This window comes from Gobius niger, assembly GCF_951799975.1.
Source record: "Gobius niger genome assembly, chromosome: 10".
Lineage (NCBI taxonomy): Eukaryota > Metazoa > Chordata > Actinopteri > Gobiiformes > Gobiidae > Gobius > Gobius niger.
Window position 1 is genome coordinate 3,938,312 of NC_136861.1, and position 141,057 is coordinate 4,079,368.

Consider the following 141,057-nt stretch of genomic DNA (forward strand, 5'->3'; position numbering starts at 1 on the left):
GAGGACGGCCTCATGATTAACTGAGCCTGTTGGTCTCTCATAAGGAGCTTCTGAACCGCTCTCTGTTTGACCCGTCACCTATAGGACCTGTTTGTCCTGGGAGACCCTACAGGGGCACGAAGCCCCGACAACAGAGCTCCAGGATCATTCGGGAGCTCAAACCCTCCACCACGTTAAGGTGGCGGACGACGATTGGCAAGAGCTCTTACGCCAAACCGGATGTGCGTCAGCGTCCGCCATGACAAGATGCTTCCGAATTGGGCTGTCAGCTAGGAAGTAGTTAGGAAAAGGAGCCTCGATGCTAACTATCATAGCCACTTTAGCATAGGGACTTCTGGTGCTAACTATCAGCCACTTTAGCATAGGGACCTCTGGTGCTAACTATCATAGCCACTTTAGCATAGGGAACTCTGGTGCTAACTATCATAGCCACTTTAGCATAGGGACCTCTGGTGCTAACTATCATAGCCACTTTAGCATAGGGAACTCTGGTGCTAACTATCGTAGCCACTTTAGCATAGGGACCTCTGGAGCTAACTAACCGGTGATTAGGAGCTGTCTGCTAGGCTGGCAAAGTAAAAAGGTGTTTTGTACGCGTGAAAGAGCCCAATACTCCTGTGTTAAGTGAAGAATCCTTTTTATTTCCGTATTTCGACAGCTTAACATCACGGTCAAAAACTGCATGCCTTCACTCTGCAGCACTGAGGCCACTCCCTTCAGCCTTTAAATAGGCTCACCTGGACACAAACAGGAAGTCCAGTGCCACTGGTGGAACAAATACATAAAAAAGGCCTCAAAAATGGCTCCTACCTACACTTCCCTTTCCCCTGTTTAAGGACGGACGGATTGTTCAAAATGCAGCTGAAGCTCTAGTTCACTAACTGCACAGATTGTTTCAGCTTGTTCTGTCCTTCAATGACTCTACAAACTGGACGGTTGAGCATTACCCTACTCACAGGGAACTTTTATTTAACTGTTGCCATTCAACATACGGCAGACACATTTCTCCAGGTGCGTGTCACACTCTTCTCTGTCCAGGTAGGAACCAAACATAAATAAGCAATTCCTATTGCTACATCCCTTTTCTTTTAAAAAGAAAGTATTCTTTAGAAAATACATAATATAAACATTTCACTTGTGCTTGCTATTATACAAAAATCAAAATAGTATGCCTTTTCCAAGTGCTACTTATTTAAGCATATTTAGTGCAAACAAATACAAACTTAGGTTTCTTTCACAGTACATAACTTTTTTTCTTTTTCTTTTCAGTGTTACTATTGCATCCTTAGTTACAGAACCCTGTAAACATTAACTTTAGCTTATTTTCAGAACATAACCCTATTTATCTTATACCTTCAGTCCACATTTCACCTTTTTTTTTTTTTTTTTTTTTTTCTGAACTCTGAAGCTAAGTACACACAAAGTCATTCAAGTGCTTTGGACGCTGTACCACACGTCCCGACCTTGTAGTGGTTTGTGGGCTCTCAGTGTTTTTGGACACTGGGTCGAGCCTAGTCGCAGTTTGGGATTGTTCTGACATGTCCGGTTGCGTTTCCACAGCTTTTCTCAGATGGCGACGATTCCTTCTGAGAACACTGCCTGTGTCCATCTCTACTGCATAGGATCTGTTACCAAGTGAAGTGCTCACTGTAGCCTTTTTCCATAAAGTGTTTGTCTCGAAAGGCTGCACTCGCACATCACCTGGCTTCAAAGAGTCCATGTCCTTGGCAGTTTGGTTGTAGTATTTTGATTGTCTCTGTCGGTTCTTTACGAGTCCTGACCTATTGTCGGTCACTTTTGGCTCGAGTAGGCTGTCTCTGATCGGTAGAAGGGTCCTTGTTCTCCTGCTTAAGAGTCTTTGTGCAGGGCTCGTGTCCAAACCTTGGGTTGGGGTGTTGCGATGATCCAAAATGGCTAGATACGGGTCCTGTCCAGCTAGTTTTGCCTTCTTCATCAGTCATTTGGCAGTTTTAACAGCTGATTCCGCTTTGCCATTACTTTGCGGATAGCCAGGAGAGTACGTTTTGTGCGTGAATTCCCATTTGTGACTGAAATTTGCAAACTCTGCAGAACTGAATTGGGGTCCATTGTCTGAAAAAACAACATCTGGAATACCCTGTCGTGCAAAGTGAGCTTTCAGTTTTCGGATGACTGTGCTTGACTTTGTATCAGGCAAGTAATCTACCTCCCAGAAATTGGAGTAGTAGTCCACAGTCACTAGATATTCTTTGTTGTCAAACGTAAACAAGTCTGTTCCAACTTTAGCCCATGGTCTGGTAGTGATCTCATGTGGGTGTAGTGTCTCTTTTTGTTGTTTTGTGTCCACAGATCGACATGTGTCACATTTAGCAACATGCTTTTTGATACGGTCGTTCATACCATGCCAATAAACGCAGTCTCTTGCCCTCCTGAGGCATCCCTCTGTCCCCAGGTGAGAAGAGTGAATCCGCTGAGTGATGTCCTTTTGGAGTGAGTCTGGAATCACGACTCTCTCACCCCTGAAAACCAGTCCATTTTGGGTGCTCAGTTCATCCTGTAAAGAGTAAAAGTTTGTTATTTCAACAGGTACATCTTTTTTAATCTTTTGGCCACCCTTGTTTGATCGTTTTAATTAGAGTCAGTAGTTTTGGGTCTGACCCTGTCGCTGTGTGTATACTGTCCATTCTTTCCGCTGAGATTGGCATATAATCGACCATGTTGACACATTCAACCTCCAACTCTGTCTGACTTTTGTTGGCATCTTGCAGGTAAGCTCTACTCAAAGTGTCCGCGAGTAGCATGTTACGTCCAGGAATATATGTGATGATCAGATCATACTTTTGTAGTCTCAATAGCATGCGCTGCAGTCTTTTAGGAGCATTGATCAGTGGTTTTTTGATGATAGTCTCTAGAGGCTTGTGGTCTGACTGCACTCTGACTAGACGGCCATAGGTGTATTGGTGAAACTTTTCCATGCCGAAGACGATAGCCAGACATTCTTTTTCAATTTGTGCATAGCCTCGTTCTGTCATTGTCAGGGCACGACTTGCCACTGGTTTGCCTCCTTGTGTTAGAGCTGCTCCTAGTCCTGTATCACTTGCATCGCACTGTAATGTCAGTTCTTGTTCCGGGCTGTAGTATTTCAATACTGGAACTTGTGTTATCTTATCTTTGATTCTTTTGAAAGCATTTTCCTGCACATCTGTCCATTCCCATAGACTCTCTTTGTGTGTTAGTTGTCTTAGTATCTCACAGTCGTCTGACAGGTGCTCGTAGAACTTGGACAGATAGTTCACTAGTCCGACCAGTCTTTGAACACCTTTCACATTTGTTGGTGCAGGCATTTCACTGACGGCGCGCACTTTCTCTGGGTCAACTTTGAGTCCTTCCGCCGTGAGCAAATGACCAATGTACGAGACTTCCTGTTTCCTGAGCCTGAGTTTGTCCACAATGAGCTTAATGTTTCTTTCTCTGCATCTTTCAAGAAAAAGTCTCAAGTTCTTGTCATGGTCCTTGACTGCATCCTGTTTTGTGTCACCTTCGCCTGTGATCAGGATGTCATCTGCAATGATGTAGTTGCCTGGCAAGTTCTCTAGTGCCTGTGTTAGCTTACGTTGAAAAACTTCAGGCGCTGGACTGATGCCCATTGGCATTCTCAGCCACCGGAATCGACCAAAGGGAGTTGCAAATGTCGTTAGATAGGTCGACTCTTCATCTAGCTTCACGTGCCAGAAGCCATGCTTCACATCACACACAGTGAAAACTTTCGCTTTTGCCAGGTCTGGTAAAATGTCATCTATTGTCGGAAGTGGAAAGTGGCTTCTCTTTAGAGCTTTGTTGAGTGGTCTTGGGTCAATACAAATTCGGGGTCTGCCATTAGGCTTCTGTACTGACACCATGCCACTGATCCATTCGGTGCTGCTTTCCACGGGTGCAATTATCTGTCTGTCCACAAGACTTGCGATTTCCTCTTTAAGTGGTTTCATCATTGCTACTGGGACTCGGCGTTTTGGGAGTTTGACGGGCTGCACAGTTGTGTCAATTTCCAGTTTATATTCACCTTGCAAACAGCCGTCGCCTGTGAACACGTCCTGAAACTCAGTCTTTATTTCTTCCAGATGCCAAGTGTCTCCTGTCACTGGCTCTTTTGTCACAATACTGTCCAGTGCGTAAATGTTGTCGTACTGGACCTGAATGAGTTTCATTGCTTCACTTGCACTGCGGCCAAGTAGTGCCGTTTTACAGTCTTCTCCTACAACTTGAAACTCAACTTTGTACTTTTTCTGATTTCTTGGATTTGTCATCTTCACTTTGCATTTGCCTAACGGACACAACTTTGACTTATTGTACATTACCAACACCTTGTCAGTGTGCTCCAATTTCACATCTGGATTCAGCAGGTTAATTGGAATGACATTGCAAGTTGCACCGCAGTCAATCTGGAAGTTCACAATATTGTCGTTAATCTTCATCCCAGCGAACAATTGCTCAGTTTTGCCGTTTTGTTTTTCTATGATCTGGTTCACTTCTGCTGCCTTTGCTGTTACTGCTGTGACTGTCATTATCTCTTCACATGAATCCGAATCAGTTTCTGCTACTGTGTGAACTGTTTTCTTGTATTCTTTCATACCAGTTTTGCTTCTGCATGTCACTGCAAAATGATTGTCTTTGCCGCATTTCTTGCATTTTTTCCCAAAAGCTGGGCACTTTTGCTTGAGCCTTTCATGTGTTTTCCCACAGTACTTGCAAGATATCTCATTGCTCCTGTATTTTCTAGTTGTATGTTTCACAGCATGTACGTCTTCTGCGCCATGTCCTTCTATTGCTTTGCTGTACTCACGTGAAATCTCCATTGACCTGCAAATATGTAAACATTTGTCCAGATCTAGATTCTCTTCTCTGAGTAGTCTCTCTCTCCAACTTGAGCTGTGTGAGCCGCAAACAATCCTGTCTCTTATAAGCGAATCTTTCAATTGCCCAAAGTTGCAGGTACTTGCCAGCGTTCTCAAGTCGGTCACATATTTGTCAATTGATTCTCCTGGAGATTGGTTTCGTGCAAAAAATCTGTACCTTTCCACTGTTTCATTCACTTTGGGGTTGCAATGACCATCCAGCTTAGCGATCAAACTGGAAACAGTCACTCTTGCATCTGAGCCTATTAGCGTTCCACAAAGCTCTCTGCCCCGTTCTCCGATGAGGTAGTAGAAAAGTTTGACCCGCGCCACTTCTTCTGCGTCCGGCATCGCTAACTCGATATACAGCGTAAACTCTTCCTTCCAGGTCTTCCATGATTTGGCAAGATGCGCAGAGTCCATACACCACTGTTGAGGGGGTTTTAATCCTTCCATCCTCGTACCTTTTGTGTTTGAATTCTCCGTCTGCTCAGTGGTCATGCCGTGTAGCGCGCTGCTATGCTAACGGCGCGTAGCTTTCTGTAGCTTCATTCAAAAAATCTCCGTTTTGCGGTACTAGCGCTGTCCATACCGCTCAAAACGATCCGCTGCCACAATGTTTCAGCTTGTTCTGTCCTTCAGTGAGTATACAAACTGGACGGTTGAGCATTACCCTACTCACAGGGAACTTTTATTTAACTGTTGCCATTCAACATACGGCAGACACATTTCTCCAGGTGCGTGTCACACTCTTCTCTGTCCGGGTAGGAACCAAACATAAATAAGCAATTCCTATTGCTACACAGATCTAACAGTCGACCCATGAAAGGTTGAGGAGTCAGTTGCTGGTGTTAGAGCTTAGAGGCTGTGATTTGATGGTTTCACAGGCAGCCTTGCTGTTGTCACCCTCAGCCTCGTGGGGGCAGTGTACAGCGCGAAACCGTGTGCTGTTTATCACGAAGAAGAAGCGGCTAACCCGAGCGGCTAACGTTAGCTTTCTTCTAAAGCAGCACAAAACTCCGCGGGTGAGTATTTAAAGTGACGGTTTTACGCAGCCGTGAACACGATCTAACTAACAAACCGAAACCAGACTCATGCGCTCATCTGTGCGAGTTATTTACGTAATTACGGAAAGAAATGCCCCGTGTTTGTAGCCTGTAGCATGTTAGCCACATTAGCTGGGATTCAATGGAAGCAAAGCAAGAAAACGAGCGGACGGAATAACTGATGTAAAAATGTGAACAAACTCCGTGTTATTTGTTTATTATGTGGAAAACACTTTGCTCTATCACCCTCAAAGATCCAACTGGAAATTATAACTTATAACACCATAAAACAATGCAAGGACGGCCTTTAAAAGAGTCAAATATTTACTGGAGCTCGGACTAAATGGCGCTCCCACATGTTTGTTTTGTCCTGATTAAATTCTTTTTCAGACTGATTTTCGTTCTGATTAAAGGCTTTATTTGGTTCATTGTAAAGTTAGAGACTGCGTTTATGTCCGGTTCAGTTCTGGTTCCTTTTATGGAGACTAAAACAGAAATTTTGTAGAACTGGAGCAGGATAAAGTAATCCCACAGGAAACAACAGTGTCGCAAATGACGGAACATAACCTCAAAAAGTAATTATGAAACATTGGCTGAAATGTCTTGAATCGAGGAAATGTTTCTTGTTTTAAGCAGTTTTCACTCATTTAGACTTTTTTCCGGATCTGACCAAGTTTGTTTTGCTCTTTTGAGGATGTTTATGACTAGTTCTAATGTAAATCTCACTTGAAATAAGAAAGTAAAACTGCCAATGAGATAAGACCCATGTTCTTTCCCCACTGGCAAAGAAAATGACTTGAAATAAGGACAAAATGTATTGAAACGAGTCAGAAACATCTGTAAACAAGTGAAATAATCTGTGTCCATCTACATCTTTCCACGTCAAAGCATCTCAAATTCAGATAATTATGCTCAAATTGAGACTTTTATACTACCGTAAATGCTCTAATAGAGGCCGGGGCCTTTATTTACTCAAGGGCATCTGGGACCAGGCCTTTATTGGAACCAGGCCACAGTTAGAGACAGGCCTTTATTTGTATTTGAGCAAAACGGACGACCAGGAAAACGATGAAAAACGAGATTTGTGTCCATTTGCACCTAAAATATTAGGTTCATTTATTAATGAACATTTCAAACACTCTCCCAGCGGCTGGAACATTGACGCCTTTTATTTTGTCGGGACAACAGGAAGTGTTTCGTTGCTGTTAGCGGAGCTTTGACATCAGTGTCACTGCAGGTTTCTGTTTCGTTTTTACCGCGGACCGGATTATTTGTTGTTATCTTGTGTAAAAGGCGAGTTTAGACGGAGCGTTTGTGTTTGTGATCGATCATGAGACTGACCCGAGAGAAGACGAGACGCTCGCGCTGATGGGAGGAGTTATTTTGAGGCGTGGGACTGACCTGCACACGGAGCAGCTGGACGTGCTTTGAAGACGCGATGGAGACTTTATTAAAACCCTGGAGGGTCACACAGCATTTGCCCTGTTTCCAAATATGGTCACAGGAGGTTTGAAAAGTGTCTAAATCTGTGTCAAAGTTACGCTCGGATCAGCTCCTCCGCAGCGTCCCCCTCGGCCCGGGTTCCCGTTTGTTACTTCCTGCACGCGAGTTTTCATTCACACCAGTATGAGACAAATTCCTAACATGGGGAATATTTCTACTGTTATAGTTTCTAATAAAAGCGACCGGCTTTAATTTGCCTCCGCCAGCCTCGAACCCGGCCTCTGTCAGAGACCCGGCCGCTAATGGAATACAGGCCAGTATTAAAGAATTTACGGTAATCTAGTGAATTACTTTTTGCAGCGTAACCTCCAAAACGTGTTCTTGTCCACCCCGCAAAATCAACACACAAACGTCCACATTTTACATAAAGAAAGAAGAGTGTATCACCGTGGACAAGAGCAAAGTCACAAATGAAAACTACCTGAATTCATCCTAAAATCAACGACTGAAACTGTCTGAGTTCGAGGAAGAATGTTGCCTTTGTGAATATGAACGACAACTCCTAAATGTATAATAAATAAACCAACCAACCCATGAGCAGGGTCTCCATGGAGCTGCCGGTGTTTCCAGGGACGTTTATCATACTGTCTTGTTCATGTTTTTACAGAGAAGAAAATGTCTGCGGATCCAAAGATTGTGGAGCTTCTCTCAGAGCTGCACCAGCTCATAAAGCAAACACAGGTGAGTGAAGCCCATTCTTCTTTATGATCCTCTTTGTTCTTGTGTCAAGACTCGTCAAATGTTCGCCTAACACCTGGTTACTGAAATGCCATTGTGTTTGTATTATAATGATGTTGTACCATGGTCTGGGTGAATACTCGGTTCAGATTGGCTGGTGCATTATTTTGGTATAACCGCACACGTAGTCCGGTAGTTAAATCACTGGGATGTCACTCCGCTGTGGCATCGCCATAGCAACGCATAAACACAGATAAACTCTTCATTAGTGACGGACAGGAACGTATGAGATGGATATTGTTGTTTAACCTCTTAACTCCCGCCTGAACCGAGAGGATCTTTTCCTTGCGTCATCAGATTTTTTTTCCATCTTTTTTTTTTGTTGGATACTAATTTTTGTAACTTTTTGTCATTTTTTTGTCAAATTTTAATCACATTTTTTTATACATTTTTTGTCATTTTTTGTCACATTTTTGTCATTTTTTGTCACATTTTTGTATTTTTTTTCTTCACATTTTTTTCACATTTTCGTCAATTTTTTATCAAATTTTTATCATTTTCTGGTCAAATATTTCTCACATTTTTGTCATTTTTTTGTCACTTTTGGGGGGGTTTTTTCGTCACATTTTTGTCATTTTTTGTATTTTTTTGGTCAAATTTTGTCATTTTTTGGTCACATTTTTGTCACATTTTGGTCATTTTTTCGTAAATTTTTTAGCAATTTTTTATTTATTTTTTTGTCAAATTTTTATTAAATTTTTGTCATTTTTTGTCACATTTTTGTCTTTTTTTTTGTCAATTTTTTGTGAATTTTTTGCCACTTTTTCATCCATTTTCCATCACTTTTTTGTCAATGTTTTCTCACTTTTTTGTCACATTTCCATCATTGTTTTCGTCTCAGTTTTGTTGCTATTTTCACAGCTTTTTTCCAGAAGCTTTTGGATTGGGGTAAAGCCAAACTGGAGAAAATGTGCTCCGTTCAGGTGGGAGTTAAGGGGTTAATTTCAACGTTTTTGGCCAAAACAAAACGTTTGATAAATGGGAAGTAGAGGAGAGTGAGCAGCTAGGTTAGCTACTGTTAATCAAATATGAGCTTTACATTTCTATTGAAAACAGTTAAGGCACCATTCATTATTTTCAGACGTAAAATGATCCTGCACTTCAGCATATTTGTCTGGATTCTAAAGTCAAACATAAAAGTTTCAGTTCGTGGGGCCCAGGTGTAAGAGACTCCACTGCAGCGTCAGGCCCGGGGGCCAAATCCGGCCCTCCAGCACAGAACCTTTGGCCCTCAAGATGATTTTGAGAAATATTATTATACAAATCAGAAGTACTTTAATCGTTTAGGGTTTAATCTTAACCTCTTACCACCCGCCTGAACCAAATGCATTCTGTCCTCTTTGGCTGTTATATAGGCCTGTGAAACACCTCATTTGAAAGCTAAGACCCACAAAACTGATCTTTGTCCTCGCATTGTTGCTGTGTTGTGTCACCTTTTGTATGTTTTCTTTCTTTCTTTTTTTTTCATTTTTGTGACATCTTTGTTGAATTTTTGTCACATTTTTGTTGAATTTTTGTCACATTTTTGTTGAATTTTTGTTGAATTTTTGTTGAATTTTTGTGACATTTTTGTTGAATTTTTGTCACATTTTTGTTGAATTTTTGTGACATTTTTGTTGAATTTTTGTCACATTTTTGTTGAATTTTTGTTGAATTTTTGTGACATTTTTGTTGAATTTTTGTCACATTTTTGTTGAATTTTTGTGACATTTTTGTTGAATTTTTGTGACATTTTTGTTGAATTTTTGTCACATTTTTGTCACATTTTTGTTGAATTTTTGTGACATTTTTGTTGAATTTTTGTCACATTTTTGTTGAATTTTTGTGACATTTTTGTTGAATTTTTGTCACATTTTTGTTGAATTTTTGTCACATTTTTGTCACATTTTTGTCACGTTTGTCGCGTTTACATCCTTTCTTTTCCATCTTTCCTTTCTTTTCTTCTCATTTTTCGTGGCTGTTTTGGTGCTTTTTTCCCAAGAAGCTTTTTGATTGGGGTAAAGCCAAACTGGAGAAAATGGGATCCGTTCAGGTGGGAGTTAAGAGGTTAAATGAGGCGTTACACCTATAGGCTGTGAGCTCCAGTTGAGAAGCTTTTAGATTTAGGTAAAGCTGAACTGGAGAAGATGTGCTTGTTTAAGGCAGGGGGTTAAGCACTGTAAAAATGTGAGAAACTCTGTCAATGACTTCAAACTTTCCAAACAGGAAACACCAAATGAGGTCATAAATGATGCACAGCTCTGGCAACTGTAGAAAAATGGTGCTTTACTTTTGGATAAAATTGTCAGGTTCGGCCCTTGGTCCTTTTACAATAAAGAAAATCGGCTCCACCAAGAAAACCTGCCGACCCCTGAGCTACAGTTTGCTAGCCTCAGGTTCAACAGCGTAAAAGTATGATGTTGAATTGCCACGTTCTTGTCGTATAAAGAAATAACTGCCTTTGTTTTCAGGAGGAAAGATCTCGCAGTGAACACAACCTGCTGAACATCCAGAAGACGCACGAGCGGATGCAGACGGAGAACAAGAGTAAGGCCCATGTTCACGCTTTATACTTTCATACGGTCACAATGAGAAAAGTCTAAAGTCCAGGTGATGTAATGTCCTCCGTAATTAACCCCTTAACTCCCACCTGAACCGAGCACATTTTCTCCAGTTTGGCTTTACCCCAGTCCAAAAGCTTCTGGAAAAAAGGTGAGAAAATAGCAACAAAATGTGACAAAAAAAAATGACAAAAACGTGACCAAAAAAATTACAAAAAATTGATAAAAATGGATGAAAAAATGACAAAAATGTGACAAAATGTGATAAAAAATTTACCAAAAAAACAATAAAAAAAAAGATTTAAAAAAATGTATGAAAAAAATGACAAAAATGTGATAAAAATTGGACAAAAAAAGAGATAAAAATATGACGAAAAAATGACAGAAAATTGATGAAAAAATGACAAAAATGTGACCAGAGAATGTGCTAAAAAAAATGACCAAAATGTGCCAAAAAAATTGATGAAAATGTGACAAAAAATGACAAAAAACATTGATGAAAAATGGATGAAAAAAAATGACAAAAATGTGACCAAAAATGACAAAAATGTGACCAAAAATGACAAAAAAAATTAATAACAAATTGACAAAAAATTTAAAAAAATGTGACCAAAAATGACAAAAAAATAATAAAAAATGGACAAAAAATGGACAAAAATGTGACCAAAAAAATGACAAAAATGTGATAAAAATTTAACCAAAAAAATTTGAAGAAAAATGTGACAAAAAAGTTTAAAAAATGAGTTGAATACCCCACAAAAAAATGATGAAAAAAAAATCTGATGACGTGAGGAAAAAGATCCTCTCGGTTCAGGCGTGAGCTAAGAGGTTAAACTGAACTTTTCCACATGTTCAAGTCCTGTTCTTTGTTTTTGGCTGAGTTTGAGAAGAAACGTGTCGATGTCAGTCCGATGAAGACTTTAGTGACGTTTTGCCCTTTTGTCTTTGCTCCAGCGTCGCCGTATTATCGAACGAAGCTCCGAGGGCTTTACACCACGGCCAAGGCGGACGCAGAGGCGGAGTGCAGGTCAGTTCCAGGGAGGAGAAGCTTCCTCACGGTCAGCTGAAGATCATCTTTCCAAACGGTCCTTTCTGTTTTCAGTATCCTACGACATGCTCTGGACAAGATTGCAGAAATCAAGTCGTTAATGGAGGAGCGACGGATCGGTAAGAAAACCCCGAAGCTCGATCACAGGAGAGGAACTGAAAACTCCTTTAAGTTTGGGAGAACCTCAGACCAGTGTTGGGATTCTGGGGCTTAATGACTTACTAGGAAAATACAGTATGTTGAAAGCAATTGTCTGTGTTGAAATTACATCGAGTTTTTATCTGATTTTGTTTTTTACTGAATTTTATTACGTTTTTATTGGATTTTTATTTAAGTTTTATTGATTTTTTTTAATCTGATTTTTATTGAGTTTTTTTTATCTGATTTTTATTGAGTTTTTGAATCAGATTTTTATTGAGTTTTTTTTAATTGAGTTTTTTATCCTGATTTTTATTGAGTTTATTTAACCTGATTTGTATTGAGTTTTTTATGTGATTTTTATTGAGTTTTTTAATGTGATTTTTATTGAGTTTTTTATCTGATTTTTATTGAGTTTTTTATCTGATTTTAATTGAGTTTTTTATCTGATTTTTATTGAGTTTTTTTTAATGTGATTTTTATTGAGTTTTTTTTATGTGATTTTTATTGAGCTTTTTTATGTGATTTTTATCGAGTTTTTTATCTGATTTTTATTGAGTTTTTTTTAATGTGATTTTTATTGAGTTTTTTTTTATGTGATTTTTATTGAGTTTTTTTAATGTGATTTTTATTGAGTTTTTTATGTGATTTTTATTGAGTTTTTTAATCAGATTTTTATTGAGTTTTTTAATCAGATTTTTATTGAGCTTTTTTATGTGATTTTTATTGAGTTTTTTAATCTGATTTGTATTGAGTTTTTTTTATGTGATTTTTATTGAGTTTTTTAATGTGAATTTTATTGAGTTTTTTAATGTGATTTTTATTGAGTTTTTTATGTGATTTTTATTGAGTTTTTTATCTGTTTTTTATTGAGTTTTTTAATCAGATTTTTATTGAGTTTTTTAATCAGATTTTTATTGAGCTTTTTTATGTGATTTTTATTGAGTTTTTTAATCTGATTTGTATTGAGTTTTTTTTATGTGATTTTTATTGAGTTTTTTAATGTGAATTTTATTGAGTTTTTTATCTGATTTTTATTGAGTTTTTTATCTGATTTTTTTTTTTTGTCTCATTTTTATTTTTTAAATCTGATATTTATTGTTTTTATTAGATTTTTATTAAGTTTTTACTTGATTTTCATTGAGTTTTTGTCAGGTGTTGAGTTGCCTGTTTTTCGACAGTGGCCCTGAGTTCTGAGCTACTTTTCAAACAGGTTTAGTTGAAGCCTTTCTGATTCGAGGACGTCATGTGATAATGTCGGAGCAGCGGCCGATTCGAGTCAGCGGCCGATTCGAGTCAGCGGCCGATACGAGTCAGCGGCCGATACGAGTCAGCGGCCGATACGAGTCAGCGGCCGATACGAGTCAGCGGCCGATACGAGTCAGCGGCCGATACGAGTCAGCGGCCGATACGAGTCAGCGGCCGATACGAGTCAGCGGCCGATACGAGTCAGCGGCCGATACGAGTCAGCGGCCGATACGAGTCAGCGGCCGATTCGAGTCAGCGGCCGATACGAGTCAGCGGCCGATACGAGTCAGCGGCCGATACGAGTCAGCGGCCGATACGAGTCAGCGGCCGATACGAGTCAGCGGCCGATACGAGTCAGCGGCCGATACGAGTCAGCGGCCGATACGAGTCAGCGGCCGATTCGAGTCAGCGGCCGATACGAGTCAGCGGCAGAGACACAGAAATGTCCTTCTGTTTTCCCTGATCTTTGTTTGTTGGTTCTCGGTTTGACGTTGTTCTGTCTCTGCAGCGGCGAAGATGGCGGGCGTTTACAGCGACAGTGATCCTCCCAGGAAAACCATGCGCCGCGGCGTCCTGATGACGCTGCTGCAGCAGTCGGCCATGACACTCCCGCTGTGGATCGGAAAACCCGGAGAGAGGTCAGTCCAGTCCTGGTTTTCCTTCTTTCATCAGACATTAGATCTTTCAGGATTTACTTAAAGGTGTGGTTAATATGGTCCAGTCTCCACACGAGTTCTACAATTAGAAGGAAGAAATTCACAATGTCACAGTAATTACTTTATCAACTTATCCTTCAATAAGTGACAGATAAACTATACGTCTTTGTGACAGCAGGGGGCGCTTTATTAGAGCTCGTGTGAAAGACAACTATCAGTAGATTCCAAAACAAAAAACGGTAAGAAAAATTATGCAAAATAAAATATACAAAATACAAATCGTATCGCAACGAAGAGACAACAAAAACACAGCAAAAAAGCAACAAGTGGTGACAAAACAGTTATGAAAATATGACACAAAGGGGACAAAAAGCAACGAAAAACTTGAAAAAAGCGTCAAAAGAAAGAGATGAATATGCAACAAAAACATGAGACAAAAACATGCCGGAAAAGCAACAATAACACAAGAAAAAAGCAAGAAAAACACGACTAAAAAGTGATGAAAAAAGCGACAAACGCAGCAAAACAGCTAGCCAGGCTATCACCGATAAAATACCCAGTCTGGGGGCCACCAATTCCTTTTCTCGTTGGAGAGGTGTGGTAAGAGTTTAGATCAGTGTTGTAGGTCTTAGCTACTGCCTCAATATGTCCAGCTTTTAAACTCTGGCCAAGAGCGCTGTCTGTAAAAAAAAACTGGATTTCTTAACCGCTCTTGTGCCTAAAGCCTCCTCTCCTCCTCCTCCTCCTGGTTGTCTCTGCAGCCCTCCTCCTCTGTGCGGAGCGACTCCCGCCAGCTCGGACTACGTGGCGAAGCAGGGAGACAAAGTGGCCGCTCGAGTCAAAGCCGTGGACGGAGACGAGCAGTGGATCCTGGCGGAGGTCGTCAGTTACAGCCACAGCACCAACAAGTGAGAACTAACGCCTTAAAGGAACAGGCCACCGTTTTTACACACGAGTTCATGTGTACCTGTCTGGTCTTCACGCGTGTCCTCAGTCACGTAAACACAGATGACGTTAGCATTTAGCCTCTCCTCTATAGCTCCAAACCAGGTGCAGATAGAAGCTACCAAGCTCTTCCACGTTTTCCCTATTTAAATATGGTTACATGAAGTGTTACATTATAAAGTATAATTACACAAAATTAGCCTCTTAACTCCCGCCTGAACCGAGAAGACCTTTTTCCTCACATCAGATTTTTTTCCATCATTTTTTTGTTGGGTATTCAATTCAGTTTTGTAACTTTTTATTTTTTTCATTTTTTTTTATTTTTTTTTGTCACATTTTTGTCATTTTTTGTCACATTTTTTCATTTTTTTGTCACATTTTTGTCATTTTTTTTCACATTTTTGTCATTTTTTTTTCACATTTTTGTCATTTTTTGTATCACATTTTAGTCTTTTTTTTGTCTCATTTTTGTCATTTTTTCATAATTTCTTAAATCAAATTTGTGTCATTTTTTTGGCATTTTTTTGTCACATTTTTGTCATTTTTTGTCACATTTTTGTCATTTTTTGTCACATTTTTGTCATTTTATTGCCACATTTTTTTGGTCAATTTTGTAAATTTTTTGTCATTTTCTTGTGACATTTTTGTGACATTTTTGCCACTTTTTCATCAATTTTTTCGTCTCTTTTTTGTCACATTTCCATCATTGTTTTCGTCTCAGTTCTGTCACTATTTTCACAGCCTTTTTTCCAGAAGCTTTTGGATTGGGGTAAAGCCAAACTGGAGAAAATGTGCTCGGTTCAGGTGGGAGTTAAGGGGTTAAACAATGTGGATTTTCTAAGTGGATAAAAAGGAACTATATTGTGAGGCGTAATAATACCAGGAGTAGCTCGACATCCGCGCAGTCAAGTTTCTTGAATAATAAAAAACGGTAAAATCCAGAGTAAACTTGAGTCTAATTCTTTTCTGTGAATCTAAAACCACCAGGGCAGACTTCATGATGAGGACTTTAAACTTTTACCTTGTTTCTTCTTCATGTTTTACTCTGCTCAGTCCCGTGTTTCTAAAGATCTCTTCTCCTGCAGATACGAAGTGGACGACATCGATGAAGAAGGCAAAGAGTGAGTTCCTCCAGATTAACGCTCAGATACAGTCCCGGACCAAAGCGGTGGCTCCTTTCTCCCACAAACTTAGCTCCGTTACACATGTTTTGGTACAAATCTGTCCAGACTTGGCACGGAGAACAACTTAAGAACCCAAACTGTGAAAGAACATCGACAGCCTCAGGGTCACAGTCGATCTCCAGAGATCCTAATGTTCCTATTATTTTTTTCCCACTTTTCTCTTTTTTTTTCATCCCAATTTTCTGTCACCCCCAAAGTCTTCTTTCAATTTGTCCTCCCTTTATTTTCTACATTTTCTCAATGTTTTTCCGTTTCCCTCCCGTTTTGTTCTTTTCACATAATCACCCAAAGCGCTTTACATTTCTGGACGTGGACGGAAGAGAGAAATAAAGGAAAGGTCATGAAAGGATAGTTTGGAGGCGGATGAGCTTTGGTCTTTGTGCCAGCGCTTTGGTCCGTGTCTCCGTGTTTCTGAACCGTGTCGTCACTTTTACGTCATTTTTTTTGTCAATTTTTTGTCCTTTTTTGTCTTTTTTCGTCACTTTTTTGTAAATTTTTTGTCATAGTCTTGTCATTTTTTGTCACAATTTTGTCTTTTTTTTGGTCTTTTTTTTGTCATTTTTTGTCATTTTTTGTCATTTCTTTTGGTATTTTTTGTCTTTTTTGTCATTTTTGTCACATTTTTGTTATTTTTTCGTCACTTTTTTGTCATCTTTGGTAATTTCTTTTGGTATTTTTTTGGCATTTTTGTCACATTTTTGTCTTTTTTGTCATTTTTGGTCAATTTTTTTCTTTTTTTGTCACTTTTTTGTCTTTTTTTTGGTCCTTTTTGTCACATTTGTATGGAAGCCCGTTTCCGCCATGTTCAAAAATAAAAGCCCAACAGGAAGTCGAAATTACGAGATTTAAAGTCATAATTTCGTGTTTAAAACACAAAAGTTTTAAACTCATACTACGAGTTTAAATCTCGAAATCACGACTTTTAAAAGTCGTAATTTCGAGTTTAAATCTCAAAATTACGAGTTTTTGAAGATCCGTAATCATAGACGTCAGACCTATTTTCCTTTGAAAATCCGGATGTTGTTGCCGTTCTCTTTACTGTCTGATGCGTCTGAACTGTGGAGCTCGATCTGGCAGAGCCGTATCTTGGAATCGTATCATGCCTGAAAAACAACTGCTAGTTTGGGGCAAACTCGTGCCTCTTTGCCTCTGCCATGTCCTTTGGACCCCCCTATGGTCTCCCCGCTTGATAAAAGGGCGATGCCGGTGGACAATGGCTAGTTTGCCCGGTTAGCATGTGCAATTAACCACCAATTCGTCAATCCCGACCCAGTGTGTGACAATCTTCAAGGCTGCATTATGTGGTTACGGCTTTATTGACGTGTTTAGTGTAAAATACTTAATTCCACAAGATCCATTATTGGAGCTGGATGCTAGAGCTGCTAAGAAGCTAGTTAGCCGCAGGTGCTAAGCAATCAGCTACGGCCAACTGTACATGAAGTGTGAGTAATAAACTGCAAAATCAAGCAGCCCGGCTCAGTGTGTGATCGTTGTTAAAGGGATGCTTTATGTAGACGGTGGGTTTATTGACTTTATTCATGCATATTTCCCATTTACTCCTGATCATGATCATCCGAAGTTCATCGAAGTTCATAATGCTACGATCGTAGCATTAGCTTTGGGAATGCCCTGCATCATCAAGGCCTAAACGCATTCCTATCGTGGATACAGACATTTTTAATACGTTTTCTTGTTACTGCTTTTAATCCTGGGTGTTGAGGTAAAATAAACACTTCTGTGTCTTTGTAAAAGTCCCAGAGTTGCTGTAGCTCCGGTTCACAACACGATGAAGCTAATCCTCCATGACTGTTTGTTTACATCTGCACCAGTGGTTCCGCTGTCCCGCCGAACCGACGTCTATGATCACGGATCTGAAAAACTCGAAATTCCGAGTTTAAATCTCGAAATTACGAGTTTAAATCTCGAAATTTCGACTTCCTGTTGGGCTTTTATTTTTTTTAAATGGCGGAAACGAGCTTCCATACATTTGTCATATCTTCCCAATTTCTTTTTTTCCACTGTGTTCTCTGGCCTTTTTTACTTTCTATTTCAATTTCTGCCCGATTTCCAATTTTTTCTTCCTCTCTTTTTTTCTTCCCCCCCCCAATTTATCAATTTTTTTCTTTTTCTTTTATTTATTAATTTTTACAATTTTTCCTCACCCTCTAAATTTCAGTTTCCACATTTTTATTTTTTTTTCTCCCCATTTTTTTCTTTTTTTCCCTCCGTTTTTCCCTCCGTGTTTCTGAACCGTATCTGTGTTTCTGACCCGTGTTTCTGACCCGTGTCTCCGTGTTTCTGACCCGTGTTTCTGACCCCGTGTGTGTGTTTCAGGCGCCACACGCTGAGCCGGCGCCGCATCATCCCGCTGCCGCAGTGGAAGGCCAACCCCGAGACGGACCCCGAGGCTCTGTTCAGTAAAGAGCAGCTGGTCCTGGCGCTTTATCCTCAGACCACGTGTTTCTACAGAGCGCTGATCCACGCGCCTCCACACCGGGTGAGGACGCAGACACGAGGCGCACGGATCCCACGCCACCACACACCCTGAGTCCTGCGGGATGTTTGTGGTTCATGAGGCGGTCGATGTAAAATAACCCGTTTTTAGCTTAAGGAGAAAACCAGCTCTAAAATGCTTTCACCTGCAGCGTCTCGCCTTAACCTCTTAACTCCCGCCTGAACCGAGAGCATTTTCTGCAGTTCAGCTTTACCCAAATCCTGTAGGCCAGTGTCACGCCTCATTTGAAAGCTAAGACCTACAAAACTCATCTAAATGGATCTTTTTCCTCACGGCATCAGATTTTTTTCTCCATTTTTTTGTAAATTTTTTGTAATTTTTTGTCAAATAGTACATTTCTTGTCACTTTTTGTCACATGTTCATCATTTTTCCATCATTTTTTTGGTCAATTTTTGTGATTTTTTTTGTCCATTTTTAGTCATATTTTAGTCGGTTTTTTTGTCTTTTTTTTTTTTTAAATTTTTGTGACATTTTTGCCTCTTTCATCATTTTTTGTCTTTTTTTCGTACATTTTTTCTCACATTTTTGTCATTTTTTTGAAAATGTTGTCCTTTATTGTCAATTTTTTGTGACATTTTTGCCTCTTTTTCATCATTTTTTCGTCAATTTTTTGTACATTTTTCATATTTTTTGTCACTTTGTCATTTTTGTCCTTCTTTGTCAATGTTTTTCTCACTTTTTTGTCACATCGTCATCATTGTTTTCGTCTCAGTTTCGTCGCTATTTTCTCACCTTTTTTCCAGAAGCTTTTGGATTGGGGTAAAGCCAAACTGGAGAAAACGTGCTCGGTTCAGGTGGGAGTTAAGGGGTTAAAGGGATATTTCAGGATGTTTGACATAGGGCCTCATTTCCTAGTTATCCAGAGTGTTGCTGATTTCTGGAGATATTTTTTTTTGTATTTCATGCAGTTCTTGTGTTTGAAGAGTTTCGTGGCGCTAGGCTAATGCAAGGCTAGTGCATGTCTATGGTATCAGCTAGCCTGCATTAAAAACAGTGTGACCCGCTCCACAGAGCACCTGAGGAAAATCACTTCTAACACCAGACTCACCATATAAATGTCTGTGTGTTTGGAATATAACTGACCTGCATCACATGAATGATCGCATTTTGAGGGACTATTTTCTAGCAGATCACTCCGCCGCCGCGTAGCTTATACAACCACGAAGCTGATGCTGCTCAAATATAAGTTATTATAAATGATTCTATGGACACAGACATGTATATGGTTAGTCTGGTGTTAGTGATTTGCCTCAGGTGCTCTGTGGAGCGGGTCACACTGTTTTTAATGCAGGCTAGCTGATACCATAGACATGCACTAGCCTTGCGCCACGAAACTCCGGATAACTCGGAAATGAGGCCCTATGTCAAAAATCCCGCCCTTTAACTCCTTAACTCCCACCTGAACCGAGCACGTTTTCTCCAGTTTGGCTTTACCCCAATCCAAAAGCTCCTGGAAAAAAGCTGTGAAAATAGCAACAAAACTGAGACGAAAACAAGATGTGACAAAAAAGTGACGAAAAATTGATGAAAAAATGACAAAATGTTACAAAAAAATACAAAAATTTGACAAAAAATTGACAAAAAATGGCCAAAAAAAGGACAAAAAATTGACAAAAAACAACAAAAAAGTGAGAAAACATTGACAAAAATGTGACGTAAAAATGACAAAAATGTGACAAAAATTACCCCAAAAAAGCAAAAAAAATAAACAAAAAATTGACAAAAATGTGACAAAAAATGACCAAAAAAAGCCCAAAAAAGGACAAAAAGTGGACAAAAAAATGACAGAAAAGTTACAAAAGTGAGTTGAATACCCCCCCAAAAAAAGATGGGAAAAAGATCCATTTAGATGCGTTTTGTAGGTCTTTCAAATGAGGCGTGACACTGGCCTACAGGATTTGGGTAAAGCTGAACTGGAGAAAATGCTCTCGGTTCAGGCGGGAGTTAAGAGGTTAAAGATGGCGGCGCGGCGACCGATGCACTGTTTTCTTCTGCTCTTTCGCCCGTTTTAAATCATTTGTAAAATATGAAATCCTTAAAACCAGAGTAAGAAGCCGTGTTCGAAGCGTTCCTCGTAAATAAGGAAGTTTAGAAAAGGTTTTGTGACGTATCCAGCGTTTCTGATTTGTCCTCGGTCTGTTCCAGCCTCAGGACGATTACTCGGTTTTGTTCGAGGACACGTCGTACGCAGACGGATACTCGCCGCCGCTGAACGTGGCTCAGCGCTACGTCGTCGCCTGCAAAGAGAACAAGAAGAAGTGAGCGGCTCCCCCTGCTGGCCGCGCCCTGTCATTATGTAAATCTGCTGTTGATAAAGATGTGAACAAAGTGCATCGGCTTTGAGGATTTATTTCACTTTGCGGCTCCTCCCTGACATTAACCAGAGACAATCACAGAAAGCTGCAGTGACACCGTGATAGTGCGCCCTCTGCTGGTACGAGCAGGTCCACGACGGTATTATTTGCTTTTTTCAGTCATAGCACCAGTCTATATCACACTACAATGATGAGCAAACCTTCTGTTGGTCTGTAAATGCAGTAAATTAGAATAACTGCCTTGTATAAAATGTCTCTCTCAAAATGGCTGTAGTGAATGTCTTGAAATAGGTCTCTGTCTCTTTAAGAACCTCTGAGCCTTTAGACACGCCCCCTCCACACGCTGTCTGTGGCATCAGTGGGGAGGGGGTTCTGCTGAGGAGCAGTGGTTGGTTACTCGGCTGGTGACGAAAGCTCGGAGGCGTCTCCAGGAGGTGGGGGCGTTCCTAGGAGGACTCAGGCAAACCTATCCCTAAAATGGCCGCCATCAGAGTTTTTACAGATTACTCAAAAATACGTGAATGTGCCAAGGCAACACTTCAGGCATGTTTTTAATGAGGGAATGACATAATAACATGATGTAAAGCTTGAAAAAGTCGATTTTGCATATGACCAGTCCGCCCCTGGTTCTCATGGGACTGTTTTATTAGTGTCACTCTGCTCTTAGATTCCGCTTAACTCCGCCCCTTTCTGTGCATCTCCAGAGAGACGGTTGTCAATGACAGAGCTCGATAAAAGTAAAACGCTTTTGGAAACTCCATGGCTTATTAAGAAGTTTTACTTTTGAGAGCAGACAAGGGATATTTAAAACACAAATGTTTCTTTATGTTCTTGCAGCTATATTATGAATCTAATATAAATGTAGATGAGCTGGACTCTGAGCAGTTTTCTTCATATGAAAGATCAGGAGACCCTTTTAAATTGATTTCCATTAAAACCAAACTGATATAAAAAAAAATCAAGATTTTTTTTTTTTTGCCAAATCACTCATCCCTAAATGTCATATATTATTATTTCTTTTTCAGTAAAATTATTTAAATGCAATGTTGCTCTTGCTTGAGCTAAGATTTAGCTCCACTGTTAGCCTCTGCTGACTGCACTCTTAACTAAAGTAATAGGTACGTTTCGGTTATTTACTTTGATCATGCGTAGGACTGTCCTGGATTCTATTCACAACAGAGGTCAAAGTTCGGAGGGCTGTTTATCGTTACCATGACAACAGCTCCGATGGAAATAGATAGGAATCTAACTTCCTGCCACCAGCTAAACACGGATTGTTTACAAACAATTAAAGGGTCTATAGTCAGGGACCCAAAGTCTAAAAAGCTCTTCAGATTGGGTTTAGCCTGACATGGTCTGCTCTACTTTTTATTTGGGTTTTTTCTTTTAACTTTGTCCCTAAGGACCAATAATTGGAGGGTCTGCTCTGCTGAAAATATTGTGGCCATTTTAGTGCATGCACCCTGTATTTTTTTTATCAGAAAAACATGAAAAACTATTTTTTTCCCCCTCAAATTCTCACTGGGTTGGGAAGGCTGTCAATAAATGCATTCCAGATACACAGAACACACGTGCTGAAAACATCCACTGAAAAAACAGCTCTTAAAACACATTTCTACAAGATTTTGCATCAATTGGTGTTTTCTTCCAGGAACATCACAGACACAAATCTCTGATACTGGGAAACTCTCTAGACCAGGGTTAGGCAGGTTTTCTTGGTGGAGCTGATTTTCTTTATTGTAAAAGGACCAAAAGTAAAGCACCATTTTCTACAGTTGCCAGAGCTGTGCATCATTTATGACCTCATTTGGTGTTTCCTGTTTGGAAAGTTTGAAGTAATTGACAGAGTTTCTCACATTTTGACAGTACTTAACCCCCTGCCTTAAACAAGCACATCTTCTCCAGTTCAGCTTTACCTAAATCTAAAAGCTTCTCAACTGGAGCTCACAGCCTATAGGTGTAACGCCTCATTTAACCTCTTAACTTCCACCTGAACGGATCCCATTTTCTCCAGTTTGGCTTTACCCCAATCAAAAAGCTTCTTGGGGAAAAAGCACCAAAATAGACACAAAAAATGAGAAGAAAACAAGGATGTAAACGCAACAAACGTGACAAAAATTCAACAAAAATGTGACAAAAATTTAACAAAAATGTGACAAAAATTCAACAAAAATGTGACAAAAATTTAACAAAAATGTGACAAAAATTCAACAAAAAAGTGACAAAAATGTGACAAAAATGTGACAAAAATGTGACAAAATTTGACAAAAATTCAACAAAAAAGTGACAAAAAAGTGACAAAAATTTGACAAAAAATCGACAAAAAATCGACAAAAAATCGACAAAAAATTGACAAAAAATGTGACAAAAATTCAACAAAAGATCAACAAAAATGCAACAAAAATTATACAAAAATGCGACAAAAATTTGACAAAAATTCAACATAAATGCGACAAAAATTCAACAAAAATTCAACAAAAATGCGACAAAAATTCAACAAAAATGTGACAAAAATTATACAAAAACTAAAAAAAAAGACAAAAATTGACAGACAAAAAAGTGCCAAAAAGAAAAGGAAAAAAAAACATAGAAAAGGTGACACAACACAGCAACAACACGAGGAAAAAGATCATTTTTGTGGGTCTTAGCTTTCAAATGAGGTGTTACACAGGCCTATATAACAGCCAAAGAGGACAGAATGCATTTGGTTTAGGCGGGTGGTAAGAGGTTAAACAACCTTTTCCCCGTTCCTCGAATTAGGGACCAAAACATTGAAATATTTTGGTCCAAAACCAAAAGTATAAAAGCCGGTTATTATTGCACGCCCACCTCCCGAGCGGTAGGCGGCGGAAGACTCGCTATAAAACAACAGGAAGTGACGTCACACCATGGCAGCTGCAGCCCGCGGAAAAGGAACCGATATGGCAGAGGCGGTGAGTGTTTGAACAGCGCATATTTCTCATCAAAAGTCCCTGAAAACAGCGCTTTACTCTGTCTTTTTCACCTCTGCTCTGATCCCGCTTAAAGACACGACCCGGGGCCCGCTCCTGCTGTTTTAGAACACGAGGTTAAAGGAGGTTAAACGAGGTTAAAGGAGGTTCACTCCGGCGGCTAGCTGTGCTTCCAGATCTGTGGCCATGAACACAAACCGCAGATGGATGTGGGAGTTTTTCAGAGACAGCAGACTTTGTTCTGGCACAAACGAGTAACTAACGAGCGACAAACGAGAAACAAACTTTAAAACCTAACCGGAAGTATCGTCTGACTGAGGGGGATTTGTTTCTGTTTGATATTTATTCTATAGCGGAAATATGAGCGAGCGCGTGACTCATATACAACCGTTTTACAGATAATTGTGTGAAAACGAGACTCAAAAACGCTAAAACTAGGCTGAAATGGAACTAAATCAGGAGAAATGGAGCTCAAGCTGGACCTTTGCGCATTTAACCTCTTAGCTCCCGCCTTAACCGAGAGGATCTTTTTCCTCACGTGATCAGATTTTTTTTCCATCAGTTTTTTTGTTGGGTGTTTTGTAACTTTTTTGTCATTTTTTTCGCCAATTTTTTGTAATTTTTTTTTTCAAATTTTTATCACATTTTTGTCTTTTTTTTCATCACATTTTTGTCAATTTTTTGTCATATTTTTAATCACATTTTTATATTTTGGTCACATTTTTGTCACATTTTATCACATTTTTATAGTTTTTTTTGTCACATTTTTGTTATTTTTTTGTCATTTTTTAATCACATTTTTTGTCATTTTTCATCTTATTTTTGTCACATTTTTGTCAATTTTTTGTCAAATTTTTATCACATTTTTATAGTTTTTTTGTCACATTTTTGTTATTTTTTTGTCATTTTCTGTCATTTTTCATCTTATTTTTGTCACATTTTTATAGTTTTTTTTTGTCACATTTTTGTCATTTTTTTGTCACTGTTTTCTCAGCTTTTTCCCAGAAGCTTTTGGATTGGGGTAAAGCCAAACTGGAGAAAATGTGCTCGGTTCAGGTGGGAGTTAAGGGGTTAAGAGCGCCATGTTTGTGGTTTTAGCCAGAGTTTGTACATGTCAGTTCGTTGGAGACTTCAGTGATTGTGTGATGTTTTGTGATCTGGATGTTGCAGCAGGTCATATTTCCCTCCATGTCAGATTGTTTATGTCGTTTACAGACGCTTTAATAACCTGAAAAGCTCACTGGCGGATTCTGGGTTTGTGAATGTTGCCTCTGTCGCCCTCTGGTGGTGAAGGAGAAGCGTTGCTGCACTTACTGGAAACTGCTTTTGTTTTGTTTTTAGTCGACAGTGAAGTCCGCGCCCAAACGCAGGCGGATTCTCGACCCGTCTGCCGTCGTCCCAGTGCCCATATACTCCAACCAGGTACTACTACTACTACTACTACTACTACTACTACTACTACTACTACTACTACTACTACTACTACTACTACTACTACTTCTACTTCTACTTCTACTTCTACTTCTACTTCTACTTCTACTTGTACTTGTACTTGTACTTGGGCGATATTTGTCAATTTTTTATCTCATTTTTTGTCATTTTTTATCACATGTTTTGTCATTTTTGTCATTTTTTGCCACATTTTTTGTCACATTTTTTGTCATTTTTTTGTCACATTTTTTGTCATTTTTTTTTATCACATTTTTGTCTTTTTTTTTATTTTCTTGTCAAATTTTTATCGCATTTTGTCATTTTTTTTTCGTCCATTTTTTTGTCCCTTTTTTGTCAATGTTTTCTCACTTTTTTGTCACATTTCCATCATTGTTTTCGTCTCAGTTTTGTTGCTATTTTCACAGCTTTTTTCCAGAAGCTTTTGGATTGGGGTAAAGCCAAACTGGAGAAAATGTGCTCGGTTCAGGTGGGAGTTAAGTGGTTAACAAAAATGTACATCTCAATGTTTTTGGGACTTTCTCAACGATAATGATATTGTGTATTTTTGCAAAATCATTAGAAATATGCAAACACTTCTCAAATAGTCTCCTGAGCCGAGCAAGAAAGGGTGGGTTCCCATTTTCCCCCTTTTTCCCCACAATTTTTAAAACCTTTCACCCCGACTTTTTTCTTCAATTTCCTGTTTTTCCCCATCTTTTTAAAAAAACATTTTTACAAAAAAGGTTTTCCCACTTCCAGGTTTTTTTTTTTTTTAAACTAAACAAGATCGACTCTAACCTGGTCCTGCGTTATTTCTTCTGTGTCTTGTTTTCAGGTGAACAGAAGTTTGAAGCTCAAAGCGCCAACGTTCAGCGAGAAAAATCCCACAGGTAAATAATGTTATGTTCTGATGGTGCTGTTCAGTTACCCGGGAGGAGCTCGGAGTAGAGTCGCTGCTCCTTCACGTCGAAAGGAGCAGCTGAGGTGGCTCGGGCATCTGTTCCGGATGCCTCCTGGTCGCCTCCCGCGGGAGGTGTTCCAGGCATGTCTTAGTGGGACAAGGCCTTTTTAGCGGAGAATATTTTCCATCGTTCTCAATCTGCCAAAAGCTTGTAATGATTAGGGGAGCGGGGCCCCCTTGTGGTGCTATGCCATAATTAGGTATGTGGATAACATTTTCAAACTCAATAGAAAGGCGCGTGTATGTTCAGTATGAAGAAAGTTACTGCGGTTTCTAGTTCAAAATCAGCATCTGTCTTTAGTCCCGCCCACTCCCTTGAAACGAATGGAGGTCAGTGTGACCTAAAAAGAGATGCTGGATTTTTGTCACTTTTTTGCTGGATTTATGTCTTTTTTTGCTGGATTTTTGTCTTTTTTTGCTGGATTTTTGTCACTTTTTTGCTGGATTTTTGTCACTTTTTTGCTGGATTTTTGTCTTTTTTTGCTGGATTTTTCTGTCTTTTTTTGCTGGATTTTTGTCACTTTTTTACTGGATTTTTGTCACTTTTTTGCTGGATTTTTGTCACTTTTTTGCTGGATTTTTGTCACTTTTTTGCTGGATTTTTGTCACTTTTTTGCTGGATTTTTGTCACTTTTTTGCTGGATTTTTGTCTTTTTTTTGCTGGATTTTTCTGTCTTTTTTTGCTGGATTTTTGTCACTTTTTTGCTGGATTTTTGTCACTTTTTTGCTGGATTTTTGTCACTTTTTTTTGCTGGATTTTTGTCACTTTTTTTGCTGGATTTGTCACTTTTTTTGCTGGATTTTTGTCACTTTTTTGCTGGATTTTTGTCACTTTTTTGCTGGATTTTTTTCACTTTTTTTGCTGGATTTTTGTCACTTTTTTTGCTGGATTTTTGTCACTTTTTTGCTGGATTTTTGTCTTTTTTTGCTGGATTTTTGTCACTTTTTTTGCTGGATTTTTGTCACTTTTTTTGCTGGATTTTTGTCTTTTTTTGCTGGATTTTTGTCACTTTTTTGCTGGATTTTTGTCTTTTTTTGCTGGATTTTTGTCACTTTTTTTGCTGGATTTTTGTCACTTTTTTTGCTGGATTTTTGTCTTTTTTTGCTGGATTTTTGTCACTTTTTTTGCTGGATTTTTGTTTGTTTTTTGCTGGATTTTTGTCACTTTTTTGCTGGATTTTTGTCACTTTTTTGCTGGATTTTTGTCTTTTTTTGCTGGATTTGTCACTTTTTTTGCTGGATTTTTGTCACTTTTTTGCTGGATTTGTGTATTTTTTTGCTGGATTTTTCTGTCTTTTTTTGCTGGATTTTTGTCACTTTTTTACTGGATTTTTGTCACTTTTTTACTGGATTTTTGTCACTTTTTTGCTGGATTTTTGTCACTTTTTTGCTGGATTTTTGTCACTTTTTTGCTGGATTTTTGTCACTTTTTTGCTGGATTTTTGTCACTTTTTTGCTGGATCTTTGTCTTTTTTTTGCTGGATTTTTGTTTGTATTTTGCTGGATTTTTGTCTGTTTTTTGCTGGATTTTTGTCTCTTTTTGCTGGATTTTTGTCTTTTTTTGCTGGATTTTTGTCATTTTTTTGCTGGATTTTTGTCTTTTTTTGCTGGATTTTTGTCACTTTTTTTGCTGGATTTTTGTCACTTTTTTGCTGGATTTTTGTCACTTTTTTTGCTGGATTTTTGTCACTTTTTTTGCTGGATTATTGTCACTTTTTTGCTGGATTTTTGTCTACTTTTTTGCTGGATTTTTGTCACTTTTTTTGCTGGATTTTTGTCTTTTTTTGCTGGATTTTTGTCACTTTTTTGCTGGATTTTTGTCACTTTTTTTGCTGGATTTTAGTCACTTTTTGCTGGATTTTTTTCACTTTTTCTGCTGGATTTTTGTCACTTTTTTTTGCTGGATTATTTCCCCCTTTTGCTGGATTTTTGTCACTTTTTTGCTGGATTTTTGTCACTTTTTTGCTGGATTTTTGTCTTTTTTTGCTGGATTTTTGTCACTTTTTTGCTGGATTTTTGTCACTTTTTTTGCTGGATTTTAGTCACTTTTTGCTGGAATTTTTGTCACTTTTTTGCTGGATTTTTTTCACTTTTTTTGCTGGATTTTTGTCACTTTTTCTGCTGGATTTTTGTCACTTTTTTTGCTGGATTATTTCCCCCTTTTGCTGGATTTTTGTCACTTTTTTGCTGGATTTTTGTCACTTTTTTGCTGGATTTTTGTCTTTTTTTGCTGGATTTTTGTCACTTTTTTTGCTGGATTTTTGTCTTTTTTTGCTGGATTTTTTTCACTTTTTTTGCTGGATTTTTGTCACTTTTTTTGCTGGATTTTTGTCACTTTTTTTGCTGGATTTTTGTCTTTTTTAGCGCTATTTTGTGTTTACATCTTCGTTTTCTTTTTGTCTCTTTCATCACTGCTTTGATGAAGCTTTTCGATTTGGAGAACTTGGAGAACAGGAGAAAACGTGTTCAGGTGGGAGTTACGAGGTGAAATCCTCTCATTTCTAAACGTGTGGTTTCAGAGGAAGCTGCAGACGACGGCTTCTGGTCGACGTTTTCGAAGAAAGCGGCGCCGGTGGAGCTGAGCGAGTCTGACTCTGACGACGACGTGAAGACCGCGGCGCCGGCGGAGGAGGAGGAGGAGGAGAAGAAGAGCAGCAGCTGCAGCTCGTGAGCGGCGCCGAGTCGTCCGTGTTCTGTGTCTGAACCTCTCACTGACTCTGCTGTGTTTTCAGGGAGCCGCTGCGCTCGCCGTCTCCGCCGCCGCCTCAGAGTCCGCTCCAGAAACCGTCCCGCAAAGCCAAGCTCAAACTCAAGTACGGACCACGCTTTCATTACATTTTTAATCTCTTAACTCTGAACCGAGAGCATTTTCTCCAGTTCAGCTTTACCCAAATCTAAATCTAAATGGATCTTTTTCCTCACGTCATCCGTTTTTTTTCCCCCCATCCTTTTTGGGGGGGGGGGGGGGGGGGTTTCAACAAATTTTTTAAACTTTTTTGTAATTTTTTTGTCTCATAGTAAATTCTTTGTCACATGTTCATTTTTTTGGTCAATTTTTTTGTCAACAAAAAAAAAGACAGAAATTCAACAAAAATTCGACAAAAATGTGACAAAAATTCGACAAAAATGTGACAAAAATTCAACAAAAAAATGACAGAAATTCAACAAAAATGTGACAAAAATTCAACAGAAATTCAACAAAAATGTGACAGAAATTCAACAAAAATGTGACAAAAATTCAACAGAAATTCAACAAAAATTCAACAGAAATTCAACAAAAATGTGACAAAAATTCAACAGAAATTCAACAAAAATGTGACAGAAATTCAACAAAAATGTGACAAAAATTCGACAAAAATGTGACAAAAATTCGACAAAAATGTGACAAAAATTCGACAAAAATGTGACAAATTCAACAAAAAAGTGACAAAAATGTGACAAAAATTCAACAAAAATGTGACAAAAATTCGACAAAAATGTGACACATTCAACAAAAAAGTGACAAAAATTCAACAAAAATGTGACAAAAATTCAACAAAAATGTGACAAAAATTCGACAAAAAATCAACAAAAAATCAACAAAAAAAAGACAACAATTCAACAAACATTCAACCAAAAAGTGACAAAAATTCAACAAAAATGTGACAAAAATTCAACAAAAATGTGACAAAAATTCGACAAAAAATCAACAAAAAATCAACAAAAAAAAGACAACAATTCAACAAACATTCAACCAAAAAGTGACAAAAATTCAACCAAAAAGTGACAAAAATTCAACAAAAAGTGACAAAAATTCAACAAAAATGAAAAAAAAAAAAAAAAAGAATATACAAAAAAAACATACAAAAGCAACAGCACGAGGAAAAAGCTCAGTTTTGTGGGTCTTAGCTTTCAAATGAGGTGTTAGACAGGCCTATATAACAGCAAAAAAGGACAGAATGCATTTGGTTTAGGCGGGTGGTAAGAGGTTAAGATTAAACTCTAAAACGATTAAAGTACTTCTGATTTGTATAATAATATTTCTCAAAATCAGGGCCAAAGGTTCTGTGCTGGGGGGCCGGATTTGGCGTAACTTCATATCGGTTTCAGACTCAAACCTCCGCCTCGTCCAGGCCCTCGTCTCCACCTTTGATTTTCTGAAACGCTCGTGTCGTCCTCAGTGAGATCGAGCGGCAGCTGCAGGCCGTGAACTCGCTGCTGTCTCCGGCCGACGACTCGCGACAGCGGAGGCGAAGGGGCTGGCGGTCGCCGCGGTTACAGAGCGTCGACGACGTCATCATCGTGAGCGCCGCGGAGGACGACGACCTCATCGTGATGAGCCCGGAGCCCTCGTCTCCGCTCGGGTTCAGGGCGGAGCGGCAGATCCCCCTGAAGGTCCGCTGCCGAGCCGACCTCCACAAGATCCACGTGCAGCCGGTCAGTCGCTTATTCTTCTAACCCCTTAACTCCCGCCTGAACCGAGCATGTTTTCTCCAGTTTGGCTTTGCCCCAGTCCAAAAGCTTCTGGAAAAAGCAACAAAACAGACGAAAACAATGATGGAAATGTGACAAAAAAGTGATGAAAAATTTATGAAAAATGTCACAAGAAATTGACAAACAATTGACAAAAATGTGACCCAAATGTGACGAAAAATTGCACACAAAAAAAGACAAATTTGATTTAAAAAAATTGACAAAAAAAATGAAAAAAAATGTGACAAAAATATGACAAAAATTTGACATTAAATTACAAAAAATGTAAAAAAATGTAACAAAAAATGACCAAAAAATGAAAAAAATGTGACACCAAATGACAAACATTGTTGTCACATGGCAAAAAAATGACATTTGATTTTAAAAAAAATGACGAAAAAAAATGACAAAAGTGACAAGAATTACAAAATGATAAAAATTTGACATAAAATTACCAAAAAATTTACAAAAAATGAAAAAATTGCTAAAAAATTTACGAAAAAAAAATGTGACAAATAAATGACAAATGTGATAAAAATGTGACACAAATGTGACAAAATGTAACAAAAAATTGCAAAAGAATGACAAATTTGATTAAAAAAATTTACGAAAAATTTAAAATGTGACAAAAATGATAAGTGACAAAAAAATGACATTTGATTAAAAAATTACGAAAAAATTTAAAAAAAAAAAGGGCCAAAAAATTACGATAATGTGATAAAAAATTGACGAAAAAAAGACAAATGTGACACAAACATTTGACCAAAAATGTGACAAAAAAAGACAAAAATTGGACAAGAAAAGTGACAAAAGTGATAAAGAATTGACAAATGTGACAAAAAATGACGAAAAAGTAACAAAAATGATTTGAATTCCCAACAAAAAACGATGGAAAAAAAATCTGACGTGAGGAAAAAGATCCTCTCGGTTCAGGCGTGAGTTAAGAGGTCAGTCTGGGGTCAGATCTTTTGATACCTGTACTTCTGATTCCAACATCGATCCTCCGTGTCGTTGTCGCTCTACAAACCTGGGGTTTTGTGATCGTTTCCCGACACTGACGGCGCGTTTGTTTCCCGTTTCAGTCCACGCCCCTCAGCGTCGTCGTGGAGCAGCTGTCCGTCACCCTGGGAGTCCCGCCCCCTCGGCTGCTGCTGCTGCGGGAGGAGGCGGAGCTTAGTCTGGACGCCACGGTGCAGGCGCTCGGGCTGGGCATCGCCGACATCATCGGTCAGTGTGTTCACATGTTCTAGATATTCAAACGTAAAGGACATTTACTCCAGTCACGCGGTTTGTTCCCGATCACTGAGCTCAGACTAGCACGACTCTAATCTCCACGGCGTCTCTGATTCTGTTTGCAGAGTGTGTCGTGATGGCGGACAAGGTGGCGGAGGAGGCGCCGGCGGAGGAAGACGACGATGACCGCAGTGACATCATCAAAGTGCGACTGCAGGGAAAAGACCGCGCCTCGGCTCAGGAGTTCTCTCTGCACCGGGTTTGTACCTGAGCTAAAAGTTTAAAGATTTATGTCCTGAGAGAGAGACGATGACATGAACGACGTCGCCAGGTCCCCCGCCCTGCCAGTAATCAGAGTCCCTGCAGGAGTACCTACGCCCTGCCAGTAATCAGATTCCCCTGCAGGAGTATCTACACCCTGCCAGTAATCAGATCCCCTGCAGGAGTATCTACACCCTGCCAGTAATCAGATCCCCTGCAGGAGTATCTACACCCTGCCAGTAATCAGATCCCCTGCAGGAGTATCTACACCCTGCCAGTAATCAGATCCCCTGCAGGAGTATCTACACCCTGCCAGTAATCAGATCCCCTGCAGGAGTACCTACGCCCTGCCAGTAATCAGATCCCCTGCAGGAGTATCTACACCCTGCCAGTAATCAGATCCCCTGCAGGAGTACCTACGCCCTGCCAGTAATCAGATCCCCTGCAGGAGTATCTACACCCTGCCAGTAATCAGATTCCCCTGCAGGAGTATCTACACCCTGCCAGTAATCAGATCCCCTGCAGGAGTATCTACACCCTGCCAGTAATCAGATTCCCCTGCAGGAGTATCTACACCCTGCCAGTAATCAGATCCCCTGCAGGAGTATCTACACCCTGCCAGTAATCAGATCCCCCGCAGGAGTATCTACGCCCTGCCAGTAATCAGATTCCCCTGCAGGAGTATCTACACCCTGCCAGTAATCAGATCCCCTGCAGGAGTATCTACACCCTGCCAGTAATCAGATTCCCCTGCAGGAGTATCTACACCCTGCCAGTAATCAGATTCCCCTGCAGGAGTATCTACACCCTGCCAGTAATCAGATCCCCTGCAGGAGTATCTACACCCTGCCAGTAATCAGATCCCCTGCAGGAGTATCTACACCCTGCCAGTAATCAGATTCCCCTGCAGGAGTATCTACACCCTGCCAGTAATCAGATCCCCTGCAGGAGTATCTACACCCTGCCAGTAATCAGATCCCCCGCAGGAGTATCTACGCCCTGCCAGTAATCAGATTCCCCTGCAGGAGTATCTACACCCTGCCAGTAATCAGATCCCCTGCAGGAGTATCTACACCCTGCCAGTAATCAGATTCCCCTGCAGGAGTATCTACACCCTGCCAGTAATCAGATTCCCCTGCAGGAGTATCTACACCCTGCCAGTAATCAGATCCCCTGCAGGAGTATCTACACCCTGCCAGTAATCAGAAACCCTGCAGGAGTAATAAGCTGCCAAAGGATGAGATACAGACCACAGATGTTAAGACGTGAAAGCTCCTAACCATGCACGGAGGGTTCACCCCAAATCCAGCACCCTGAGACTGTACGCTAGCCGTAAGGAAGGAGGCCGAGGACTAGTGAGTGTGAGAGCCACTATCCAGGATGAAACATCAGAGATCCATAAGTACATCAAGGACAAGGCTCCGACAGATGATGTGCGTTTTGAAGCTTTTGATCCGCCTCCAGGGCGTCCAGCGCGCAGTTGGGAAATGTTGAACTTTTTGGTGAAATCCGCGAGTGTCGACCGGTCAGGAGCTTTCTCCAACAGTGACGTACGTTGTAGCTGAGCCACCGGGGCAGATGTTACGCCGGCCCACAGATGTAAACAAGTCACGGAGGTTTAGCTTCATGGTGAACCGGAGCTACAGCAGCTCTGGGACTTTTACAGAGACACATCAGTGTTTCTTTACCTAAACACCCAGGATTAAAAGTGGCGACAGGAAAACTTATTTCAGTGCTTGAATCTGTGCTGGGAATGTGTTTGGGCCTCGAGGACGCCTGTTGTGACAAGCGTCTAACTACAGCAGGGGTGTCCAAACTTTTTTCCTGTGGGGCCGCATACTGAAGCGTACACAGGGTGAAGGGCCATAGATCAGTGGTTAGTGCCGCAAAACCTTTGACTAGCAGAGGTTTAAATTGCGCCCCCCACACCTTTATTTCTGCTCAAAGCCTTCATGCCAGCTCTGTCTCACAGTAAAAGGTTAGTTGTTTGGTTAGAATTGTGTAGAATTATTACATTTCAAATAAAAAGGACTATCTCTGATGATATGTCCCGATTCAGCAAGAAGGCAGAGGTACCCCTGAACTACAGGCTTTAGGCGCATTTTTAATGCCCGAAAGCGTTTGGTCTGTTCGCAGCTTTATCCTCCAGCCTTCTTTTCCATGGTGGGTGTTTCATCTCATGCTCTTACGATAGCCAAGCGTCTCTAGGATCACTGCTGCTGTGGAGTAGATCAGCTCATTGGTTTCAGTGATGGTTCATGTAGAAGTCGCTCTCAGAGTTGCATTCACATCTTCTAGGAGACTTTCTGATGGTGCTTCACTGTAGTTGGCTTCAGGGTTTCCTGGTATGATCTTGTTTTTCAGGTCAGTCGCTGCCTCGTTCAGTGTGACTGTGCTTATTGGGGCCTCGTACCCGTTCTCCGGGGGGGCAGTTGGTGTTAACTCCTTGGATGTTGGAACACTGAGCTACTAGTTGTTTTGCCGTTGGTGACTGGGTTTTGAAGTAACCATTTCTCCCACATGTAGCCCCTCTGACTCGGGTTACTGGAGGAGTTTTTATTCCAACAAAGGCCTGTTCTCGCATCTCGCCCATTTCCGTCTCATTCCAGTACCCGTATTTAATCAAGGTGCTCTGGTTCCCCAGCACCTGACGCAGAACTATACATTTTTCCTCAGATTTTGTACGTAATCTACAGCAGATGTTTCTAATTGATATCTCCCTCTGATATCTGTATTTTACATTGAAAGCTCTGTGTTTTTCTGTTTGTAATGAATATTTTGCCCGGCGCAGGAGGCTCCTCTGGGCTCGGTGTTCTCGCAGTACCTGTCCGGTCTGGCACCGGGCGCTCAGACGAAGGTGCGGTTTCACTTCGACGGCTCCAAACTGTCGCCGCAGCAGACGCCGGCGCAGCTCGACATGGAGGACGGCGACATCATCGAGGTCTGGGCCTGAGCTTTTATTCCTCTGACACGACCAATAAACGTTTTTACTGCTCTGTCCCGTGTCGCCGCAGCGTGATTTCACACCAGGGTTCCAAAATGAAGGCCTTAAGTGCCATTAACCTCTTAACTCCCACCTGAACGGAACTCATTTCATTGTTTGGCTTTACCCCAATCAAAAAGCTTCTTGGAAAAAAAGCACAAAAACAGCTACAGAAAATGAGAAGAAAACAAGGATGTAAACGCAAGAAAAATGTGACAAAAATTCAACAAAAATGTGACAAAATCAACAAAAATGTGACAAAATCAACAAAAATGTGACAAAAATTCATCAAAAAATTCAACAAAAATTCATCAAAAAATTCAACAAAAATGTGACGAATTCAACAACAAAAAATGTGACAAAAATGACAAATTAAACAAAAAAAAGACAAAAATTCAAGAAATATGTGACAAATTTTCAACAAAAAAAGACAAAAATTCAACAAAAAATCATCAAAAATGTGACAAATTAAACAAAAAAATGACAAAAATTCAACAAAAAAATTACAAATTCAACAAAAAAATGACAAATTCAACAAAAGTGACAAAAATTCAACAAATGTGACATTCATCAAAAATGTGACAATGACAAAAAAAGTGACACATTCAATTAAAATGTGACACAAATTCAACAAAAATGTGACAAATTCAACAAAAATTCAACAAAAAAATGACAAAAATTCAACAAATGTGACAAAAATGTGACAAAAAATCAACAAAAAAATGACAGAAATTCAACAAAAATTCAACCAAAAAGTGACAAAAATTCAACAAAAAGTGACAAAAATTCAACAAAAATGAAAAAAAAAAAAAAGAAGAAGAATATACAAAAAAAACATACAAAAGCAACAACACGAGGAAAAAGCTCAGTTTTGTGGGTCTTAGCTTTCAAATGAGGTGTTACACAGGCCTATATAAAAGCCAAAGAGGACAGAATGCATTTGGTTTAGGCGGGTGGTAAGAGGTTAAAAAGCGTTTAAGTCGAGTCCGGCGTTAAATCTACGTTTCTTTGAACACTGTGTCTCTGATCAACTTTATTTACCTGAAACTATAACATCTCTGGTCCAAAACATGTTCAAGTCCAGGTTTTGCTGAAAATCTCTGTACATTTCCATTCAGTTTTGCGTACATTTCCTGTTTCCCGTTTTTTATTCATCAAATTCTTATTATTTAAACACGGATAAGTTCCGCGCACAGCCTAACTTAATTAATTTCATCATAGTTTTGTTGCTTTTTGTTTCATAGAGCTCAACAGTCCCACTTCCCGTCATTTGGTGCGAGCTGGAAGTAAAAATCCCTCATCTTATGCAACTGCAAACTCGCGGACAAAAAACGCACACAATGTTATATTTAAGATGTATCTAAAACTTTGTAAACTGAACGGTTTTCTAATCATTTAGCCATATTTACAAGTATCTGGTGATTTATTCCTGTAAAATATCTGATGGTCGGTAGTTGTGCGGCGCTCCAGTTTTATTCCAGTTGAAAATCAGGGCTTACGGCAGCGTTGGGCGAGCCTGGCCTTAACCATCGTAAACTCCGGTCCGTTATCATTTCCCTACATTTACGCTGGGTCTGATCTCAGTGGCCGAGTTACATCGATTTTCTTTATTGTAAAAGGACCAAGGGCCGAACCTACAATTTTATCCAAAAGTAAAGCACCATGTTCTACAGTTGCCAGAGCTGTGCATCATTTATGACCTCATTTGGTGTTTCCTGTTTGTGAGAAACTCTGTCAATGACTTCAAACTTTCCATTTTGACAGTACTTAACCCCCTGCCTTAAACAAGCACATCTTCTCCAGTTCAGCTTTACCTAAATCTAAAAGCTTCTCAACTGGAGCTTACAGCCTATAGGTGTAACGCCTCATTTAACCTCTTAACTCCCACCTGAACGGATCCCATTTTCTACAGTTTGGCTTTACCCGAATCAAAAAGCTTCTTGGGGAAAAAAGCACCAAAACAGCCACAAAAAATGAGAAGAAAACAAGGATGTGAACGCGGCAAACGTGACAAAAATTCAACAAAAAGTGACAAAAAACTCAAACCAAAAATGTCACACAAATGAAAGAAAAAAAAGAAAGAAAAAAAACATACAAAAGGTGACTCAACACAGCAACAACGCAAGGAAAAAGATCAGTTTTGTGAGTCTTAGCTTTCAAATGAGGTTTTACACAGGCCTATATAACAGCCACAGAGGACAGAATGCATTTGGTTCAGGCGGGTGGTAAGAGGTTAAGATTAAACTCTAAAACGATTTAAAGTACTTATGATTTGTATAATAATATTTCTCAAAATCATCTTGAGGGCCAAAGGTTCTGTGCTGGAGGGCCGGATTTGGCCCCCGGGCCTGACGTTGCCGACCCCTGGTATATAGGGTCCAACAAAGCGCGCAAAGCAAAAAAGGAATCTTAAGGCGATTCACCACAGACCCGGGTCAGAGCAGCTTTGAAAACCGGGAAACGCCCGAAGAGGGCGGGTCTAAACACGGCCACACACCTGCGGAGTCTCCGCTGTGCGGAGCAGCACAGAATCATATAATCAAATTTCTTTAATAAAAGTAAATGTACCTGTAGGTCAGGGGTAGGCAAGTGTTCTTAACGGAGGGCCAATTTTTTTCATTGTGTAAAGACCAAGGGCCGAAACCGCCAATTTTAGGGCAAAGTAAAGCACTACACTGGAAAAATGGCCATCTTAAATGAGATAAATGACTTAAAATTGGTTGAATAAAAGGTTCTTTATGTTGAATTTGAGTCTGTTTGGACTAGTCTAAGATAAAGATAAAGATACAAATGCTGATGCCGATGGAACAAACATAAAACCCACTTTGAAATCAGACAAATGAACTTTTACTTTTAAAAAGATTTGACTTTCACTTTAAATTATTATACAATATAATCTGAATTAAGAGAATAATGACTTGTTCCATTGGTGATGAGATGTTTTTTCTGATCTAAGACCAGACCAAATCTACTTTAGATTGAATCTCTTAATTCAAGTAGGTTTCTGTCATTTCTTCCTTAGCACTTTCTGATTTGTGTCATAATGTTTCTCAAAATCATCTTGAGGGCCAGAGGTTCGATGCTGGAGGGCCGGATTTGGCCCCCGGGCCGGACGTTGCCGACCCCTGCTACAGGCCACCGTTTTCTTGGGTAATTCGACCGCGCATGAATTTGTATTGACACTCAGAATAGTGAAGAGTCGTGTTCACGTCACGCTAGTGCAGGGAGTTTTATCATTAGCTACACTTCTCCACTAGGGGGCGCCGCTGCTGATATAATTTAGTGTCTTGACTCGGACTCTTCTGATCATCTCCGAGTTTACATGTTGAATTAGCGCTTTGAGCGGCGTTCCAAGGCATTTTCCAAGTGTTTCTAAGTTTGTAAATGTTGTGTCACACTTTAAAAACCTTTTGGACTGTTGAGCTTTATTTAACTGTTTTTAGACTGACAGAAAAGGCTTGGATATAAAGGCCAATATATGTTTTTTATCAACTGTTTTTAAGTTCCTTTGAGCAGCTAAAGTATTTTTTTCATTAAAAGTGGGTTATTTTATGGACAATTTACTAATTTTATTTGTCAGACAAGTTGAAATGATGTAATGCTCTTATAAATAATGTCTCAGGAAAATAAAAATGTTTAATTTCCAAAGTTTAATGTGTTTCATTTTTTATTGTGGCACTTTGAGGTGTCCTTGAAATGTGAAGTGCGATATAAATAAAATGTATAATTGTTTAACATTATTAACTAACCAGTGGCTTTTTGGTTTTGTTTTTGTTGCATTTTTTTAATTGATTGACTGCGGAATTCTTCCGCAGTCAATTATTGGTTTTCATGTTCTTTATTATTATTCCTCTTCCATCTTTTTCCAGATTTTCTAGAGCTTTCAGCACCTTCATGCTTTGTGCAATTTATGCAATTTATGCATCAAAACGTTCCGCATGTTGAGGAGAAGGGTGCTATTACTTTTGGGACTTCTGCAACTTACGTTTTTTCCGCAATCGGCCAAAATGTCGGAGATTTTTCCCATTGACTTATAATGGGGCTGCCGCAAATCCATGCTTTTCTGCACTTTTTTCTGCATTTTATGCAATTTCTGCACTTTGTGCATGTTCAGCTTCTGCAACTTGTGGGTTTTGAGAAAAAATTGGCCTTCTGCAGATTTCCAGTTTTTTTATACGGGAGTTTGAAATGTTTGCATTGGTGTGTATGGGGGAATCCAGCCAATGGGGAGACTCCAGGACTTTCAGCCATTTGTGCAGCTTCTGCCAATCAAGCACTGAGGCCATTTCAACAGTTTGACCAGTTTATGGAATATAAAATTTTATGCAATATTAACAATTTATGCAAAGTAACCACTTTATGGGATTTAACCAGTTTATGCAACTTACATAATTTATGCAAATTAACCCATTCATGCATTTTACCACTTTAAGCAGTTTATACAGTTTATGCAACATGACATTTTATGCATTTTACCCGTTTATGCAAATTAGATTATGCAAATTAAGCAACTTATGCAATTTGAACAGTTTATGCAATTTCTGCATTCGCTTCCCGCAATTCCGCAGTCAATCGCAATGGCGCAGCCATTGCATTTCTAGTTACTTTTGTTATATTTTATGTAACAAAAATGGCAAAAATGTCACAAGAAATTGACGAAAAAATTACAAAAAAATTACCAAAATGTGGAAAAAATGATTTAAAAAAAATTGACAAAAAAAAGACAAAAAAATAAAAAATTGACAAAGGACAAAAAAATTGAAATGACAAATTGACAAAAAATGACAGTTACAAAAATGAGTTGAATACCTGACAAAAAAATGATGGAAAAATGACGTGAGGAAAAAGATCCTCTCTGTTCAGGCGGGAGTTAAGAGGTTAAAGCTAGAAAATCTAAAATCTTTCCACCTCGATCTGCACCTCTTCCCCTCTGTCAATAACGAAATCCTAATCTAGTCGTTTTAATCCCTTTATTTTCGTCATGTGACTCGCGCATGACCCGGGTCACGTGTGCGGAAGTGGTCTCAGCTGTTGTGCGTCATGCAGCGGAGGGAAGCTTGTTGTTTTGAAGACGTTAGCGGCTGAAACCATCGCTCGCACCGGGTCGTTCGCCTGTCCCCCGTCCCCGCTTTAGACCCGCAGGCCTCGGCATGGCTCTGGACTGAAGCCCCGGGCTCGCCGTAGCTCCCAGACCCCAGGAGAGGAGGCGGAAGGCGGACACACTGCGGCCCTGAGTCACCGCCGCAAGGTAAACAACGGCTAGCGTTAGCTTAGCCACGGTTTATTTTAATTAACTGACCCGGTAATTGTTTTATTATCCATTTGTTTCCAATTTGGACCCGGTTTAGATTTGTCAGTACTAGTTTGTTTTGCTTATTTATATTTTGTTTTGACTGTCTTTAATATTGCGATGACGATATTTGCAATATTTATTAACCCGTTTTCAATGTACTTTATATTGACTTTCATGTAAATCAAGTCTATGAACTTATTTCCTGCATTAAATTATATAAAAAAACACAAAATCGGCCATAATAGCGTCAAAATTGATCTAAATAATTTGTATTTACTTAAACGTTATGTTATTTGTTTTTGGCTGTTGGCAAAAATATATTAAAATGAAGCACTCGATCAGCTGTGGCGATATCGATACTGCCTCACCAAGCAGTTTCCGATAACTAACGTTAACGATATATTGTGCAGCATTACCTGAAATGTGTTTTCCGGATTGTTTTTTCTCTTATATGAAACAATTTTACGTCGGTTACAACCGTCAAACCGAGAAAATAGAATGATGGGAAAAATGGTAAATGGTCTCTACTAGAGCTGCTCGATTATTGAAAAAAATAATCAAGATTTTTTTGGTCATAATAGAGCTCCACAGTCCCGCCTCCTCTCCGGTCCGGAAGTAAAACTCCCCTTGCTTTGAGACCGTATTGATTGGGAAAAAAGTCTTTAACTCTTTAACTCCGTCAGCTCGGGCTGAATCCAGCTCTGTGGTTCTAAAGCGACCGCAAAGTCAGACGCAGGTGAAAAAAGCACGTATGAGATCCATCTAGTTTACGAAAAAATGCAGTTTAAAGGCATTAGAGAGGATTTTTCCCAGGAATTAAAGCAGGACTAAGTAACTCTTCCCTCTAGAGGCCATATGCGCAACTGCAGGTGTAATAGCAAGTTACGATTTTTTAACTTATTAATTGTCTTGGAGAGTAGACAGGAAAGACGAAGGGAGAGAGGGTCACTGTGCATCCAATTATACAATAGAAATATATTTTTTCACTCAAACCTGGCTGTAAATACTGTTTAAAGTGAGGTTATCCCGCAGTTAGCTTTGCCCGTTAGCATGTTAGCTTCTTCTTCGTGATTACATTAGTGTGTATTGCTTTCTCCGGAACGGTGGCAGTCAAGTTGCAAACATGGTTTTCTGGCCAGAGACACCAGGGGGAGATGAAAGACCCTCCAATCATCCCATAAACACTTGTATGATCCCCACAGGGACTACGGGAAGGATTTATTATGGTAAACAAGTTACTTAGTACTGCTTTAAGTTCCCAGATATTACTAAAATGACTTAATTGATCAATGGCACTCCTGTAATTATGGTTCCCCCCAAAATAATAATGAATATCCATAAACTGTGGCCGTAGTGGGGCCTGGAAAACACTAGCCAATCGACTTTGTCACCTTTCCAAAGTCGATTGGCTACTGGTTTTTCAATCAAACATTTAGCGAATATGCCCCAAGTACGTTATTTACGTGGGCTCCAAGCATAACCCTCACGCAGTTTGGCAGCAGTCCGCCATTACGCCGAGGACGACGGATACACTACCACCTAGTTCTGCACTCCTGGTATTTAGAATTATTTCAGAAATGGCAGAAAAGAACCCTGAAAAACCTAACCGAAAAAGAAAGCCACTGTTTGAGGTGGTTGAAAGGAAGAGAGAAACTGCGAGAGAGCGGAGCCGAGTAAGTGTCTGTCTGGGAGATTGTTTTGAGCGCTGGCGGAGGCGTGTCTTACGTAGGGAGCTAATGCGAAGGAGGGGGCTCTGACGCATGCGCACTATTCAAACATACACAAATCTTAAACCACAGAATCCTCTCTAATGCCTTTAACTGCGAGCCTTCGTCCTAGAACTACATTACCCAGGATGCTCGGGAGTCCCATGATCTACTACGAGGCTTTTGATTGGTGGAGCTTCACGTTCCCACACGTGTTTATTTATTGTAATGTAGACGACATATTATAAACAATGTATTCAAACATAATGCAGGCAGAGAGTGGACGTTTTATCCACATCTAACACTGAGAGTAAGAAAAACGTCAAAAAATGTTCCCAACGATCCAATTAAACGAACCACCATCATTTTTATTCACATTAGCAGATTCAGATTGTTTAATAGTGAAATAATATAGAACTTTTGTTTGCAAAGTAAAAGAAACTGGCCGTGTTTGCTGAAAACCTGGTTGCCTTGACCAGCGGGCGCGATGTCGCAATGGTTCTTGGGATACGGAGTTTCTATAGTCAGGAAGTGAATGATGTCACAGCCTTGTACCTTTGCCTTTCCTTCAACATCAAGTCTTCTTTTTGGATTGAAGTGAAACATTTTATGGTCATGAATTGCTACATAGCTTATTAGCTTTTGCGCTGACGATAAACTCTTAATATTTGAATTTTTGGAAAATCGACGGTCGTGTAGACGGGGATTTTTTGCTTCCGGACCAACAAGACCACAAGGGGCGGGACTGTGGAGCTCTATTGAAATCCCGATTATTCAAACGATTATTTGTTGCCTTTAAAAAAAAGGTCTATTTTATTTATTAATAAAAAACTATGCTGAATATTTTATGTTTTTTGAACAGTCATAAAAGTACAAATGATTTCAAGTTTGCCTCGATTAAGGAGAGGCACATTTTGTCACATTTTTGAGAAACAGAATTTTTGTCACATTTTGTTGAATTTTTGTCATTTTTTTGTTGAATTTTTGTCACATTTTTGTTGAATTTTTGTCACATTTTTGTTGAATTTTTGTCACATTTTAGTTGAATTTTTGTCACATTTTTGTTGATTTTTTGTCATTTTTTTCTTGAATTTCTGTCACATTTTTGTTGAATTTTTGTCATTTTTTTCTTGAATTTCTGTCACATTTTTGTTGAATTTTTGTCATTTTTTTCTTGAATTTCTGTCACTTTTTTGTTGAATTTTTGTCATTTTTTTGTTGAATTTTTGTCATTTTTTTGTTGAATTTTTGTCACATTTTTGTTGAATTTTTGTCACATTTTTGTTGAATTTTTGTCACTTTTTTGTTGATTTTTTTTAATTTATTTTTGTCATTTTTTTGGTGAATTTTTGTCATTTTTTTTGGGTGAATTTTTGTTGAATTTGACATTTTTTCCCCCCAGATTATGCTAATTCAATCATCATTTAGTGTAATAATCAAAATTGTAATCAAATTTTGATTAATTGCACAGCCCTCTCTACTTCTATAGTGCTTTTCCACCTTCATTCATTCGGCTCAAAGCGCTTTTACGTCAGAGAAACGGTCAACCATTCAATCTCTCATTCATACACCAGTGTACGCAGACTCTGGGGGTGAGGTGAGTGAAGTGTCTTGCCCAAGGACACAACAGTTTGCAGCTGCGGGATTTGATCACAAGACCAAAGCACAGCGCGTTTGTACTCTTAAAGGAACAGGCCACAGTTTTTCCACACTGAGATCTGTTCTGACCTTAGACGAGGAACACTTCCTGCTGTGTGGGGGGTTTTCGCTTCCTCATGGTTCAGACTCTTCTTATCTACAGAAAAACAGACTCCGCACTTTGGACTCTTCCTGCTTTAAACTGATCACTGGACTCTGGAAAGTCAAATATTTTATGAACTCCTTTATTTTAGTTTGTGACGCCTCAGATCTGCTTCAAACTGGGCACAACTGCTGTTAAAATTTTTGGAGTTTTAACTTTTGTCAATTGGAAACAGTTTCTGCGTGACATTAAAAGCACCAAAAGTCATTTGAAGGCGGGTTATTATGCAAAATGGACTTTTTCAAGCTTTACATCATGTTATGTCATTCCCTCTCATTCCCTCTAATATTTGTCACATTTTTTTTGAGTTTTTGTCACATTTTTGTTGAATTTTTGTCACATTTTTGTTGAATTTTTGTCACATTTTTGTTGATTTTTTGTCACTTTTTTGTTGAATTTTTGTCACTTTTTTGTTGAATTTTTGTCGAATTTTTGTCACATTTTTGTTGAATTTTTGTCACATTTTTGTCACATTTTTGTCACATTTTTGTTGAATTTTTGTCGAATTTTTGTCGAATTTTTGTTGAATTTTTGTCACATTTTTGTCACATTTTTGTTGAATTTTTGTCACATTTTTGTTGAATTTTTGTCACATTTTTGTTGAATTTTTGTCACATTTTTGTTGAATTTTTGTTGAATTTTTGTCACATTTTTGTCACATTTTTGTCACATTTTTGTTGAATTTTTGTTGAATTTTTGTCACATTTTTGTTGAATTTTTGTCACATTTTTGTTGAATTTTTGTCACATTTTTGTTGAATTTCTGTCATTTTTTTGTAGATTTTTTGTCACATTTTTGTTGAATTTTTGTCACATTTTTGTCACATTTTTGTTGAATTTTTGGCACATTTTTGTTGAATTTTTGTCACATTTTTGTTGAATTTCTGTCATTTTTTTGTAGATTTTTTGTCACATTTTTAATTTTTGTCACATTTTTGTTGAATTTTTATCACATTTTTGTTGAATTTCTGTCATTTTTTTGTTGATTTTTGTCACATTTTTGTTGATGTTTTGTCACATTTTTGTTGAATTTTTGTCACATTTTTGTTGAATTTCTGTCATTTTTTTGTTGATTTTTTTGTCACATTTTTCTTGAATTTTTGTCACATTTTTGTCACATTTTTCTTGAATTTTAATCTCCCTGTAGTCATGTCTAACTCCTCTCTCCTCTCCCTGTATTCATGTCTAACTCCTCTCTCCTCTCCTTGTAGTCATGTCTAACTCCTCTCTCCTCTCCCTGTATTCATGTCTAACTCCTCTCTCCTCTCCCTGTAGTCATGTCTAACTCCTCTCTCCTCTCCCTGTATTCATGTCTAACTCCTCTCTCCTCTCCCTGTATTCATGTCTAACTCCTCTCTCCTCTCCCTGTAGTCATGTCTAACTCCTCTCTCCTCTCCCTGTATTCATGTCTAACTCCTCTCTCCTCTCCTTGTAGTCATGTCTAACTCCTCTCTCCTCTCCCTGTATTCATGTCTAACTCCTCTCTCCTCTCCTTGTAGTCATGTCTAACTCCTCTCTCCTCTCCCTGTATTCATGTCTAACTCCTCTCTCCTCTCCCTGTAGTCATGTCTAACTCCTCTCTCCTCTCCCTGTATTCATGTCTAACTCCTCTCTCCTCTCCCTGTATTCATGTCTAACTCCTCTCTCCTCTCCCTGTATTCATGTCTAACTCCTCTCTCCTCTCCCTGTATTCATGTCTAACTCCTCTCTCCTCTCCCTGTAGTCATGTCTAACTCCTCTCTCCTCTCCCTGTATTCATGTCTAACTCCTCTCTCCTCTCCCTGTATTCATGTCTAACTCCTCTCTCCTCTCCCTGTATTCATGTCTAACTCCTCTCTCCTCTCCCTGTAGTCATGTCTAACTCCTCTCTCCTCTCCCTGTAGTCATGTCTAACTCCTCTCTCCTCTCCCTGTATTCATGTCTAACTCCTCTCTCCTCTCCCTGTAGTCATGTCTAACTCCTCTCTCCTCTCCCTGTATTCATGTCTAACTCCTCTCTCCTCTCCCTGTATTCATGTCTAACTCCTCTCTCCTCTCCCTGTAGTCATGTCTAACTCCTCTCTCCTCTCCCTGTAGTCATGTCTAACTCCTCTCTCCTCTCCCTGTAGTCATGTCTAACTCCTCTCTCCTCTCCTTGTAGTCATGTCTAACTCTCTCCTCTCCTTGTAGTCGCCGTCATGTCCACCGTGGAGCGAACGTCCGACACGGCTCCGTTTTTCTCCGACGACAGCGAGTCCGAGGCGCAGGACGACGGGAGGGCGGAGCCGCGCGATGGGGAGGAGTCACCGAGCGGCGTGTCGCCTCGCCGCGCTCTGCTCACCGTCTTCATCCTCTGCTACATCAACCTCCTCAACTACATGGACCGCTTCACTGTGGCCGGTAAACTTTGAACGTATGTGTGTGAGGGATGTGAGTGTGTGAAGGTCGAAGGTCGTGCGAAGCTCCTGAGCGACAGATTCCACAATAATAATAAGCAGATAGTTTATGAGCTGGAGCGCAGTGAGGGCGTCATGTGACTTTCAGACGGCGGTTCTGCTCAGGCCATGACTGTGAACACCTGACGGACACTCTCCAACTTTTTCATCTCGTCATGTTTTAGACATTTTTAGTTCGTCACCGTGAAGTTCTCAGGAAAAAAAGGTGCGTGTACGAATTGTATTTGCCTTCGTGGACGAAAACAACACTGTAATGGAAAATACCTGGACAACTAGGAGTCTACACTAACAGATGCTTAACCCCTTAACTCCCACCTGAACCGAGCACGTTTTCTCCAGGTTGGCTTTACCCCAATCCAAAAGCTTCTGGACAAAAGCTGTGAAAATAGCAACAAAACTGAGACGAAAACAATGATGGAAATGTGAGAAAAAAGTGAGAAAACATTGAAAAATTGATGAAAAAGTGTCAAAAATGTCACATAAATGTCACAAGAAATGGACAAAAAATGGACGAAAAAACGACAAAAATGTGACAAAAATTTGATAAAAAATTGACCAAAAAATGACAACAATTTGAATAAAAATGGACGAAAAAATGACAAAAAAAATATATAAAATGTGACAAAAAATGACAACAATTTGAATAAAAATTGACGAAAAAATGACAAAAAAAATATATAAAAATGTGACAAAAAAATAACAAAAATTTGACAAACAAATAAAAAAATAAAAATGACACAAATTTGACAAAAAATGGAAAAAAAAAGTTACAAAAATGAGTTGAATACCAACAAAAAAATGATGGAAAAAAATCTGATAACGTGAGGAAAAAGATCCTCTCGGTTCAGGCGGGAGTTAAGAGGTTAAACAAAATAAAGTTTACAAAACACTTCCTAACTAAACAAAACTTAATCTAGAAGGTGCAGGAGAAACTCTACTGCTGTTTATGTGTGCGTTTTTCCAACCAGCTGATCTGAAAAACATGTACAAATGTTATTACTACGGAGCTTTACTGGCAGAACTTCTTCTACAGCGCCAGCTACTGAAACGAAACGCACCAAGCGCCCTCTGCTGGTGTACCCAAGTATTGCATGTCACATAAAACACAGTGACCCCCGGCTCACATTAAATCCGGTTACGGTCCGGTACGGCATCCGCGAACTTAGAAAGTCATTCAAACCAATGTTGCAGACTCACACTGCTCCGCGAAGTCCGGGTCCGGTTACCGAGGCCGTCCGGCGGCCGTCCGGAGCCCCAGCGGATCAAGCTGACAGAAAAACACGAGCCAAGCAGGAAGTCAGGTCTCTCCGGTGTATTTCAAAATAAGATCGCTCTGCTCGATACTTATCTGGTCTGGTTTACCACCTGTACACGTGCGTAACGTGGTAAATGTAAACGTTTCTCCATTACCAGTGACACGGGGGCAGGAGTGTGTTAAAGCCTCCACTTCACTGGGGAGAGTCGTTGTTCTGGCAAATGCGGCTTTTGTTTACAAGAACTACGTATACACGGGGCTGATCATCACGTAAACTCGCTCCAAGCGGGAAACCCTCGCACTTCTGTTCTCGTGAGCGCCGTTTCTGTGTCTGGAGCAGCGTCTGGCGCCGGAGCCGGCGGAGCCACAGCGTCAGCCGGACTCACTGTGAGTGGTAGTTTGGGGCAAACCTGGACCGGATCAGGACCGAACCCGGACCGGACCCGGACCGTAGTTAATGTGAGCCGGGGGTAAAACCTTAACCCCTTAACTCCCACCCGAACCGAGCACATTTTCTCCAGTTTGGCTTTACCCCAATCCAAAAGCTTCTGGAAAAAAAGCTGTGAAAATAGCAACAAAACAATGATGGAAATGTGACAAAAAAGTGAGAAAACATCAACAAAAAATGGATGAAAAATTGATTGAAAAAGTGGCAAAAATGTCACAAGAAATTGACAAAAGATGACAAAATTTGATAAAAAATGGACGAAAAAATGACAAAAATGTGACAAAAAAAATTACAAAAATGAGTTGAATACCCAACAAAAAAATGATGGAAAAGAAATCTGATGACGTGAGGAAAAAGATCCTCTCGGTTCAGGCGGGAGTTAAGAGGTTAAACGTTGCAAAAATTAAACAACTAAGTAAGTAAGTAGAAAATTTATTGTCCCCGTGGGGAAATTCATTTGCAGTGAGTACACAAATACAACAGTGACCACAGCAGACAAATCCAAACATCGACAACATACAAAGAACAAACCACGGCCAGTCAACCTCAGTTTAAATTGTTAAAATCGTTATCTATATTCCTTAAAAACCTTCTCTGACAGACCAGCTGTGCAGAATTAAAAAAATAAATAAATAAATCGTTGGTTACTTCGTATTGTTGGTTTGTTTAATTTTGTTTAATTGTAAAATGGCTTGTGGCACAAATGGCTGCCTGGTCCTGTTTTTAGTCAGGGCGGAGGCTCCTGTACCTTCGACCTGAGGGGAGCAGCTCAAACTCTCTAAACAGAGGATGTTTTTAGTCCGATAATATTATGTCTGCTTTATCTGGAGCTCGAGTAAAATAAATGTCCTGCAGACCCTTCAGAGGAACACTGAGGATTTTGTTTGCAACTGTACATATTTTCCTGAGGGAGTTCTTTTGTGCCTCAGTCATGGCCCCGAACCAACAGATGATACAGAAAGTCAGAACACTCTCCACAAAAGCAACTGGAAAACACTTTCAACATGTTTCTATCCACCAGGACACCAGTTTCTTCATAAAATATATTCTCTGTTGACCCTTTTTTGTGATGTGATCTGTATTTTTATCCCACTTTAATTTGTCATCTAAGATCACACCCAGATACTTGTGCTCAGAGACAGAATCAATGACTTCTCCTTTGATGATGGTCGGGCTGCGTGTGGACTCCCGCCTGAAGTCGATGGTCAGCTCCCTCGTCTTTGTTGTGTTCAATAGGAGATGGGAGTCGTCACACCAGGAGATGAACTCGTTTAGGACAGGGCCGTGTTCAGTCTCGTTCTCCCGAAGCAGGCTGATAAGGGCTATATCATCAGCGAACTTTACCAAGTGCCTGCCAGGGTGGGAGCTGGTGTAATGTAAAGCAATGGCGATAATACGCACCCTTGAGGAGAGCCGATGTTAGTGACTATCCTGTCTGAGAACACAGACCCCATCCGGACCTGCTGCACTCGTTGGCTGAGGAAGTCCAGAACCCATAAAATGAGTCCTCCTTCAAGAGAAAAGTCCATGTCTAGTCTCTGAGCCAAGATATTTGGCAGAATAGTGTTGAATGCTGATGAAAAATTAAAAAAAATGATTTTAGCGTAATTTTTTGATGTGTCCAAGTGGGAGAGAACTAAGTGCAATAATGTTGCTATGGCATCATCAACACCCTTATTGTGTTGATAGGCAAACGGAAACGGATCTAGTTTGTGTTGCGTTTGCTCGATTATGTGTTTTTTTATGATCCTTTCAAAACATTTCATCACCAGTGAGGTTAAAGCTATAGGGCGAAAGTGGTTCAAGTCACAAGGTTTTGTAATTTTCGGCACGGGCTTTATAAACTATAGACTATAAACAGTATCTAAACTTCTAACAGTATCTAAAAGAGTTTTTAATGGGGGGGCAACTATTTTAAAATAAAAAGTAAAACACCTAGTGCCGCATAAAGACGATCATTCTCTAACTCGTTTGTTTGTGTTTTCTCAGGAGTTCTGAGTGAAATCGAGCACTACTTTGAGATCAACGATTCCAAGTCGGGCCTCCTCCAGACGGGTAAGAAACCAAAGAGCTCAGTCCTGACCCAGACCTGGTTCTGACCCGGTTCCTCTCAGTCTTCATCTGCAGCTACATGTTCCTGGCGCCGGTCTTCGGTTACCTCGGCGACCGCTACAACAGGAGGTACATCATGAGCGTCGGAATCTTGTTCTGGTCCCTGGTGACGCTGCTCAGCTCCTTCACGCCCAAACAGGTGAGGCGACGGCGGGTTTTTTTCATTTCATTTGTTTAATATGGACATAGCAGTTTCTTGGCCGAACCAGATGCACTGTTTACAGTAGTTTTCTAGACCCGTCCATAGGGGGCTGTTTAACCTGTTAACCCCCACCTGAACAGGGCACATTTTCTCCAGAATGGCTTTACCCAAATCTAAAAGCCTCTTGAAAAAAGTGTAGCCAAAAATGTGATGAAAAAGTGATGAAAAAATGACAAAAATCTGATGGAAAAAATTACAAAAAAGTGATGAAAAAATGACAGAAATCTGATGAAAAAAAGACAAAAAAGTGATGAAAACAAAGACAAATATGTGATGAAAAAAATTCAAAAATGTAATGAAAAAATGACAAAAATCTGATGAAAAAAGGACAAAAATCTGTTGAAAAAATGACAAAAAAGTGATGAAGAAATTACAAAAAAGTGATGAAAAAATGACAAAAATCTGATGAAAAAATTACAAAAAATGGATGGAAAAATGACAAAAATCTGATAAAGAAATTATGGAAAGGTGATGGAAAAAATGACAAAAATCTGATAAAGAAATTATGGAAAGGTGATGGAAAAAATGACAAAAAAAAGTGATGAAAAAATAATGAAAAAGTAATGAAAAAATTGACACAAAAATGACAAAAATCTGATGAAAAAATTACCAAAAATTGATGAAAAAATGACAAAAAAGTGATGAAAAAATGACAAAACTCTGATAAAGAAATTACGGAAAAGTGATGGAAAAAATGACAAAAAAGTGATGAAAAAATAATAAAAAAGTGATGAAAAAATAATAAAAAAGTGTTGAAAAAATGACAAAAAAGTGATGAAAAAATAATAAAAAAGTGTTGAAAAAATGACAAAAAAGTGATGGAAAAATGACAAAAAAGTGATGAAAAAATGACAAAACTCTGATAAAGAAATTACGGAAAAGTGATGGAAAAAAGTGATGAAAAAATTGACACAAAAATGATGAAAAAAATAATAAAAAAGTGTTGAAAAAATGACAAAAAAGTGATGAAAAAATTGACACAAAAATGTGATGAAAAAATGACAAAAATCTGATGAAAAAATTACCAAAAATTGATGGAAAAATGACAAAAATCTGATGAAAAAATGACAAAACTCTGATAAAGAAATTACGGAAAAGTGATGGAAAAAAGTGATGAAAAAATGGACACAAAAATGACAAAAATCGGATGAAAAAATGACAAAAATCTGAGGAGAAAATTACAAAAATCTGAGGAAAAAATCACAGAAATGTGGCAAAATGCAGCCACAACGCAAGGAAAAAAGATCCTTAAACATTTATATCATCTTTCAAACGTGGCGCCTCACTGGCCAATAGGCTGTAAGCTCGAGTTGAGAAGCTTTTAGGTTTGGGTGAAGCCAAAATAGAGAAAATACGCTTGGTTCAGGTGGGGGGTAAGAGGTTCATAAAACACATTATTAAACAAGATGAGGGATTTTTTACACCTGGAACAACAGTGGCCCGATTTGAGCCCCTGTTTGAGCTCTCTGGTAACGACTGTGAAGAACGTTTTCACTGACTGTCCCGCTCTGTCCTGCAGCACTTCTGGGCGCTGCTGCTGACCCGGGGGCTGGTGGGAGTGGGCGAGGCCAGTTACTCCACCATCGCCCCCACCATCATCGCAGACCTGTACGTCCAGGGCAAACGGACCAACATGCTCTCCATCTTCTACTTCGCCATCCCTGTCGGGAGGTGAGCCGTGTCTGGAGGAAACCGCAGATTTAGGGCCTGTGTTTGTCTCCGTCTGTCTGTCCCGTGTCCTCTTCATTCTCCAGACCAGGATGGGAGCTCGTTCTCTGTTTTTGGTTTAGCTTCTGACCTGTGCTCTGTTCGCAGTGGTCTGGGCTACATCGTGGGCTCTCAGGTGAATTCGGCGGTGGGGGACTGGCACTGGGCACTGAGGGTGAGCTCCTTCACCTTTAGTAAATCTAAATCTAGTTGAACTGCAGTAATGTGGACACCCCTCTCTCCTTCTGCCCCTCAGGTGACTCCGGGTCTGGGCTTGGTGGCGGTCGTGCTCCTCCTGGCCGTGGTTCAGGAGCCGAAACGAGGAGCCGTGGAAGCGCGATCTGAGCACCAGCTCCATCAGACGAGCTGGACCCGGGACCTGCAGGCGCTGCGTAAGAAGTGAGTCTCGCTCTTCTCCAGCTCCTCCTCCTCCTCCTCACGCTCCCTCTGTCACTAAAGTGTGTTCTCCTCCTCCTCCACACACTCGCTCACTAAAGTGTGGTCTCCTCCTCCTCACACTCCCTCTGTCACTAAAGTGTGGTCTCCTCCTCCTCCTCACACTCCCTCTGTCACTAAAGTGTGTTCTCCTCCTCCTCCACACACTCGCTCACTAAAGTGTGGTCTCCTCCTCCTCCTCACACTCGCTCACTAAAGTGTGTCCTCCTCCTCCTCATACTCGCTCACTAAAGTGTGTCCTCCTCCTCCTCCTCCTCATACTCGCTCACTAAAGTGTGTCCTCCTCCTCCTCCTCACACTCCCTCTGTCACTAAAGTGTGTCCTCCTCCTCCTCCTCACGCTCGCTCACTAAAGTGTGTCCTCCTCCTCCTCCTCACACTCCCTCTGTCACTAAAGTGTGTCCTCCTCCTCCTCCTCACACTCCCTCTGTCACTAAAGTGTGTTCTCCTCCTCCTCCTCACACTCCCTCTGTCACTAAAGTGTGTCCTCCTCCTCCTCCTCACACTCCCTCTGTCACTAAAGTGTGTTCTCCTCCTCCTCCTCACACTCCCTCTGTCACTAAAGTGTGTTCTCCTCCTCCTCCTCACACTCCCTCTGTCACTAAAGTGTGTCCTCCTCCTCCTCCTCACACTCCCTCTGTCACTAAAGTGTGGTCTCCTCCTCCTCCTCACACTCCCTCTGTCACTAAAGTGTGTCCTCCTCCTCCTCCTCACACTCCCTCTGTCACTAAAGTGTGTTCTCCTCCTCCTCCTCACACTCCCTCTGTCACTAAAGTGTGGTCTCCTCCTCCTCCTCACACTCCCTCTGTCACTAAAGTGTGTCCTCCTCCTCCTCCTCCTCACACTCCCTCTGTCACTAAAGTGTGGTCTCCTCCTCCTCCTCCTCACACTCCCTCTGTCACTAAAGTGTGTCCTCCTCCTCCTCCTCCTCACACTCCCTCTGTCACTAAAGTGTGTCCTCCTCCTCCTCCTCCTCACACTCCCTCTGTCACTAAAGTGTGTCCTCCTCCTCCTCCTCACACTCCCTCTGTCACTAAAGTGTGTTCTCCTCCTCCTCCTCACACTCCCTCTGTCACTAAAGTGTGTCCTTCTCCTCCTCCTCACACTCCCTCTGTCACTAAAGTGTGTTCTCCTCCTCCTCCTCACACTCCCTCTGTCACTAAAGTGTGTTCTCCTCCTCCTCCTCACACTCCCTCTGTCACTAAAGTGTGTCCTCCTCCTCCTCCTCACACTCCCTCTGTCACTAAAGTGTGGTCTCCTCCTCCTCCTCACACTCCCTCTGTCACTAAAGTGTGTCCTCCTCCTCCTCCTCACACTCCCTCTGTCACTAAAGTGTGGTCTCCTCCTCCTCCTCACACTCCCTCTGTCACTAAAGTGTGGTCTCCTCCTCCTCCTCACACTCCCTCTGTCACTAAAGTGTGTCCTCCTCCTCCTCCTCCTCACACTCCCTCTGTCACTAAAGTGTGGTCTCCTCCTCCTCCTCCTCACACTCCCTCTGTCACTAAAGTGTGTCCTCCTCCTCCTCCTCCTCACACTCCCTCTGTCACTAAAGTGTGTCCTCCTCCTCCTCCTCCTCACACTCCCTCTGTCACTAAAGTGTGTTCTCCTCCTCCTCCTCACACTCCCTCTGTCACTAAAGTGTGGTCTCCTCCTCCTCCTCACACTCGCTCTGTCACTAAAGTGTGTCCTCCTCCTCCTCCTCACACTCCCTCTGTCACTAAAGTGTGTTCTCCTCCTCCTCCTCACACTCCCTCTGTCACTAAAGTGTGGTCTCCTCCTCCTCCTCACACTCGCTCTGTCACTAAAGTGTGTCCTCCTCCTCCTCCTCACACTCCCTCTGTCACTAAAGTGTGTCCTCCTCCTCCTCCTCACGCTCGCTCACTAAAGTGTGTCCTCCTCCTCCTCCTCACACTCCCTCTGTCACTAAAGTGTGTCCTCCTCCTCCTCCTCACACTCCCTCTGTCACTAAAGTGTGTTCTCCTCCTCCTCCTCACACTCCCTCTGTCACTAAAGTGTGTCCTCCTCCTCCTCCTCACACTCCCTCTGTCACTAAAGTGTGTTCTCCTCCTCCTCCTCACACTCCCTCTGTCACTAAAGTGTGTTCTCCTCCTCCTCCTCACACTCCCTCTGTCACTAAAGTGTGTCCTCCTCCTCCTCCTCACACTCCCTCTGTCACTAAAGTGTGTTCTCCTCCTCCTCCTCACACTCCCTCTGTCACTAAAGTGTGTTCTCCTCCTCCTCCTCACACTCCCTCTGTCACTAAAGTGTGTTCTCCTCCTCCTCCTCACACTCCCTCTGTCACTAAAGTGTGTTCTTCTCCTCCTCCTCACACTCCCTCTGTCACTAAAGTGTGTCCTCCTCCTCCTCACACTCCCTCTGTCACTAAAGTGTGTTCTCCTCCTCCTCCTCACACTCCCTCTGTCACTAAAGTGTGTTCTCCTCCTCCTCCTCCTCACACTCCCTCTGTCACTAAAGTGTGTTCTCCTCCTCCTCCTCACACTCCCTCTGTCACTAAAGTGTGTTCTCCTCCTCCTCCTCACACTCCCTCTGTCACTAAAGTGTGTTCTCCTCCTCCTCCTCCTCACACTCCCTCTGTCACTAAAGTATGTTCTTCTCCTCTTCCTCACACTCCCTCTCTCACTAAAGTGTGTTCTCCTCCTCCTCCTCCTCACACTCGCTCTGTCACTAAAGTGTGTTCTCCTCCTCCTCCTCCTCACACTCGCTCTGTCACTAAAGTGTGTCCTCCTCCTCCTCCTCACGCTCCCTCTGTCACTAAAGTGTGTCCTCCTCCTCCTCCTCCTCACGCTCCCTCTGTCACTAAAGTGTGTTCTCCTCCTCCTCCTCACACTCCCTCTGTCACTAAAGTGTGTCCTCCTCACACTCCCTCTGTCACTAAAGTGTGTCCTCCTCCTCCTCCGCAGTCGCAGCTTCGTCCTGTCCACGTTTGGCTTCACGGCGGTGGCCTTCGTCACCGGGTCTCTGGCTCTGTGGGCGCCCACCTTCCTCCTGAGAGCCGCCATTTTCTCCGGAGAGAAGGTGCCGTGCGAGCAGCAGCAGTGCTCCTCCTCAGAAAGGTCCGATTTCACCCTGTTCTGTCCTGCAGAGTAAAAATAGATTATTAACCTCTTACCACCCGCCAAAACCAAATGCATTCTCTCCATCACTTTTAATTTCCCTTATGTGTTTTTCTCAGTTTTTTATTACTTTTTTGATGCATTTTTGTCATTTTTTTGCTGGAATTTTGTCTTTTTTTTTTTATGGATTTCTGTATTTTTTTGCTGGATTTTTGTATTTTTTTGCTGGATTTTTGTCACTTTTTTTGCTGGATTTTTGTCATTTTTTTTAATGCATTTTTGTCATTTTTTTGCTGGATTTTTGTCATTTTTTCGTTGGATTTTTGTCATTTTTTTTGCTGGAATTTTGTCACTTTTTTGATGCTTTTTTGTCACTTTTTTGATGCATTTTTGTCATTTTTTTGATGCATTTTTGTCATTTTTTTTCCTGGATTTTTGTCATTTTTTTTCCTGGATTTTTGTCATTTTTTCGTTGGATTTTTGTCTTTTTTTGCTGGATTTTTGTCACTTTTTTTGCTGGATTTTTGTCATTTTTTTGCTGGATTTTTGTCATTTTTTTTCCTGGATTTTTGTCATTTTTTCGTTGGATTTTTGTCTTTTTTTGCTGGATTTTGTCACTTTTTTTGCTGGATTTTGTCACTTTTTTTGCTGGATTTTTGTCATTTTTTTGCTGGAATTTTGTCACTTTTTTGATGCATTTTTGTCACTTTTTTGATGCATTTTTGTCATTTTTTTGATGCATTTTTGTCATTTTTTTCCCTGGATTTTTGTCATTTTTTTCCTGGATTTTTGTCATTTTTTCATTGGATTTTTGTCTTTTTTTGCTGGATTTTTGTCACTTTTTTTGCTGGATTTTTGTCATTTTTTTGATGATTTTTTGTCTTTTTTTGCTGGATTTTTGTCACTTTTTTTGCTGGATTTTTGTTTTTTTTTGATGATTTTTTGTCATTTTTTCGTTGGATTTTTGTCTTTTTTTGCTGGATTTTGTCACTTTTTTTGCTGGATTTTTGTCACTTTTTTTGATGATTTTTTGTCTTTTTTTGCTGGATTTTTTGTCATTTTTTTGCTGGATTTTTGTCACTTTTTTTTGCTGGAATTTTGTCATTTTTTTTGCTGGAATTTTGTCATTTTTTTTGCTGGAATTTGGTCTTTTTTTTGATGGATTTCTGTCTTTTTTTTATGGATTTTTGTATTTTTTGATGGATTTTTGTATTTTTTTGCTGGATTTTTGTCTTTTTTTGCTGGATTTTTGTCTTTTTTTGTTGAATTTTTGTCATTTTTGTCGCTTTTTTTGTGTCTCTTTTTAGCATTTTTTTGTTGCGTTTACATCCTCATTTTCTTCTCATTTTTTGTCGCTGGTTTGAAGAAGCTTTTAGATTTGGAGAACAGGAGAAATCATGTTCCGGCGGGAGTTAAGAGGTTCAGATAAAGTCATAAAGAGTTCCGTCTGTTTGCAGAGAATCCGAATATAAAAGTTTGAGTTGGACTAAAGTAAATCCAAACTGGTGACTCTGCTTTGTTGCGTGTTCTGTCCTCAGCCTGATCTTCGGCATCATCACGTGTGTGACCGGCGTTCTGGGCGTGGCCAGCGGCGTCCAGCTGAGCCGCGCCCTGAGGAGCCGCACGCAGAGGGCGGACCCTCTGGTCTGCGCCGCCGGGCTGCTGCTGTCGGCGCCGTTCCTCTACCTCGCCATCGTCACCGCCGAGCTGTCCACCGTCGCCACATACGTGAGTCCCGCCCCCTCAGCTGTCACCATGGCAATGTCTCATAGTCCCGCCCCCTCAGCCGTCACCATGGCAACGTACTGTCAGGACAAACCGAGGCCGGGAACCAGCGAAGAGAATAAAGTTTCTGTACTACTGGTTTCTAAACAAAGGTATCGAAAGTAGGAAGAAGAAAAATACTTTAGAGATCAAGTATTTCTGCCGATGGTCCAGGGATTCTGGTTTCTGGATCTCGATGATAAATATTTGAATATATTGGGAGGAAAAAGTGAGACACTGTTTGTAATATCTCACATTTTTGCCTAAACTGATCATGAAATGTGGTCTGATCTTTATTAAGGTCATAAGATTAACAAACAGTGTCTGCTTAAACTAACACCACCCAAACATTTACATTTGATCACATTTTTATCGGCCACAACATGTAAACATTCACAGGACAGTGTGGAATAAGTAAGTGCACCGTCTGAATCTCACTGAACTGCAGCAGTTTTGTAAAGAGGAATGATCTAAGATTCATCCTGATCGTTGAAAAAATCTGATCTGTAACTACAGGAAAGCAGTTACTGATGTGAGAGAAGAGTCAGCAGATATTTAAAGAGGGGGTATTCTGCTTTTTTCAGTCACATAGCACCAGTCTATATCACACTACAATGATGACAAACCTTCTGTTGGTCTGTAAATGCAGTAAATTAGAATAACTGCCTTGTATAAAATGTCTCTCTCAAAATGGCTGTAGTGAATGTCTTGAAATAGGCCTCTGTCTCTTTAAGAACCTCTGAGCCTTTAGACACGCCCCCTCCACACGCTGTCTGTGGCATCAGTGGGGAGGGGGCTCTGCTGAGGAGCAGTGGTTGGTTACTCGGCTGGTGACGAAAGCTCGGAGGCGTCTCCAGGAGGTGGGGGCGTTCCTAGGAGGACTCAGGCAAAACCTATCCCTAAAATGGCCGCCATCAGAGTTTTTACAGATTACTCAAAAATACGTGAATGTGCCAAGGCAACACTTCAGGCATGTTTTTAATGAGGGAGTGACAGAATAACACGATGGAAAGCTTGAAAACGTCCATTTTGCATAATACCCCCCCTTTAATACAAGGGTTCACTTACTTATTCCACACTGTTGTGAATGTCTCCATGGATGATGTCACGTTGTCCAGGCCCTGAGGAAACACAACAGCCCCACACATGATGCTCCTGCTCCAGACTCCACAGTGTCGGGGGAGGTATCGAAAAAATCAAATTCTTTCGGGGCCAGTTTTCGTTTTTTTTTCTCTCCAGAACCGCATTGGGTCTAAAAAATGCAGGTATGTGCAGATAATGAGCCGCTTCAGCACAAATGGAGTCGAGAAAAGCTACACCTTTATATCGCTATAACGGATTGTGGGAGGTGGAGCTGGTGGACACACGAGTCTCCTCTGAAGGATCCTCGGGAAAACGGGCGGAGCGAGTTCTCATCAGCTCCACGTCACTTCTCACTCAAACCATGTTTAAATCTCTGTTTTTTCTGCAGGTTTTCATCTTCCTCGGAAACACCTTCCTGTCCATGAACTGGGCCATCGTCGCCGACATCCTCCTGGTGAGAAACACTCAGGCCGACAGCACTGAGGTCCCTCAGACTGATGTTTTCCTGAACTCGCTCATGGCGTGTTTTAAATGTGTGTGAGGCTCTCTGTCGTCCAGGGATTGTCTTTTCGTTGAGGTCGGGAGAGTTGTGGTCGTTTCACTTCTGTTTTTACCCCAGTTTAGTCGACGACAAATCATAAATATCAGGATGTTTGGACGATGTATGAAGAAAGTTAGGAGTGAGTTTGGACCAGGGTTTCCGTTAACCCGCTGTAGCTTTTGGACGGTTTGCAAAGCAAATGGCCGGTAAAAATAATTTCCATCGGCCAATTTGGCCGACAGTAAAAAATATGGAGCGAATATAGAAAAATATATTAAATACAACATGTCACCTGGGTCAGTGACTAACATAACAAAGTGTTTTTGAGACAGACAAGAAAGGTTCAATGTTTTTATCAAAAAGCCCATTTTACAAAGCGCAGTTGAAGCGCCAGCGTCACGCTGGAAATGAAAGGATTTTCTCTTCGTGCTTCGTCACATTTTCCAAGAAAACAGTGAACTACAGGTACATTTACTTTATAAAAGTGTGTTAAGAACTCAGCAATACTTTTGATTAGGGTATTCTTTAAACGAGCGTGTGTTCAGTCAGACTGACGCGCTGTCCTGGCTCTTCCTGGGAGAGTGGCCGGGTTTAGAGGCGCTTCCCTCGGTCAGTCTGCGCAGACGCCTCGGCTTAGTTACCGGTGTTGGAGCCGCTCTAGATCGCGGCAGAGCTGGGTCCATGTTCAGTCGATTTGCCTCCGTAATATTTCAGCGGTGACAGACTTAATCATTATTTTACACCTGATGTCACGTTAAAGCCCAGTCCTCACTGAGCAGCTGATGATCAGACCTGGATATGGAGGGTCACAGATATCGGCTACTTTCTGTCTCAGTTAAAGTGCAGATGAGGCTTCGTCCGCGTGAAACCTGCCGCTCTCAATCGATCCACGCGCAATTTTTTGGGGGGATTTCAGCTGCATTTTTTCACGTCATTTTTTCATTAGCCATAGCCGTCTTTTGGACCCACTAAAGCACTCGTGTGGCTCTGTCTAAATGTAGATTGTTATTGATAATAAGCCACGTTCATTATGTACATATTTTTAATGGCCGATAATTCTTGTGAATGGCCGACATTTTATGACCCAGCCGGCCAAAGTGTCCGACAAAAAAGAAGTTTAGAAGTCTAGAAGTTTAGAAACCTAGCGGAACCTCTGGTTTGGACCAAGATGAACGATTTAAACTGGAGTGGCTTCGTTTGGTTTGGTAGTGGAGCAACTCGGCCACAGATCAGAGCAGCGAGTCACTGACAGACAAGGCTCTGAGTGTTGTATGTAACAATAATAATAATAATAATAATGCATTTTATTTGTTAGGCGCCTTTCTAGACACTCACGGTCCAGTCTTTGCCCTGGGCAAACGTCCCCCCGTCCTGCAGGGTTTAGGCGTCTCGGACGCGCGTCTTCCTCCACAAATAACGGCTTTTATTGGCATTCCTCACAGCCATCTTTACAGACACAGGCCATTCCAATAGTAGACACGGTCAAAAGAGGTTTGCACCACACTGCCACACCTGAGTGCCCCCGCCTCCCCCCTTATATAGGGCACACACAGCGCCACGCAGTGGCAGGAGGAACAAACATGGCTGAAATGGCTCCAACACACCGGCCCCTTAATTGAAGCTGAAGCCGGATGCGGAAACAATTACAAATACATTACTTAAAATGGAGCCAAAACAAATCCATTTCATACATTTACAAAAAAGGAAAACATTTTACTTTATACATTATCCAAAATCATATCTGTCACCAATGTCATTAGCGTAGTTTTACATCCTGGTTAGTTTAGTAAATACATTTCCACCTCTTCCTTTTGAAGGTTTTGTATTGCAGTTTGTGGGCTTGTCCAACAAGCAAGAACAAAAAGCAATTCAAAATGGCAGCAATAGTTTTCACAAACACGGACTCTTTAAGAGTTTGTGAAAGCAGCAGAACAACTGCATCACAGCAGTACTTTGATGAGCCGGTAGCTTTACCTGAGGGAGGGGGGATGGAGGAGCCATCAGTGGGAATGGAGAGATTGATGATTTTATTTAGGGAGGATTTGGTGCCAATGAGGAGTTCAGTTTTATTGCTGTTGAGTTTGAAGTGAAGGACTTTATTTCATGGAGGCAGTTAGTGAGATACATATAATAGTGATATATATATAATAGTGATATATATATAATAGTGATATATATATAATAGTGAGATATATATAATAGTGATATATATATAATAGTGATATATATATAATAGTGAGATATATATAATAGTGATATATATATAATAGTGATATATGTAAACACATATGTATGTGTCTCTGTGTCCAGTACGTGGTGGTGCCGACCCGCCGGGCGACGGCTGAGTCCCTGCAGATCGTGGTGTCTCATCTCCTGGGCGACGCCGGGAGCCCGTACCTCATCGGCGTGGTCAGTGTTTGCTGGTGCCGCCTCAGACTCGGCTTTAGTCCGGACTAGCCTCTGATGGATCTGCTCTTGTTTCCTGCTTTCAGGTGTCGGACTCTCTGCGGCGCGAGCAGTCCTTCCTGTGGCAGTTCCGCTCGCTGCAGCTGTCGCTCCTGCTCTGCGCCTTCATCGCGGTCATCGGCGGCGGCTTCTTCCTGGCCACGGCCATGTTCATCGAAACGGACCGGAAACGCGCCGAGAACTACGACCCGTCAGGTGAGGACGGAGACGAGACGAGACGCTGCAGGAGGAAACGACGAGGGGTCACGCCGGGGTCAGGGGTCAAAGCTTTGAGGAGAAAACTAAAAACAGACCAAACTCTTTTCACCACGTTTGTTCTCAGATTTATCCAGGAAGTGACTCTGACATGTCTGTGTCGCTCCCTGGTCTTTCCCGCGCTCATCCATTCACAAATACTGACATGTTTTCATTCACCCCGCTCTTTAACCTCTTAACTCCCGCCTGAACCGAGAGCATTTTCTCCAGTTCAGCTTTACCCAAATCCTGTAGGCCAGTGTAACACCTCCTTTGAAAGACCTACAAAACTCACCTAAATGGATCTTTTTCCTCACATCAGATTTTTTTTTTTTTTTTGGGGGGGGGGGGGGGGGGGGGGGGTCCATCCATCCATCCATTTAGTCTTTTTTTGTAAATTTTTTATCAATTGTTTTGTCTTTTTTTGCTTTTTGTCATTTTTTGGTCAATTTTTGGTCAATTTTTGGTCTTTTTTTTGCTTTTTTGTCATTTTTTGTCCATTTTTTGTCAAGTTGTTGTCTTTTTTGTCACTTTTTTTGTCATTTTTTTGTCGCATTTTTTGTCTTTTTTTGTCACTTTTTTTGGTCAATTTTTTGTCATTTTTTTGTCAATTTGTTGTCTTTTTTTGTTGCTTTTTTTGCTTTTTTTGTCATTTTTTGTCATTTTTTGGTCGCATTTTTTTGACGCATTTTTTGTCTTTTTTTTGTCACTTTTTTTGGTCAATTTTTTGTCATTTTTTTGTCAATTTGTTGTCTTTTTTTGTTGCTTTTTTTGCTTTTTTTGTCATATTTTGTCATTTTTTTGTCGCATTTTTTTGTCGCATTTTTTGTCTTTTTTTGTCACTTTTTTGTCGCATTTTTTGTCTTTTTTTTTGCTTTTTTTGTCATTTTTTGTCATTTCTTTGTCCATTTTTTGTCTTTTTTTGTGCCGTTTTTGTCATTTTTTGTCACATCTTCATCATTGTTTTCGTCTCAGTTTTGTTGCTATTTTCACACCTTTTTTCCAGAAGCTTTTGGATTGGGGTAAAGCCAAACCTGGGAAAACGTGCTCGGTTCAGGCGGGAGTTAAGGGGTTAAACAACATCTGCCCTTTAGTCGCTCCATTAGACTCCACACTTTACAGGCTCAACCACATCTGGAAAGATTGTAAATCCTGACAGATTTACAGATTTTCTCCTGCAGCGTCTGGTCTGAATCCTGCTCCGTGTCAGACTTCATCAAACACTTTCCGTCCTGTTAAATCCACTCATAAGAGTTGTTTTCATTCTAGTCAAAGGAGCAAATGAGACGGAAGCTTAAAGGTACAAGACTCAAACCTGTCAGTCTGTTCATGTGCAATCATCCGAGCCCAGGCATTCTCAGCTGAAGACCCTGCTGGACCTTTGAGGAGCAGGTTCATGCCAGTGTCTCCAGCAGCTGAGAATCCCTGCTCTTAAACACAGCGGAAATCCAAAACTACGCAGGAGGAAACCGGGTTTTAGTCCTGGTTCTGAAACATTTCACCTAAAAGTGTGATTCTCAGGACTAAACCTGGACTAAACCTGGACTAAACCAGGGCCAATCAAGGTCTTAATGGGACTAATCCAAGACTAAAGGCGAGGACTGAACCATAAGAGGCCAAAGGCATCACATGTAAGAAAATGAGGATGTAAATTGACAAAAAGTGACAAAAAATCAGCAAAAAAATGACAAAAAATCAGCAAAAAAGTGACAAAAATTCAGCAAAAAAGTGACAAAAATTCAGCCAAAAAATGACAAAAATTCAGCAAAAAAGTGACAAAAATCCAGCAAAAAAGTGACAAAAATCCAGCAAAAAAAGTGACAAAAATCAAGCAAAAAAGTGACAAAAATCCAGCAAAAAAGTGACAAAAATCAAGCAAAAAAGTGACAAAAATCCAGCAAAAAAAGGGACAAAAATCCAGCAAAAAAAGACAAAAAAACAGCAAAAAAGTGACAAAAATCCAGCGAAAAATGACAAAAAAACAGCAAAACAAAAAAAGACAAAAATCCAGCAAAGAAATGACAAAAATCCAGCGAAAAGTGACAAAAATCCAGCAAAAAATGTGACAAATTCCAGCAAAAAAAAGGCAAAAATTCAGCAAAAAAGTGACAAAATCCAGCAAAAAAAAAGGCTAAAATTCAGCAAAGAAGTGACAAAAATTCAGCCAAAAAAATGACTAAAATTCAGCAGAAAAGTGACAAAAATACAGCCAAAAAAGACAAAAATCCAGCAAAAAAATGACAAAAAATCAGCAAAAAAGTGACAAAAATCGAACAAAAAAATGGCAAAAATCCAGCAAAAAAATGACAAAAATCCAGCAAAAAAGTGACAAAAATCAAGCAAAAAAGTGACAAAAATCCAGCAAAAAAGTGACAAAAATCAAGCAAAAAAGTGAAAAAAATCCAGCAAAAAAAGTGACAAAAATCCAGCAAAAAAAAAACAAAAAAACAGCAAAAAAGTGACAAAAATCCAGCGAAAAATGACAAAAATCCAGCGAAAAATGACAAAAATCCAGCAAAAAAAACAATTGACAAAAAAACAGCAAAAAAAATAAATAATAATAATCCAGCAAAAAAGTGACAAAAATTCAGCCAAAAAAATGACTAAAATTCAGCAGAAAAGTGACAAAAATCCAGCAAAAAAAATGGCAAAAATCAAGCAAAAAAGTGACAAAAATCCAGCAAAAAAGTGACAAAAATCCAGCAAAAAAAGTGACAAAAATCCAGCAAAAAAAAACAAAAAAACAGCAAAAAAGTGACAAAAATCCAGCGAAAAATGACAAAAATCCAGCGAAAAATGACAAAAATCCAGCAAAAAAAACAATTGACAAAAAAACAGCAAAAAAAAAAAATAATAATAATCCAGCAAAAAAGTGACAAAAATTCAGCCAAAAATATGGCTAAAATCTAGCAGAAAAGTGACAAAAATACAGCAAAAAAAGACAAAAATCCAGCAAAAAAATGACAAAAAATCAGCAAAAAAGTGACAAAAATCGAACAAAAAAATGGCAAAAATCCAGCAAAGAAATGACAAAAATACAGCAAAAAAATGACAAAAAAATGACAAAAAAGTGACAAAAAAGTAGCAAAAGTGCCATTAAAAAAGTGACAGAAACACATAAGGGAAATAAAAAGTGACGACAATGGCTAAGAGGAGAGGATGCATTTGGTTTTGGCGGGTGGTAAGAGGTTGGCTTAGTTCCTGTAACCCCTGGGATGTGGTCTGTAATAATAAAGAGGCCCGTTTCCATGGAGATCTGCCCTGATAGTATCCAGCTCCGCACAGCCCACCTCTGGTTCAGTCTCTGCTTTTGTCTCTGATCAAACTAATGACTTTCTGATTCGTGTTTCCGTGACTGCCTTGTGGCTGAACTCTCTCCTTCTCTTTTCCAGACGACGAGCCGATTGTCGTCCCGAAAAGCGGCCGCTCCACTCGAGTCCCCGTGTCCAGCGTCCTCATCTGAGCTTCACTTTTTAACCTTTTACGGACATTTTACGCCTTTTTTTTTACGCTCGGTTTGGGCTCGAGACGAGAAAAGACTTGTTTTTCCCGCTCTGGGACCAGCGGCTTTTACCCAGTTTTCAGTTTTAACTCAGAATCAGAGCGACTCTTCTTTTTAATGATTTTTGTTTCTCCGTTTGTCTCCCTCTTTTGGCGACGGTTTTTGTTTTTTTTAATCAACAGTTAATCATCCCGGATCATTTTATTGTTCTTTGTAAACTATTAAAACCGAGTTTGTATCGAGTGTCGTGTGTGTGTTTTCATGTTGTGTTAAAAAGTACAAACTGCATTAACTCGCGATGGGCTAAATGTGCCGAAAGCAACAAAAAAAAGTCACGTGACCAACACTTTCACTGTTGTTTTGCATCATGTAGCAGAGGTGGGAGTAAGTCACTAATGCAAGTCCCAAGTAAGTCCAAGTCGATCGGTCCTGGGGTCAAGTCAAGTCCCCTCAAGTCACAAACGCCAGCGTGTCGACTTTTCATGTGTTTAGTCTTGAAAATAACAAGTGCTTTCTCAAGATATAGCGATTTTGAACATTTAGGCTAAAATCAAACTTTTTAAAATCTCATGGATTTAAAGTCTAATTAATATTTAATTGCCAAAAAATTCAAACTCTATATTTTAAATGCTCCAGTCTGTGTACAAAATTACCGGGAAAAAAGAAAAATGAAACAGAGTCTTTTAAACATGAGCTGCTTTTCCTTGTAGTGTGAAATATAAATATCAAACAATATTTTTTTTATTTTTGTTCTGGCAGTTTTTCTGTCAGTGGTTCCCCTGTAATGCCCCAGCCCCTGTATACTCGGATTCGCCCCTGCTCAAAGTAGATCCCGCGTAGCCTTCAGTCCCGCTGTCACTGGGCTGTGCGGATGCATAAAATAAACACTAAATGCTGTAAACTTTGTGTGAACGAATTAAAACATGGAAAAGCCCCAAGATTCCTGTTGATTAATCAGCTCTGACATGGTGGTTCTGGAGGCTCCGTCTGCGCTGTAGGTCCAGCCCTTTGTTTCAAACGTTTTCCTGTCCGTAAATCTCCTCCTCTTCACTGTCTTTAGGAAACTTTTAATGCATCTAAAGAAACACGTGGTATTTCCTCTTGTCTTTTCGCGCTGTATTGATCAGACGCTCCGTGGGGAAACCGAACACACATGTGGATAATCACCATAATGTAAACAAAGATGCAGCTTTTACGAAATGAAACCTGATCTTTCGACAGTTTCACTCAGATAAATAATAACTATGAAGTCACAGCGAGTCATTGAGAGTCATTGAGAGTCATTGGCTTCAAGTCCAAGTTAAGTCTCGAGTCATAAACAGCAAGTCCCAAGTCAAGTCTTTTTGGAGCTTTGGTCAAGTCAAAAAAAGACAAAAATCCAGCAAAAAAATGACAAAAAAACAGCTAAAAAAATGACAAAAATCCAGCAAAAAAGTGACAAAAATCCAGCAAAAAAATGACAAAAATCCAGCAAAAAAAGACAAAAAAACAGCAAAAAATGACAAAAATCCAGCAAAAAAGTGACAAAAAAACAGCAAAAAAAAGACAAAAATCCAGCAAAAAAAGACAAAAATCCAGCAAAAAAGTGACAAAAATCCAGCAAAAAAGACAAAAATCCAGCAAAAAAATTACAAAAATCCAGCAAAAAATTACAAAAATCCACAAAAAAATGACAAAAATCCAGCAAAAAATGACAAAAATCCAGCAAAAAATGAAAAAATCCAGCAAAAAAATTACAAAAATCCAGCAAAAAAAATTACAAAAATCCAGCAAAAAAATTACAAAAATCCAGCAAAAAAGTGACAAAAATCCAGCAAAAAAGTGACAAAAAAACAGCAAAAAATGACAAAAATCCAGCAAAAAAGTGACAAAAATCCAGCAAAAAAAAGACAAAAATCCAGCAAAAAAAGACAAAAAAGCAGCAAAAAAAGACAAAAAAACAGCAAAAATGACTAAAATCCAGCAGAAAAATTACAAAAATCCAGCAAAAAAGTGACAAATTCAGCAAAAAATGGCAAAAATCAAGCAGAAAAAGTGACAAAAATCCAACAAAAAAGTGACAAATTCAGCAAAAAATGGCAAAAATCAAGCAGAAAAAGTGACAAAAATCCAACAAAAAAGTGAGTAAGTAAGTAAGTAAGTAAGTCTCAAGTCCCAAAAATTGCGACTCGAGTCAAGTCATGTGACTCGAGTCTCCCACCTCTGTCATGTAAGTGTCATGCACTACATGACAGAGACACTGGGGGCTGAACCTGGGGCCGCACAAAACTTTGGCCACTCGGCGAATCTGCCCTGATAAGAAAATAAATGTAAAGCACAAGAGTCTAGTTTCTTCTCTTTCACGTCCAGACTGAGGTGCTCCACAAAAACACAGATATCGGCTCGTAATCGGCGTAATAATACCAGGAGTAGCTCGAAATCCGTGCAGTTTCACTTCACTTTACTGCGCGGATGCCAAACTCCTCCTGGTATTATTACGCCTTACAATATAGTCCCCCCTTTTATCCGCTTAGAAAATCCACATTGTTTAATTTTGTGTAATTATACTTTGTAGTGTAACACTTCACGTAACCATATTTAAATAGGGAAAACGTGGAAGAGCTTGGTAGCTTCTATCTTGACCTGTTTTGGAGCTATAGAGGAGAGAGGGAGAGGCTAAATGCTAACGCCGTCTGCGCTGTGTTTACGTGACTGAAGATCAGACAGGTCCTAAAGAACTCGTCAAAGCTCAGGTAAGAACATATCTCAGTATGTAAAAACACTGGCCTGTTCCTTTAACTGAGTGCATTTTCTCCAGTTCAGCTTTACCCAAATCTTAAAGCTTCAGGACTGGAGTCGCCTCAATTGAAAACTAAACTGATCTTTAAAAAAAATACAAAATTGCTTTGAAGAAGACAAAGAAAACATACAGCTTTTCTCATTTCCATGGGTATAAATTTGCATATGTACCTTTTGCCAAAGCACAACAAATATTACAAATCACACACATTACACAAATCAAATAAGAAACAGAAACACTCAGGAGGAGGAGGAGTATTACTTTACTGAACAGTAATTATCAAACTTAGAACAGCGTTGAATACACATATTTTGAATACGTATTAAGATACTAAGTGTGAGGAGCTGCGTTCAGGCAGTGACTTTCCCAAAACCAAAACAAGGGAATCAATCATCTAATTTACAACAAGAAGAAAGAAAGAATGAAAAGTCTGAGCTCTGGACTTCTGGGCTGGGAAACGTGCTTTTATTTAGTGGTGAAGACGCTGGTAACAGACGTGTTGGGAATATCCACAACATCTTCTTAATCATTTACTGGTTTTCTGATTTGCAAGTTAAGAGTTTTCTCACTTGTTGTGTTGGTCAAAGTTTCCAAGGCACAAGACAGTTCAGATCTGCTTTACAAAGCTCAGCAGAAGAATGACGTATCATATCTTCACCATGTCTCTGGATCCAGATGTTTCCTCCAGGTCACCGCGTCCTCGGGGCCCGACGTCTCCACTGGGACTTTACTCAAACGTGAATCCTGATCCAAGACACAGGGAGAGAGTGAAGCAAGGCCAGAGAGAGACTGCGCTGGTTTAGACTTCAGGGGCATTTACCAAACAGAACTTATGTCAAAGTGATACTGTGTGGAAAACATGAGTTGTTTAGATTTTTGGTCTAATTAACCCCTTAACTCCCACCTGAACCGAGCACGTTTTCTCCAGTTTGGCTTTACCCCAATCCAAAAGCTTCTGGAAAAAAGGTGTGAAAATAGAGACAGAACTGAGACGAAAACAATGATGGAAATGTGACAAAAAAGTGAGAAAATATTGATGAAAAAGTGACGGGAAACAATGACAAAAAATGTGACAAAAAAGACAAAAACTTGACATAAAAGACAAAAAAGGACAAAAAAAAATGACAAAAAATGACAACAGAAGCCAAAAAAATGACAAAAAACGACAACAGAAGCCAAAAAAATGACAAAAAACGAAAAAAAAAAAAAAAAAATTGACAAAAAATGTGACAAAAGACCAAAAATTACCAAAAAAATATACAAAATACAAAAAAAAAATGTGACAAAAAAGACAAAAATAGGACAAAAAATGTGACAAAAAGACAAAAAAATGACCAAAAATGTGACAAAAAAGACACAAAAAAATGACCAAAAAACACAAAAAATGACCAAAAAAATTGACAAAAAATGACAAAAAAGACACACAAAAAAAGAAACAAAATTGACAAAAAATGTGAAAAAAAAAATTGACACAAAAGATTGACCAAAAAAAATTGACAAAAAAAATAATAAATGTGACAAAAAATGTGACAAAAAAGACAAAAAAAAGAAATAGATCCATTTAGATGAGTTTTGTAGATCTTAGCTTTCAAATGAGGCGTGACACTGGCCTACAGGATTTGGGTAAAGCTGAACTGGAGAAAATGCTCTCGGTTCAGGCGGGAGTTAAGAGGTTAATTTCAAAGTAACTCTTGAGTATCGTGTAGGCTCCTCCACTTCAGCTTCTGCCTCGTTCTAAAATAAAGCCAAAAGAATTAAATGTGAGGGATGGTCTTCACTCACGACACGTGCTCCAGGCGACAGTCCGGACTCCGCTCCAGCTCATGCAGCTCCTGGACGTCACCGCTGGTCAGGGCGCTGGCCCAGAGGTCCAGGTACTTCAGGTGTGACGGGTTGGACTTCAGCGCAGAGGCCATCGCCGAGCAGCCCCGCCCCGAGAACCCGCAGTGTCCCAGTCTGAAATAGAGAAACCGGTGACTCAACTCTATCGGAGCCACAGCCGCCCCTGGACTTGACTGCTGCCTGTCCCAGATATCGACCGTCACTGACCTGAAGACCTCCAGGCGACAGTCCGGCCTCTCCAAAAAACCACACAGATGCTCCACGCCCGCGTCCTTCACAAGGGGGTTCGCTCCGATGTCCAGCTCTCGCAGGTGTGAGGGGTTGGACTTCAGAGCGGAGGCCAGAGACGAGCAGCCGGACTCGGTCAGGCCACAGTAGTACAGACTGGACACAGGACAATGGGAACAATCCAACTTCATTCAGATTGGACTTTAAAGGAATAGGCCACCGTTTTTACACACTGAGATATGTTCTTACCTTAGCTTTGACGAGTTCTTTAGGACCTGTCTGATCTTCCCCCACTATATTGTAAGGCGTAATAATACCAGGAGTAGTTTGGCATCCGCGCAGTAAAATGAAGATTAGTAAGGGCGAAACAAGACCCCTCCGCTTCGCGTCGGGGTCCGGTTCGCCCTGTCGGTACTTATTTTACCGATAATGACCAGCGTTCTATACATTATCCCTTACTTACAATATAGTCCCCCCTTTTATACGCTTAGAAAATCCACATTGTTTAATTGTGTGTAATTATACTTTGTAGTGGAACACTTCACGTAACCATATTTAAATAGGGAAAACGTGGAAGAGCTTGGTAGCTTCTATCTTGACCTGTTTTGGAGCTATAGAGGAGAGAGGGAGAGGCTAAATGCTAACGCCGTCTGCGCTGTGTTTACGTGACTGAAGGCACGGGGGAAGATCAGACAGGTCCTAAAGAACTCGTCAAAGCTCAGGTAAGAACATATCTCAGTATGGAAAAACGGTGGCCTATTCCTTTAAAAACAACACTGTTGACCAAAGTGCAAACACACAGAACAGGGCAAACTGTTGAAAAGATAAAAGGTTTGCCCTGTACGTAAACAAATACAAAGGCAATGAGAAAATCATTACAAAGTCAGACGTCAATCACGATCGAAAGCCCTGGAAAAAAGAGCCACAAAATCCCTTTTCCAGAACAGGCTCAGGGAAGTTCTTTAGCTTCATCACAGTGCAGTCCTGTTCACGTTTATCATGTCCTTTGCCCCACAATAGCCCTCCGAACTTTGACCTCTGTTGGGAATAGAATCCAGGACAGTCCTACGCATGATCAAAGTAAATAAAGCACAAACGTACCTATTACTTTAGCTCAGAGTGCAGTCAGCAGAGGTTAACAGTGTAGCTAGATCTTAGCTCAAGCAAGAGCAACATTGCACTTACATGATTTTACTGAAAAAGAAATAATAATATATGACATTTAGGGATGAGTGATTTGATTTTTTTTAAATATCAGTTTGGTTTTATGGAAATCAATTAAAAATGGTCTCCTGATCTTTCATGTGAAGAAAACTGCTCAGAGTCCAGCTCATCTACATTTATATTAGATTCATAATATAGCTGCAAGAATATAAAGAAACATTTGTGTTTTAAATATCCCTTGTCTGCTCTCAAAAGTACAACTTCTTCTGGAGACGCACTGAAAGGGGCGGAGTTAAGCAGTGTCTAAGAGCAGAGTGACACTAATAAAACAGTCCTATGAGAACCAGGGGCGGACTGGCCACATGTCCATTCTGGAAGAGCCCAGAAGGGCCACTGGCTCTCAGGCCGCTGGTCTGGCCTCTCAATGTTCTCCTTAAAGGGGGGGTATTATGCAAAATCGACTTTTTCAAGCTTTACATCATGTTATTCTGTCATTCCCTCATTAAAAACATGCCTGAAGTGTTGCTTTGGCACATTCACGTATTTCTGAGTAATCTGTAAAAACTCTGATGGCGGCCATTTTAGGGATAGGTTTGCCTGAGTCCTCCTAGGAACGCCCCCACCTCCTGGACACGCCTCCGAGCTTTTGTCACCAGCCGAGTAACCAACCACTGCTCCTCAGCAGAACCCCCTCCCCACTGATGCCACAGACAGCGTGTGGAGGGGGCGTGTCTAAAGGCTCAGAGGTTCTTAAAGAGACAGAGGCCTATTTCAAGACATTCACTACAGCCATTTTGAAAGAGACATTTCATACAAGGCAGTTATTCTAATTTACTGCATTTACAGACCAACAGAAGGTTTGTCATCATTGTAGTGTGATATAGACTGGTGCTATGGGACTGACAAAAGCAGAATACCCCCTCTTTAACCTCTTACCCTCCGATTTAACCAAGCTTTATCCAAATCTAAGAGCTTCATAGAAAAGCATCAAAATAGCGACGAAACAAGGATGAAAACGGAACAAAAATGTGCCGGAAAAGCATCAAATAAATGACAAAAAAAAAGAGATGAAAACCCAACAACAACAACATCCATCCATCCATTTTCTTCCACTTGTCCGTTGCCGGGTCGTAAATCACATTGCACCAGCCCCTATAGCGCCTCCTGCAGGTGGTGGGTCCACAGACGGGACTGTTGGTCTCTCATAAGGGGCTTCTGAACCGCTCTTTGTCTGACCCATCACTTATAGGACCAGTTTGGCCTGGGAGACCCTTCTCCAGTTCAGCTTTACCTAAATCTAAAAGCTTCTCAACTGGAGCTCACAGCCTATGGGTGTAACGCCTCATTTAACCTGTTAACTCCCACCTGCACGGATCCCATTTTCTACAGTTTGGCTTTACCCTAATCAAAAAGCTTCTTGGGGAAAAAAGCACCAAAACAGCCACAAAAAATGAGAAGAAAACAAGGATGTAAACGCGACAAACGTGACAAAAATTCAACAAAAATGTGACAAAAAAATGACACAAATTCAACCAAAAATTCAACCAAAAAGTGACAAAAATTCAACAAAAACGTGACAGAAATTCAACAAAAATTCAACAAAAATGTCACAAAGAAGAAAAAAAAAAAGAAAGAAAAAAAACATACAAAAGGTGACCCAACACAGCAACAACGCGAGGAAAAAGATCAGTTTTGTGGGTCTTAGCTTTCAAATGAGGTGTTACACAGGCCTATAGCCAAAGAGGACAGAATGCATTCGGTTTAGGCGGGTGGTAAGAGGTTAAGATTAAACTCTAAAACGATTAAAGTACTTCTGTTTTGTATAATAATATTTCTCAAAATCATCTTGAGGGCCAAAGGTTCTATGCCGGAGGGCCGGATTTGGCCCCCGGGCCTGATGTTGCCGACCCCTGGGCTAAAGTCTATTTGACGGCCCGACGGTGCACTGACCTGAGGACCTCCAGCCGACAGTCAGGATCCTGCAGAAACACGCACAGACGCTCCACTCCTGCGTCCCTCAGGTCCCTGTTCCCCTGAAGGTCCAGCTCTTTGAGATACGAGGGGTTGGACTTCAGAGCTGAGGCCAGAGACGAGCAGCTGGACTCGGTCAAATCGCAGTGCCTTAAACTACAAACAGAGTAGAATGACCTCGACTGGATCACGAGGGTCTCGCAGCTGACAGGTCACACACAAACAGATCTGAACTTAGTATTTTGTGAACTGACATGAGCTTCTCCAGGCGACAGTCCGGGCTCTGCAGAAACAGGCCCAGACGCTCCACGCCCGAGTCCTTCAGCTCACAGTTGTCCCGTACGTCCAGGACTCTCAGGTACGAGGGGTTGGACTTCAGCGCGGAGGCCAGAGACGAGCAGCCGGACTCGGATAAACCGCATTTTTCCAATCTGAAACAATAAAAAGAACATGGGAAAAATGAGCTGTCGTTTTGAGTCCGTGTGACGTATATCAGAGTGTGGGCTGGTGTTTTAACCTCTTAACTCCCGCCTGAGTTAAGGGGGGGGGGGGGGGGTATTCAACTCATTTTTGTAAGTTTTTTGTCATTTTTTTGTCATTTTTTTTGTCATATTTGTCATTTTTAGTCATTTTTTTGTCTTTTTTTTTTGGCTTTTTTTGGCTGATTTTTGTCACATTTTTGTCACATTGTCATTTTTTGTCATTTTTTTTCACATCATCAGATTTTTTTCCATCTTTTTTGTCATTTTTTGTCCATTTTTTGTCACATTTATTTGGCTTTTTGGGGCTTTTTTTGTCAAATTTTTGTAATTTTTTTTGTGCTTTTTGTCATTATTTTTTTCACATTTTTGTCAATTGATTGTCACATTTATTTGGCTTTTTTGTCACATTTTTGTCAATTTTTTGTCACATTTGTGTCAATTTTTTGTTGCTTTTTTGTCCTTTTTTTGTCAATTTTTGTCAATTGATTTGGCTTTTTTGTCAATTTTTGTCATTTTTTGTCCATTTTGCCCATTTTTGTCACATTTATTCTGCTTTTTTTGTCAATTTTTTGTCACATTTTTTGTCTTTTTTTAAGTCGTTTTTTTTTGTCTATTTTTGTCTATTTTTTGTCATTTTTTTCACATTTTTGTCAATTGTTTTGGCTTTTTTTGTCATTTTTTGGACACATTATTTTCAAATTTTTTGTCACTTTTTGGTCAAAGTTTTCTCACTTTTTTGTCACATTTCCATCATTGTTTTCGTCTCAGTTCTGTCGCTATTTTCTCACCTTTTTTCCAGAAGCTTTTGGATTGGGGTAAAGCCAAACTGGAGAAAATGTGCTCGGTTCAGGTGGGAGTTAAGGGGTTGAACTCCGTGTGACGTATATCAGAGTGTGGGCTGACCTGAGCGTCTCGAGGCGACAGCTCGGGCTCTTCAGACCTCCACACAGCACCTGCATCTCAGCGTTCACCACCGGGTTTTTACTGAGGTCCAGGACTCGGAGGTGGGAGGGGCTGGAGCTCAGAGCCAACGCCACGATTTCCAGATGAATCTTTGAGAGTTTACTGTCGCAAAATCTGTACAAATATAAAAATAAAAGAACTACAATGCCTTAAAGGGATATTTCAGGATGTTTGACACAGGGCCTCATTTCCTAGTGATCCAGAGTGTTGCTGATTTCTGGAGATATTTTTTTTGTAATTCATGCAGTTCTTATGTTTGAAGAGTTTTGTGGCGCTAGGCTAGTGCAAGGCTAGTGCATTTCTATGTTATCAGCTAGCCTGCATTAGAAACAGTGTGACCCGCTCCACAGAGCACCTGAGGCAAATCACTTATAACACCAGACTAACCATATAAATGTCTGTGTCCGTAGAATAATTTTAACCATTTTGCATTTAACGTCTTACCTCCCGCCTGAACCGAGAGCATTTCCTCCAGTTCAGCTTAACCCAAATCCTGTAGGCCAGTGTTACGCCTCATTTAAAAGCTAAGATCTACAAAAGTCATCTAAATGGATCTTCTTCCTCATGTCATCAGAATTTTTTCCCATCATTTTTTGGGGGTGTTTTCAACTAATTTTTGTAACTTTTTGGTAATTTTTTGTCTAATGGTAAATTTTGTCACATGTTCATCATTTTTTCATAATTTTTTGATCATTTTTTTGTAATTCTTTTGTACATTTTTCGTCCTTTTTTAATTTATTTTTTGTCAATTTATTGTCCGTTTTTTGTCACATCTTCATCATTGTTTTCGTCTCAGTTCTGTCGCTATTTTCTCACCTTTTTTCCAGAAGCTTTTGGATTGGGGTAAAGCCGAACTAGAGAAAATGTGCTCGGTTCAGGCGGGAGTTAAGGGGTTAAAATAACTTATATTTGAGCAGCATCAGCTTCCTGGTTGTATAAGCTACGTGGCGGCGGAGTGATCTGCAAGAAAATAGTCCCTCAAAATTCGATCATTCATGTGATGCAGGTCAGTCATATTCCAGACATGATTCTATGGACACAGACATTTATATGGTTAGTCTGGTGTTATAAGTGATTTTCCTCAGGTGCTCTGTGGAGCGGGTCACACTGTTTTTAATGCAGGCTAGCTGATACCATAGACATGTACTAGCCTTGCATTAGCCTAGCGCCACGAAACTCTTCAAACATAAGAACTGCATGAATTACAAAAAAAAATATCTCCAGAAATCAGCAACACTCTGGATAACGAGGAAATGAAATGAAATATCCCTTTAAATGAACAGAAGCTTTGTCCTTACAGAGCCTGTGAGCAGTTCCTCACAGCGGGGACCAGTCTCAGCCGTCCTTCAGCTGGGGAGCTGTACGACTTCAGCTCCAGCTTCTCCAGAACCTGGCAGAAACACATTTTGCAAAAAACAACTTGTCACTTTTTTATGTAATAAAACTGCTTTTTGTAATATTTCTTTTTGGGTCTGCTGAATTATGGCGCAGTGGAGGAAAACACATGGCTGTCGCCCTCCTGCCGTGGGACAGGCGGGAGTTTACACTGAGGGACGAGAGGAGCATCATCAGAACTCCTCCTGTCTGAGCAGGTGAACTCATGTCTGTGTCCAGCTCACTATGAACCTGCAGAGAACGAGCCACGTTTGCTCTTTCTTACCATAGTGACGTCTGTGTCTCATTTTCTATTAACCTCTTAACTCCCGCCTGAACCGAGAGGAACTTTTTCCTCACGTCATCAGATTTTTTTTCCATCATTTTTTTGTTGGGTATTCAACTCATTTTTGTCATTTTTTTGTCATTTTTTCGTCAATTTTTTGTCAAATTTTTTGTCATTTTTTGTCATTTTTTTGTCACATTTTTGTCATTTTTTGTCATTTTTTTGTCACATCCATCCATCCATCCATTTTCTTCTGCTTTATCCGGGGCCGGGTTGCGGGGGCAGCAGTCTCAGCAGAGATGCCCAGACTTCCCGGTCCACACACACCTCCTCCAGCTGTTCTGGGGGGACCCCGAGGCGACACCAGGCCAGCTCGGAGACATAGTCCCACCGCCGTGTCCTGGGTCTGGTTTTTTGTCACATTTTTGTCTTTTTTAGTCATTTTTTCGTCAATTTTTTTTATCACATTTTTGTCACATTTTTGGTCATTTTTTTGTCCATTTTTTGTCACATTTTTGTCATTTTTTTTCTTCATTTTTTGTCTTTTTTTTCATTTTTTCGTCAATTTTTTAAATCACATTTTTATCACATTTTTGTGTTGTTGTTTTTTTGTCATATTAAAAAAAAAAGTCAAATTTTTTTCAAATTTTTGTCACATTTTTGTATTCTTTTTTGTTATTTTTTTGTCTAATTTTTGTCATTTTTTTGACAATTTTTCATCAATTTTTCGTCAATCATTAATGATTTCCACGATTATAAAAGGTTATGGTAATTAAAGCATCATTGTCTTATGGATGGATTCCGACCCAGAGAATTGAATTTTGAATTTGCCCCATTGGCTAAAGGCTATGATGTAGTATTAGTAAAGTATTAAGTGTCAATAATGTCTGCATATAGATCATATTTCTCTTTTATTTGGTGAAATAAACATCGCAGTAGTTTATCGTAAGTCAGAACAAAATGCTTTGAGAGTTGGTGAAACAAACACAGACCTGCTCTGACGTCAGCAGCGTGTGGGCCAGAGCCGAGCACAGCGTCGGGGACAGTCTCTCCGACCTGCTCCCAGGCTTCAGGAACTTCTGGACCTGCTGATGGACCGAGCGGTCGTGGAGCTCCGTCAGGCAGTGGAAGATGTTGATGCTTCTGTCGGGAGAGGCCTTGGTCTTCATGTCCTTCAGGTTCTTGATGAGGGTCTGTTGGGTGTCGGAGTCGGTCTGTGGTGGCCCCAGCAGAGCTCCCAGGAGCCTCTGGTTGGACTCCAGCGTGAGGCCGTGAAGGAAGCGCACAAACAGGTCCAGGTGACCATTGGGACTTTTCAGAGCCGTGTGTAAAGCCTTTCTGAGGAACATGTCGATGGTGGAGTTCAGGCCCAGGTCTTTCACAAACCTCTTCAGGTCCTTGTTGTTCTTGGTGTTGAAACAGTGGAGCACATGAACCGCAGCCAGAAACTCCTGCACGCTCAGGTGGATGAAGCAGTAGACGGACTTGTTGTGGAGGACGCTGCTCTCGCGTCTGAAGATCTCAGGGAGTCCGGAGTCGACCGCGGCCTCGCTCAGACCCACCCGCTGAAGCTCGTCTTGGTAGAACGTGAGGTTTCCTTCCTGCAGTTGTTCAAAGGCCAGTCTGCCGAGCTTCAGGAGCAGCTCACAGTCGGCTGAGGTCAGCTCTGAGGCGCTGCTCTTCGCTCCATCCTTCTTCTGCGCCTGCACCAACAGGAAGTGAGCGTACAGGTCTGTGAGGGTCTGGGGCAGTTCGCTCTGAGAGGTTCTCAGCACGTGCTCCAGGACCGTGGCGGTGATGCTGCTGAAGACTGGGATCTGGCACATGGTGTGGAGGCTGCGGGAGGTTCTGAGGTGGGACAGGACGGTTTGAAGCTGCTCTTCCTCTGCGAACCTGGTCCTGAAGAACATCTCCTTCTGTCGGTCAGTGATGAAGCCCCTGAGCTCCGTGAGCCTGTGCACGCACCGCGCTGGGATCTGACCGGCCGCTGCAGGTCTGGAGGTGATCCATATCAGAGCGTGAGGAAGCAGGTCTCCTCTGATGAGGTTCACCAGCAGCACACTGACCTCTGACGTCTGTGTGACCTCAGAGACGACCTCACAGCTGAAGTCCAGAGGCAGGCGGCTCTCGTCCAGGCCGTCGCAGATGATCAGGACTTTGCTGTGGGTCAGAGCGTGAGGAGAGAGCGGCTGCAGCGCTGGATGGAACGCTTGGATCAGCTCCGTCAGACTGTAGCGCCCCCTTCTGACCAGGTTCATCTCTCTGAAGGACAGCGGCACCACCAGCTGCAGCTCCTGGTTCTCCGAGCCCTGGGCCCAGTCCAGACAGAACTTCAGGACGGAGAAGGTCTTCCCCACTCCGGCCACGCCCACCATCAGCGCGGCTCTGATGGAGCTCTGCTGCGGCGCCCCCTGTGGTGTGAAGATGTCTCTGCAGCTGAGCGCAGCGTCGGGGACAGTCTTCTGGGACAGAGTCTCCATGTGCGTCTCCTCATGTTGGACACTGACCTCTGACCCCAGGCCCTCAGTGATGTACAGCTCAGTGGAGATCAGGTTCAGAGGAAACGCGCTCTGACACCTCTGCACCAGAATGCTCCGAAAACCTGCTGACAGGGAGACGTTACAAACGGTTTGTTTTACAAATGAGCCGCACGTGAGTCTCACTTTGTGCAGAGTCGTCCAGTTTAGGCCTTTTCCCGCTCGGACCGGACTGTGTCTCCTCGTCCTCGTCCTCGTCCTCGTCGCTGCCACAGAAAACCAGAACATTCAGAAACTCTCAGAGATGGATCAAGACAAGAGTTGGACTGTCCTTACAAAAGTTTCTTTGTTCAAATAAAGTAAACCACGTCTAAACTTCATCCTTTTTCCTCATATTGACTGACTTTGATTATGCACAGCCTGATCGAGGAGTGCCACAAGGCTCAATATTGGGGCCAAAGTTCTTTATAATATGAAGCATCCAGTCAATATCCAGAAGGCCAGAACTGAAGGTTAAATGTCTTCAATAGGGATGTGCACCGAAACCTGGTACCACAACAGCCCCGGTGAAACGATTTCAAACCACCCCCCATTCACTTTACCCCCCGGTACTTTGAAATCAGTTTCAGACTACCGGGGGGTAACCTGAAACTGATTTCAAGTTACCCCCCTTATTTCAGGTTACCCCCGCCGCAAAATGTATTGTTTGTTATGCACGGCTGTGTTAGATAGAAAATGCCCAGATGTTAATTGCTAATAATAGCTACAACTCTCGTAACTTTTCATCTGGTAAGGTTAGCTTTAGTTCGTAAACTCCACTATCCTTAAGTGTAGGGCTAAGGTAAGGTTAGCTTTAGTTTGTAAACTCCACTATCCTTAAGTTTAGGGCTAAGGTAAGGTTAGCTTTAGTTCATGAACTCCACTATCCTTAAGTTTAGGGCTAAGGTAAGGTTAGCTTTAGTTCATAAACTCCACTATCCTTAAGTTTAGGGCTAAGGTAAGGTTAGCTTTAGTTCGTAAACTCCACTATCCTTAAGGTTAAGGCTAAGGTAAGGTTAGCTTTAGCTCGTAAACTCCACTATCCTTAAGGTTAGGGCTAAGGTAAGGTTAGCTTTAGTTCGTAAACTCCACTATCCTTAAGGTTAGGGCTAAGGTAAGGTTAGCTTTAGCTCGTAAACTCCACTATCCTTAAGTTTAGGGCTAAGGTAAGGTTAGCTTTAGTTCGTAAACTCCACTATCCTTAAGGTTAGGGCTAAGGTAAGGTTAGCTTTAGTTCGTAAACTCCACTATCCTTAAGGTTAGGGCTAAGGTAAGGTTAGCTTTAGTTCGTAAACTCCACTATCCTTGAGGTTAGGGCTAAGGTAAGGTTAGCTTTAGTTCGTAAACTCCACTATCCTTAAGGTTAGGGCTAAGGTAAGGTTAGCTTTAGTTCATAAACTCCACTATCCTTAAGGTTAGGGCTAAGGTAAGGTTAGCTTTAGTTCGTAAACTCCACTATCCTTGAGGTTAGGGCTAAGGTAAGGTTAGCTTTAGTTCGCAAACTCCACTATCCTTAAGTTTAGGGCTAAGGTAAGGTTAGCTTTAGTTCGTAAACTCCACTATCCTTAAGGTTAGGGCTAAGGTAAGGTTAGCTTTAGTTCATAAACTCCACTATCCTTAAGGTTAGGGCTAAGGTAAGGTTAGCTTTAGTTCGTAAACTCCACTATCCTTGAGGTTAGGGCTAAGGTAAGGTTAGCTTTAGTTCGTAAACTCCACTATCCTTAAGTTTAGGGCTAAGGTAAGGTTAGCTTTAGTTCGTAAACTCCACTATCCTTAAGGTTAGGGCTAAGGTAAGGTTAGCTTTAGTTCGTAAACTCCACTATCCTTGAGGTTAGGGCTAAGGTAAGGTTAGCTTTAGTTCATAAACTCCACTATCCTTAAGTTTAGGGCTAAGGTAAGGTTAGCTTTAGTTCGTAAACTCCACTATCCTTAAGGTTAGGGCTAAGGTAAGGTTAGCTTTAGTTCGTAAACTCCACTATCCTTGAGGTTAGGGCTAAGGTAAGGTTAGCTTTAGTTCGTAAACTCCACTATCCTTAAGGTTAGGGCTAAGGTAAGGTTAGCTTTAGCTCGTAAACTCCACTATCCTTAAGTTTAGGGCTAAGGTAAGGTTAGCTTTAGTTCGTAAACTCCACTATCCTTAAGGTTAGGGCTAAGGTAAGGTTAGCTTTAGTTCGTAAACTCCACTATCCTTGAGGTTAGGGCTAAGGTAAGGTTAGCTTTAGTTCATAAACTCCACTATCCTTAAGGTTAGGGCTAAGGTAAGGTTAGCTTTAGTTCGTAAACTCCACTATCCACGATCCCGCTGTAGAAACTGCACATAACAACCTCATATATAACAGACGAGCCAAACATAATGTGTGTGAGTGACAGAGAAGCAGAATCTGCAGCAGCGTTCACGCAGTCACAGGAAACGACAGGACACGGCCTGCTTTGAGAACCACAAAAGGCCAGGAAGTGTCTGGGGAGAGGGAAACGTCGGTCGATGCCACTCACCGTGTGGGAGCGGGTCCCGCCTCCTCCTCTTCCTCCTTTTCCTCCATGTCGGGTCTGAAAAGTCAGAGACGCGTTTAACCTCTTAACTCCCACCTGAACGGATCCCATTTTCTCCAGTTTGGCTTTACCCGAATCAAAAAACTTCTTGGGGAAAAAAGCACCAAAATGGCCACAAAAAATGAGAAGAAACGAGGATGTAAACGCAACAAACGCGACAAAAATTCAACAAAAAAATTACAAAAAATCAAGAAAAAATGACAAAATTCAACAAAAATGTGACAACAATTCAACAAGAAAATGACAAAAATTCAACAAAAATGTGACAAAAATTCAACAAAAAAATGACAAAAATTCAACAAAAATGTGACAGAAATTCAACAAAAATGTGACAGAAATTCAACAAAAAAATGACAAAAAACAACAAAAAATGTGACAAAAATTCAACAAAAATGTGACAAAAATTCAACAAAAATGTGACAAAAAATCAACAAAAATGTGACAAAAATTCAACAAAAAAATGACAAAAAACAACAAAAAATGTGACAAAAATTCAACAAAAATGTGACAAAAATTCAACAAAAAATGACAAAAATTCAACAAAAAAAGACAAAAAACTCAAGCCATCGAGATCAGGAAACGTGCACCGACATCTCTGAACCAGGACGAGGGAGCGTACACCTTATCCCACACCTGGGAGGCCGTCCTGGAGAAGGCGCCAGTCAGTAGGGGGCGTAAGCTCTCCCTACTGACTGGAAAACCCATGTAAGCTGCCTATGACACGGCACCTCCACCACCAGGGGGCGCTTCTGAGGAAGATCACAGGAAGTGATCGAAATTAGTCAAGCAGGTAAACTAAAACATCTGTCTTACTAAAAGAAACAAAACTGAAACAGACTTAACCTAAGAAGACAGTATGTACAAAGAAATTTGACCTTCCAACTCCATTTTTTAAATCAAATCGATTTTTTTCCCCAGCCCTAGTTTTTTTTTAATTTATTTTTTATTCATAACTCTGCACAGGAGTTTTCCTACAGACTCTGGAATTGATCTACAGGGGCCGGATTACATCAGCTCGCGGCCCCCGTATGTTTGACACCCCTGATATATAATATTAATATTATAGAGGCCGATAAAAATCACCTCTGACTGACTTCCTTTACTAAAGTTCATTAAAAAACTCGCTCTTGAGTTTTTGCTCAAATTCTCTAGAGATAATTATCCAAACTGATCTTTGAAAGCTGAAAAACGCATATTCCTTTTGGCGGCATTAACGTGATTGTACTTGGGCATCAAAGTAACATTAAAGAAACACTAAAGTAACACTAAAGTAACATTCAAGTATTCAACATTCAACATTAAACCGCATTAAACTCGTCTCGCCTGTAGAAAACCTTGCAGCTGTTCTTCACTTCAGTAACTTGTAGAGGGTTTGTAGGAGAGTAAGTAACAGTACTTTTTTACTTCTACTCGAGTATTATTTAGTGTCAGAGCTCCTCCCCCAGTAAAACACTCACGAAAAACAAACTTCAGCTGTTTGAAAGCTCGGGTGTGGGACGTCACGTGTTTCAGAGTCAGGTCTGGACGTGTTCACCTCAAACACAGCTTTAATATAAATACTATACTACTATATATCTCCATATCTCTAATGGAGAAGTCAGGGAGTTAAAGCGGTCACTTACACTTAAGTTCAGCCGAGGACCCGCTCACGTTGGCGCTCTCTTCCTCCTCTTCCTCTTCCTCACCCCCGGGACGGTCTGAGCTCCAGCGGCGCCTCCTGCTGCGGCGGCTCGGGGGCTGGATCTGGAGGTTCTCAGCGTTCAAATGCGCCGGGACTGAGGAGGTGATTGTTGCCAGTGCTGTGTTTGTGAAGAAAAGCTGCAGACACGAGCGCAGAGGAGAAGCCCCGCCCCTCTGTGGGTCCGGGAAGCCACGTGATCACCCAGGGCCGGACCCGCCGCTAGGGGCCGCCAAAAGCCACGTTGTGCTTTTGTGATATTTCTTTTCATTGTTTTTTTGTTGCTTTTACGCAGAGCCGGTTCTTCCTATAGGCAAACTATGCAAGTTGCTTAGGGCCCCCGCAGCCGCAAGGGCCCCTCATCTGAGTCAAACTACGGTGTTGTTACACTGATTAACCTCTTCACTCCCGCCTGAACCGAGAGGATCTTTTTCCTCACGTCATCAGATTTTTTTCCCATCATTTTTCTGTTGGGGATTCAACTCATTTTTGTAACTCATTTTTTTGGTAATTTTTTGTCACATTTTTGTCATTTTTCGGCAACTTTTTGTCTATTATCTGTCACTTTTTTGTGTCATTTTTTTTGACAATTTTTTTATCACATTTTTGTCACATTTTTGTAAAAAAAAATTATCACTTTTTTTGTCATTTTTTTGGTCATTTTTGTGACATTTTTCACTGGTCACTTTTTTTGTAACATTTCCATCATTGTTTTCGTCTCAGTTTTGTCGCTATTTTCACACCTTTGTCAATTTTGTGTATTTTTTTAATCAAATTTTTGTATTTTTTTGTCAAATTTTTATCACATTTTTGTTATTTTTCGTCAATTTTTTGTATCAAATTTTTGTGATTTTTTGTGATTTTTTTGTCAATTTTTTATCACATTTTTTGTCATTTTGTTTGTCATTTTTTTGTATTTTTTTTGTCAAATGTTTATCAGATTTTTTGCATTTTTTTTGTCACATTTTTGTCATTTTTTCGTCAATTTTTTCATAAATTTTTTGTGACATTTTTGCCCCTTTTTTTTTTTAAATGTCGTCAATTTTTTATCACATTTTTGTCACATTTTTTGTCATTTTGTTTGACATTTATGTTTTTTTTTGTAAAATTATTTTGTCACATTTCTGTCATTTTTTCGCCAAATTTTTGTCAATTTCTTGTGACATTTTTGCCACTTTTTCATCCGTTTTTCGTCACTTTTTCCTCACATTTCCATCATTGTTTTCGTCTCAGTTTTGTCACTATTTTCACACCTTTTTTTCCAGAAGCTTTTGGACTGGGGTAAAGCCAAACTGGAGAAACTGTGCTCGGTTCAGGCGGGAGTTAAGGGGTTAATCAAGGCGTTTGTTTCGGGGCCTTTTTGTCTCAAAGATGAGTTGAATCCACACGGACTCACAGGCTGATTCTCAGCGGTCAGACAGAAACAACCGTCAGGAGCAGGTTTCAGTTAGTTTTAAATCAGCGGTTCCCAAACTGTGGGTCAGGGACCAGAGGTGAGAGAATGGGACCATTTGCCATTTGAAAAAGTTGGGAAATAGACTAGTAGTCGTCCTAAATCCCAGTCTCACAGTGGCTTAGTGGTTAGTGGTTCTCACACAGAGGGCGGGGCCTGAATTGAGGTCATTATGTTCCTCTTCTGCCCTGCACGACTGCACAGTGGAACTGTTTCTGACCGTAAATGGGTTCACTCTTCGTCGAATAACCATGGGACGCTACTGTAGGGCCCCATGTGGATTTTTGCTTAGGGCCCCAGAAGGGCCAGCACCGGCTCTGCTTTTACGTCACACGTTTGAGTCACTTTTCTGTGTCTTTGGTGCTTTTTTATAGAGAAACTATTTCATTATGTAGCTGACCGATGTGAGATGTAGAATAAGGCAAAGCAGAGGGTCTTTTTGGAGGACAGGTCTGGACCGTGTCCCTGTTTTATTGAAGTGGAGGCAGAGAGTGAGAAAGCGGGAACCCGCACATTTATAATGGCAGTTCATGGGTCACCGCCCATGCGCACCTGTTTAGTGGCTTACAATTACAATGTAAAATAATAAATAAAAAATCCCAACATCCAGAGGCGGAGTCGCTAAAATGTTTATGAAGTAAAAGTAACTTTACTTTGGAATTTTACTCAAGTACGAGTCAAAAGTCATGACTCAAACAATTACACAAGAGTAAAAAAGTACTTTTACTCTAGTACAGGGGCGGACTGGGACTGAAAACCAGCCTGGCCCAAATTAGCGTAAATGTGACACTTTCCACCCACCTTAACGGAGCGCATTTTCTCCAGTTCGGCTTTACCCAAATCCAAAAGCTTCTCGACTGTGTTTTTGTCATGTTTTTGTGGCCTTTTTTTGCTTTTTTCGTTGCTTTGTTGTTGTGTTTTTGTCACTTTTTGTGTTGCTTTTCCAGCACATTTTGGGTTTTTTTTCATCCTCTTTTTTGTCGCTATGTTGATGCTTTTCTTTTTAGCTTTTAGATTTGGGTAAAGCTCGGTTGAGGCGGGACCGGTGGCCCTTCTGTGCTCTTCCAGAATGGACATGTGGCCAGTCCGCCCCTGCTTGAGTTCTGTGAGTAACTGAGTAACTGAGCGGGAAAAAAAAGTCTGATTTATTTTCACTCCTGTGGAAAAATTCCAACTAAATGGAAGAAAATACAGAAAAACGAATTAGTCTAAAGAACAAGGAGACGAACGACGCCAGTTTGATATTTGGTCTAGATTAACCCTCGTCGTCCTGTGGGGCTTTTTCGACTTAATTTGGCCATAACTTTTTCCATATTTGAGATGTTTAGGGTTTTTTTGTTACAAAACGTATATTGACCAACTAAATATAATTGTATAATTTTGATCATTGATGCCCCTGAACAAACTTACTGCCCTAATCTTATGTTAAAGGCTTTTCATGACACTTTTTTGACGGCTGTAAAAATATTGTAGATGAACGTTTTTTAAAGAGGGGGTATTCTGCTTTCTTCAGTCCCATAGCACCAGTCTATATCACACTACAATGATGACAAACCTTCTGTTGGTCTGTAAATGCAGTAAATTAGAATAACTGCCTTGTATAAAATGTCTCTCTCAAAATGGCTGTAGTGAATGTCTTGAAATAGGCCTCTGTCTCTTTAAGAACCTCTGAGCCTTTAGACACGCCCCCTCCACACGCTGTCTGTGGCATCAGTGGGGAGGGGGTTCTGCTGAGGAGCAGTGGTTGGTTACTCGGCTGGTGACGAAAGCTCGGAGGCGTCTCCAGGAGGTGGGGGCGTTCCTAGGAGGACTCAGGCAAACCTATCCCTAAAATGGCCGCCATCAGAGTTTTTACAGATTACTCAAAAATACGTGAATGTGCCAAGGCAACACTTCAGGCATGTTTTTAATGAGGGAGTGACAGAATAACATGATGGAAAGCTTGAACAAGTCCATTTTGCATAATACCCCCCCTTTAAAACATACTTATGTTAATTTACTTCAGTTCTGCACAAAACGACAAGACACGGGTTAAGAATTTGCTGCTTAAATATTTACTCGCAGTGGAAAAAGTAACATTTCTTTTACTCAAGTAAGAAACAGTTACTTTATTATCATGATCTAATCCAGAGCTCTGAATAAGCTTAACTATTGCAAATATTGAATTAGCCCATGGCGTGTTTACAAAGGTTCTATGCTGGAGGGCTGGATTTGGCCCCCGGGCCTGACGTTGCCTACCCCAGATTAACGAGATTTTAACAGGTTACTTTCTCTTCCAAATCCACTCTTTGATAACTAACTGCAAAAATATTTTTTTCCGTGTCCAGCTGCTCATTAGGAGCATGTTTGCACTGATGGCACCAGTGTAGTCTAAAATGTTGCGAAGTGTGCCTTTAATGAACATACATGGGACTCATGCATGGCCCTCGGATTTTGAGAAATCTTAACCTCTTACCACCCGCCTAAACCAAATGCATTCTGTCCTCTTTGGCTGTTATATAGGCCAACATGCTGCCAGGCAAAGAACTCTGGCTATTTTCACTGAGGATGGGCGGGCCACTTACAAGACACTTACACGCCACTTTAAAGGCATTTTTGGCGATAGCGGCTGCGTGTGCACACCCTTAGGTCCAGGTCGGAAATGTGCACGCGCGCCGGATTGGGTCCTTTCCAATCTGACAAAGTGTGAAAGATATGAGGCTTTGAAATTTGCTGAAAATGGCCTCTCAGTTGCGGCCTTGTCATGTAATGGAAAAAAATTAAAATGATGATTTTGAAAGCCACATGGGTTTGGGACATGTTGGCCAAAATTGGAGGCTTTCCACTGAAAACTCTGGGATCAGGGGCCAGAAGTTCAAGAGGTACGATTTTGAAGGTTTGAGGTTCGGGCCAAGATGGCCGACTTCCTGTAGCATTTAGGGCGGGGTCATAATATCATTTTTTACATGTCCTGACGTGGTCTCTGTCCCTGGCCAATGTCACTTTTGTACGATGATTTTTTTTGCGACCGGGCTCTCATTGACTCAATGTAAACTGCCTGTTTGAGGGGGCGCCACTGAGCCAACTTTTATTAGGGATTAAATTAGAGCTTGCGGAGCACTATTGTCTGACCCCTGTTACTTGCATATCGGTTCACGTTTATTATTATTATTATTCTTTATTTATACAGGTGGTCTCTGGAGACTCAATGTCTCATTTGCAAGAGAGACCTGTTAAAACATACAAGGTAAATAACAGTTCACAATAAGACAACAGTGGAACGATTAGACTATAACACAATACTAAGAAAATGTGTAAAACTTATAAACAAGAGCAGACACATGGAGGATACTCCTTTACAAGGGATTTATTTGCTACGTGAATTCTTGCGTTGTCGTCCCCCGTTATCGATATTAAGTAGTCCCTCGCGGGACACTGCGTGTCCGTTGCTCGGGCCTAATAATAATATTGCACTTTACAAGTCTGTGTTTCTCATGGGCCCCTCTCTCCACCACCACTCACTCACACTAAAGTCATCCTGGCCTATTGTACATGTTTTTAGTGGTGGGGAAACCATATGTATATATAAAATGAGGGCGATCGCCGCGTCGTCACGTCCGAGCTGTACAAGATCTGTGATTTTAATAAACAGCTCTTAAGCTCGGAACAATCCGCTGTTTCCCACAGAGAGCGGCTGTGGAAAATGTACACAATAACCAGCCATTTTACCTTCTTTTGGTTTATTATAAAAGGAAATACAAAAAATGCACTAATGCACAGATGAACAGACAAATATATTAAGTACAAAAAATAAATAATTCTACAGTGAATAAATAAAGCAAAATGAAGAAAAAAACAGAATTGCGTAAATGTCCAGCTGTTTCCGCTCACTGGGCTTTATCTGAGTTTAGTTTAGAACAGTCTCTCAAGGCTTTAAAAACAGTCATTCCATTAATCCTAAAAGTCATTAAAAAGCATTAAATTGGATTGAACATTATGTCATTGCTCGACTTTTTTTTTTACAGAAAACCTTTGTCGGAAACACAGTAACGACTCCAGAGGAAAACACATTTCAACTTCGTTATGGAACTTTTTATGTGAGAAAAAACAGTGTTTGACCTTTCAGTGACCCGACAGTCTCGAGCCAGACCCAATACTGAAGTATGGGCTGCTCTGTGTACGTGACTCCGAGTGGGTCCTCACCGGGCGCTCCTGTTGTTCCCTTTGAGTTAGCAGCAGCGTCTCGCCCACATAGATACAGACGTTACCCATATATGGTCATGTTTGAAGCAGCCGGACGGAAAACGCTCTCCTTAGCAAAGACACTTTTTAGCTGTGTTTTTTCAATACGAGCTCCAAGATAAAAAAAAAAAGTCCTCCTTAAACTAATAGGTCACCGTTTTAACCTCTTACCACCCGCCAAAAACAAATGCATTCTCTCCTCTTTGCCATTGTCGTCACTTATTATTTCCCTTATGTGTTTTTGTCACTTTTGTTACTTTTTAGCTGGATTTTGGTCACTTTTTGTTGGATTATTGTCACTTTTTTGTTGCTGTTTTGTCACATTTTTTGCTGCTCTTTCGTCACTTTTTTGCTGAATTTTTGTCGCTTTTTTGTTGGATTATTGTCACTTTTTTGTTGGATTTTTGTCACTTTTTTGTTGGATTTTTGTCACTTTTTTGTTGAATTATTGTCACTTTTTTGTTGGATTTTTGTCACTTTTTTGTTGGATTATTGTCGCTTTTTTGTTGGATTTTTGTCACTTTTTTGTTGGATTATTGTCACTTTTTTGTTGGATTATTGTCACTTTTTTGTTAGATTATTGTCACTTTTTTGTTGGATTTTTGTCACTTTTTTTGTTGGATTATTGTCGCTTTTTTGTTGGATTTTTGTCACTTTTTTGTTGGATTATTGTCACTTTTTTGTTGGATTATTGTCACTTTTTTGTTGGATTATTGTCACTTTTTTATTAGATTATTGTCACTTTTTTGTTGGATTTTTGTCGCTTTTTTGTTGGATTTTTGTCACTTTTTTGCTGGATTTTTGCCACTTTTTTGCTGGATTATTGTCGCTTCTTTGCTGAATTTTTGTCTTTTTTTTGCTGAATTTTTTTTTTTTTTTTGCTGGATTATTGTCACTTTTTTGCTAGATTTTTGTCACTTTTTTGTTGGATTATTGTCACTTTTTTGTTGGATTATTGTCGCTTTTTTGTTGGATTTTTGTCACTTTTTTGCTGGATTTTTGCCACTTTTTTGCTGGATTATTGTCGCTTCTTTGCTGAATTTTTGTCTTTTTTTTGCTGAATTTTTGTCTTTTTTTTGCTGGATTATTGTCACTTTTTTGTTAGATTTTTGTCACTTTTTTGTTGGATTATTGTCACTTTTTTGTTGGATTATTGTCGCTTTTTTGTTGGATTTTTGTCACTTTTTTGTTGGATTATTGTCGCTTTTTTGTTGGATTTTTGTCACTTTTTTGTTGGATTTTTGTCACTTTTTTGTTGAATTTTTGTCACTTTTTTGCTGGATTTTTGCCACTTTTTTGCTGGATTATTGTCGCTTTTTTGTTGGATTTTTGTCACTTTTTTGCTGGATTTTTGTCTTTTTTTTGCTGGATTTTTGTCTTTTTTGTCAGTTTACACCCTCATTTTCTTCTCGTTTTTTGTCGCCATTTTGACGAAGCTTTTAGATTTGGAGAATTTGGAGAACAGGAGAAAACATGTCCAGGTGGGAGTTAAGAGGTTAAATACTGAGATATGATCTTACGTGAGCTTAGACGAGTTGATGTGTACCTGTGTGCGCTCAGTCACACAAAACACAGAACATGTTGTTAGCATTTAGCCTGTCCTCCTCTGTGGGGCCACACGGGGGCGTCGTCAGAGCGGAGCGGAAGAGCTCGACGTCTAGTGTAATGTCTTGATTCTAAAACAGCTTTTACTTTATTTCTGTCGTAAGAAAAAAAATGGAAGTTCCTGACTCGTCCGAGCGAAAACAAACGCCTTCACTGAGCGTCCACTCTGGACACGCCTGTTCTTTATTCTTACCTAACGATAATGTGGCGAAAACGTTTGGCTACGAGAGGACAGGACTTTATTCAACCTTCCTAAAGAAGAGGACACTCGCCAGGAGTTGTTTTTTCTCTCCGGGATTCGGCGACTTTCACCAAAACAGTGTTTTTCTGTGACTGTCTCTCATAATGTAACACCTGAAGGACCAGAGCGGTGGGGCAATCAGAACACGTGTTAGCTTGTGTGTTAGCGTGTGTGTTAGCTTGTGTGTAACTTCACTTATTGCTGTGATATTTATATTCCTACTATGGTAAAGTTGTATGAGCAGAGAGAGGGGGCGGAGTTAACTGAATCCAAGCGTTTTGTCTTCCGGGTTTGAAAAATACCTCCGGAAATCTTCTTGGTACCGACCGAAAAGCTCCAGCAGGGGGCGGTATCGAAAAACCTACTAATTTTCTGTACTTTTTCTCTCCAAACGTCAATAAATGATCCACAGATTCTGAAAAAGCCTGAACTCATGAGCAGCATCAGCACAAATGCAGAAGCGAAACAAAGCTGTAACTTACTCACACTTCAGTCATTATCAGAGATGGCAGAGCCGCGGACTGAGCCAGGACTAAACCAGGACTAAACCAGGACTAAACCAGGACTAAACCAGGACTAAACCAGGACTAAACCAGGACTAAACCAGGAATTAGAGTAAACTGGTTAGAAACCTGGACTAAACAAGAAACTAGAGCTCTTAGACAAAGAGAAAAGCAGTGACAACGGGAAACACATGGGCTTTAGCTCTACCTTTAGCTTTAGCTTTAGCCGCAGAGCCTGAAGTTCCTGCTGTTGTTTAAACTCCAGCTGCACCGGAGCGTTTGGGATCAAAGATTGTTTCTGGAAAAGGTGAGCGCTCACTCTGCATTAGCCATGTTTGGAACAGTTATGGTGCATTGTCAGTGACAGAGTGAGCGCTCTCACTATGTAATCCCTGGTTCAGATGTGGCTGAGGAACAGTCCTGGGACGCTCTGGTTCAGATGTGGCTGAGGAACAGTCCTGGGACTCTGGTTCAGATGTGGCTGAGGAACAGTCCTGGGACTCTGGTTCAGATGTGGCTGAGGAACAGTCCTGGGACTCTGGTTCAGATGTGGTTGAGGAACAGTCCTGGGACGCTCTGGTTCAGATGTGGCTGAGGAACAGTCCTGGGACGCTCTGGTTCAGATGTGGCTGAGGAACAGTCCTGGGACTCTGGTTCAGATGTGGCTGAGGAACAGTCCTGGGACTCTGGTTCAGATGTGGCTGAGGAACAGTCCTGGGACTCTGGTTCAGATGTGGTTGAGGAACAGTCCTGGGACTCTGGTTCAGATGTGGCTGAGGAACAGTCCTGGGACGCTCTGGTTCAGATGTGGTTGAGGAACAGTCCTGGGACTCTGGTTCAGATGTGGCTGAGGAACAGTCCTGGGACTCTGGTTCAGATGTGGCTGAGGAACAGTCCTGGGACTCTGGTTCAGATGTGGCTGAGGAACAGTCCTGGGACGCTCAGGTTCAGATGTGGTTGAGGAACAGTCCTGGGATGCTCTGGTTCAGATGTGGCTGAGGAACAGTCCTGGGACGCTCTGGTTCAGATGTGGTTGAAGAACAGTCCTGGGACTCTGGTTCAGATGTGGCTGAGGAACAGTCCTGGGACTCTGGTTCAGATGTGGCTGAGGAACAGTCCTGGGACGCTCTGGTTCAGATGTGGCTGAGGAACAGTCCTGGGACGCTCTGGTTCAGATGTGGCTGAGGAACAGTCCTGGGACGCTCTGGTTCAGATGTGGTTGAGGAACAGTCCTGGGACGCTCTGGTTCAGATGTGACTGAGGAACAGTCCTGGGACTCTGGTTCAGATGTGGTTGAGGAACAGTCCTGGGACGCTCTGGTTCAGATGTGGCTGAGGAACAGTCCTGGGACGCTCTGGTTCAGATGTGGTTGAGGAACAGTCCTGGGACGCTCTGGTTCAGATGTGGCTGAGGAACAGTCCTGGGACGCTCTGGTTCAGATGTGGCTGAGGAACAGTCCTGGGACGCTCTGGTTCAGATGTGGCTGAGGAACAGTCCTGGGACTCTGGTTCAGATGTGGTTGAGGAACAGTCCTGGGACTCTGGTTCAGATGTGGTTGAGGAACAGTCCTGGGACTCTGGTTCAGATGTGGCTGAGGAACAGTCCTGGGACGCTCTGGTTCAGATGTGGCTGAGGAACAGTCCTGGGACTCTGGTTCAGATGTGGCTGAGGAACAGTCCTGGGACACTCTGGTTCAGATGTGGCTGAGGAACAGTCCTGGGACTCTGGTTCAGATGTGGCTGAGGAACAGTCCTGGGACGCTCTGGTTCAGATGTGGCTGAGGAACAGTCCTGGGACTCTGGTTCAGATGTGGTTGAGGAACAGTCCTGGGACTCTGGTTCAGATGTGGCTGAGGAACAGTCCTGGGACTCTGGTTCAGATGTGGCTGAGGAACAGTCCTGGGACGCTCTGGTTCAGATGTGGTTGAGGAACAGTCCTGGGACTCTGGTTCAGATGTGGTTGAGGAACAGTCCTGGGACTCTGGTTCAGATGTGGCTGAGGAACAGTCCTGGGACGCTCTGGTTCAGATGTGGCTGAGGAACAGTCCTGGGACTCTGGTTCAGATGTGGCTGAGGAACAGTCCTGGGACTCTGGTTCAGATGTGGCTGAGGAACAGTCCTGGGACTCTGGTTCAGATGTGGCTGAGGAACAGTCCTGGGACTCTGGTTCAGATGTGGCTGAGGAACAGTCCTGGGACTCTGGTTCAGATGTGGCTGAGGAACAGTCCTGGGACTCTGGTTCAGATGTGGCTGAGGAACAGTCCTGGGACGCTCCGCTCTAAGTCCTGGTGCAGTCGTGCTGCGCTGCGCCCCTGGCTGTGCGTGCGCTGGTGCTTCTTGAGCGTGTCTCCGTCGCTGAACCTGCGGTGGCAGTGGGCGCAGGCGTAGGGCCGCTCCCCCGTGTGGATCCGGAGGTGGCGCCGCAGGTTTCCCCTCTGGCTGAAGGCGCGGGAGCAGAAGGTGCAGCGGTGCGGCCGCTCTCCCGTGTGTGTCCTGTGGTGGCGCCGTAGGTCGGCCGACTGGGAGAAGGACTTGCAGCAGAAGTCGCAGTGGTGCGTCTTCTTCTGCTGGTGGAGGTGATGGAGGAGCGCGGCGGGCGACGGGAACGTCTCGCTGCAGCGCGGGCAGCGGGGGGCGCTGTGGAGCGGTGGCTGTGACAGCACCTGAGGAGACAAGGTCAGGTCAGACAACACCTGAGGACACAGAGTCATCTCTACACCTGAGGACACAGAGTCATCTCTACACCTGAGGACACAGAGTCATCTCTACACCTGACACAGAGTCATCTCTACACCTGAGGACACAGAGTCATCTCTACACCTGAGGACACAGAGTCATCTCTACACCTGAGGACACAGAGTCATCTCTACAGAGTGTAGAGCGAGTCAGGGCCGGTCCAGATCGGAGTTTTGCAAACCCCGCCCAATTAATATTATTATATTAAGAATATATTTTCATTAGGACAGATGGAGCTCATGCTTTGAGGATCACACATTATCTCAAATCTATCACATTTTCCACGTTTTTTTTAAGAACGATACAAACATCCCGTCCTGACCTGTGACAGAGTGGGCGGTGGGCGGTCCGTGCTGGGCCCTGATGGAGGCTCTGGTCCAGGCTCCTCCAGCTCCAGCTCCATCCACTCGGCACCGTCGTCTCCCCTCCACTCGGCCCCGTCGTCTCCCCTCCACTCGGCCCCGTCCTCGTCTTCATCAGGCCGGTCCTCTCCTCCCTCCTCTCCTCTCTCGTAGCCCTGTCACAGTCACTCATTAGGTGTGATACATTCATTAACCTCTGAACTCCCGCCTGAACCTTTTCCTCACGTCATCACATTTTTTTTTCCATCATTTTTTTGTTGGGTATTCACCTCATTTTTGTAACTTTTTTGTCATTTTTTCATCAATTTTTTGTATTTTTTTTGTCACATTTTTATCATTTTTTTGTCATATTTTTTGTCATTTTTTGTCACATTTTTATCACTTTTTCGTCAAATTTTTTATCTTTTTTTTTGTCAAATTTTTCTCAAATTTTTTATCTTTTTTTGTCACATTTTTATCATTTTTTGTCACATTTTTATCATTTTTTGTCACATTTTTATCATTTTTTGTCACATTTTTGTCATTTTTTGTCACATTTTTATCATTTTTTTGTCACATTTTTATCACTTTTTCGTCACATTTTTTATCATTTTTTTTGTCAAATTTTTGTCAAATTTTTGTCACATTTTTTATCTTTTTTTTTGTCACATTTTTATCATTTTTTGTCACATTTTTATCACTTTTTCGTCACATTTTTGATCATTTTTTTGTCACATTTTTATCATTTTTTTGTCACATTTTTATCATTTTTTGTCACATTTTTGTCATTTTTTTGTCACATTTTTGTCATTTTTTGTCACATTTTTATCATTTTTTTGTCAAATTTTTGTCACATTTTTGTCACATTTTTTATCTTTTTTTTTGTCACATTTTTATCATTTTTTTGTCACATTTTTATCATTTTTTTGTCACATTTTTATCATTTTTTGTCACATTTTTGTCATTTTTTTGTCACATTTTTGTCATTTTTTGTCACATTTTTATCATTTTTTTGTCAAATTTTTGTCACATTTTTGTCACATTTTTTATCTTTTTTTTTGTCATATTTTTATCATTTTTTGTCACATTTTTGTCATTTTTTTGTCACATTTTTATCATTTTTTGTCACATTTTTGTCATTTTTTTGTCACATTTTTGTCATTTTTTGTCACATTTTTATCATTTTTTCGGCAATTTTTTTCAAATTCAACTACTAACTCTACTTTTGGTGAAATTTTTGCCACTTTTTCATCAATTTTTCGTCACTTTTTTGTCACATTTCCATCATTGTTTTCGTCTCAGTTTTGTCGCTATTTTCACAGCTTTTTTCCAGAAGCTTTTGGATTGGGGTAAAGCCAAACTGGAGAAAACGTGCTCGGTTCAGGTGGGAGTTAAGGGGTTAAAGACCAGTGACCCTAAACCTTTACCCTGTGGCCTCCTCTCTCCTCTGCCTCGCTCTCCGTCAGCGCCCTCTCCTCCGGTTCCTCCTTCACCCTCGGGGGGCTGAACGCTGCGGTCCGGGGCCTCTCTGTGATACGCTTGGGCTGGTTTTTGTGGACGTCTGTGGGGACGAGCGGCTTCTTCTCGATGTGCTCCGGACTCGATACCCGCTCCACCCGCTCCACCCGCTCCACCCGCTCCACCTGCTCCTCCTCTTTCTCCTGCTGCTCAGGACAAACCACTGGTTCCTGCAGAAAACAATAAAGTGAGGAGTTTGGTGTAAAACTCTAAAACTCAGGTGAGCTGTTACCTGAGGGGCGGGCACGGGGCGGCGTGTGGGCGGAGTCACGGCCGATGTGGATTTTTCAGAAAGAGACAGCTGCTCCAGAGAGAAACTGGGGATCGGGCCTAAAGGAAAAACATGCACAGGTGAGGTTAGAGTCCACAGCTCCAGCTCGGATTCATGATCTTTTCCAGTTTCCAGTTTTTGTTTCATCACATTTTACAAACCGCCAGATTCCACATTCTGTTTGTTTGTTTCAAAAGTGGAGAAGCTTTTTGATGTGGGTAAAACTGGAGAAAATGTGCTTGGTTAACCTCTTAACTCCCACCTGAACCGAGCACATTTTCTCCTGTTTGGCTTTACCCAAATCAAAAAGCTTCTTGGGAAAAAAGCACCAAAACAGCCACAAAAAATGAGAAGAAAACAAGGATGTAAACGCAACAAAAATGTGACAAAATTCAACAAAAATGTGACAAAAATTCAACAAAAATTCAACAAAAATTCAACAAAAAAGTGACAAAAATGTGACAAAAATTCAACAAAAATATAACAAAAATTCAACAAAAATGTGATAAAAATTCAACAAAAATGACAAAAATTCAACAAAAAAATGACAAAAATTCAACAAAAAAGGGACAAAAATTCAACAAAAATGTGACAAAAATTCAACAAAAAAGTGACAAAAATTCAACAAAAATTCAACAAAAAAGTGACAAAAATGTGACAAAAATTCAACAAAAATAAAACAAAAATTCAACAAAAAAGTGACAAAAATATAACAAAAATTCAACAAAAAAGTGACAAAAATATAACAAAAATTCAACAAAAAAGTGACAAAAATGTGACACAAATTCAACAAAAATGTGACAAAAATTCAACAAAAATGTGACAAAAAATCAACAAAAATGTGACAAAAATTCAACAAAAATTAAACAAAAAAGTGACAAAAATGTGACAAAAATTCAACAAAAATGTGATAAAAATTCAACAAAAATGACAAAAATTCAACAAAAAAATGACAAAAATTCAACAAAAAAGGGACAAAAATTCAACAAAAATGTGACAAAAATTCAACAAAAAAGTGACAAAAATTCAACAAAAATTCAACAAAAATGTGATAAACATTCAACAAAAATGACAAAAATTCAACAAAAAAATGACAAAATTCAACAAAAAAGTGACAAAAAAGTGACAAAAATGTGACAAAAATTCTACAAAAATGTGACATAAAATCAACAAAAATGTGATAAAAATTCAACAAAAATGACAAAAATTAAACAAAAAAATGACAAAAAATTCAACAAAAGTGACCAAAAAAAAAAAAACATACAAAAGGTGACAACACAGCAACACCGCGAGGAAAAAGATCAGTTTTGTGGGTCTTAGCTTTCAAATGAGGTGTTACACAGGCCTATATAACAGCCTAAGAGGACAGAATGCATTTGGTTCAGGCGGGTGGTAAGAGGTGAAGATTAAACTCTAAAACGATTAAAGTACTTCTGTTATGTATAATAATATTTCTCAAAATCATCATGAGGGCCAAAGGTTCTGTGCTGGGGCCTGACTTTGCCTACCCCTGATCTACCCATGATTAGGTGATGGGGGGCCCTGTATCAGAGGGATCGAGCATTGGGGCCAAAAGGGGAAAAGGTTTGGAAGCAAAACATCCACAAAGCGCTTCCTTCTTCTGCTCTGATCTGAGAGAAAGTCCCCCCTCTCTCCTCCCCGTTATCCGTGACCCCCCCGGGGCCCCTCTGCTGACACAGCGGTTGTGTCCCCATCCCCCCCCCCCTCTCAGCCCCCTGACCGGCTCTGGGCCACTCGGCGCGGGCCTCCAGCAGCAGCACGTCCCGCAGCTGGCTCCGCAGGGTCTGGTTCTCCCTGCGCGTGCGGGCCGCCTCCTCCCGGTACTCGGTGACGGTGTCCTCCACCACGCGCAGGATCTCCTTCACCACCTCCGCCAGGTACGAGCTGAGCAGCTGCAGCCCGCTCATGTTCAGGCTCATGTCCGGGCAGGTCCTCCACCAACACGGGAGACACCGGAAAACACGGCCGGAACAACAACAACGCGGGCCGGAAGCGCCTTCACAGTAAGAGGCTTTCCACAATAAAAGCCCGCGCAGCCCCGAGTTATTGTTCTGAAATATGACTGTTTTAACCTCTTAACCTCGAGAGCATCCAGTTTGGCTTTACCCAAATCTAAACTGGAGCTCATTTGAAAGCTGAGACCTTCCAAACTAGGGGAGAGTTTTTGTCACATTTTTGTTGAATTTTTGTTGAATTTTTGTCACATTTTTGTCACATTTTTGTCACATTTTTGTTGAATTTTTTTCACATTTTAGTTGAATTTTTGTCATTTTTTGTCTAATTTTTGTCACATTTTTGTCTAATTTTTGTTATTTTTTGTTGATTTTTTTCACATTTTTGTTGAATTTTTGTCACTTTTTTGTTGAGTTTTTGTCACATTTTTGTCAAATTTTTTGTCACATTTATGTCAATTTTTTGTCAAATTTTTGTCGAATTTTTGTCATTTTTTGTTGAATTTTTGTCACAATTTTTGTCACATTTATGTTGAATTTTTGTCACTTTTTTGTTTAATTTTTGTCACTTTTTTGTTGAATTTTTGTCATTTTTTGTCTAATTTTTGTCACATTTTTGTTGAGGTTTTGTCACATTTTTGTCAAATTTTTTGTCACATTTATGTTGAATTTTTGTCACTTTTTTGTTGAATTTTTGTCACATTTTTGTCTAATTTTTGTCATTTTTTGTTGAGTTTTTGTCACATTTTTGTTAATTTTTTTTTCTTCACATTTTTGTTGAATTTTTGTCACATTTTTGTTGATTTTTTTTCACATTTTTGTTGAATTTTTGTCACTTTTTTGTTGAATTTTTGTCACTTTTTTGTTGATTTTTTGTCACATTTTTGTTGATTTTTTGTCACTTTTTTGTCACAGTAAGAGGCTTTCCACAGGCTTTCCACAATAAAAGCCCGCGCAGAGTTATTGTTCTGAAATATGACGTGTTTTAACCTCTTGACCTCTGCCATAACCGAGAGCATCCAGTTTGGCTTTACCCAAATCTAAACTGGAGCTAATTTGAAAGCTGAGACCTTCCAAACTAGGGGAGAGTGGGGTAAGATGAGCCACTTTGCTTTGGTTGTTGTGTAAAAAACAACATAAAATAGATATAAAATGTTGCTATTTACACACATTTGGGGATGTTTTCTAGTTGTTCTGGGTCATTTTAGGCCAGGACTGTGGAAGGAGATTAGCCTTGAGCTCATCTGACATATTTACAGCACTGAGCACAGTCACATTCAAATAAATTAACCTCTTACCACCCGCCAAAACCAAGCAGTCTCTCCTCTTTGCCATTGGCGTCACTTTATATTTCCCTCATGTGTTTTTGGCACTTTTTTATTGCACTTTTTCTGACTTTTTTTGTTACTTTATTGATGCATTTTTTGTCTCTTTCTTTTGCTGGATTTTTGTCTTTTTTTTTTTGCTGGATTTTTGTTTTTTTTGCTGGATTTTTGTCATTTTTTTGCCAGATTTTTGTCACTTTTTTGCTGGATTTTTGTACATTTTTTTTGCCAGATTTTTGTCTTTTTTTTGCCAGATTTTCGTCTTTTTTCTGCTGGATTTTTGTCATTTTTTTGCTGGATTTTTGTCTTTTTTTTGCCAGATTTTTGTCTTTTTTCTGCTGGATTTTTGTCATTTTTTTGCTGGATTTCTGTCTTTTTTTGCTGGATTTTTGTCTTTTTTTGCTGGATTTTTGTCATTTTTTTGTCATTTTTTGTCATTTTTTTAATCAAATTTTTGTCCTTTTTTGTCACATTTTTTGTCACACTTTTGTCACTTTTTCATCAATGTTTTCTCACTTTTTTGTCACATTTCCATCATTGTTTTCGTCTCAGTTTTGTTGCTATTTTCACCCCTTTTTTCCAGAAGCTTTTGGACTGGGGTAAAGCCAAACTGGAGAAAACGTGCTCGGTTCAGGCGGGAGTTACGGGGTTAAAAGTTAAATGGATTCACCATGAGTAATGTTGTTCCACAGCTTTGTTTCTTCACTTTTTACACTGTTTTTAGCTCATGTTAGTCATTGGAAATGTTTTCAAACAGCTGCAAAGGTAACTGTGGATTTTCCTGTTTTTGGAGCTACTTTATTTGCAAAGATGCCCTAATGAGGTTCATGCACCGTTTATCCTGAGGGGGCGGTAGTGAGGCCCCGGGGCCAGACCCACAATGCTTTGCGGCAGAGGGAGGTCAGAGTTCAGCAGCTTCACAGTAAACTCGTGAACAGCATCAACAAAGACACGGGTGAGTTTGATCCTTTTCATCAGAGAGAGGCGCTAATGTTATTTTAATAAATCTGTTTGACCTTTGACCTCAGTTCATTAAAGCGGTTCTTATTCGTCCTGCAGTGAGCCCAAAGCTAACGTTAGCCGCGCCCCGGTGTTTCCATAGGAACCGCTAGCTTCAAGGTACACGGGATGAATGTTATGAATTTCAGACACGGTGACGTTTGTTTTGTGCTGGTGCGTCTCGTGGCCTCTTGACTCCCGCCTGAACATGTTTTCTCCAAAAAGCTTCTTCAAAACGAGAAGAAAATGAGGATGTAAACGCAACCAAAAAAAAGCTAAAAAGTGACCCAAAAAATGACAAAAACTCAACAAAAAAGTGACAAAAATCCAGCAAAAGAAAAAGACAAAAATCCATCAGAAAAAATGACAAAAATCCAGCAAAAAAAAGACAAAAATCCATCAGAAAAAATGACAAAAATCCAACAAAAAATTACAAAAATTCTACAGAAAAAAAGACAAAAATCCAGCAAAAAAGTGACAAAAATCCAGCAAAAGAAAAAGACAAAAATCCAGCAAAAAAAGACAAAAATCTAACAAAAAATTACAAAAATTCAGCAGAAAAAAGACAAAAATCCAGCAAAAAAGTGACAAAAATCCAGCAAAAGAAAAAGACAAAAATCCATCAGAAAAAAGACAAAAATCCAGCAGAAAAAAAGACAAAAATCCAACAAAAAATTACAAAAATCCAGCAAAAAAAGACAAAAATCCAACAAAAAATTACAAAAATTCAGCAGAAAAAAGACAAAAATCCAGCAAAAAAGTGACAAAAATCCAGCAAAAAAGTAATAAAATGTGACAAAAACACACAAGGGGAATAAAAAGTGACGACAATGGCAAAGAGGAGAGAATGGATTTGGTTTTGGCGGTTGGTAAGAGGTTAAATCTGTTCATGTGTTTCGGCTCCAGGTGAATGAACCCGTATGTAAACAAAACGGCTAACGCTACATCACTTAGCTCGCTGTTCTCGTGGCTAAAGTTCGCTCTTCTCGGCATCTGCTCCTCAGAGACAACCGGAACAAGGCCAATGTTTACTGGAAACATTAAACTACGTGAACGTGACCCCATAAGCCACTGTTGCCATGGAGATCCGCCATCTTTGCAGCTAACATTGACTAACATTAGCTAAAAACAGTTTAAAAAGTGGAGAAAAAAGCCGTGGATCAGCTCCGTTAGCCGCTGAGTCACCGTGGTGTCCGAGTGTTGTAATGTGAACAATAACTCCAGTATTTTAACTTTTAAAATCTGCATTAGTTCATAATTGCTGTTAATCCCATGAGGCTTCGTCACAGTCCTGAACTCTATTATGTGTTACAATATTACTCTCCGTGTACTTTTGTTATGCAGAGTTAATGAGCTTTAATCCTGATGGTTCAAACCAGCATCTTTATTCACCTTATTCCGCCCCGCCCACTTTTGCCACTTTTTGCGTCGTCTCGGCACTTCCATTGTCTCTGATGGCGGCCATTTTAGGGATAGGTTTTGCCTGAGTCCTCCTAGGAACGCCCCCACCTCCTGGAGACGCCTCCGAGCTTTCGTCACCAGCCGAGTAACCAACCACTGCTCCTCAGCAGAACCCCCTCCCCACTGATGCCACAGACAGCGTGTGGAGGGGGCGTGTCTAAAGGCTCAGAGGTTCTTAAAGAGACAGAGGCCTATTTCAAGACATTCACTACAGCCATTTTGAGAGACACATTTTATACAAGGCAGTTATTCTAATTTACTGCATTTACAGACCAACAGAAGGTTTGTCATCATTGTAGTGTGATATAAACTGGTGCTATGGGACTGAAAAACGCAGAATAACCCCCTCTTTAAATCAGAAAAGTAACTAAAATTACACACTGAAGAAGATTGTATGAATATGCTGATTTATTTGCCTTTGTGATAATCAACACAGGCTTAGAACTAACACTATACTTTTAAAAACACACTAAAACTCCAGACAATAAAAGTAAAACACTAAAGCACAGAGTTTGGTAAAGGCTTGTTGTTCGTGTCTGTTGCTGTTTGACCCTTTCACAATAAGAGTCTTACTAAATCGATAACATGCAGCCCAGCTCGGTAAATAAATAAACTCTTTCTCTTTTCCACAGCGGACACGGCTTTGAACTGGACCAAACACGAGTCACAAACTGGTTAAAATGGTGAGACTTGTTTTTCCTTTTGTGAAACTGACCAGAAGTTGAATGTCTTTGTGTTGTTGTGACTACGTGTGTGTGTAAGTGTGTGTAAGTGTTTGTGAATTAGCCGCTTATTATGCTCCGACTAAATCTAAATGTGTGAAGCCTTAAAGGAATAGGCCACCGTTTTTACATACTAAGATATGTTCTTATCTCACTTTAGACGTGTTAATATATCCCCGTCTGGTCTTTGTCCGTGCGCTCTGCCAGGCAAACGGAGCACATACGCAGCCTCTCCCACATGTCATATAGCTCCAAAAAAGCTCACGATAGAAGCTACCAAGCTCTTCCACGTGTTCCCTATTTAAATAAAGTTACGTGAAGTGTTTTCATGCGAAGTATATTTACACAGAAATGTAGCATGTCGATTTTATAAGCAAATAAAAAGGGGGACTATATTGTGAGGCGTAATGATACGAGGAGCAAAACGTCCGCGCAGTAACTCCTAAAGACTTCCCCGCTCACTTCCGTCAATAACCTTTAGGAGTTACTGCGCGGACGTTTTACTCCTCGTATCATTACGCCTCACAATATAGTCCCCCTTTTTATCTGCTTATAAAATCGACACGTTACATTTCTGTGTAAATATACTTCGCATGAAAACACTTCACGTAACTTTATTTAAATAGGGAACACGTGGAAGAGCTTGGTAGCTTCTATCGTGAGCTTTTTTGGAGCTATGTGACATGTGGGAGAGGCTGCGTATGTGCTCCGTTTGCGTGACAGAGCGCACGGACAAATACCAGACGGGGATATATTCACTAGACTAAAGTGAGGTAAGAACATATTTTAGTATGTAAAAACGGTGGCCTATTCCTTTAACCTCTTAACTCCCACCTGAACGGATCCCATTTTCTCCAGTTTGGCTTTACCCTAATCAAAAAGCTTCTTGGGAAAAAAACAAAGTAGCCACAAAAAAAAGAAGAAAACAAGGATGTAAATGCGACAAAAATGTGACAAAAATTCAACAAAAATGTGACAAAAATGTGACAAAAAATCAACAAAAATGTGACAAAAATTCAACAAAAATGTGACAAAAATGTGACAAAAATTCAACAAAAATTCAACAAAAATGTGACAAAAATTCAACAAAAATGTGACAAAAATGTGACAAAAATTCAACAAAAATTCAACAAAAATTCAACAAAAATTCAACAAAAATTCAACAAAAATATAACAAAAATTCAACAAAAATGTGACAAAAATTCAACAAAAATGTGACAAAAATTCAACAAAAAATCAACAAAAATATGACAAAAAATTCAACAAAAATTCAACAAAAAATCAACAAAAATATGACAAAACTTCAACAAAAATGTGACAAAAATTCAACAAAAATGTGACAAAAATTCAACAAAAATGTGACAAAAATTCAACAAAAATTCAACAAAAATTCAACAAAAATATAACAAAAATTCAACAAAAATGTGACAAAAATTCAACAAAAATGTGACAAAAATTCAACAAAAAATCAACAAAAATATGACAAAAAATTCAACAAAAATTCAACAAAAAATCAACAAAAATATGACAAAACTTCAACAAAAATGTGACAAAAATTCAACAAAAATGTGACAAAACTTCAACAAAAATATGACAAAAATTCAACAAAAATGTGACAAAAATTCAACAAAATGTGACAAAAATTCAACAAAAAAGTTAACCTGGCTAACGCCGGGCTGCTGTGTGCGCTCGAATCATTTGGAACTGCACAGCAGCCTGGGGACCATGGCTGAAATATCGCGTGGATTTGGGACCAATCACAGAACGAGGAGGGACGATATACGGAAGCTTGCAGTTTATTTACGGATAAAAAAATTAAAAAAAGTTTATTTACGGATCAAACATGAAGCAGCAGACGCAACACTATTTTTCGATCGAGTTTTAGGCCGTGTCCTAAATAGTTTAGCTCGAAAGTTTACAGCGGGTACGTCATACGTCACCGGATGCGATGATACGATTGGCTGTGGCCTCGTGCAGACGCATGAGAGACGTTCGTAGCGCCCTGTAAACCACACCTCTCCTACGAGAAAATGAATCGGTGTCCCCAGACTAAATATCACTTGTGATTTTAGTCTGGCATTAGTCAGGCTACCAAAAATGTGACAAAAAGAAGAAAAAAAAATAAAGAAAAAAAAAAAATGCAAAAGGTGACACAACACAGCAACAACGCGAGGAAAAACATCAGTTTTGTGGGTCTTAGCTTTCAAATGAGGTGTTACACAGGCCTATATAACAGCCACAGAGGACAGAATGCATTTGGTTTAGGCGGGCGGTGAGAGGTTTAAACCTGGTGTTTCGTGAGGCTGGGTTTAGGATCCCGGTCCTGGAGCAGACAGAGACTCTGAGGTTCCCCTGGAGAGAAGCGTCTGGGGAGAGGGACGTGGACGGACCCGTCATTGACTCTAATCTCTGTTTCAACAGGAAGACGCCGTCCCCAAAGCCTCTGCAGAGAAACGCCACAGCTGTGACCAGTGCGGGAACAAGTATGCCACGAAACAAAACCTCACCGTCCACATGAGGGTCCACACAGGGGAGCGGCCGTATCCATGCGACCAGTGTGGGAAGTCATTCAGACAACACGGAGCGTTAAACAAACACACTGCTGCTCACGCGGGCGAACGAAGCCACCGCTGTGACCAGTGTGGGAACAAGTTTACCTCGAAACAAAACCTCACCGTCCACATGAGGGTCCACACAGGGGAGCGGCCGTATCCATGCGACCAGTGTGGGAAGTCATTCAAACAACAGGGAGCGTTAAACAAACACACTGCTGCTCACGCGGGCGAACGAAACCACCGCTGTGACGAGTGCGGGAAAACATTTAAAGACAAACACAGTCTAACCGTTCACCAGCGACTCCACAGCGGGGAGAACCTTCCCTGCTGTGACCAGTGTGGGAAGAGGTTTACCACAAACCACCTGCTCGCCCGTCACAGTAGAGTTCACTCCGGGGAGAGGCCGTTTCCATGTGACCAGTGTGGGATGGCGTTTAAAACTAAATCGGCGCTAAAAGAACACGCGCTTCTCGCCTTCGTGCACACGGGGAAACGGGATCACAGCTGCGACCAGTGCGGGAAAGCCTTTGCGAGTCTCAGGCGTTTAAATCTGCACAAGCCCACGCACAGTGAAGTAAGATTCCCCTGTGACCAGTGTGGGAAGAGGTTTACCGAGAAGCGTAACCTCGCGGCCCACGTGAGGGTTCACACAGAGAGGCCGTTTTCATGCGACCAGTGTGGGAAGTCCTTCAATTATAAAGACTCATTAAAGCGACACACTCGAGTTCACACGGGAAGGCGGGACCACCGCTGTGACGAGTGCGGGAAATCCTTCACACTCGCATCGGGTTTACAGAAACACAAGCTCCTCCACAAGGGCGAGAAGAAGCACCACTGTGACGAGTGTGGGAAGGCCTTTGTACTGCGCAGGTATTTAAACAAACACAAGCTCACACACGGTGGAAGCAGATTCTCCTGTGACGAGTGTGAGAAGAGCTTCAGTGTTAAGTGCAGCCTGGACACACACAGGCGTCTGCACTCGGGGCTCGACCTGTGCTACTGTGAGACGTGCGGGAAGATATTCACAGCTCTGAGTCAGTTAGAAAGACACGAAGTCTCTCATTCAGCAGAACGTCCTCACGTCTGCGGCGAGTGTGGGAAGAAATTCAAATGGATAGGTTACCTCAGGAAGCACATTCGAGTCAGCCATGGGAAATAGAGGTAAAGATGTGAGCAGTGTGGAAAGTGTGACAAAAGAGGAGCAACGCACACTTGTCTGAGGTGCAGATGTTTTTTGTCATTTTTTAACCACAGCACATGACATGAAACACCGTAATGTCGCTCTTTTGTGTATTTCAGTTGGTTGGAATGAACACAGAGCAATGTTTAACACAGGGGAGGCCGACTCGTCAGAGACCAAGAGCCGAAATGTTCAACCTTGATCCTGTGAAGGCACCGAGCATTAGCGAGATCCAGGGGCGGTGGTTTGTTGTGATTAAATATAATGTGACTGTTATATTTAATCACAATAAACTATGACTTCATGCCTGGCCTTTTTTTTTTCAATAATTGTATTGGATGTATTGGTTTTACTCCAAACCAAGATTGAAATAAATATATATTAAATAAACGGACATTTTGTTCTGTTGTGACTGGGACAGAATTAGATTTTTTTATTTTTTATGCTGGGGTGTGTTTGTATGTGGGGCCCTGCCCACTGAGCCCCCTCCTCTGATTCGTCCTGACTGGACTGTGCAGAGAGAACGCACTCTCAGCTGCACAAAGTTCATAAACTTTAATCAGGAGCCTCTGTTCTCTGGTTCTGTTTTAAGTTGTATTTGTTACAGTTTCAGTCACATGTCAAAGAAAAGTCATGACTTTGCGTATTTCCGCGATGTCGCGCTTCGCATCATAAGCTTCGTTAGAGCTCCGCTGCCTGTTGTTCAACCTACATCCCGCTGTGAGTGAGGCTGCTGCACCTTTTACACGCCGCCTCGAGAACGAGGGTGATACGAGGGTGATACGGGCTCTCATTCGTGTGTAGAGATGGAAACAGGGTCTGTAGGAGCAAGGTTGGATTTTTGGTCGTAAAGACTGTTTTACAGTTTATGGGAAATATGTATCAACGTAAAGAGCAGCATTGTATTATCCGGTCATGCAAAGAGCCGCGCTCTGATTGGCCAAGAGCCGCGTGTTGGCCACCCCTGGTTTCAATCATAAATAATGATTTTGAAATTAAAAATCTTCCCAATGCAAATCTTTGATTTCTTCTTTCTTTTTTTGTCTTTTTGTCAAATCTTTGGTTTTCCTGAAGATGAATAAATGATTAAATATTGATGGACTCCACTCCTGCCACACATGATCCACAGGGACCGTTCAGCCGAACGACCACTTTTCTAGTGGCTAAAGTTAGAACTTTATAGATAGAAAATACAAATGTGCGGAAAAGCAACAGAAACAACATAGAAAAAAGACGAAAACACGACTAAAAAGCCACTAAAAAGTGACTTAAAAACTCCTCAAAGCAAATGACAAAAACATGCCAGAAAAGCAGTAATAACAAAGAAGTGAAGATGAAACAGTGACACAAAAAGTAAACACGTCAAAAACGGTGAAAGAAAACAGGCTGGATGCCAGTGTTCACTTTGACATGTTTTAATTTAGTCTTAGTCTTTTGACGAAAATGTAATTCGATTTTAGTCCAGTTTTCGTCGACTCAAATTGCAAGTAAATTGAGTGGACTTTGCATTGATATTATTGATTATAATCATATTTAATCTTGTTCCTCTGCTTCATGTTTCTGCTCCACATGAACAAAGCTCAGCTGATCCTTTAACAGAGACTTTACATGATCTGAGGCTCTTTCAGACGCTCAGTAGAAGTTTGGATGATTTTAGTCTCTCCTTTTCATTTTTATTTAGTCTTATTTTAGTCGACTAAAATATCTGGACATTTTAGTCACATGTCTCATGAAAAACTTTTAATTTAGTTTTAGTCGTAGTAGTAGTAGTAGGTGGATTGTTGAGCTCGTGGGGAAAACGAAGTAACGGATGAAGAAAACTCTTTGGCCCCCTCTGTCCCCTTCATCATCATGGTCCTTTGTTATATTTGTAGGCGGCTGCATATATGAAAAAAAAACACCTAACCCCAAAAAAATTGCTACAAAAGGTTTTTCAATGGTTTTCTGTAGTATCAGGTGTGCTTATTAACATAGTAAAAGTCTACCAAAATCTGACCACTGGAAAGGTCTCATTTTCAAGATGGCGTCCAAGAGGGTGGCGAGATCCTCAAAATGCCCATTACTCCTTTATTATTCATCCTAGACAAGTCATTTTGGTTCTAACCCCATGTTTTGGGTGTCTAGGAATCCAATGGGCTTGTTCAAATTGTAGTCACATGATCACATAATTATGATATACAAATCGTGGACAAAGACTCTATATATTAACATTAGCGAGTTGTCATGGCAACGGCACACATTTTCAACGCAACCTTTGCCACCCAGAGGCTTAGAGGGGCCTGGATGGGCTCATTTTAAAGCCCCGCCTCCTCTTCTTCCCAACGCAATAAAAGGTACGTCATTTACTCGCGGAGATATTCACTAAAGTCTGCGAGGTGAGCGACCACGTCGGCCCTGACATGGTAGATCTGGAAGGTTAAAACCCTTCCAGGTCCACCATGTCAGGGCCGACGTGGCCTCTCTGTTATCTTAGCATTTTATAAGTTAGCATATTTCAATTATAGTGAAATAGTGAAAGGATTGCAATTACAAAGTGATTACAAATCTTAATTATTTTTGAAGAAATACCTTTGATTTACACCAGATTTACAAACAGTCCTTGTCACACTGTTCCTCCCATAAAGGTGGATTATGTGGATTGGCACAATTTTCCACTTGACGTGGTCCACACGCAGGTGTGCGTGGTCGTCCACATCCTCTGCAACGACACCGTGGTGGTCGGCAGGTAGTTGTGCAATTACAGTGGACCATCTACAGGAGACTTTTCAGGGCAGCAGTTTTATCGGTCAGAACTGGCACAAACTGGCCTGACCTTAGCCGTCCGTAAACTCCAGTCAATTATAATTTCCCTACATGAACGTCTGGGTCTGATTTCAGTGGCAGCGTTGCATCGGTTAAATTTCAACCTACAATTCAGCGGGCGGGGGAGGCAGATGTTGTAGGTGACGTCAAGCATTTGATAGCTTTGCTTCACTCATTCGGTTGCATTACTTCATGACTAAACGCTAGCGATTGGGTAAAATCAGATCCAATCATTTAAAACTTTAAAAGGAGTTCACCCCTCCCTCCTGAAAACGGAGCACAATTGGGAAAATTCACAAGAAGAAGACTCTCTTTACAAAGTGAGTATGAGGGTATGGTGAGACCAGGTTTCCATCCCCATCCACCACATTCATGTCACTCCCCTTTCCGATCCACACCATAATCTGGTAATACACTCTGAGCAAATGACATTTATGACATTCTTTGCTTGATACGTCATTATGGTAAAGCAACTGTAGTTTGTGACGGCTACAGTGAAGATCCTTCAGTGCAAAATTGAGTTTGTGGGAAAAGAAGATTTTCTTTGCAGACCATGTAACAGACAAGAACTTATTGGTCTTGTGACTGAGGAACTGCAGAAGAACAGCTGCAACATTATCAGCACAGGAGATGCAGACATGGACGTTGTGAAGGCTGCAATCAAGGTGTCCCAACATCAGCCCAGGATCTTGATAGACCAAGATACAGACTTACATATTCTTCTTCTCTACTAGGCTGAGATGAAAAACGGGGACTTCTATTTTCATTTGGACAAATCCACACTTCCTAAAGTATAAAATATCAACGAGATGAAACAAGTCTTGGGGGGTGACTTGTGTTCTCAGTTACTGTTTATTCAAGCTTTCACAGGTTGTGACACAATTTCCCGGAGTTATAGAGTTCCAGAAGAATGAGATATTTATGCACAACTACCTGCCGACCACCACGGTGTCGTTGCAGAGGATGTGGACGACCACGCACACCTGCGTGTGGACCACGTCAAGTGGAAAATTGTGCCAATCCACATAATCCACCTTTATGGGAGGAACAGTGTGACAATGACTATTTGTAAATCTGGTGCACATTAAAGGTATTTCTTCAAAAATAATTAAGATTTGTAATCACTTTGTAATTGCAATCCTTTCACTATTTCACTATAATTGAAATATGCTAACTTATAAAATGCTAAGATAACAGAGAGGCCACGTCGGCCCTGACATGGTGGACCTGGAAGGGTTTTAACCTTCCAGATCTACCATGTCAGGGCTGATGTGGTCGCTCACCTCGCAGACTTTAGTGAATATTTCCGTGAGTAAATGACGTACCTTTTATTGCGTTGGGAAGAAGAGGGGCGGGGCTTTAAAACGAGCCCATCCAGGCCCCTCTAAGCCTCTGGGTGGCAAAGGTTGCGTTGAAAATGTGTGCCGTTGCCGTGACAACTCGCTAATGTTAATATATAGAGTCTTTGTCCACGATTTGTATATCATAATTATGTGATCATGTGACTACAATTTGAACAAGCCCATTGGATTCCTAGACACCCAAAGATGGCTAGACACCAAAATGACTTGCCTAGGATGAATAATAAAGGAGTTATAGGCATTTTAAGGATCTCGCCACCCTCTTGGACGCCATCTTGAAAATGAGACCTTTCCAGTGGTCAGATTTTGGTAGACTTTTAGTATGTTAATAAGCACACCTGATACTACAGAAAACCATTGAAAAACCTTTTGTAGCAATTTTTTTGGGGTCAAACCATATATGCAGCCGGCTATAGTATTTATTTTAAAAGCTTTAGATTTGCAGTAAGTGTGATTCATACATTCTACCACCAGGGGGAGGCACCTGCACGTGAACTGCGCGTGTGTGCGTAGAATAAACAGAAGTTGTGTTTCGTAAATCGTAAAGTACTGGTTTATATAAAAAGTGCCTTTATTTCTGTAATTTAACTTAAAATGTGAAACTAATACATGATATAAACTCATGACATGCAAAGTGACAAACGTCCAGCCTTTGTTATGATGTTGATGATTATCCAGTCCATTATTTATATATATTATACTCAGGTAACAGTACTTTTTTACTCTTGTGTAATTGTTTGGGTCGTGACTTTTGACTTTGACTGAAATTCCAAAGTAAAGTGACTTTTACTTCGTGAACATTTTAGCGGCTCCTCCTCTGGATTTTTTATTTATTGTTTTACATTTCCCACAGTAATGAAATAGTTTTTCTCTATAAAAAGGCACCAAAGACACAGAAAAGCAACAAAAAAAAAACAATGCAAAGAAATGTCACAAAGCAGAGGAAGTGCTGCGTGATCTGGAATGCGGCTTTTGGCGGCCCCTAGCGGCGGGCCCGGCCCTGGGTGATCACGTGGCTTTTGGCGGCCCCTAGCGGCGGGTCCGGCCCTGGGTGATCACGTGACTTCCCGGACCCACAGAGGGGCGGGGCTTCTCCTCTGCGCTCGTGTCTGCAGCTTTTCTTCACAAACACAGCGCTGGCAACAATCACCTCCTCAGTCCCGGCGCATTTGAACGCTAAGAACCTCCAGATCCAGCCCCCGAACTGCCGCTGCAGGAGGCGCCGCTGGAGCTCAGACCGTCCCGGGGGTGAGGAAGAGGAGGAGGAGGAAGAGGAGGAAGAGCAGGAGGAGGAAGAGAGCGCCAACGTGAGCGGGTCCTCGGCTGAACTAAAGTGTGAGTGACCGCTTTAACTTCCTGACTTCTCCATTAGAGATATGGAGATATATTTATATATCTATATTTATATTAAAGCTGTGTTTGAGGTGAACATGTCCAGACCTGACTCTGAAACACGTGACGTCCCACACCCGAGCTTTCAAACAGCTGAAGTTTGTTTTTCGTGAGAGAGAGAGAGTTTTACTGGGGGAGGAGCTCTGACACTAAATAATACTCGAGTAGAAGTAAAAAAGTACTGTAACTAACTCTCCTACAAACCCTCTACAAGTTACTGAAGTGAAGAACAGCTGCAAGGTTTCAGAGGTTCACAAACTTTTCCACAGGCGTCAGCGAGATGAGTTTAATGCTGTTTAATGTTACTTTAATGTTACTTTAATGTTGCTTGAATGTTACTTTAATGCCCAAATACAAACACGTTAATGCCGCCAAAAGGTATTTGTGTTTGTCAGGGTTTAAAGATTTGTAATTAGTTTGGATAATTATCTCCAGAGAATTTGAGCAAAACCTCAAGAGCGAGTTTTTTAATGAGCTTTAGTAAAGGAAGTCAGTCAGAGCTCGTTATATCGGCCTATATAACATTAATATTATATATCAGGGGTGTCAAACATACGGGGCCGCGAGCTGATGTAATCCGGCCCCTGTAGATCAATTCCAGAGTCTGTAGGAAAACTCCTGTGCAGTTATGAATTAAAAAAAACAAAAACCTAGGGCTGGGGGAAAAAATCGATTTGATTTAAAAAATCCAGTTTGTCAAATCGATTCATATTTTCAAAAAAGAAAATATTTTGTTTAGATATTTTTTTTTGGGGGGGGGAATCACTCCCGGCTCTAGAATCACCAGAATGCTCATTCACTCAGGGGGCACTAGATTTGAAAAAAGGAAAGAGTTCCACACGTGTTGATGATAATGTGTTATAGGGCTGTGCAATTAATCGAAATTCGATTATGATTTCGATTACAACAGTAAACGATTACAAAATTAGCATAATCGCAAAAAATAGATTATAATTTTTTTACATTTTTTTTTTTTTTGCATTTTTTTTTTTTTTGTAAAGCAGACTTGCAATATTTTACGGCGCTGGGATTATTTTCCCTTCGCTTTTCACGTGCCGTGGCTCAGGCTTTTGTCATAAAAACAAACGGCGCTGTGTGATGATGTCATCAGGCCGCGCTGCTCAGTTTACTTGCGCAGGTGTGAGGGCCGGCCAGCAGGGGGCAGGTGTGAGGGCTGGCCAGCAGGGGGCAGGTGTGAGGGCCGGCCAGCAGGGGGCAGGTGTGAGGGCCGGCCAGCAGGGGGCAGGTGTGAGGGCCGGCCAGCAGGGGGCAGGTGTGAGGGCCGGCCAGCAGGGGGCAGGTGTGAGGGCCGGCCAGCAGGGGGCAGGTGTGAGGGCAGACCAGCAGGGGGCAGGTGTGAGGGCCGGCCAGCAGGGGGCAGGTGTGAGGGCCGACCAGCAGGGGGCAGGTGTGAGGGCAGACCAGCAGGGGGCAGGTGTGAGGGCCGGCCAGCAGGGGGCAGGTGTGAGGGCCGGCCAGCAGGGGGCAGGTGTGAGGGCCGGCCAGCAGGGGGCAGGTGTGAAACAGGGACCTCTCTTTAATCAAGGCGTACTTGAAATCATTTGTACTTTTGTGACTGTCCAGAAAACATAAAGTGCAGTGTTTTGATTAATAAATAAATAAAATAAAGATAGACTTTTTTTTGAAAGGCAACAAATAATCGTTTGAATAATCGTGATTTCAATTATGACAAAAATAATCGTGATTATTATTTTTCAATAATCGAGCAGCTCTAATGTGTTATTTATATAGAAAAGCATTTAATGCTTTTTAACCTCTTGTCCCGCTTTAACCGAGTGCGTTTCCTCCAGTTCGGCTTTACCCAAATCAAAAAGCTTCGACTGAGTAAGTGAGTAAAGCCTCATTTGAAAGCTCAGACCTACAAACTGATGGCGAATGTAATGCGTGAGTGAGTGGTTGGTGGTGGTCGGAGGGGCCGATGGCGCAGACTGGTAGCCTCGCTTCCGTCAGTCTACCCCAGGGCAGCTGTGGCTACAATAGTATCTTACCACCACCGAGTCTGGAGTGAACGAATAGTGCAAAGTAAAGCGCCTTTCTTGAGGAGCAGTTTCTTTGCCTGGTTTAAACGCGTCTCTGACTTTTCAGACCCGACATGGAGGAAGAGGAGGAGCCGGGGCCCGCTCCCACACGGTGAGTGGCATCGACCGTCGTTTCCCTCTCCCCAGACACTTCCTGGGCCTCCACCGGGCGTGACGGTCCTTTTGTGGTTCTCAAAGCAGGCCGTCATTCTGCTTCTCTGTCACTCACACACATTATGTTTGGCTCGTCTGTTATATATGAGGTTTACGAACTAAAGCTAACCTTACCTTAGCCCTAAACTTAAGGATAGTGGAGTTTACGAACTAAAGCTAACCTTACCTTAGCTCTAAACTTAAGGATAGTGGAGTTTACGAACTAAAGCTAACCTTACCTTAGCCCTAAACTTAAGGATAGTGGAGTTTACGAACTAAAGCTAACCTTACCTTAGCCCTAACCTTAAGGATAGTGGAGTTTACGAGCTAAAGCTAACCTTACCTTAGCCCTAAACTTAAGGATAGTGGAGTTTACAAACTAAAGCTAACCTTACCTTAGCCCTAACCTTAAGGATAGTGGAGTTTACGAACTAAAGCTAACCTTACCTTAGCCCTAACCTTAAGGATAGTGGAGTTTATGAACTAAAGCTAACCTTACCTTAGCCCTAACCTTAAGGATAGTGGAGTTTACGAGCTAAAGCTAACCTTACCTTAGCCCTAAACGTAAGGATAGTGGAGTTTACGAACTAAAGCTAACCTTACCTTAGCCCTAAACGTAAGGATAGTGGAGTTTATGTACTAAAGCTAACCTTACCTTAGCCCTAAACGTAAGGATAGTGGAGTTTATGAACTAAAGCTAACCTTACCTTAGCTCTAAACTTAAGGATAGTGGAGTTTACGAACTAAAGCTAGCCTTACCTTAGCCCTAAACTTAAGGATAGTGGAGTTTGAGAACTAAAGCTAACCTTACCTTAGCCCTAAACTTAAGGATAGTGGAGTTTACGAACTAAAGCTAGCCTTACCTTAGCCCTAAACTTAAGGATAGTGGAGTTTGAGAACTAAAGCTAACCTTACCAGATGAAAAGTTACGAGAGTTGTAGCTATTATTAGCAATTAACATCTGGGCATTTTCTATTTAACACAGCCGTGCCAAACAAACAATACATATTGCGGCGGGGGTAATCTGAAATCAGGGGGGGTAACTTGAAATCAGTTTCAGGTTACCCCCCGTTAGTCTGAAATCAGTTTCAAAGTACCGGGGGGTAAAGTGAATGGGGGGTCGTTTGAAATCGTTACACCGGGGCTGTTGTGGTACCAGGTTTCGGAGCACATCCCTATTGAAGACATTTAACCTTCAGTTCTGGCCTTCTGGATATTGACTGGATGCTTCATATTATAAAGAACTTTGGCCCCAATATTGAGCCTTGTGGCGCTCCTCGATCAGGCTGTGCATAATCAAGGTCAGTCAATATGAGGAAAAAGGATGAAGTTTAGACATGGTTTACTTTATTTGAACAAACAAACTTTTGTAAGGACAGTCCAACTCTTGTCTTGATCCATCTCTGAGAGTTTGTGAATGTTCTGGTTTTCTGTGGCAGCGACGAGGACGAGGAGACACAGTCCGGTCCGAGCGGGAAAAGGCCTAAACTGGACGACTCTGCACAAAGTGAGACTCACGTGCGGCTCATTTGTAAAACAAACCGTTCGTAACGTCTCCCTGTCCGCAGGTTATCGGAGCATTCTGGTGCAGAGGTGTCAGAGCGCGTTTCCTCTGAACCTGATCTCCACTGAGCTGTACATCACTGAGGGCCTGGGGTCAGAGGTCAGTGTCCAACATGAGGAGACGCACATGGAGACTCTGTCCCAGAAGACTGTCCCCGACGCTGCGCTCAGCTGCAGAGACATCTTCACACCACAGGGGGCGCCGCAGCAGAGCTCCATCAGAGCCGCGCTGACGGTGGGCGTGGCCGGAGTGGGGAAGACCTTCTCCGTCCTGAAGTTCTGTCTGGACTGGGCCCAGGGCTCGGAGAACCAGGAGCTGCAGCTGGTGGTGCCGCTGTCCTTCAGAGAGATGAACCTGGTCAGAAGGGGGCGCTACAGTCTGACGGAGCTGATCCAAGCGTTCCATCCAGCGCTGCAGCCGCTCTCTCCTCACGCTCTGACCCACAGCAAAGTCCTGATCATCTGCGACGGCCTGGACGAGAGCCGCCTGCCTCTGGACTTCAGCTGTGAGGTCGTCTCTGAGGTCACACAGACGTCAGAGGTCAGTGTGCTGCTGGTGAACCTCATCAGAGGAGACCTGCTTCCTCACGCTCTGATATGGATCACCTCCAGACCTGCAGCGGCCGGTCAGATCCCAGCGCGGTGCGTGCACAGGGTCACGGAGCTCAGGGGCTTCATCACTGACCGACAGAAGGAGATGTTCTTCAGGACCAGGTTCTCAGAGGAAGAGCAGCTTCAAACTGTCCTGTCCCACCTCAGAACCTCCCGCAGCCTCCACACCATGTGCCAGATCCCAGTCTTCAGCAGCATCACAGCCACGGTCCTGGAGCACGTGCTGAGAACCTCTCAGAGCGAACTGCCCCAGACCCTCACAGACCTGTACGGTCACTTCTTGTTGGTGCAGGCGCAGAAGAAGGATGGAGCGAAGAGCAGCGCCTCAGAGCTGACCTCAGCCGACTGTGAGCTGCTCCTGAAGCTCGGCAGACTGGCCTTTGAACAACTGCAGAAAGAAAACCTCACCTTCTACCAAGACGAGCTTCAGCGGGTGGGTCTGAGCGAGGCTGCGGTCGACTCCGGACTCCCTGAGATCATCAGACGCGAGAGCAACGTCCTCCACAACAAGTCCGTCTACTGCTTCATCCACCTGAGCGTGCAGGAGTTTCTGGCTGCGGTTCATGTGCTCCACTGTTTCAACACCAAGAACAACAAGGACCTGAAGAGGTTTGTGAAAGACCTGGGCCTGAACTCCACCGTCGACATGTTCCTCAGAAAGGCTTTACACGCGGCTCTGAAAAGTCCCAACGGTCACCTGGACCTGTTTGTGCGCTTCCTTCACGGCCTCACGCTGGAGTCCAACCAGAGGCTCCTGGGAGCTCTGCTGGGGCCACCACAGACCGACTCCGACACCCAACAGACCCTCATCAAGAACCTGAAGGACATGAAGACCAAGGCCTCTCCCGACAGAAGCATCAACATCTTCCACTGCCTGACGGAGCTCCACGACCGCTCGGTCCATCAGCAGATCCAGAAGTTGCTGAAGCCTGGGAGCAGGTCGGAGAGACTGTCCCCGACGCTGTGCTCGGCTCTGGCCCACACGCTGCTGACGTCAGAGCAGGTCTGTGTTTGTTTAAGTGACCGGGGATAGAGCTGTGGGTAGGGCTGGGCGATTATGGAAAAAAATTATCACTAATATTTTCCCCATATTGTTCAATCTCGATTTCCGATTCGATTATTTTGTTTAAAGCCACACCGCCTAGGATTTTCACTCATAAATAAAATTAAAACGCTCGCATTTATTGTATGATAGATCATATCATCATTGGAAAAATACCTCATAAAAGTACAAACAAACATGGGTTTTCGCTGTGAGCGGCTCAGCTCCCCTAAGACATGACTAGGGCTGGGTACCGTTAAAAGGTTCCTACTTGGTACCGACCGAAAAGCTCCGGTAGGGGGCGGTATCACTAAACTTTTTTTTTTTCGGAGCTAATTTTCGGTGCTTTTTCTCTCCAAACATCAATAAATGATCCGCAGTGAGTCTAAAAAAGCCTGAACTCATGAGCAGCTTCAGCGCAAATGCAGAAGCGAAGCTGTAACTTACTATAGCTTTGAGATGGCAGAGCCACGGACTGAGCCAGGACTAAACCAGGACTAAACCAGGACTGAATAAGAAACTAGACTCTTAGACAAAGAGAAAAGCAGTGACAACACGGTAGTGACAACGAGAAACACATGGGGCCCGATCTTGTGCATCAAAACGGAGACGATAGCGTGACATTTTGCGCTCAGTCGGAGCGCACTTTGTGATCTTGCCACTCCAGACTTAGCGCATTTACGTGGGTGGAGACGCACACATTTTCCTCCAACCAGATCGACTCTGCGTCCAGGAGAGGGTTATGTGGTTGTGTGGGGTGAACATGTGCTTTTGTTTTGCTTCGCGTTCACGCCAAGCGCGGCCGATCCGCGCCACAGCGGACGCTGTAGCTCTTTTTCTCTCGAGACGTGAACATGGTTTAGCTCACGATGGGGTAAATAAAGTTTTTAGTTTGACCTGTGAGAGCCTAAGGCTTAAGAAAGAACGCAAGACAGTAAACGAGGAAGTGAATGTCAGCCGTGTTTCCATCAGTGCAGTCACCTCCTCTTGTGACGCCCCCTCGCAGGTGGCGGAGGCGAATAGCACATATAGCGCCACCACTCGGAAAATAATTCGCCAAGAGCCTGCGCCGCCCCGTGCGCCGCCACAAGATCTGGCCCATTGGCTTTACCTTTACTTTTACCTTTACTTTTAGCTTTAGCTTTAGCTTTAGCTTTAGCTTTACCTTTAGCCGCAGAGCCTGAAGTTACTGCTGTTGTTTAAACTCCAGCTGCACCGGAGCGTTGGGATCAAAGATTGTCTCTGGAAAAGGTGAGCGCTCACTCTGCATTAGCCATGTTTGGAACAGTTCTGGTGCATTGTCAGTGACAGAGTGAGCGCTCTCACTATGTCACAGATCTGTGACGTGTGAGGAGCTTTCACTGTGGAACAGCTCAGTGAGTTTAGAAAAGTTTATCTTCAGTAAACGGTCCTGATGTGGATCTGGTCTGTTCCTGCAGCTCAGGAGGGAATAATGTCCTTTCTCTCTTTTTATCACGGCTTTAGTGGGAATTCTGCTCAAAACATGAAGTTCCAGGTGACAACAACTTAATATTTACATGAAGAAATGAGTAAACCGTGCATTTATTAGTGGAAAAGATGGTTAAACTCACAATTCAGTGTTAGAGTCCAGCTAGTCCGCCGCAGCCTCAAAACAAACCCACATGGTCCAAATAGTGATGATAGTTTTTCCTTTTGAACTCTTCATCCCCGTGTGTGTCCTGGTCTCGGAGGCTCCTCACCTTTAGACGAGTTAACACAACTTTGTAGCTTTTTGGTTACGTGAAGTGTTCCACTACAAAGTATAATTACACAAAATTAAACAATGTGGATTTTCTAAGCGGTTAAAAGGGGGACTATATTGTAAGGCGTAACAATACCAGGAGTAATTTGGCATCCGCACAGTAAAGTGAAGATTACTGCGCGGATTTTGAACTATGATGAACTAACAAATGATGTTCTATTATGAACTGTTGTTACAAAATGTGTTTCTGCCAGGTTCTGGAGAAGCTGGAGCTGAAGTCGTACAACTCCTCAGCTGAAGGACGACTGAGACTGGTCCCCGCTGTGAGGAACTGCTCACAGGCCCTGTAAGGACAAAGCTTCTGCTGTCACGCTGTTTATTCAAGGCATTATAGTTGTTTTATTTTTCTATTTTTACAGATTTTGCGACAGTAAACTCTCAAAGATTCATCTGGACATTGTGGCGTTGGCTCTGAGCTCCAGGCCCTCCCACCTCAGAGTCCTGGACCTCAGTGAAAACCCGGTGGTGAACGCTGAGATGCAGGTGCTGTGTGAAGGTCTGCAGAGCCCGGACTGTCGCCTCGAGACGCTCAGGTAGTGATGGTTAAACGAGCTGAGGCACCGATACACCTATCCTGCGCTGAAAGCAAAGCCTCAGCCGAGCGAATCACCGAGCTTCACTTTGAGAAAAGTCACGTGACCGACACAGTCACTTTTGTATCATGTAGTGTCATACGCACCGAGCAGCAGCGAATTGAACGAGAGCATCGCCTGGTTCATGTTGTCTTTGTCATTTATGTGCCACGCGCCGATCCTGCGGGTGCTCCTGGGCTCGAGCGCCCGGCCTGGGCACGACAAAATTATTCAACAGAGAGCGGCACAGTGGCGCAGCAGTTAGCGCTCACGCCTCACAGCAAGAAGGTCCCGGGTTCGATTCCCACCTGGACGGGGCCTTTCTGTGTGGAGTTTGCATGTTCTCCCCGTGCCTGCGTAGGCTTCCTCCGGGTACTCCGGTTTCCCCTACCACTAAAAACATGTACAATATATTCCCCTCTGGGGCCAGGACTCCCCTGAAAAAGAGATTCTTAATCTCAGTGGGACTATCCTGGTTAAATAAAGGTCAATAAATAAATAAATAAAGCACAAGAGCCATCTCTTTCACATCCATATGGAAATGCTGACTGATTGCCTCGTAGCCACATGAAGCCTTTGATATACTGTTGGTGCAGCTCTGTAAGCAGAGCGTCCGGTTTCGAGGGGCTGTAAGATCGAATCAGATGATGGACTATGTTGGTTTAGTCTTTTGACTTTACATCCACTGGTGAACAAAAGCAGAAATACTTCTGGTGTCATATTATTGTCACAGGCTCGATCATTTATTAAATCTTGGTCAGTGACTTCATTTTTAGAAGTTTGTATCACTGCTACATTAATTCTCATTTATTTGTTTCTGTTCTCATTTTCCAGAGCAGTTTTCCTCTTTCTAAATGATCACTCTCAGCTGGTTAAACAGTTCAATCCTGACGATTTGGTTCATATTTGTGAACACTGATACTGACACACACTGAGGAATCATCTACCCATCACTAGTTCACATGTGAAAGAAATACCTTGCACTTAGTTATCCAAACACAAAACAATTTGTTTTTCTTTTATTGTTTGGCTGTAGTACATTTTTTACACCACTAGACGGAGCCAATACACATACCAACACTGCGTGATACAGGAAAGTGAACACACACCTCGAGGTATCATCTGCCCATCACTACGCTCAGGTCAGCTCTGATAAACGTCACACGCACTCAAAACACCAGCTCATTTTTCCCATGTTCTTTTTATTGTTTCAGATTGGAAAAATGTGGTTTGTCCGAGTCCAGCTGCTCGTCTCTGGCCTCCGCGCTGAAGTCCAACCCCTCGTACCTGAGAGTCCTGGACGTACGGGAGAACTGTGAGCTGAAGGACTCGGGCGTGGAGCGTCTGGGCCTGTTTCTGCAGAGCCCGGACTGTCGCCTGGAGAAGCTCATGTCAGTTCACAAAATACTAAGTTCAGATCTGTTTGTGTGTGACCTGTCAGCTGCGAGACCATCGTGATCCAGTCGAGGTCATTCTACTCTGTTTTTAGTTTAAGGTACTGCGATTTGACCGAGTCCAGCTGCTCGTCTCTGGCCTCAGCTCTGAAGTCCAACCCCTCGTATCTCAAAGAGCTGGACCTTCAGGGGAACAGGGACCTGAGGGACGCAGGAGTGGAGCGTCTGTGCGTGTTTCTGCAGAATCCTGACTGTCGGCTGGAGGTCCTCAGGTCAGTGCACCATCGGTAGAGCCCTGCATTTGAGTCCGACGCCCCCTCATTGTGTCGGACACGGCCGGGCTTTGTTTTTCCCTGCGTATTGACTCTGTGCTAAGGCTGCAACTAACGATTTTTTTTCAATCGATTAATCTATCGATTATTTTTTCGATTAATCGATTAATCTATCGATTATTTTTTCGATTAATCTATCGATTATTTTTCATGTTACCGATTATTTTTTCATTTAAAATGAAGAAAAAAACATTGATGTGTCCAAATGGCATGGCTTTTATATATTCATTTACTACTAGTCGATTTCCCTTTTTAAAATAGTAAATGGCAAATGGGCCCATTCTCTCACTTCTGGCCCTGACCCACAGTTTGTGAACCGCTGATTTAAAACTAACTGAAACCTGCACCTGACGCTTATTTCTGTCTGACCACTGAGAATTAGCCTGTGAGTCGCCCAACACGTTATAGACTGTGCACATTCAGAGAACCAGAGTTACTGTAAGTTACTGTGCTCGTGAGAACCATGTGGATTCAACTCCTCTTTGAGACAAAAAGGCCACGGACACGGCTTTACTCTTGTATATTCATCAAACTACTGTCCTGATTCTCCGCTAGACACAACAACAAGAGAGTTTAAATGAGTGTGTAGCCGATGCCCCGAGTCCGCTCAGAGAAAACATGAGAGCTGCGCCCGGGACACGGGGACGGGATGCAGCCGCGGAGGAGCCGCGCATGAGGGCAGCATGAGGCGAAGCGAGAACCGGGAGACAGACGGCCGAGCGGGGCACGAGCGGAGAAGTAGCCTACTCGCGTGTTGGGAGAGACGGGGAAGGCGGTCGGTCTCTCCTGCTCATTCACTTCAGCAGACTGCTCTGTTTTGGTTTTATATGCGGCAAAGTAGGCGGAGAGTGAGTGAGGCTGTCAGAGCCTGTCCCGTAACAACGCGTTGATTAATCAGTGAAACAACACCGTAGTTTGACTGAGATACGGGGCCCTTGCACATGTGTTTTCGTTTCACATGTTCGTTCATAGCCGTTGTGCTGTAGCCTGGCTAACGCCAGACTAAAATCACAAGTGATATTGCAGTTCGAAATGATTGGAGCGCACACAGCAGTCTGACGTTAGCCAGGTTAGTTGTGCTGCTGTGATATGACATTTCCGCTCGACAGTGTGCAAACAACAACATTATTAGGCCGTTTCTGGAAATACTCCCACACTTTTGACGACTTTTGCCGTGCTTTTTCCCCTTAGGTCGCAGCGTTTGCATTACGCGCAGCCACGCTGGAAGTGAAATGTAAACAAGCGACGCGTCAACGCACAAAAACGGCGTCGACGTATTTACGTAATCGACGACGTCGACGCGTCGTTGCAGCCTTACTCTGTGCATTAAGCTGACGGTAACCTTGCCACCCAGGAAGTGACTTCCAGTTTTGATCAAATAAAATAGTGTGTATAAAAAAGCATTGTTCAGGAGAAAGTCCAAACACGGCACATCAAAAAGAACACAGGCCGCAGCAGCTTCACCTGTGGCTTCATTTTCTGAGTAGAATTCCCACTTAAGCCGTGACAAAAAGAGAGAAAGGACATTATTCCCTCCTGAGCTGCAGGAACAGACCAGATCCACATCAGGACCATTTACTGAAGATAAACTTTTCTAAACTCACTGAGCTGTTCCACAGTGAAAGCTCCTCACACGTCACAGATCTGTTACATAGTGAGAGCGCTCACTCTGTCACTGACAATGCACCAGAACTGTTCCAAACATGGCTAATGCAGAGTGAGCCTCACCTTTTCAGAGACAATCTGTGATCCCAAATGCTCCGGTGCAGCTGGAGTTTAAACAACAGTAACTTCAGGCTCTGCGGCTAAAGCTAAAGCTAAAGCTAAAGCTAAAGTTAAAGGTAAAGCCCATGTGTTTCTTGTTGTCACTGCTTTTCTATTTGTCTAAGAGTCTAGTTTCTTATTCAGTCCAGGTTTAGTCCTGGTTTAGTCCTGGCTCAGACCGCGGCTCTGCCATCTCTGATAATGACTGAAGTGTGAGTAAGTTACAGCTTTGCATTTGCGCTGAAGCTGCTCATGAGTTCAGGCTTTTTTAGATTCACTGTGGATCATTTATTGGCGTTTGGAGAGAAAAAGTACAGAAAATTAGCACCAAAAAAAGAGAGAGAAAAAAAGACAGACAGGCCTGAGCCAGGCTCAGCCCCAGAAATCTGGCCCGTTCAGGGTTCTTACTGTCGGACAGTGAAATACACTTAAGTGCACTTAGTGCCCGTCCTGCACTACTGTTGAAGTGCAGGACGGGCACGGGAATGAACCGTTTTCTTCAAGAGCCTTTTAAATCGTCCAAACAAATTTTTGCCAAATCACCCAACCCTGTCACAACTTTTTATTTCTTTTTGAGTAAAGTCATTTAAGTGCAATGTTACTCTTGCTTGAGCTAAGATTTAGCTGCACTGTTAACCTCTGCTGACTGCACTCTTAACAAAAGTAATAGGTAAGTTTGTGCTTTCTTTACTTTGATAATGCGTAGGACTGTCCTGGATTCTATTCACAACAGAGGTCAAAGTTCGGAAGGCTTTTGTAGGGCAAAGGAAATGATAAATATGAACAGAATTACACTGTGATGAAGCTAAATAACTTCCCTGGGCCTGTTTTCGAAAAAGGATTTTATGATTGTTCCCATTGTCCTGTGTCCAGATTGTACCACTGTGGCCTGACCGAGTCCGGCTGCTCGTCTCTGGCCTCCGCTCTGAAGTCCAACCCCTCACACCTGAGAGAGCTGGACATCGGAGCGAACACCGACGTGAAGGACGCGGGCGTGGAGCATCTGTGTGGCTTTCTGCAAAGTCCGGATTGTCGCCTGGAGGTCTTCAGGTCAGTGACGGTCAATCTGGGGCAGGCTTCAGTCAAGTCCAGGGGCGGCTGTGGCAGCAATAGTTAACCACCACCAAGTATGGGGTGAATGAATAACTGGAAACTTGGAAACACTGGCTTGTAATGCACAGTTTCAGACTGAGTCACTGGTTTCAGACCGAGTCACTGGCTTCTGTTTCAGACTGGCCCTCTGTGGTATCTCGGGGCGCAGCTGCTCGGCGATGGCGTCTGCGCTGAAGTCCAACCCGTCACACCTGAAACACCTGGACCTTTGGGCCAGCGACCTGACGAGCTGTGACGTCCAGGAGCTGCGTGAGCTGGAGCGGAGTCCGGACTTTCGCCTGGAGCATATATCGTGAGTGAGGCGTCCCCACAATGTGTCACATTTACTTCTATTGGTTTCATTTTAGAACAACTAGGCGTGAGCTGAAGTGGAAGAGCCGACGAGATACCGTAAATTCTCTAATACTGGCCTGTATTCCATTAGCGGCCGGGTCTCCGACAGGGGCCGGGTCTCCGACAGAGGCCGGGTCTCCGACAGAGGCCGGGTTCGCGGCTGGCGGAGGCAAATTAAAGCCGGTCTCTAAAACAGGCCGGGGCTTTTATTAGAAACTATAGCAGTAGAAATATTCCCCATGTTAGGAATTTGTCTCATACTGGTGTAAATGAAAACTCACGTGCAGGCAGTAACAGGAACCCGGGCCGAGGGGGACGCTGTGGAGGAGCTGATCCGAGCGTAACTTTGACACAGATTTAGCCACTTTTCAAACCTCCTGTGACGATATTTGGAAACAGGGCAAAGAACAAATGTCGTGTGACCCTCCAGGGTTTTAATAAAGTCTCCATCGCGTCTTCAAAGCACGTCCAGCTGCTCCGTGTGCAGGTCAGTCCCGCCTCAAAATAACTCCTCCCATCAGCGTGAGCGTCTCGTCTTCTCTCGGGTCAGTCTCATGATCGATCACAAACACAAACGCTCCGTCTAAACTCGCCTTTTACACGAGAAAACAACAAATAATCCGGTCCGGTAAAAACGAAACAGAAACCTGCAGTGACACTGATGTCAAAGCTCCGCTAACAGCAGCGAAACACTTCCTGTTGTCCCGACAAAATAAAAGGCGTCAATGTTCCAGCCGCTGGGAGAGGGTTTGAAATGTTCATTAATAAATGAACCTAATATTTTAGGTGCAAATGGACACAAATCTCCTTTTTGGTCAAAAAAAACGTTTTGCTCAAATAGAATTAAAGGCCTCTCTCTAATTGTGGCCTGGTTCCAATAAAGGCCTGGTCCCAGATGCCCTTGAGTAAATAAAGGCCCCGGCGTATATTAGAGCATTTACGGTACTCAAGAGTTATGTTACTTTGAAATTAATTAGATAAAGATCGAAATAATAAGGCAAGGCTAGTTTATTTGTAGAGCACAAATACTAAAGTACTGTTTGGTAAATCCCCCCATAGTCTAAACCAGTGCAGTGTCTCTCTCTGGCCTTGCTTTACTCTCTCCTTGTGTCTTGGATCAGGACTCACGTTTGAGTAAAGTCCCAGTGGAGACGTCGGGCCCTGATCACCCTGACGCTCATGAGCCGAGGACGCAGTGACCTGGAGGAAACATCTGGATCCGAACGGAGACATTGGACATTGTAAAGAAGTGATGTTCTGTTGTCATTCTTCTGCTGAGTTTTGTAAAGCCTCAGGTCTCGTTCACGTTTCTAGACGTTTATGACGTGATGATCTCAGATGGAGCAAGGACCGATACAACTCTACGGGAGAGAAACAGTTCTGGAAAAAGAATTGACAGACAAGATTGATCTTTATTTTGATGTGATTGGATTCACAAACCGAGCTGACAGTCCAACATCTCTCACATGTTTCTGAATATCGTCCTCACTTTTGGACACCTTTATGAGAAGATAATTAGACCCAAGTTCTCACGCGCTGACAGAGAAGAGGCTGAACATTGTGACAGTATTTGTGTGAAAAATCCCCCCTCCTCTACTCATCCTCCTTTGACTCCTCCCTTTCCCTGTTTTGGCCCCTCCTTTGGTCTACTCCTTGCCCCACCCCAAGTCTGTAATTAGGGGAGCAACACACCTGTGCAGCCATTGTTCTCCTGGAGCTGGCATGCCTGGTGGAGCCTCCTAATCCTTCCCAAGTAGAGCAGTGCGTGCATTGAAGTATGTATTTTCCCATTTATCACCCCTTGTCTTTATTATTGGTCCTTATTTATCTTTTGGTTAACCCTCCTTGTATTAGATATATTTTACTGTTATTTACTTCGGTAATGTGTTCTCCTTTGTTTTCCCATAGAAAACACCACTGCCCTGCTTCCCCACACTACGATGCTTACCCCTTCAGTCTCCACTGCATTTCTTCCCCTCATGGCAACCATCCCTCCACCCTAATCAACCCATAACCCCCATCTATCCATAACTCTATCATATCTTTGGCAATAAACCACTTTAAACCTTTCTGCTGGCTGCTCTGAATTGTCTGTTGCGTTGGTGCTTCACCTGGAATCAGAGTTTAAGAGGATTCACAGCTAGACATATTTTTCAATTTGTGTCATGTGGATTGTCCCAGTAACGACCGGCTCCAGTCACGGCTTCATTTGGGTCGAGGATCGTCCAGTCAGTCAGACCTGCTGCTCAGCGCTGGTGACATTTCTTTTTTGGGGTCTCCCTCTGGACCTGTTTCTTCCTTAACCCTCAGGATGTTTCAGATGTTCTACTGTTTACTGCGTCCCACCTTCTGCAGCTCAACGACCCGAACACGATCAAAACGTGAATGATTATTTTTGCCTTTTGACATTGTTGTGGATTTTCTTGCTTAATAAAGGAGATGTTTGTCTAGTCAAGATGTGAAGTTTATTACACATGCGGAGAAGTTACACATGACGCGAGTTCATGGTAAGCTCTGCCCGACTCAGCTTTGGCATCAGCTTTATAAGGTGAGCACCACAGACAGAGCAGCAGGACAGGGGTCACACACAACAAAGGGAAGCACAGAAACACATAGACCTGGTAATACAGTTGGGGATGTCAATGCAGGGCTTCTCAACCTGGGGGTCGCGAGACAACTTTGGGGGGTCGCCAGAGCATATAGATAAAATATATATTTTAATATTATTATTGTGGTGTCGTAGCATACATGCTATTTTACCAGGGTGCCAGTAATTGTTCTAAATTTAATTCGTTTTTGTTTTAGCCATTGTTTTTTCTTTGTTTTTTAAGAGTTATATAGGTTAACCTCTTAACCCGCCTGAACCGAGAGGATCTTTTTCCTCACGTCAGCAGATTTCTTTTCCATCATTTTTTTGTTGGGTATTCAACTCATTTTTGTAACTTTTTCAGCATTTTTTTGTCATTTTTTGTCAAATTTTTGTCATTTTTTGTTCATTTTTTTTCACATTTTTGTCATTTTTTTGTCATTTTTTGTCACATTTTTGTCATTTTTTTGGTCATTTTTTGTCATTTTTGTCATTTTTTTGGTCATTTTTTGTCACATTTTTTCATCAATTTTTCGTCACTTTTCTTTCACATTTTTTGTCACATTTTTGTCATTTTTTGTCACATTTTTGTCATTTTTTGTCATTTTTTGTCACATTTTTGTCATTTTTTGTCTTTTTTTTTGTCGTTTTTTTGTCGTTTTTTATCACATTTTTTGTCATTTTTTGTCATTTTTTTGTCATTTTTTTATCACATTTTTGTCATTTTTTGTCACATTTTTGTCATTTTTTCATCAATTTTTCGTCACTTTTCTGTCACATTTTTGTCATTTTTTTGTTCTTTTTTATCACATTTTTGTCATTTTTTTGTCCTTTTTTATCACATTTTTGTCACTTTTTTGTCATTTTTTCATCAATTTTTCGTCACTTTTTTGTCACATTTCTGTCTCAGATGTCTCAGTTTTGTTGCTATTTTCACAGCTTTTCCCCCAAAGCTTTTGGACTGGGGTAAAGCCAAACTGGAGAAAATGTGCTCGGTTCAGGTGGGAGTTAAGGGGTTAATGTCCCTGTTTTTCCCATGGTCTGACCCGGGTGGGGGTCACGATCCTATTTAACTGTTATAATGGGGGTCGCGGCTCCGAAAGGTTGAGAACCAGTGGTCTAGAGGTGTGAGGGTCTCGTCTGGAGCACAGGAAGAAGCCGGTCTTTCTACCTGGTTTAGTCAGAGGCCCCAGCAGGTGACCCAGCGACAGGACGCCATGTGTGGTTTACCACTGGCTAAACCTGTCACACCATCAGGATGTCACAACTGTGTGAATGCCTGACAGAAAATGACACTGAATCCACATTCTTGCACCGATTTGGCCTTTTAAAGCAGTACTAAGTAACTCTTCCCCCTAGAGGCCATAAGCGCAACTGCAGTGTAGTAACTGTAGTAGCAAGTTACGATTTTTTAACTTATTAATTGTCTTGGAGAGTAAATACTACGCTGACAGGAAAGGCGAAGGGAGAGAGGGTTACTGTGCATCCAGTTAAACAATGGAAATATCTTTTTTCACTCAAACTTGGCTGTAAATACTGTTTAAAGTGACATTAGCCCGCAGTTAGCTTTGCCCGTTAGCATGTTAGCGTGATTTCATTAGAGCCTCTGACAAACTGACAAATCAGTTATTTCTGATAATGGACACCTCGATTAATCGTTACAAAACACAGACTTAAAAAGAGCAAAAATTACATGAACATATTTTATTTTTGATGGAAACCTACTTTGTTTTTCAAGTTTGGGTTTGTAGTGTTTCGTACATTGAAACTTTCATAAATATCTGTCTGTGTCTCATCAATCATAAAGCAGAAGTGGCTCTAAGAGCCCCATCAACATGTCCTCAAGCAACGCCACTTTAGCTTTATGTGATTAAAAAAAATGAAAAAATACCATTTTCCTACACCATTCACAGCCAAGCGATTAATCGATTAATCGTAAAAATACTCGGTAGATTAATCGATTACCAAAATGATCGTTAGTTGCAGCCCTAAACACAAGGTTCAATTTTGGGACCATTAATATTTATTATTTATATGAATGATTTTGCTTCTGTTTCTACGACCACCTTTTCCGTTCTTTTTGCTGATGATGCCAGACAAAAAAATAATAAAAATAAAAAGTCGACCTGGGGAAAATGCACTTGTTGATGTTAAGGCGGGTGGTTAGAGGTTAACAGATGTATTTGTGGAAGTGTCACAATTACGCTAATTTGGGCCAGGCTGGTCAGAGTCCAGGGCTGGTTTTCAGTCCCAGTCCGCCCCTGGCCCTCAGCCAGCACGGGGGGATCCAGGAGGGATCTCAGCCCTGCTTCAGGAGGTGGCACAAACCCGGGGTTGGTTAGAACGGAGGCTGGTTCAGCCACCGGCAAAGACAGCAAACCCCTTTACACCAACCCGTCCCAAGCGAGCGCTCTTACTGCCTCCACTTTAAGTGATTTCGGGACTATAATAGACACACACGAGAGACACAACCAAGTCTAGGCTGCGTCCGAAACGAGCAGATCGGTCAGAGCTCTTACGCCAAACCGGATGTGCGTCAGCGTCCGCCATGACTGGTCTGTCAGTTAGGAAGTAGTTAGGAAAAGGAGCCTCGATGCTAACTCTCAAAGCCACTTTAGCATAGGGACCTCTGGGGCTAACTATCATAGCCACTTTAGCATAGGGACCTCTGATGCTAACTCTCAAAGCCACTTTAGCATAGGGACCTCTGATGCTAACTCTCATAGCCACTTTAGCATAGGGACCTCTGATGCTAACTCTCAAAGCCACTTTAGCATAGGGACCTCTGGGGCTAACTATCATAGCCACTTTAGCATAGGGACCTCTGGGGCTAACTATCATAGCCACTTTAGCATAGGGGTCTCTGGTGCTAACTATCATAGCCACTTTAGCATAGGGGCCTCTGGTGCTAACTATCATAGCCACTTTAGCATAGGGACCTCTGATGCTAACTATCATAGCCACTTTAGCATAGGGACCTCTGGGGCTAACAATCATAGCCACTTTAGCATAGGGGCCTCTGGTGCTAACTATCATAGCCACTTTAGCATAGGGACCTCTGGTGCTAACTATCATAGCCACTTTAGCATAGGGACCTCTGGTGCTAACTATCATAGCCACTTTAGCATAGGGACCTCTGGTGCTAACTATCATAGCCACTTTAGCATAGGGACCTCTGATGCTAACTATCATAGCCACTTTAGCATAGGGACCTCTGATGCTAACTATCATAGCCACTTTAGCATAGGGACCTCTGATGCTAACTAACCGGTGATTAGGAGCTATGTGCCGTCCCATAAGCCACTGCACCAAGGCAAGGCAACTTTATTTATACCGCGCATTTCGTACACAAGGCAACTCAATGCACCAAGTCCCCCCCACCCCCCTCGCCCCCACCCTCAGTGATTCATGCGCAGCCACTGTTGATTGACAGGAGCACATTTAATAATAAAAATAATAATAATAATAAAAAATAAGATTCAAACTTTGAGCCAAACTTTATAAAGTGATAAATCCATGTTGTCGTCCCCACAGCTCAGTCACATGTCAGTGTTAAAGAGTAAACTCAGGAAACGGATTAAATGCTTTTGTTTTCATTTAGTAGAAACTTAAGCCACATGGATCATTTGCTGCTGTCGCTTTAAGAAACAGCTGCTGAAATAAAATAAGACTAAAGGGAAATGTTTGGATCATTTGGATTTATTTTTCTCCTTAAATGTCTTTGTTTGGACACGATGTTGTTGTTGGACACTAGGGGGCGACATGCACTTTTGTTTGGCCTGCACTCCACCAATAACTTTAAAGAAGAAGAAAAACAGCTGTTGGTGATGTCACTTCCCTTTCCCCTGTTTAAGGACGGACGGATTGTTCAAAATGCAGCTGAAGCTCTAGTTCAGTAACTGCACAGATCTAACAGTCGACCCATGAAAGGTTAAGGAGTTAGATATAGTGTTAGAGCTTAGAGGCGACAGTTTGATGGTTTCAGACGCAGCCTAAGGCGAGCTGCACTGCCGAGTCCCAGCCGCCCTGAGCGACAGATGAGCGGCACTTTTATTGGTCCTCCGTGCTGAAAGGTGGAGCCAGGTGACTGGAGAGGCGTAGAGGCGCTGCACCAATCAGAGATCCGGAGAGGATGGACCAACCACCATCAGGGGAGGAAACCAATCCACCAATCCGAGACGAGGACTCCAACAGCAGCATTACCATATGAAACAAGGCACAACGAGTCAGAACACATGGGGCGAGAGACTCTGAAGACACTGACTCTGAAGACTCTGAAGACTCTGAAGACTCTGACGACTCTGAAGACTCTGAAGACTCTGAAGACTCTGAAGACTCTGAAGACTCTGAAGAATAAAGTCTGCACTGAGGTGAGTCTGAACAGTCTGAGCTCAGGCCGATGTTTCTGATTCTGGGAGAAGTGGATTTGTTTAAAGTCTGTTTCTAGTTTGGGACGTCCAGGGAGAGGATCTCAGAGCTGCCGTCAGGAGGGAGTTATTGCAGCCGCCGCTTTTTAAAACTACAGGTGGTCAGAATCAGAATCATGTGAATCCAGTCACTGCAGATAAAGATCAGGGAGACGTTCCTCTGGAGCCGGTGCCGATGCGACTCTACGGGACAGAAACAGTTTTTAAGGGAAATTAAAAAACTGTTTTTGCTGTGTTTCAGTGACATCACAGCGTTCTAAAGCCCTATGATACAACATGAGGTTAAATGATTTAGTTTTGGAGGAAATGTTTGGTCTTGTCCAGAGAGATCCAGTGACTGATATTCATCCGGTCATTTATACATTTTTTTGAAAGTGTTGTTAATAGGAAGAACTGGCTCCGCCCACACGGGTTTCGGTAAGGAGCATGTGATGAACATGCTAGAACCTGTAATTCTCGCCTGCCCGAAACTGAACTGCAGTCGTGTGACATGAATGTAACAGATCAGGTTTGTGACGCAGCAGAGAAACTCCCTCCAGGCGGTGGTGACGTCGACAGACACCAGGGGGAGCTGCACACTCACATTTACACTCGGAGGGGAGGAGCCTGTTCTGAGGGGAGGAGCCTGTTGTGAGGGAGGAGCCTGAGGGGAGGAGCCTGTTGTGAAGGGAGGAGCCTGTCATGAGGGAGGAGCCTGTCATGAGGGAGGAGCCTGTCGTGAGGGAGGAGCCTGTCATGAGGAGAGGAGCCTGTCGTGAGGGAGGAGCCTGTCATGAGGGAGGAGCCTGTCGTGAGGGAGGAGCCTGTCGTGAGGGAGGAGCCTGTCGTGAGGGAGGAGCCTGTCATGAGGGAGGAGCCTGTCATGAGGGAGGAGCCTGTCGTGAGGGAGGAGCCTGTCATGAGGAGAGGAGCCTGTCGTGAGGGAGGAGCCTGTCATGAGGGAGGAGCCTGTCGTGAGGGAGGAGCCTGTCATGAGGGAGGAGCCTGTCGTGAGGGAGGAGCCTGTCATGAGGGAGGAGCCTGTCGTGAGGGAGGAGCCTGTCGTGAGGGAGGAGCCTGTCGTGAGGGAGGAGCCTGTCGTGAGGGAGGAGCCTGTCGTGAAGGAGGAGCCTGTCATGAGGGAGGAGCCTGTCGTGAGGGAGGAGCCTGTCGTGAGGGAGGAGCCTGTCGTGAGGGAGGAGCCTGTCCTGAGGGGAGGAGCCTGTCGTGAGGGAGGAGCCTGTTGTGAGGGAGGAGCGTGTTGTGAGGGGAGGAGCCTGTTGTGAGGGAGGGGCCTGTTGTGAGGGGAGGAGCCTGTCGTGAGGGAGGAGCGTGTTGTGAGGGGAGGAGCGTGTTGTGAGGGAGGAGCGTTTTGTGAGGGGAGGAGCCTGTTGTGAGGGAGGAGCCTGTCGTGAGGGGAGGAGCCTGTCGTGAGGGGAGGAGCCTGTCGTGAGGGGAGGAGCCTGTCGTGGGGGGGAGCCTGTCGTGAGGGAGGAGCCTGTCGTGAGGGAGGAGCCTGTCGTGAGGGAGGAGCCTGTCGTGAGGGGAGGAGCCTGTCGTGAGGGGAGGAGCCTGTTGTGAGGGGAGGAGCCTGTTGTGAGGGGAGGAGCCTGTCGTGAGGGAAGGAGCCTGTCGTGAGGGGAGGAGCCTGTTGTGAGGGGAGGAGCCTGTCGTGAGGGGAGGAGCCTGTTGTGAGGGAGGAGCCTGTCCTGAGGGGAGGAGCCTGTTGTGAGGGAGGAGCCTGTCGTGAGGGGAGGAACCTGTCGTGAGGGAGGAGCCTGTTGTGAGGGGAGGAGCCTGTCCTGAGGGGAGGAGCCTGTCGTGAGGGGAGGAGCCTGTTGTGAGGGAGGAGCCTGTCGTGAGGGGAGGAACCTGTCGTGAGGGGAGGAGCCTTTCGTGAGGGAGGAGCCTGTCATGAGGGAGGAGCCTGTCATGAGGGGAGGAGCCTGTTGTGAGGGAGGAGCCTGTTGTAAAGGGGGGGGGCCTGTCGTGAGGGGAGGAGCCTTTCGTGAGGGGAGGAGCCTTTCGTGAGGGAGGAGCCTGTCATGAGGGAGGAGCCTGTCGTGAGGGGAGGAGCCTTTCGTGAGGGAGGAGCCTGTCATGAGGGTAGGAGCCTGTTGTGAGGGAGGAGACTGTTGTGAGGGAGGAGCCTGTCCTGAGGGGAGGAGCCTGTTGTGAGGGAGGAGACTGTTGTGAGGGAGGAGCCTGTCCTGAGGGGAGGAGCCTGTTGTGAGGGGAGGAGCCTGTCGTGAGGGGAGGAGACTGTTGTGAGGGAGGAGCCTGTCCTGAGGGGAGGAGCCTGTTGTGAGGGAGGAGCCTGTTGTGTGGGAGGAGCCTGTCGTGAGGGGAGGAGCCTGTCATGAGGGGAGGAGCCTGTTGTGAGGGAGGAGCCTGTCGTGAGAGGAGGAGCCTGTTGTGAGGGAGGAGCCTGTTGTGAGGGAGGAGCCTGTCGTGAGGGGAGGAGCCTGTCGTGAGGGGAGGAGCCTGTTGTGAGGGAGGAGCCTGTCCTGAGGGGAGGAGCCTGTTGTGAGGGAGGAGCCTGTTGTGAGGGAGGAGCCTGTCGTGAGGGGAGGAGCCTGTTGTGAGGGGAGGAGCCTGTTGTGAGGGAGGAGCCTGTTGTGAGGGAGGAGCCTGTTGTGAGGGAGGAGCCTGTTGTGAGGGGAGGAGCCTGTTGTGAGGGGAGGAGCCTGTCGTGAGGGGAGGAGCCTGTTGTGAGGGAGGAGCCTGTTGTGAGGGAGGAGCCTGTCGTGAGGGGAGGAGCCTGTTGTGAGGGAGGAGCCTGTTGTGTGGGAGGAGCCTGTCGTGAGGGGAGGAGCCTGTTGTGAGGGAGGAGCCTGTTGTGAGGGAGGAGCCTGTCGTGAGGGGAGGAGCCTTTCGTGAGGGAGGAGCCTGTTGTGAGGGAGGAGCCTGTTGTGAGGGAGGAGCCTGTCATGAGGGAGGAGCCTGTCGTGAGGGGAGGAGCCTGTTGTGAGGGAGGAGCCTGTTGTGAGGGAGGAGCCTGTCGTGAGGGGAGGAGCCTTTCGTGAGGGAGGAGCCTGTTGTGAGGGAGGAGCCTGTTGTGAGGGGAGGAGCCTGTTGTGAGGGAGGAGCCTGTCATGAGGGAGGAGCCTGTCATGAGGGGAGGAGCCTGTTGTGAGGGAGGAGCCTGTCATGAGGGAGGAGCCTGTCGTGAGGGAGGAGCCTGTCGTGAGGGGAGGAGCCTGTTGTGAGGGAGGAGCCTGTTGTGAGGGAGGAGCCTGTCATGAGGGGAGGAGCCTGTCGTGAGGGAGGAGACTGTTGTGAGGGAGGAGCCTGTCCTGAGGGGAGGAGCCTGTCGTGAGGGGAGGAGCCTGTTGTGAGGGAGGAGCCTGTTGTGAGGGAGGAGCCTGTCATGAGGGGAGGAGCCTGTTGTGAGGGAGGAGCCTGTCGTGAGGGGAGGAGCCTTTCGTGAGGGAGGAGACTGTTGTGAGGGGAGGAGCCTGTTGTGAGGGAGGAGACTGTTGTGAGGGAGGAGCCTGTCCTGAGGGGAGGAGCCTGTTGTGAGGGGAGGAGCCTGTCATGAGGGAGGAGCCTGTTGTGTGGGAGGAGCCTGTTGTGAGGGAGGAGACTGTTGTGAGGGAGGAGCCTGTCCTGAGGGGAGGAGCCTGTTGTGAGGGGAGGAGCCTGTTGTGAGGGAGGAGCCTGTCCTGAGGGGAGGAGCCTGTTGTGAGGGAGGAGCCTGTTGTGTGGGAGGAGCCTGTCGTGAGGGGAGGAGCCTGTTGTGAGGGGAGGAGCCCGTCGTGAGGGGAGGAGCCTGTTGTGAGGGGAGGAGCCCGTCGTGAGGGGAGGAGCCTGTTGTGAGGGAGGAGCCTGTCATGAGGGAGGAGCCTGTCGTGAGGGGAGGAGCCTGTCATGAGGGAGGAGCCTGTCATGAGGGGAGGAGCCTGTTGTGAGGGAGGAGCCTGTTGTAAAGGGGGGGGGCCTGTCGTGAGGGGAGGAGCCTTTCGTGAGGGGAGGAGCCTTTCGTGAGGGAGGAGCCTGTCATGAGGGAGGAGCCTGTCGTGAGGGGAGGAGCCTTTCGTGAGGGAGGAGCCTGTCATGAGGGAGGAGCCTGTCATGAGGGAGGAGCCTGTTGTGAGGGAGGAGACTGTTGTGAGGGAGGAGCCTGTCCTGAGGGGAGGAGCCTGTTGTGAGGGAGGAGACTGTTGTGAGGGAGGAGCCTGTCCTGAGGGGAGGAGCCTGTTGTGAGGGGAGGAGCCTGTCGTGAGGGGAGGAGACTGTTGTGAGGGAGGAGCCTGTCCTGAGGGGAGGAGCCTGTTGTGAGGGAGGAGCCTGTTGTGTGGGAGGAGCCTGTCGTGAGGGGAGGAGCCTGTCATGAGGGAGGAGCCTGTCATGAGGGGAGGAGCCTGTTGTGAGGGAGGAGCCTGTCGTGAGGGGAGGAGCCTGTTGTGAGGGAGGAGCCTGTTGTGAGGGAGGAGCCTGTCGTGAGGGTAGGAGCCTGTCGTGAGGGGAGGAGCCTGTTGTGAGGGAGGAGCCTGTCCTGAGGGGAGGAGCCTGTTGTGAGGGAGGAGCCTGTTGTGAGGGAGGAGCCTGTTGTGAGGGAGGAGCCTGTTGTGAGGGGAGGAGCCTGTTGTGAGGGGAGGAGCCTGTCGTGAGGGGAGGAGCCTGTTGTGAGGGAGGAGCCTGTCCTGAGGGGAGGAGCCTGTTGTGAGGGAGGAGCCTGTTGTGAGGGAGGAGCCTGTCGTGAGGGGAGGAGCCTGTTGTGAGGGAGGAGCCTGTTGTGTGGGAGGAGCCTGTCGTGAGGGGAGGAGCCTGTCATGAGGGAGGAGCCTGTCGTGAGGGGAGGAGCCTGTTGTGAGGGAGGAGCCTGTTGTGAGGGAGGAGCCTGTCGTGAGGGGAGGAGCCTTTCGTGAGGGAGGAGCCTGTCATGAGGGGAGGAGCCTTTCGTGAGGGAGGAGCGTGTCATGAGGGGAGGAGCCTTTCGTGAGGGAGGAGCCTGTCATGAGGGTATTTCTGTGATAAAAACCAAACTCAGAGACAGTGGAATATTTATGGATTAATACGAGTCAGATACACTTTTACTTCACATGGATTTTACATGAATGACTTGGATTATTCGAGAGGAAGCTGTCGGTCATTTAACAGCTCCAGCTAAATGTTAGCAGCTAACATTAGCATCTTTTCACCGTAACGTTTATATTTAGATCGTTTATTCATGAGAAACACAAACACATTTACTTCAGTCGTGTTGTTTAGTTCAAAGACCTGTCTCTGTCAGGCTCTTCTCCCACTCTCGCAATGCATTGTGGTCTATATTGACCCGTTTAGTGACCATCCATGCTCACTACTTTTCCAGATGCATTGTGGGAAATTTCGAGTGCACTACTTTTTTCTCTCTGGACATTCGGACACCCCTACAACATGGCGTGAGCACTATATAGTCACTATATAGTGACTATATAGTCACTATATAGTCACTATATAGTGACTACATAGTGACTATATAGTGACTATATAGTCACTATATAGGGAATAATGTGGACATTCGGATACAGCCTATGACTCCTCCACAGCTGTTGTTCTTCTGAGTTCTTCCTGCTGTTCATCTTCTCTCTGTGGTTTCAGGTGGATCATCATGGCGTCCAGACTGGAGCAGGACCTGAGCTGTCCCATCTGCTGTGAGCTCTTCAGAGATCCTGTTCTCCTGAGCTGCAGCCACAGCTTCTGTAAGGTCTGTTTGGAGAACTGGTGGGAGGACAAACCCCTGAAGACCTGTCCAGTCTGTCAGAGCAAGATCTCCATGGATCCACCACTGAACCTCACCCTGAAGAACCTGGTGGAGACGTTCACAGAGGAGAGAAGACAAACATCTCCAGCACAGCTCTCTGATGTATCTCTACAGGTCCTGGTTCTTTCTATCTCTCTCTGATGTTTCAGGTCCTGGTTCTTTCTAACTCTCTCTGATGTTCCTCCACAGGTCCTGGCTTACATCACGGCCCAGGCCCGACGCGCTCAGACACAGATCAGAGCTCAGTTTGAGAAGCTGCACCAGTTCCTGAGGGAGGAGGAAGAGTCCAGGATGAAGGCTCTGAAGGAGGAAGAGGAGCAGAAGATCCAGAACATGAAGGACAAGATGGCGGCCGTGAGCAGAGACATGGAGGCCGTGCCCCAGGGCGTCTCAGAGACAGAGGAGCAGGTGAGAGCAGCAGACGCCTCCCCCGCGGTGGAGGAGATTGAACCAGGAGCTCTGATAGACGAGGCCAAACATCTGGGCAACCTGGGCTTCAACATCTGGAGGAACATGAAGAGCCTGGTAAAGTTCTTCCCCGTGATTCTGGATCCAAACACTGCAGGACCTCATATGATCCTGTCTGAAGATCTGAGCTCAGTGAGACAAGGAGAAGCACAGGAGGTCCCACAGAATCCAGAGAGGAGATTCTTTGAGGTACTTGGATCTGAGAAGTTTGCCTCAGGGACTCACAGCTGGGACGTGGAGGTCGGGGAGAGTGACCACTGGGGTGTGGGTGTGATAGAGTTTGTTCAGAGAGGAGACGTCACTGAGGCGAGGAAGTGGCACATGTATTGCTGTTATGGAAGTTACTCAGCCCATTCTCCCACAGACAGGGAACGTCTCTCGGTGGAGAACCTGCAGAGAGTCCGAGTGAAGCTGGACTTTGGCACAAAAACACTGACCTTCACTGACCCCGACACAAACACAGACCTGCACACAGTCACCGAGTTCATCGCTGAGGGACTGACTCCATTTTTACTCACGTCTCAGGGCGTTCCTCTGAAGATCTTACCGAGGAACATCACTGTGACAGAGTAGAACCTACAGCTCTGTGTTTCTCTCGTTAAAGGAACAGGCCACCGAGATATGTTCTTACCTGAGCTTTGACGAGTTCTTCAGGACCTGTCTGATCTTCACCCGTGCCTTCAGTCACGTAAACACAGCGCAGACGGCGTTAGCATTTAGCCTCTCCCTCTCTCCTCTATAGCTCCAAAACAGGTCAAGATAGAAGCTACCAAGCTCTTCCACGTTTTCCCTATTTAAATATGGTTACGTGAAGTGTTCCACTACAAAGTATAATTACACAAAATTAAACAGTGTGGATTTTCTAAGCGGATAAAAGGGGGAACTATATTGTAAGGCGTAATAATACCAGGAGTAATTTGGCATCCACACAGTAAAGTGAAGATTACTGCGCGGATTTCGAACTACTCCTGGTATTATTACACTTTAATCTTTTCATTTACAACTTGAAGGAACTTTTGTAACATTACTTGACAATCTTAAAATAAAAGAGGCCCATCGCTCATTATACGAGATTATCTGGGAACCATGACTCAAGAAAGCGCCACCAGAAGGGTATAAACGGCGTCACATCCCTCTAGTGGAGGAGTTGTGTAATTGCATCTGTGTAATGATGGAGATTTTAATGGCTTTTCCCGTTAATTGTGGGCCGGCGTCAGGTTAATTGGGTCTTATCTCAATCTGACCGGCCCAAAAGTACGTCGGCCCACCGGGAAAACTCCCGAATCTCCCGATGGCCGGTCCAGCCCTGACACAAGTTAAGGAGGAGAGAAGAAGAAACGGAAACAGACAACAAGGGGGACATCTACATAACTGGGTGGTGGGGTCATTCTGTTTTGTTATGTTTTGTTCTCTCTGTTTTCTTCCCCTTCCCTCTTTGTGTGTGTATTATATTGGTAAGTTAAGGTGTTTTGTTCTGTTTTTATTTTCATTTGGTTTTATACTATTCTGTTTCTGCATATGTCTGGCCAGATGCTGGAGTTTGGTAACACACCCAAGTCATTTTCCCATTTAGAAAGTGGTGTTGTCAGCTGATGTTTGGATGTTATCATTTTATAAAGTTTGGATGTCATTTTTTTTGTGCTTGTACTTTTCAAAATGTTGTCTACTACAGTAGACCAGGGGTGGCCAACACGCGGCTCTCGAGCTCTTTACCAATCAGAGTGCGGCTCTTTGCATGATTGGAGATGTTTAATACAATGCGGCTCTTTGCAAAATAATTGGTAAATGTTTCCCATAAACTGTAACAGTCTTTGACCAAAAATCCAACCATCGTCCTACAGACCCTGTTTCCATCTCTACATGAATGAGAGTCCGTATCTCTCTCCTTTTCGAGGCGGCGCGTAAAAGGTGCCCGTGCAGCCTCACTCACAGCAGGATGTAGGTTAAACAACAGGCGGGCAGATCGTGGCACTAGGATCAGCTTCTGCTTTTCAGGTTCCTGATCAGCTACTCTTTATTTGATGTAATTTGGCTTCATATTCACAGAAGAAGATCTAAATTAGGAAATGGAAAAAAACTCTTTTGAAGCTTATGATTCGAAGCGCGACATCGTATCGCGGAAATACACAAAGTCATGACTTTTCTTCCACATGTTTATTTATTGTTTATTAATGGAAAGCCCCTTGAGATGTAGCATCTCATTTTCGAGGGGGTCCACAAAACAGACAGAAAACAGAAATGGCACTAACAGCACAGCTTACAAGCAACAAAACAAACAAAACAATCATAGGAGAGACAACAACAAAACAGTTACTCAACACAATTCCAACTAACATGACACAGAGAAGACAAGACAAACAGAAATGCTCCATCAACCTCCCTCCTCCCTCAAATCCAGATAATAACATTATAGCAGGTCGTCCTTACTAACAAGGACCATTTGCTAGGGCTTGTATACGGTGTAAATATTACAAAAATAAAAATGAAGATAACAATTACAAGAAGATTAAAATACAATAACAGCAACAAAAAACAATAATAAAAAAATTAATTAACAACAACAACAAAAATTAACAAAAGTAAAAAATAAAAATAAAATAAAAATAAAAAGAAGCTATTTAAAACAGAGACAAGGAGTCTTAAGATAGATGAATAAAGATGCTCTAAACCTAGTGAAAGATGTCAAGGATCTTATTGAGATGTGACAGAAACTGTAACAAATAAAACTTAAAACAGACTCTCAGATCCTCCAGAGGCTCCTGGTTAAAGTTTATGAACTTTGTGCAGCCGAGAGTGCCTTCTCTCTGCACAGTCCAGTCAGGACCGAGCTGCACTGAGCCACAGGCCAGGGGCAAATCAGAGGAGGGGCTCAGTGGGCAGGGCCCCCCATACAAACACACCCCAGCATTAAAAAAAAAATAAAATCTAATTCTGTCCCAGTCAGAGCAGAAAGCACAAAATGTCATTTACATGTATTTCAATCTCGGTGAGGAGTAAAACCACTCAATCTAACACAAAGAAAAAGGCCAGGCATAAAGTTATACTTTATTGTGATTAAATATAACGGTCACATTCTATTTAATCACAATAAACCACCGCCCCTGGATCTCGCTACTGGTCGGTGCCTTTGTGGCTCTTCACAGGATCAAGGTTGAAAATTTTGGCTCTTGGTCTCTGACTAGTTGGCCACCCCTGCAGTAGACGGTTGTTGCAATGAGATATTTTTAGATTTAATTATATGTTTGATTTGTTGATAGTGGAGAAATTCTTCTCTCCCAACACCATACGTCTTATTAATGTATGAAAGGAAATACATTAATATTGGAGAGGGTAGAAAAAGTGTTCATAACGGAGAAGGATTCTTGTACCGATGTGTGTGGGTTTTGTACGTGCAGTAATAAATCATCAGCATTTTGGCTAATTTTATATTCTTTTGTTTCCTTATTGTGGCTGCAAGTGGGTCAATGAATAAAGCAAACAGAGATGGAGAGAGTGGGCATCCTTGTCTGGCTCCTTGGCTCCTGTGAAAGGTTAGTGCTAGATCGTCTGCTCCGGAGGGACGG

General features: G+C 42.4%; 7 protein-coding genes across 7 annotated transcripts; 5 read left to right on the top strand and 2 right to left on the bottom strand.

The window, feature by feature from the left end:
• The first annotated feature begins 5,769 nt into the window (after positions 1 to 5,769).
• Positions 5,770 to 20,757, top strand: sgf29 (SAGA complex associated factor 29). Its single transcript, XM_079564579.1, has 10 exons — positions 5,770 to 5,896; positions 8,028 to 8,101; positions 10,609 to 10,684; positions 11,653 to 11,725; positions 11,801 to 11,865; positions 13,641 to 13,770; positions 14,550 to 14,696; positions 15,819 to 15,854; positions 18,252 to 18,414; positions 20,579 to 20,757. The coding sequence occupies exons 2-10, from the start codon at positions 8,036 to 8,038 to the stop codon at positions 20,693 to 20,695; spliced, it is 873 nt and encodes a 290-aa protein (XP_079420705.1). The 5' UTR covers positions 5,770 to 5,896; positions 8,028 to 8,035; the 3' UTR covers positions 20,696 to 20,757.
• A 2,897-nt stretch (positions 20,758 to 23,654) lies between these two features.
• Positions 23,655 to 35,062, top strand: nfatc2ip (nuclear factor of activated T cells 2 interacting protein). Its single transcript, XM_079564763.1, has 9 exons — positions 23,655 to 23,681; positions 25,041 to 25,121; positions 25,966 to 26,020; positions 28,611 to 28,758; positions 28,824 to 28,904; positions 30,252 to 30,507; positions 31,626 to 31,770; positions 31,902 to 32,035; positions 34,829 to 35,062. Exons 1-9 carry the CDS (start codon positions 23,670 to 23,672, stop codon positions 34,988 to 34,990), a joined length of 1,074 nt encoding a protein of 357 aa, XP_079420889.1. The 5' UTR covers positions 23,655 to 23,669; the 3' UTR covers positions 34,991 to 35,062.
• Positions 35,063 to 40,024: 4,962 nt separating this feature from the next.
• On the top strand, positions 40,025 to 65,193 carry spns1 (SPNS lysolipid transporter 1, lysophospholipid). Its single transcript, XM_079564480.1, has 13 exons — positions 40,025 to 40,268; positions 45,988 to 46,197; positions 49,946 to 50,011; positions 50,071 to 50,207; positions 51,790 to 51,941; positions 52,086 to 52,152; positions 52,234 to 52,376; positions 55,354 to 55,506; positions 57,045 to 57,234; positions 58,742 to 58,807; positions 61,205 to 61,303; positions 61,387 to 61,555; positions 64,987 to 65,193. The coding sequence occupies exons 2-13, from the start codon at positions 45,996 to 45,998 to the stop codon at positions 65,055 to 65,057; spliced, it is 1,515 nt and encodes a 504-aa protein (XP_079420606.1). The 5' UTR covers positions 40,025 to 40,268; positions 45,988 to 45,995; the 3' UTR covers positions 65,058 to 65,193.
• A 4,460-nt stretch (positions 65,194 to 69,653) lies between these two features.
• Positions 69,654 to 79,223, bottom strand: LOC306969164 (NACHT, LRR and PYD domains-containing protein 12-like; the record flags this gene model as incomplete). Its single annotated transcript, XM_079564764.1, has 8 exons — positions 79,063 to 79,223; positions 77,178 to 78,921; positions 75,824 to 75,915; positions 74,466 to 74,639; positions 73,335 to 73,511; positions 73,060 to 73,236; positions 69,925 to 70,101; positions 69,654 to 69,831 (listed from the first exon to the last, which is right to left on the bottom strand). The coding sequence occupies exons 2-8, from the start codon at positions 78,663 to 78,665 to the stop codon at positions 69,654 to 69,656; spliced, it is 2,463 nt and encodes an 820-aa protein (XP_079420890.1). The 5' UTR covers positions 78,666 to 78,921; positions 79,063 to 79,223.
• Positions 79,224 to 93,190: 13,967 nt separating this feature from the next.
• Positions 93,191 to 97,822, bottom strand: LOC306968943 (uncharacterized protein). The gene is made up of 5 exons (XM_079564533.1): positions 97,559 to 97,822; positions 95,779 to 95,876; positions 95,456 to 95,716; positions 94,010 to 94,204; positions 93,191 to 93,614 (listed from the first exon to the last, which is right to left on the bottom strand). Exons 1-5 carry the CDS (start codon positions 97,755 to 97,757, stop codon positions 93,192 to 93,194), a joined length of 1,176 nt encoding a protein of 391 aa, XP_079420659.1. The 5' UTR covers positions 97,758 to 97,822; the 3' UTR covers position 93,191.
• Positions 97,823 to 113,692: 15,870 nt separating this feature from the next.
• LOC306968848 (NACHT, LRR and PYD domains-containing protein 12-like) lies at positions 113,693 to 125,514 on the top strand. The gene is made up of 10 exons (XM_079564392.1): positions 113,693 to 113,754; positions 115,226 to 115,286; positions 115,348 to 116,957; positions 118,974 to 119,065; positions 119,139 to 119,312; positions 120,566 to 120,742; positions 120,841 to 121,017; positions 123,715 to 123,891; positions 124,073 to 124,246; positions 125,409 to 125,514. Exons 3-10 carry the CDS (start codon positions 115,470 to 115,472, stop codon positions 125,419 to 125,421), a joined length of 2,472 nt encoding a protein of 823 aa, XP_079420518.1. The 5' UTR covers positions 113,693 to 113,754; positions 115,226 to 115,286; positions 115,348 to 115,469; the 3' UTR covers positions 125,422 to 125,514.
• An 11,359-nt stretch (positions 125,515 to 136,873) lies between these two features.
• On the top strand, positions 136,874 to 138,067 carry LOC306969166 (E3 ubiquitin-protein ligase TRIM35-like; the record flags this gene model as incomplete). Its single annotated transcript, XM_079564766.1, has 2 exons — positions 136,874 to 137,140; positions 137,216 to 138,067. 2 exons carry the CDS (start codon positions 136,874 to 136,876, stop codon positions 138,065 to 138,067), a joined length of 1,119 nt encoding a protein of 372 aa, XP_079420892.1.
• Between the last annotated feature and the right edge of the window lie 2,990 nt (positions 138,068 to 141,057).

What these genes read in the sequence shown, in the direction of transcription:
- sgf29 (XM_079564579.1), top strand. Translation starts at nt 8,036, where the DNA reads ATGTCTGCGGATCCAAAGATTGTGGAGCTTCTCTCAGAGCTGCACCAG. An exon ending in AGCTCATAAAGCAAACACAG is followed by an intron (nt 8,102 to 10,608) that starts GTGAGTGAAGCC and finishes CTTTGTTTTCAG; the next exon opens with GAGGAAAGATCTCGCAGTGA. An exon ending in ATCGGAAAACCCGGAGAGAG is followed by an intron (nt 13,771 to 14,549) that starts GTCAGTCCAGTC and finishes TTGTCTCTGCAG; the next exon opens with CCCTCCTCCTCTGTGCGGAG.
- nfatc2ip (XM_079564763.1), top strand. An exon ending in AAGAGCAGCAGCTGCAGCTC is followed by an intron (nt 28,759 to 28,823) that starts GTGAGCGGCGCC and finishes CTGTGTTTTCAG; the next exon opens with GGAGCCGCTGCGCTCGCCGT. An exon ending in AGGAGTTCTCTCTGCACCGG is followed by an intron (nt 32,036 to 34,828) that starts GTTTGTACCTGA and finishes TGCCCGGCGCAG; the next exon opens with GAGGCTCCTCTGGGCTCGGT.
- spns1 (XM_079564480.1), top strand. Translation starts at nt 45,996, where the DNA reads ATGTCCACCGTGGAGCGAACGTCCGACACGGCTCCGTTTTTCTCCGAC. An exon ending in TTCGCCATCCCTGTCGGGAG is followed by an intron (nt 51,942 to 52,085) that starts GTGAGCCGTGTC and finishes CTCTGTTCGCAG; the next exon opens with TGGTCTGGGCTACATCGTGG. An exon ending in CAGTGCTCCTCCTCAGAAAG is followed by an intron (nt 55,507 to 57,044) that starts GTCCGATTTCAC and finishes TTCTGTCCTCAG; the next exon opens with CCTGATCTTCGGCATCATCA.
- LOC306968943 (XM_079564533.1), bottom strand. Translation starts at nt 97,757, where the DNA reads ATGAGCCTGAACATGAGCGGGCTGCAGCTGCTCAGCTCGTACCTGGCG. An exon ending in CGCCGAGTGGCCCAGAGCCG is followed by an intron (nt 95,877 to 97,558) that starts GTCAGGGGGCTG and finishes TTTTTCCTTTAG; the next exon opens with GCCCGATCCCCAGTTTCTCT. An exon ending in GCCCCGTGCCCGCCCCTCAG is followed by an intron (nt 95,717 to 95,778) that starts GTAACAGCTCAC and finishes TGTTTTCTGCAG; the next exon opens with GAACCAGTGGTTTGTCCTGA.
- LOC306968848 (XM_079564392.1), top strand. Translation starts at nt 115,470, where the DNA reads ATGGAGACTCTGTCCCAGAAGACTGTCCCCGACGCTGCGCTCAGCTGC. An exon ending in TGTCGCCTGGAGAAGCTCAT is followed by an intron (nt 120,743 to 120,840) that starts GTCAGTTCACAA and finishes CTCTGTTTTTAG; the next exon opens with TTTAAGGTACTGCGATTTGA. An exon ending in TGTCGCCTGGAGGTCTTCAG is followed by an intron (nt 123,892 to 124,072) that starts GTCAGTGACGGT and finishes CTTCTGTTTCAG; the next exon opens with ACTGGCCCTCTGTGGTATCT.